The 144,179-nt window shown below is 35.2% G+C and overlaps 1 protein-coding gene across 2 annotated transcripts; it reads right to left on the bottom strand.

Annotated features, from left to right (window-relative positions):
* Positions 1–11,242: 11,242 nt before the first annotated feature.
* GPR63 (G protein-coupled receptor 63) lies at positions 11,243–71,590 on the bottom strand. Of its 2 annotated transcripts, none has more exons than XM_016431198.2 (2): positions 70,774–71,590; positions 11,243–17,629 (listed from the first exon to the last, which is right to left on the bottom strand). In XM_016431198.2, exon 2 carries the CDS (start codon positions 17,514–17,516, stop codon positions 16,215–16,217), a length of 1,302 nt encoding a protein of 433 aa, XP_016286684.1. In that variant the 5' UTR covers positions 17,517–17,629; positions 70,774–71,590; the 3' UTR covers positions 11,243–16,214. The 2 variants fall into 2 exon arrangements, with proteins under 2 accessions (XP_016286684.1, XP_056674592.1); XM_056818614.1 differs by lacking the exon at positions 70,774–71,590 and adding an exon at positions 70,211–70,746.
* Positions 71,591–144,179: the final 72,589 nt, after the last annotated feature.

Raw genomic sequence — 144,179 nt, forward strand, 5'->3', positions numbered from 1 at the left:
TGGTCCCAGAGTCAAGGAGACCTGAGTTTAAATCTAGCTTTAGACTAACTACAAGATACTGAAAAACTCAGTTAACTCCTCTCCATCTCAATTTCCTCAAATGTAATGTCTCTCCCTTCCAAAATGTTTTCTTTCTCCGATCAGTTTAAGAAATCAGGTAAATGCAATCATTTATATTGCTTATGAATAGTTGGATTCAAAGGTAAATAGAGAATTGAGTCTATGCTTTAGAGTTCCTGATTTTCCCAAAGGAAAAACAAGCAATTAGTTAGATTTAGGCCACTGTTCTCTGCACCATGATAGCAAGTAGCTATGGGTCAGGTTGATAAAGGGTTAGGACTGGGAGATCAAAGGTAAATCTGAGAGAACAGGATAGAGATTAGGTATAATAACAAGCTAGGCTGTGAGCAGGACCATGAAGCTTAAAGTTATAAAATGACAGATTTGTAGAATCTCAGAGTTGAAAACATACTTAAAGGCATTCCCCTCTAAACTATACCTGAATAAGAATCATCCTGGGCAACATTACTGACAAATAGTCATTCACATTCATGTTTGAAAAACTCATTCCCTTCTGAGGCAGTCTATTCCATCTTTAGCAAGATCTATTGGAAGTTTTTCTTTACAAAACTGCTAAATTTTCTCTTCGTTGCACCTACTGTTCCTAATTTGGCCATTGAAGTTTTGTTGGGAGTTAATAATTCCAACCAGACCTTAGGCCTTAACATGCTAACTATGTCTCACGAATAGCTCATAGGTCACAGAAAACTGGAAAGGATGGATTTCATGCATAGTAAGAAAAGCACTATAATGTATCCTAACTAAGTCAGCATTGAGAAGGAAGCACAACTCTCTGGACGTGCCAGATGAATTTATTCCATTATGAAGTACTATGATCATCCTAGATGCATTATCAAGGGTAGGCACCAGGAAAGCTGTATCTGATAATGAATATCCTTCCTGAATGTTTGTATTTACTGAAATTCCTTGTTTTGTTTCCTTGTTGGGTTCAATTTCTTCAGATCTGAACTTGGGACCAGTATGTATCTAGCAAAAGACAGAAGCCAAGACAAGTCTAATTCCTCTTTCCATATGACATAAATCCTTCAATTCAGCGATCATTTTCCCCAACAATCTTCCCCTTATTCAGGCTAATCGCCCTACTTCCTTTCTAACAATTCTCATATGACAAGAACTAAAAGCCCTTCATTGTCATGGCTACTCACTTCTGGACACTGCTAAAATGCAGTGACTATAACTGAACACAGTATCTGCCACTATCTGATCAGGATAGAATATAGAAAGATTATCCTCTTCTTAATTCTAGAAACTGTCCCTTAATGCATACTACAATGACGTTACCATTTTGGCTACTAACAATACACTCTTGTTGAGTTTGCAGTCCACTAAGCATCCCCAAATATTTTCAAACACTGTTCTCAAACTATAGTTCTCTCATTTTATATTTATAAAGTTAATATCTATTCTAAGCATAAGATTCCACATTTGTACTTGTTACATTTAATTTTATTATATTCATTTTTCGAAATCATGGTTTGTATTCTAATTCATCAATATCCTTTTGAATCCTGGTTGTCATCCACTACTAGGCACCTTCCCAGCTTTGTGTCATCTGCAAATTGGATCTATGACGTTCTCTAAGTACATAATTAATTTTTTAAACAATGCTAAACAGCACAGATATCAAAGATCCCTGGAGTGTTCCATTAGAAAACTACTTCCAAAGTGACACTGAACCATTAATAATGATCATAATAATAGCAATTAAATTTTATTTAGCACCTACTATGTGCCAGGCACTATGTTAAATGTTTTACAATTATTATCCCATTTTATCCTCACAAGTCTGGGAAGTGGGTACTATTACTATCACTGTGCTGCAATTGAGAAATGTGAGGTAAATAGAGGTTAGGAGACTTGCTCAGAATTATATAGCTAATATGTGTCTGAGGTTTAATTTGAACTCAGGTCCTTCTGATTCCAGGCTTAGTGCTCTATGTACTGTATAATTTAGCTGCTTCCCAGTTGATGATAATGATTACATTGTACTAGTGCAAAATGCATTTAATTTTACTCTTATCTAACACAGATCTCTATTTTGTCCATAAGAATAAAAAGAGACTGCTGAAGTCTAGGTAAACTGTATTCACATCTTCTCCCTGATTACTAGTCCAATAATCCTTTGTGAAAAGGGGATGAGACAAGACTTATCCTTTTTGTTTAAACCCTTACTTTTTGTCTTAGTAACAACTTTAAGACAGACAAGGGCTAGTATCTGAGGCCAGGTAGACATGACTTATTCTTGATAAAACTATGGTGGCTTTTTAATAACTAATTCTTTCTCTAGATGTTCATTTACCATACTTTTAATAATATATCCTGAAGGGGGCAGCTAGGTGGCAGAGTGGATAGAGCACCAAGAGTCAGGAGTTTGAATTTGGCCTCAGACATTTCCTAGCTGTGTGACCCCAGGCAAATCACCTAATTCCTTTTGATCTAGAGTCTTCACTAGGACAGAAAGCAATGGAGAAAGAAAGAAAGAAAGAAAGAAAGAAAGAAAGAAAGAAAGAAAGAAAGAAAGAAAGAAAGAAAGAAAGAAAGAAAGAAAGAAAGAAAGAAAGAAAGAAAGAAAGAAAGAAAGAAAGAAAGAAAGAAAGAAAGAAAGAAAGAAAGAAAGAAAGAAAGAAAGAAAGAAAGAAAGAAAGAAAGAAAGAAAGAAAGAAAGAAAGAAAGAAAGAAAGGAAGGAAGAAAGGAAGAAAGGAAGAAAGGAAGAAAGGAAGAAAGGAAGAAAGGAAGAAAGGAAGAAAGGAAGAAAGGAAGAAAGGAAGAAAGGAAGAAAGGAAGAAAGGAAGAAAGAAAGAAAGAAAGAAAGAAAGAAAGAAAGAAAGAAAGAAAGAAAGAAAGAAAGAAAGAAAGAAAGAAAGAAAGAAAGAAAGAAAGAAAGAAAGAAAGAGTATGTCCTAGAATTTTGTTAGGAATCAAAGTCAATCTTAATCAACTTCACTCTCTTCCCCTTTATGAAAATTGGAATCTTACTCTCCCAGGCTTACATTTGTCTCTCTTCAGTCCTAAAGTATCTTGCTATCTTCTCTCCAATAGCTATTAAGCTGCCCTATTAACATGAAGTTGCAATCCTGTCTCTCCTTTGAATCTCTTCTTTGGCCCATATAGCTTTTGTTTTTATTTTTTTAATTGAAAATTTTTATTTATTTAATCAATTTAGAATATTTTTCCACGGTTACATAATTCATGTTCTTTCCCTCCCCTCCTCTCCCCGCCCCCCAGCTACCATGCAATTCCACTAGATTTCTACATGTGTCATTGATCAAGAACTATTTCCATATTATGGATATTTGCACTAGAGTGATCATTTACAGTCTACATCCCCAATCATATCCCCATTGACCCATGTGATCAGGCAGTTGTTTTTCTTCTGTGTTTCTACCCCCACAGTTCTTCCTCTGAACGTGGGATAGTGCTCTTTCTCATAAGTCCCCCATATAGCTTTTAAATACACATAGGTCTTTTTGTTGTCCTTAGATCTCATCAGTCTCAACACATTCAGATTTTTTATTTTTGTCTTTTTCAACCTTAATAAGTACCTGAAACAGTAACTTAAAAAGAGGAGGCCCTTAAATGTCTGTTAAATTGAATTATTTATTGGTTCCTGGTCTTCATTTTTTTCTTAATATCCCAAATCTCTCAGAATGGGGTCTTATCTTGCTCTCTTCTCCACCCCCCCCAAAAGACTGAAGTCCTTTCCCCTTAATACCAATCATACTGACTTGAGACTCCAATACCTATGACTAGGCTAGCCTATAGAATAGCCCCTGCCAGACTCCTAGGTCAACTGATGCCCACTGTTGGAAACCTTGATATCACCTATTACTATGGTGCCCCTACCCAATTGCTTAATTTCTTCAGTGGGAGAGACCATACCAGGGTAACTTATCCCTTGACTAAATCAATTCTAGTTCAGGCAAAGTGCCAATGGATCAAAGCCTTTTTTCTAAAAGTTTACATTTTATTGAATATAACATCATACATTAAGGCTCTACGAGTTGGTTAGTATAGGAATTACTTTCATAAAGATGACAATTGGTCTATAAAGTATAAGAATTCTTTGATACTCTTAAGAGTTAAGCAATCTGCCCATGGTCACAGCTAGTAAATATCAGAGGCAGAATACAAACCCAGGTATTGCAAGTTCATGCCCAATCAACTCTATCATACAGCCTCTTCATTAAAAACATATACCCTTTTAATTTAGGATGAGTTCATAAATCCCTGTAGACACTGAGCACCTTCAGATGGTCCTGTTTGGGGATAATATTAAATTAATTACATCATCATACTATCCTGCTTCCGAAATTGGTCAGTTGACCAATGATGCCACATACCATTCTAACATAACAGAATGATCGATACTTAAAAAGTATCTGCTATGCCCACCATGAACTAAAACCAATACAAACATGAATCACATAATACATGCATGTACATGATTACATAAAGAAAATATAGTGGCATATCAGATAGTCAACTGCTTAGCCTAACATCATTTAGTTGGGACTACATGTCAATTTGTTTTTGTTGAAATCTTTTTGCTTTAGATAATTCCAAGAACAGAAATTCTTCTACCAATGTAGATCAGTAACTCAGTATCAATTTATCATTTTACATTTCGAAAACAAAAGTTAAGAGACTTGCTCAGGGTTTCATAGCTATTATGTATCAATGGCAGGATCTGAACTCACAAATTCTAATTCTAGCCTCAGCTCTGCCTACTACTCCAGTCTGCCTTTCCATATCAATAGAACCATTCAAAAAGTAAATATTTTAATCACTTTTATTGTTTACACAATGTAAAACTGAGTTGACTAATTTTGGATGCTAAATTGATTTTTTTTTTCATTGACCAAACCAATTGTTCTGATGTGACTGCAGACCTACTTCTTTGTAGACTTAGTTTGTCACAGAAATGGATTGACAAGTTATATACTGAGCATAGTCCCTGAACCTCAGTAAGTATTACATAATGATAAATTAGTGTTCCTTAAAATCTCAAACTACTTTTATGTTTTAGAATAAATACTGGGATACTTATACATGTATTTAAATTATCCAGATCTCCCATCTCCCATCATAGAAAGGCTGGGAATTTGGTTTCCAGAAGTGCTAACCCCTGGTGAAGGCAACTCAAATTTGAAGAGCTACCTAATGTGTAGAAGTACCATTTAGCATCTGCCTAGCCAATCCCATGCACAGAAAATACCAATCCCATTCAGATTCTTTTCATATAAATTTTAAGTCATCTTTGGGCTCACACAGATCCCATTTTTACATTTTTATTTTATTTGAGATTTCTTGTAAAACTTATATTATCATAGAAATACTTATTAATATATAGGATAAACATCAAGTAAATCAATCTAAATATACACAAAAGATTTGAATATAAGCTAGTTTGGGAGGAAGGAAAGTTACAGTTTGGTTGGGGGATTGGAAAATGTTTCATGCAAAATTGTAGTTAAACTTTTTCTGAAAAGAAAAAAAGTAAGAAAAAGCATGAAAGCAGGAGAATAATGAAAATGAGGAAGTTAGTCTTAGATCAGGAACATGTCACTGGAAGACACAAAGAACCTATTTGGGCTGCTATTACATAAGGGAGTTCTAGAAAACCATGGATCTGGTGGGAACATGATGTATTCATTATATTTTTCCCTCAGAGTGAAGGTGTTCAGGTTAAAAGGTTCCTTTTATTGACATGGTGTCTTTTGCCTATGTAGAATTTCATTTCTAATAACACTGAATTTAATTTTTGCATTATTATATGACTTTTGCCTTGTAAAAGACAGAATCTGTTGTTTCATAATAGTATCTTTCTCTAATTGACCTGAAATATTTTGATCTCATGGAGGCAAAGTACATACAGCTTTCAAGACAATGGATTCCTCTGGGAAAGTTGTTCAGGAACCATTTCTTTCTTCTAGTCAATCCCACAGAGAGATAGATGATTTGTATTCCCTTCACTGGGCCTGCTGTCATTAGTTGGAAAAGGTAGGCTGGCTGAGGGTGAATCTCTGTAGACTTTTCCCAGGAGGCACTATAAAGGTTATCTCATGGTAACCTCAGGATCAGCTATAAGCAGAAGCACAAGCTATTATCTAAATATTTTGGGAAAAAACGGCTTTTGCAAAGGGAGCTCTAAGAAACAGACAGAGACATATTTAAGATGGACAACTGCTAGCTGTCACTGTTGGGAGGCAGTGATTACTATACTTAGTGCATTTACATGAATTCTTTGACCTAGACAGTTGAAAGTTTTTAAAAAATTCTTTTTCACTTATCAATCATTTTTTTTTCTTTCCCACTTCTTCCCTCCACCAACTGGGGAGGGAGGGAATGAGTCCAATTCAGCCCATTACCTGTTCTAAGGAGGGTATCATTTTTCATCATCGGTCCTCTGGAATCAGCCTTCTCAACTTGTTTGTTTTCATAATGTTGATATATAATATAAAATTACTCTTCTTGTTTTTGTTACTTCTCTCTGTTTAAGTTCATTAAAGTCTTTCCAGGTTTCTCTAGAACTATCCCTTCCATAATTCCTTACGGTACATTAATACAAAGGTACTCCATTACCATTACGTTCTGCTGCTTTAGTCTTTTAGTCATTCCACAATTGTTAGGCACATTCCAAAATTCCATTTTTTTGCCACTACAAAAAGAACTTCTTTAAATATTTGTGTGCACATAGAACATTTTCCTTTTACTTTGAGCAGAGATCAAAATTGCTTTACAGATTGGATAGACCAATTCAAATGATGCATCAGCTGCAAAGTATTGCTCCTATTTTCTTACAGTTCTTCCAACAATTATCATTGTCTTTTCTTTGTCGAATTTGTCAATGTAATGGGTGTGATTATAGAACCCTAGTATTTAACTTGTATTTCTCTAATTATTACTTATTTGGAGCATTTTTTCATCATTTGATAAACTGAATTTCTCACCTTAAAATCTTCCTATTCATACCCTTTGACCATTTATTAGTTGGGAAAATGATCTTATGCTTATAAATTATTATCAGTTCCATATATATCTCAGAAATAAAATTTTTATCAAAAGTTTGCTGTAAAGATTACCAAATTAATATTTCTCTTCTAGTCTTAGCAGCATTAGGTTTGTCAGTACAAGTACTTAAATTTATACAACCAATGTTCTAACCTTTGTTTAGACATAGCTTTCCCCTACCCATAACTTTGAAAAGCATTTTATTCCTTGCTCCTTGAATTTATTATGATGTAAGATTTTAAATGTAAGGTGCAGATCCACTTGTAGATAAGGAATTTATTTTGGCATGTACCATATTGGTCTAAATCTAATTTCTGACAGTTTTCCAGTTTTCTAAACAGCTTTTTCATCAAAAGGGTAATTCCATACTTCAGTATCTTGGTTCTATGGATTTATCAAATCCAAATAAGGTCCTGCATTTTTACTTCTATACCTAATCTGTCCCATCAACAAATCTATTTTTTTAACAAATGCCAAATCATTTTGATAATTTGACTGCTTTGTTAATATAAATGGAGAACTGATACTGCTCAACCCTCATTCTACCCATTTTTTTCATTTTCTCTTGAGATTCTTTTGTTCCCCCAAATTCATTAAAAAATGTTTTTTCTACTTCTATGAATTACCCTTTAATAGTTTGGTATGGCTGAATAAGTAAATTGACTTAGGTAGTATTGGAATTTTTTATTTATCAGCAAGATCTACTAAAGGAAAATTAATATTTCCCAATTATGTCTTTCTTATTGTAAATTGTTTTAGTTGTATTCTTACAATTTCTCTGCATATATTGGTACATGAACTCCCAAATATTTTATACATTCTGTACTTGTTTTAACCAGAATTTCTCTCTCTCTTCCAGCTGGATTTTATTGTTAACAGGCAAAAATGTTTATGTTTTATGTCAGCTTATTTCATGTCCTGTAACTGCTAAATTTATTGTTCCAATTAATTTTAATTTATTCTCATGGGTTCTCAAAGTACATTTACAATAAATTATTATTTGCCTATGCATACCCCCTCGATTTCCTTTTCTTACCTTATTGCTTTAGGCAGCATTTCTAGTTCTATATTTAATAGAAAGCGTGATGCTGAATGCCCTTGCTTCACCCATGGTCTTTTTGGAAAGGATGTTAGTTTATCCCATTATAGATAATGATGTCTCTTGGTGAAAGGAAGACACTACTATGTTAAGGAAAGATTAATTTCTGTTTCTACTCTTTTAATAGAAATGGATTTATTTTTTTCAAGATTTTTCTTTATCTACTGATTGTTGTTGTCACTTTCCAGTCACATCAAACACTTCACGTCCCCATTTGGGATTTTCTCAGCAAAGATACTAAAGTGGTTTGCTATATCCTTCTCCAGCTCATTTCGCAGATGAGTAAACTGGGATAAACAGGTTAAGTGACTTGCCCAGGGTCACACAGCTAGTAACTGTTGGAGGCCACATTTGAACTTGGTCTTCTTGAATCAGGGGCCCAACATTCCATCCACTGTGCCACCTTGCTGCCCTATATTTTCTGCTATAATCATACCAATTTTGGAGGGTTATTAATGTGGTCAATTATGCTTAGTTTTCCTATATTATAAATCTAACTTAAGCACAGTGCATAATCTTTTATGTTATATTATAGTTACTTCTTCAATAAAATTTTATCTAATTTTTTGCATCAAAGTTTATTAGGGAACCCACAAATGCTAATCTGAAGATTGTGAAAAGGATAATGAATCCATTACTCAGGGAAATTTTGGAGCCAAGAAATTAAGCTAATTTTAATACCACTCCCCTAAAGGCTTCATATGTTTTTATGTATGCACCAGTGTATAATTAATATTTTAAGGGACGTATATGCACAGAGGGGTTTTCTGATAAATGATATTGTCCCATGGTGAAAAACATGAGGCTTCAAAGTAACTATGGAGAATTGCTGCAATTTATTTAAAGTTGTTCCAACTGTAGTAAAATGCCACCCAGGATTTCCTCAGTCACTTATTTCTTATTGCTTATTTCTTAAGTCACATTTGTCCAAGTCATGCAAGTTAGAGGTCCAGGTCCATACTCACACATAGCAAAAGCTAATTTATAGCAATAAATAGTTCCAATGACCTTTAAGGTGCATTCTGAATCAAATGGAACTTTAAAAGAAATTCAGCTTCACTATCTGCAAATAAATGCACAACGAAGCAGCATCTTCTTGTTTCAGTTGTCTCTGACTCCTGGTGATTCCATTTGGAATTTCTTCATAAAGATACTGGAACAGTTTGCTATTGTCATTTCCAGCTCATTTTGCAGACAAAGAAACTGAGGCAAATAGGGTTAGGTGACTTGCCCAGGATCAAAGAACTCTGAGGTCAGATTTAAACTCAGGGAGAATGAGTCTTCCTGACCATTGCATCACCTAGCTGCTCCTGGGGCAGCCTATCATGGAAAGTGAGACAAGTTTGGAGTCAGTTGGTTCAAATCCTGGCTCTGACTCTTATAATAAATGCCACATTGTTAGATAGATCTATAGGTCAAAATTCCAAATGCTATGTAACTGGTTAATTCACAGCTGTGTTCTCTACAACTATTTCATTGGGTCTACTTAAGCAAACTAAATTTGTAGTTTCTATTTAACTACTCACAAGTAAATTGCTTTATAGAATCATAGATTTAAAGAAGGGACTTCAAAGGCCCTCTAGTCATTTTAGAATTGAGGAAAATGAGGTTTAGAAATGTGTGAGCATGGATAAGCCACTCTCCCACATCCATAACTTCAGGAACTAGGTAGGAGCTGAGTCCCAACTCATAATTTCAGTTTTTGTTTTTGTTTTTTACCAGATGAAGCTGTTTAATATGTTTATACACACTGTAACTAACTTCCTTTTGAATTCAGCTTAATTCAACAAACATTTCTAAAGCACCTAATATATATGGTCAAGAATTCATTTTTGGAAAAACAAATACAAAATGTCTCCATCTTAAAAGGGCTTCCATTCTAGCTGGGGAAGGGAGCACAGTGGAAGACAGAGCTAATTATAAAAGGAGATAGGAAAAATGGAATGATAGGGTTCAATAAGGTCTAGGAGATTTTCAGTTTTACTTAACTATAAGCTCAAAAAGAACCATTTTGTTACAATATAGCAAAGAAGCTAACAAAATTTTATATCACCTCGAGGACAGTATCTCATATCCATAATAATAGTGTTGTCCTAATATCCCTGATTGGCTATTCTAAACATGTGTACAGTTCTAGGAACTTTTTAGGAAGGACTTTGGTAAAGTAGCAAGCCTTGAGGGCACTAATCAGAATGGTCCCAACATCATGCTTCAAACACTTGCAAAAATAATGGAAAATCAGGGTGGGTAGAACAATAGCATACATTTCTTTAAATAGTTAAAAGACAAGGACATAAAAGAAGGGTCAAATTTGTTCTGCTTGGCCCCAGGTAGCACAATTAGGAGCAATGTGTAAAAGTTGCAAATAAAAACCTTAGGCTTACTTACTTGATGTAAGGAAAAGAGACTGGGCAGTCTCAGGAGGAAGGGCTTCCAGTCTAGGTATGTTCTAGGATTGCTTTGATGGCCACATGCTGTATATTAGCTTTATTATGTCATTCTCCCTTATTGGACCATTTTGGCCCTGGGCAAAGGAAGACATCAAGTTTTACTTGAGTATCTGCAGTATCTATCATAATGCCTAATACAAAGTCTGGACTTAATAAATGCTGTTCAGGGGGATTTCTATAGCATACTTCTTGACAATAATTATTCATTTCATTTTGAACTATTTTAAGATTTTCTAGTATAAGAATAATTGTTAATGTACAATGAGTTCTTAGAATCTTATTTGAATAATAAAAATAAAACTCAAAAGAAAGAAGTTTTAAAATTAAACTCATAATTTAAACAAGACAAAACTGGCAAAGTATCTGAGCAAAATGTGTCTGTATTCAAGAATTTAATATTTTAAAGGTCCTTAAAAGCCATTGAATCCAACCTCCATACCCAAAAAAGAATTTCTACTATAATATATTCAACAACTGTTTATCTTTCCTCTACTTAAAAGATTTTCAACAATGGAGAACTCACTCATTACTAAGACAATGGTACCTACCACAAGAAAGTTGAAAGTCTTCTAAACATAAAAGAATTCTGACTCTTAAAAATAAAAAGTTAAACATTTATTTTTTTAGTTGAGATTCATCTTCACAATTGAAATAAGAATATGCACAGAACAATCACTTGTAGAAGATTCAAATTTTTAAACCAATATTTCAAGCTTTTCCATAAAAGTGAGTTTTAGCTGTAAAGGAAATCTCACTTCATCACAAAGAACTGGCTCTAATGGAGATGGACAGACATCTAGGAAATGTGTCACTATTTTATCTGCAATAAGAAACATGTGCTCTGAAGGTTTCCTTTATTGTTACAAAATTGGAATTTCCAAAGAAGTTAAAAGTGCAGAATTATGATTGCAAAATCCTCATGAGAACAAGTTGTAATCCAGCAGTTCTTCACATATAGATTCAAAATCACAGTAGTATGAAAATGTCAGGCAAGGAAGATAAGTTGATAAGTACAATTATCTTGGATATATACATAAACATTTTCATGTAAACTGTAAACGGCCAAAACAAAGATCAATTATTACCAATATTACTAGCTTTTTACAAAAGACCACCATTGGCAACAGATTTATATAGATTAAAAGTTATAACAAGTTCATTTTAACTCATGCCTTCATTAAAACATGACTAGAATAGCAGAGCAATAGAAATTGAGTTCATCTTCATCTTGACCTTTTTTTTTGTACACTTTCCATGAAGCCACATAGAATGAGTTAATAGCTAATAATACTTCTCTAGGGAGAATGAGACAACATAGATATTTATCCATAAAACTCTGAAAAATTATGACTTTTAAATTTAAAATCACTTGTTTTTCCTCCAATAATTTGGAGATGAACAAGTCCAAAGTCAAGGAAAACCTGATATAGTCAAAGGCTTGGTCTAAGACAAAATGTCAACAAATAAGGCATAGTAAATATGCAAATTTTATCCTCTATGTGTATTAGGATCTAAGATCAGTCTTGCTCCTTATTCTCAATAATTAGCATTAATAAAAATAAAAATGATAAACAGACATCTATATGGTTGTCATTTCTAAAAATATTGATAGAAGAGGAAATAACCTAATTGCACAATGAAATCATTCTATTTGGCTTATAACATGGACTTCTTTTCTTCTAGAGCCTTTTTTATCAGTTCTAGATCTGTTCTAGATCCCATGAATGGCAGTAAGCAGTAGGAGCATATTTCGTGGTGCCCAACAAAAAAAACCAAAAGCGGTAAACAGTCAATGAATGAAAATTTTGCACCTGAAAGTATAAATTTAAACCTTAATTTTAAACAAATCAGAAAAAAGTTAAAATTATTTAAAAGTACTGTAGTGGAAACAGCATTGAACATCACAGTCACAGGACCCAAGATCAAATTCTAGTTGTTACTTATTATATTTGTGACATGGGGTAGGTTGTTCAATCCCTCTGGAACTCTGTTGCTTCTTCTGTAAATGAGGGAGTTGAAACAACTGATCTCTCGAGATCCCTATCTAGCTCTAGATACAAGATCTTAGGATCCTTAAATATAACCTAGTAATCCTACTACAGGATCAAACGATTATCTGAGGTTATTAGCACTGCTATGAGGTATCAATGTTGACCTTTCAGGATCCTTTCAGCATTCCGTGGCATCTCAACTTATAATCCTGTCAAATTCTGCATTGTTCATAAATAATACAACAGTATCTAACAAGCTATTCTTTAAAAATAAAAAATAAAATTACAACTACCTGACAGTAATTTTAAAATAAAAACACACCCAAAATAAAAACAACCATGTAGGAGAATGCAGATTATACTGATTATTAGCCTTAGAAATTTTTTTCACTTCTATTCCACCACTTTAATACCCGTTTTAAAAATCCAGTTAGTGAACTAGTCAGAGGCGAACAACACATTTCAATCTGTGACTAGTATAGACCATATAGTATTTTAATTTTACATAAAGAAATATTTCTAAGTTAATTTGGCCACAGAGTAGTTTTAGACTTGAAATATATTCACAAAACCCATAAATGCTGGACTGGGGATAAGTGTACAAATCATCTCAGAAATGAAAAGATAGGCAGGGAAAGTCTGAAAAAAATTCACACAATTACTACTGATAGAGATTCCATCATTTCATATTTTAGAAGGGAAATATCAATTGCATCAAAACATTCTTATGAGACCACTACTGACATCATAAGGAAGAACACCAGGGCTCTGTGGAACAGTTTAGTAAATGGTAATGATCCTTAGTGAATACTGTCAAACTTCTAATGCTGGCAACTTGTAATTTTACTTGTAAATGAGAAGTTAGAATTAGTGACTAACATCAATTTTTAAAAATTAAAAAGGTAGGTGACTATCAGATGCAAATAGTGCAAAACCAAAATATGGATTTACACTACATTTTTTTTTAAATTCTTTAACTTGATAGAAGTTGGATACCTTAAAATCAGAGCCCTTGGATTTTTATATTTTCTTTTACCTCCCAAATCCACAGCTCTTCCGAGCTGTGCACTATGCCACTTTTGAAGAAGAGGTGGGGAAATAAAAAGTTCAAGGAAATATTGGAAAACAATGCCATTACATTCTTCTGATTTGGATTATTCAATTATCTATTTCCAGTTCAGCAAACACACTTCTTTTGAGCTATTAAAGATGATTAATACCCTGAAATCACTGACACTCTTGAGCTATGGAAGATGAGACTGAGGGTGATGACACTATAAATCAGAAATATTAATTGCTATTACTTCAGTTGGTTAAAGTAGAAAAGCCCAAAGTTCAATTGCTTATGGGCCAGCTAGATTTGTTCTTTCCTGGCCCCTTTCTCATCCCTTCTGGGTGTTTTGTTCACATGCCTTAAGTAACCAGAAATAGTCAATATGAATTTGTAATCTCAGTCATCAGAGTGGTTGAGGTCAGAGGATCTCTGGAGCTCAGCAGTTCTTATTTTTAGTGGGTTAAATCTATAATCCCAGCTACCAGAGAGAATGAAGCTCGAGGACTCCTTGAGTTCAGGAGTTCTGAGCTTTAGTGGAATCCACATTAAGTTTGTTATGTGTATGATGAGTTCTAATAGCAGATTTCACCAGTTTACCTAGAAGAGTAAACCAGTTTGGGTCAGAAATGGATCAAATCAAAGCTCCTATGCTGATCAGTAGTGGAATTGGACCTGAGTAGTCCCTGCATTTTTCAGCCTGACCAAGGTGGAAAAATCCATTTTTAAAAAATCAATAAGAAAGTGGGGAGAGGGGAAAGGAGGAAGGGTCTGTGTGGATTTATCATTACAAATAGGAAAAAAAAAACACGTCAAGTGCCTGTCCTACTCTAGTGGGTATCTATCCCATTTTTACTTACTAGTGGGAGATCTGAAATTCAGAGAATTCTCATCTCTCCAAATCCTGGCTTTGCTTGGGGGTTGGCATTAAACACATCTGATACATTGCCCCAAACTACATCTCTGGGCAGGCCTGGAAGCTGTTACAGTTATAGCCCAGGAGGGTCCTTGAACACGAGGGTTTGTACAAAAGGCATTGGAAATGTTACCCAACTCGTCTTCTCAATCAAGAAATCATCTTATGGCCTTGTAGTTTATTAAGTTTTCCATATATTTTTATTTCTCAATTTTTAGTGCATTATCAGTTCTACAATTCTCTACCCCATCCCCATATAAAAGTTCTTTTCTATAAAAGGCCAAAGAAATTCTGAATCTCTCTCCAATCTTTCTTAGTTACTAAATATAACATACCCTGTTCCCGAATAGAAGGTGCCTTTCTATGGTCACTAAAAATAACCCTTCTGACTTCAGAGAACTTTCTCATCCTTGATAACCATTTCCTATTTTATAGAGACAGTATGGTGCAGAGGACAGAGAGTTGGCTTTGGGAGCCAGAAGACTTGAGTTCATTCAAATCCTGACTCTGACCCATTCTGGCTAGATAACCCTTGGCAACTCACTAAGGCTACATGTCAAAGAAAAGGCATCAACTTACTTTGGAAGAGGGAATTTCTTCATCCAAGATTTCTCTAGCAAAATCAGAGGTCTAGTCCCTATCCCTATGCTTATTGCATATCAATAAGAACCTTTGGCTTTCCACTGCCCTCAGTTCTGCCCTTCAGACCTCTACTATAACAGAAATACTGCTGAATTTAACCTTTAGTAGGTCCAACCAATAAAACCAAGAATGCAGAGTAAAGAGTAAAGAAATTCTATGGCTAGAATAAAGGAAAGCATTTTTTTTTTTTACTACTAAAACTAGACTCCAATAAAATAAGCCACATGTAAAAATAACTCTGAAAAAAATATGTGGCCCCAAACATCAGATGAATTGCAGTTCATAACTGTTTCATAAAGTGCACCAAAGTAAATATTAATGACTTTTCAAATGTCATAACCCCTAGAATTTTATTATTACCATTAATAACAACTTAGTCATTATTTTTAATAATAATAATTAAATAGTTGACATTTTTCCACTGAAGAATGCAAAACTTTTGGCTCCAATGCAATGGCAAAAAGCAGCAGTGTCTTCCTAGGGGGGTAAAAACATGCAAAACTCAACTAAGAATACCTTAGCAGCAACAACACATCTACAATTCAATGCAAAGTAGAGGCTCCATGAGAAATGAGCACAACCTGATCCACGTGGTAAGAAAAAAAAAAAACCCACAACTTTTTTTCCCCCAAAGTGTGAGCTTTCCTTGAATCCTAGAGGTAACATCTCTCATCATTTCACTATTAGATATCCCTAGTAGCAAACAGTACATCCAATAAATAATTTCTCTTATCTTGTACATACAAATACTCTCTCTCTCTCTCTCTCTCTCTCTCTCTCTCTCTCTCTCTCTCTCTCTCTCTCTCTCTCTCTCTCCAATACACTCAAGTATTCCTGTACATGAATGAATATATATATACATACGTATGTGTGTATAGATATATATGGCAGGTGAGGAAGCCATATTTTAAAAATCAATCAGAAAGTGGAAGAAAACCCCCACCCACGTGTAAACATGCAATTGTTCTCGTTTCACACTACTGTTCGGTGCTCTGCACACACATACACAGCACTGGGGCGAATGCGTCGTTTCGTGTGTCCTGGGAGCTGTGGCAAAAACTTGAAGGACTTGGGCATTAAGTCTAGGCAGGCATCATGAAATTTCTTGATTCTCCAGTAGTAAATCAGCGGGTTTAAAGCAGATTTGAGGTAGCAGAGCCACAGTAGCCAGGTGCTGATTTCAAAGAAGTTGTGCTTGTAGTAGAAGTGGCTGTCAAATGTGGCCACGAGGCTGTACGTCGTGAACGGAGCCCAGCAGACGATGAAGACGACAAAGAGAATCAAGATGGTGGTGAAGGCACGTGTCTTAAAGCTCATATCAATGCTCATCTGGAAGGGTCTCTGCAGACTCATGAGGCCCAGCTTGCTGGCTTGACTGAGGCAAATGCCCTCAGGATAGCTATGAATTCGGACTGCGTTGTGCCGCACGGTATTGAGGATGCCCATGAAAGAATACAGCATCATCAGGAAAGGGATAAAAAAAGAAATGAGAACCACCAGGATGACATAAGCCTGGTAGCCGGGGTTGGTGGTGTAGCCAAACACGCACTGGGGGGCTCTGGAAGGGATCTGCAGATCTGGGTTGCCCACGGCCAAAGGGAACGCCACGCAAAACGAAGTGGCCCAAGACACGGCGATGAGCATCTTAGCGCGATATGGGTTCAGCTTATCCTGCCTCTGAACTATAATCAGGAATCTGTCGATGCTGATAATAAGCAGGATAGCAACTCCCTCGATAACAAAGAGCCAAAAAAACATAGCGGACACCCTGCAGAAGACTTTCCCAAAAATCCACTGAGTCGTGAGGATAGTCACCAGGGCAAAGGGCATGTTCAGCACGGCCAGCAGCATGTCTGCAAACGCCAAGCTGGCAAGCAGGATGTTAATTGCAGAACGCATGGCAGCCTTCTGGTAGACCATAAGGCAGACGACAAAGTTCCCAAGAAAAGAAACCAGCAAAATAAATATCATTATGGCAGAAAGGATGATCTGCAGAGGCAAGCTTAGGCTCTTGAAAGCTTCTGACGTTGAGGAAGCGGATGTACTGTTCGCCGTTAATGAACTGGTCTCGGTGGTGGTGCTAGTGGGGTCCACACCGTGCCTCAGGGGCGAATCCACGCCACCATAAAGGACGGAGGGAGGGGTGGTAAAATTAATATAGGCGTTTTCATAAATAACAAAAGTTGTGTTTGCTGTCCCAGGATGGGCAGCTGTCAGCACTGCCGAGAGGACCATGATTTGATTCAGAAGAATGGAATGTCCAACCCAAGACATAAGGGTCCTTGAAACATTTCACCATCGATCAGAAGGTCGAGATTCCATTTGGCCAGCTTAAAAACACACGCCTGGAAACAGAGGCATTCCATCTTCCACAGCAGTCCTTCTAACTGAAAATAAACCACAAAGGATAGGAATTAAATCTGAAACAATAACAACAACAACAACAAAAAGATTCTTTAAATTCCTAGACTTCTCTTTTTTTTTTTTTTTTGAAAATTCTACTTTCTTTTGATACTCTGACTTGATTTCAACAGTATGGGCATTATCACCAACCATAAAGATTACCATCTTCTCCACCACCCTCTCATCCATTTTACTCTTAATTATTAAAGACATTTGGGCATTTCTTTAACCCTATCAACAATAAAATATTGCTTTCTTATTTTTTGTGTATAAATGGTAATGGAAAAATTTCTGAGAAGTCTGAATATCCTAAGGAAATAGAAAACTTTTTTTAAAACAAACATGCACCTTGTAATCCAATTTTAAAGATTGGCTTTTATTTTATATATCACAATGCACAATGAATAGAACATCAAGCTTGGAGTCAGGAACTACAAAGTTCGAATTAAGCCACAGTCACTATGTGACACTGAGAAAGTAATTTATTTTGTTTGCTTTGCTTTCTTTATGACATGGGGATAATAATAGCACTTACCTCCAGGGATATTGGAAGTGTCATTTCAGATAATTATAAAGCCCTTAGCACAGCGCCTGGCACATAGTAAGCACTAGAAATATTAGCTATTATTATTTAAACCATAACTTATTAAAGTTTAGAATTTTACTATTTTGTTCATCTGAGAACCTGGCTACTCTGTATGATAATTTCCCTCCCACTCATTACTTGTTGTTAATAATTTATTCATACTTTAATTAATTTGTCTTGAATGATTTTCTTGTTTTCAGTATTTCATCATTAAAAGAAGTTGAGCAGTGCTCTTGGGTAGATATCAAGCATAAGCTATGAATTAAGGCATCCCATAATACTTCAGCAGGGATTAGCCAACAATCAGCTGAGAGCAAGAATGAAACACTGGCTAGTTATCTAAGGGGAAAGGTTGATAAGAAGGCTTAAAGAACTCCACAACTTTCATTACTTAACAACTAGACTTCTGGATGGCTCTAGCCCTGCTAGAAAAACTTGCATGATGGCAAATGGGCCATAGATACCTGAGCTTCTGTTTAATCCATAGTTTGCCAAGAAATCTTTTGTTTGCTTCAAAACAGCTTGTGGTACCTTCTACACAAAGGCTTTCCTTATCCTCTGAGCAGCCACTGCTCTGTGTCAAAATAATCTTTTATGTGTGTTTTTTTTTAATTCCAAGGACCCATTGTTCTTATAACTTTTGTCTTTGCAGAGAGAAAGTCACAGAACAGTGAACAAAGTGGCCTTAATTCTCTTCCCTCATTTCTGAACAAGCACCAACTGCTCTACTTTTACCTACCTTTTGTCTTTTCTAACTCCCAAGATAATAAATGGTCAGAACAAAGGGCAGGCATGGGGAAAAAAAAAATTCAGCAATTTTTCCACTCTCTTCCCCTACCCAGATACCAACTACCTTGAATTTTAGCCTTGCTCCTAATTACTAAGACTGCTCTTTTAAGTTAGAATGGGGGAAAAAAAATCATGGATGAGGGCATTCATCAAGGAATTCAGATTTTTAAAGGGCAAGGAAGAGAGGACAGTCAACTAGGGACAATGGCATAGTTCTGCAACATAACTGCGAGGAAGGCTAACGATCAGATTTAGCTGGGATTTGTGAAAAATACTCAGGAAGGGCCTTTTTAGTTCTGTTGAGGTGAATCTATAAGAAGAATAGGATAGGAACACTGATGGTAGACAGAATGATGATGATAATTTTTAAAAATTGAATTATTTGATTTTTAGTTTCTGTTTTCTTTACCAAATAGAATAATCTTCCACTTGAGAAAGGGAAAGCAAAAAATGGTTATCAGGAAAAAACACAAGAATGAACACAAAATCCATTTGTTAGATTCAAACAAATATACAAGTAGCTAATGTACAAAATATCACTAGCAAGTTGCTTCCATGAAAAAGATCTGGATTTTTCAGTGGCTGAAAATATAGTCATCATTGTGCTGTGGTATCCAAAAAAAGCAAGCAGCAACTTGGGATAGGACCTATAATTTCAATGATTTTTTTAAATGAATTGATAATATATACTTTATGACTTTTACCATTATAGAAATTCTGTCAAAATTATTATGAGTTTAGGTTTTAGAAAAGAAAAGTTGCTAAAAATAAGTTTTCAGCTCAAATCAATTGCTGTAACATTTATATAGAACTTACTATGTGTGTGCCAGGCACTGTGCCAAGTGTTTTACAATTATTATTTCATTCGATCCTCACAACAGCCCTGGGAGGTAGGTGCTTTTTTTTATGAGCACTTTACAAATGAGGGAACTGAATCAATCAGAGGTTAAACAACTTGCCCAGGGTCATTCAGCTAGTTAAGTGTCTCAGGCCAGATTTGAACTTGGGCTTTCCTGACCCCAGGTCCACTGCTCTATCCACTGTATCTATATGTATGTATGTGTGGGCGTGTATACATATATACATATAGAACCTATTTTTAAAACAACATAATATTTATAATGTAGAATGGATAGTAAAACATTATATTATCAACTTTATTATATCTTATAACTGGGAAATAGACATCCCAAATTAACTGAATTTAATTCAAAAGTTTCTGTACATTTTAATCATTTTCTGTGTTGTGATTTAATTCCCTTTTCTATAGAACAAAGCAACATGGTCTAACAGAGAGAGCTGGACTCAGAAAAATAAATCTAGTTTTGATTCTTTCCTCCTCTGTAACCACAGACAAACCCCTTAAATTCTTATTGCCTCAAACCACTAAAATTCTAAGTGTACAACAGCTACTGATCCACTTTGGTAGACACAGTGTTTTCACTGGAGAGCTCAGATAAAAATAATAATAAAATGAAAATTAAGTATAGTCTCTCCTTAATAAAAAACTGCAAGGAACTTTCATCCATCTTAAGCACAACATGGCAGCAATTATTGACTTAAACAGAGTTATCTAGGGAGATATATTGAGGAATCTATTGTTATTAAATTTATAGATTTATACACAAACTCTACTTTTCAGGATGCCTGCGTGTATATGTGTACATACTTGTCGTGTAAACACACATACATCTGTCTCTGAGTTTATTATTAGATTTTACCATATATATGGTATCAAGCAGGCTTATAATTGTGAGACACAGTATAGCATAATAGAGAACAGCCTCAAAACCAAAAAAGCTTCAAGGGTTGATCAAGTTTTCCTCTGACACCTGCTGGTCTAGCAATCCTGGACAAGTCACTTAAAGTTCTCTTGGTCGTCCATGCAGCTTTCTAAGATTAGAAGTTGCAAAGGAGATACAGACTTGCATTGGTAGGAGTTTCTTCCCCCAGGAGTTCATTCACCACTAAATAAAATTCAGCATTTCTTTTAACTGTTTAAAAACATTATTCTGAGGGGACCACAGACTTCAAAGTCTATCTCACACACTTTTAAGAGCCCATGTCCTACTCCAAATCACAGGTCCAGTATTTGCCCTCAGAATTATAAAATATAAAATAATATATGGCATATGTTCCCTAGACTTCTCTAGATAGACTAACAAAATGCTAACAACTGCTGAAACTACTGTCATTATTCAGATTATTTGTACTGTGTGGAACACTGAAGTTATAATCTTTAAACAAATCACTTCTATTACAACCTACTCTCTGAGAATAAAAAGGCCAGGAAATAAAATAAGGAAAGACTTTTTTTAAAAAATAGTTGTCTCGAGTGACTTAGAAACACTTCAGAATCACAGACACATCAAGACTTGGCAATCAATACGTAGAGAAATAATATATTCTTACAGATGGGGAATCTCACTTTTCTCCTGATTTTTGTAAAAGAGTAACCACAAAATCAATTTGAATTACCCTCCTTTATATAAGTCAAATATAATATAATATAATATGTTATGTCTTTTCAGAAAATGTTAAACCTCAAGTGCAAGGCAGAATAGTATGATGAATACAGAGCCAGCCCTGAACCTTGAAAGATGGAGGTCCACATCCTAAAAGCCTTGTGTGTGACCCCAGGCAGGTCAAAATTTCTCAGGGTCCTAAGCCCCTCTCTAAGACTGGAGAAGTGCCAGGAAATGTTGATAAAGGGAGTTTCCCCATCCAGGAGTTCCAAATACCAGTAAAATCACAAATTCTAGTCTTTATTCCTATCCTAAAATAGAAACATTTTTAGCAAAAGTATTCATGTTCTCTGTTGCAAAATAAAACAGAAAGATCTCCAAGATCTCTCCTAGACTGTGCTTCATTTACAGGTATAAGTAAATTAAAGGCAGGTAGAAAGCTAAGTGAATAGAGTGCCAGACCTGTAATCAGAAAAGACCTAAGTTCAAATCCAGCCTGAGATTTTTAGTATTCTTGTGACCCTGGGCAAATCATTTAACCCATTTACTTCAGCTTCCTCATCTATAAATTTGGCACAATAATAGTACTTACCCCCCCAGGGTTGTTTTGACAATAATATCATCTGTAAGTGTTCTGCAAAAATAAGCACCATATAAATGCTAGTATTATTATATTATCTTATTATTATTAGTTGTAATAACTGGGTTCCATGTAAAGGCTAACCATTCATACTGAGTAAAAATGTCATAAAGTCCACATAAATGCAAAAGAATTACTTATTAAGAAGTAATACTCTTTATTTAGAAACATATATATTTTTATAAAAAGAAAAATTTTTAGAATATCATTATCACTTTAATTTTTTTTTATCTAGTTCCATAATTTCATTCATATTCCTGGTGTGGGGAATTTTATCACTTATCTAAATCTGCAACTCATTTGTCATCTTTAGTTTTGTAGAGTTTTTTGGAACAGTAAGGGGCAAAGCATTCATAGTTTCACAGTTATGTCAGAGACAGGGCTTGAACCAAGTTCTTTCTGATTCCTTGGCTTGTCTTTTTATATATTATGTCATATTTACTATTAATAATAACTGGCACTTATACAGGACTTTAGATTTGCAAAGCACTTAAGATAAATGAACTCATTTGAGCCTTACAACTTTAAGATACCCACTAGGGCATTATTATAACCACATAAGGAAACAGGCATAGAATCAGTAAGGTTAATGAACTGGTCTCTGGTCACATAGCAAACAAGTATCAGAAACATAATTTGAAGCTGGATCTTCCCTACTCAAAATGTAGTACTTTATCTGCTCTGCTACACTGTCTGGCAAGCCTCTTAGCTATGTCTCAATAAATGTATTCCCACATATGTTTTTTTAGAATTCATTTTCTCTGCATTTTCACACTTTTCACTCCAGAGAAACTTCCACTTATAGAATGTAAGTATGAGAATAACAGAAAGTCTTAGTAAGGATCAGCTCAGTTCCAAACTCCAAGCTAACCTAATAATTTACTTTTTTAAAAATATAATTTATTCCCATGTATCTCAACTCTTCTCTCTTCCCTTCCCAGAGAAAACATCACCCAACAAAAAAGATATGCATATAAAATTGTTTTTACATTTCTATTTATCAGTTCTTTCTCTGGAAGTAGACAGTCACAAGTCATTTCTCAAATATTAATTCTGTAGCCAAGCATAATGTTGTCTTGGTTCCACTTCTTTCACTCTTCATTATTTTGTATAGATCTTTCCAAGTTTTTTTTTTAATTAATCTACTCAACTTTTCTTATGGTGCAATAGTATTCCATCACAATCATATACCAAAATTTATTAAACCATTCCCCAATTCATGGATATCCTCTTGATTTCCAGTTGTTTGCTCCCACAAAGGGCTGCTATACATATATTAGACCATTTAAGTTATTTTCCTTTTTTCCTTATCTCCTTAAGAAATAGACTCAGCAATGGTATGGCTGGGTCTAAGGATATAAAAAGTTTTATAACTCTCTAAACATAATTACAAATTTCTCTACAAAATGGTTGGATCAGTTCATGGTTACATGAACAGTGCATTAGTGTCCCTATTTTACAAAATCCCCCTTCAACATTTGTCATTTGGTAATTTTATTATTTTAGCTACTCTGATAGTATGAGATGATAGAGCAGAATTGTTTTCATTTGCATTTCTCTAATAAGTAGTGGCTCATGGTATTTTTTCATATATTATTATATGCCTTTGATTTATTAATCAAAAACTATCTTCTCATAACTTTTGACCATTTATTAACTTTGACAAAGTTCTCTATATATTTTAGATTTAAGACCTCTCTGAGAAAAGCATCTGCTGCAGCTAGACCTCCTTCATTTATACTTTCTTTCATTAATTCATTTGACATTCTTTATCTTTTGTTCTTCCAAATTAATTTTGTTATTATTTTTCCTAGCTCAATAAAATTATTTTTGGTAATTTGATTGGAATGGCATTAAATAAATATGTTAGGCTGAGTATGACTGTTATTTTAATTATACTGGCTCTAGGCACACCCATGGACAATTAATATTTTTCCAGTTATCTAAATCTGACTTTATTTGTATAAAGTATTTTACAATTATGTTCAAAAAGTTCTTGGGTTTGTTTTGGCAGGCATACTCCTAGATATTTTATTCTGTCTGTGGTTATTTTTCTCTTTCTCTCTCTCTTCTTACAGGTCTTTGCTAGTAATATATAAAATGCTAATGATTTATGAGTTTATTTTATATTCTGCTACTTTGATAAAATTATTGATAGTTTAATTGATTGACTAATTTTTAGTTGACTCTCTAGGATTTTCCACATGTATCATCAGACTGTCTGCAAAAAGGCATAGTTTTGTTATCTCTTTTCCTAGTCTCATTTCTTCAATTTCCTTTTCTTCTCATTGCTATTGCTAGCATTTCTAATTACTGTATTAAATAATATTGGTGGAAATGGACATCCTTGTTTCACTCCTAACCTTACTGGCTTTCTAACAATAATTTACTAAGCATCTGCTATGAGGAAGGCACAGTGTTAGGTACTGGAGAAATACAGACAAAAGAGGAAAATGAGTCCTTGCCCTCAAGAAGCTTACTTACCTTCTACTGTGAATTACAACATATAAACAGATAAGAATTTACAAGATAACTTAAGGAGGGAGAAATCACTAAGTGACTAGTCATCTAAGTCAACTGTCATCACAGTTGAATCTCATAAACTATTGCTGTTACTATGTATGAGGTTGTTCTGGTTCTGCTCATTTCCACTGCATTAGTTCAGGTAAGTTCTTCCAGATTTTTCTGAACATGTCCAGCTCATCATTTCTCAATACTATTCCATCATAATCATATACTACAATTTGTTCAGGCATTCCCCAACTGATGGACATCTACTCATTTTCTAATTCTCTGCCACCAAAAAAGAGTTACTATAACTGTTTTTGTACATATGGATCTTCTTTCTTTTTTTTTTTAACTTCTCTAGGAGACAGACCTAATAGTGATATTGCTGAGTTAAAGGGTATGTTTGATAACCCTTTGGCCACAGTTCCAAATTGCTCTCCAGAATGATTGGATCTTTTCACAACTCCATCAACTGCATTACTGTCCCAATTTTCCCACATCTCCTTCAACATTTTCTATTTCCTTTTTTTCAGTCATATTGGCCAATCTGATAGGATTGAGGTGGTACCTGAGTTGTCTGAACGTCCAATTCTCTAATCAACAGTGATTTAGAGTATTTTTTTTCCATATGACTATAGATAGCTTTAATTTCTTCATCTGAAAACTGACAATTCATATCTTTTTGACCATTTATCAATTTGGGAATGACTTGCATTCTTATAAATTTGACCCCAAACTGAGAATTTCTCAGCAAGGGAATGACATGGCCAGCCTAATTCTTGAAGAAGGTCACTCTGGTAGCTATGTGGAAGGAGGTTTAGAAGGGAATCATCAGTGGGGGAAGAGTGCAACAGAAGAGACTAAAGTTATTATATCAGTACCATATCATAAAGCCTTTCCCAACTATTCCAGCCCACCTAATTGATTCTAGAAAAATGATTAAAGAAACCTCATCACACCTTAAATTAAAAAAATAATGAAATGTTTGTACTATTAGCCTTTATTATCTACATCTTTCAAGAACATATTTTTTTCCACTAAAAGGGTGGTGGTTGGGTGATCATGAGTGTTCTTTCCTTTGCTCTTCTCTCCAATTACTAGATAACAAGGACAAAAGAAGATCTCATAACACTGACTTGCTGCCTTCTATTCTTAGGAAGCCCATTTTTTTTAGAAAATAATTACTAAAAATTGTATTCATGTGTAAAAATATTTTAAGTTCATCTTTGGTATATAGCATATTTGTTACATTATACAAAAGTCTCAGTCAGGTGGAAATCTCAATAAGCATTCTAGAGGCACCCTTCTAAGCTGGCTCCCTTACGTGTACACACACACACACACACACACACACACACACACACACACACACACACACACCCCTAGTGAAGTAGGATGTAAAAGGAGGAAAAGGAAGGAAAAAATAAGTTATATGAAAAGGAAATCATAAATAGAATTATACAAGAGTATGAGAAAATCAGCAAATGGGACTAGAATTACTACTAATAGAAACTGAAATGGAGAGACTAGGACTGGTAGAAAGAAACAAATGCTCAGGATACATGTAAGCCCCTACTCTAGAAGTTGCATGATGCCCTTGAAGCAATTGAACTACTCTTTGCATATCACTAAAAGATTTGAAAATCACTTTAAAGATGTAGCCTTATCTGACTGCTTTCCTAGGTGAGTACTATCTGTATTACTACTTTGATTTTGCAAATGAGAAGACTGAACCCAGAGGTGAAATAAACTTCCCAAATTCAAACACCTAGTACCAGAAGCCTAGGACGCAAACCTAAATTACTCCTAACTCTCAACCCAGTGTGCTCTTTCCCTTCTGCCAGGCAGCCTAAGAGGTCTTCCCAATTTAAGCTTCTCCCCATTATAATCCATCTTCCATTAAGCTGCCCAGGTGATTTTTCTGAACACAGACCCAAACACATCACCTCCTACTTGATGAGCTCCATTGGCTCCCTATTATCTCCAGGATAAAATATAAAGTCCTTTGCATGGTATTTAAAGTAACTTATAACCTTTCCCCTTCCTATGTTTTCAACCTTGTCACATATTCCTCCCCCTCACACTAAAATCCAGTGAAGTGGTGCAATAGAGAGTAATAGCTGGGGCTGGAATCAAGAAGAACTAAATTCAAATCAGGACTGAGATGCTTACTAGCTGTGGTGACCCTGGACAAGTGGCTTAACTTCTGTTTGCCTTAGTTTCCTCAACTGTAAAATAGGGATAATAACAGCACTTTCCTCCCAGGGTTATTGTGAGTCTCAAATGAAATAATAATTAGCACAGGACATTAAACATTTAATAAATGCTTGTTTCCTTTCCATTCCCCAGCTATAGTCACTTACCTGCTGTTCTTCTAATGGAGTAACTCCATCTCCTGTCTCTATGCCTTATAATTGCTGTGTCCCACATATTCAATTTTCTTTTCCCTCCCCTCTTTCTCTTAGCTTCCCTGACTCACTTCAAGGATCGGCTTAAATCTCACCATCAATAGGAGGTCTTTCCTAATATAGTATCTCTAGCTATTTATTACTTCACCTTTAAAATTATCTCCACATCTCTCTCTGTTTCTTGTCTCTATCTGTTTAATATACCCACACATATCATTTTGATTTTATATTTTAAATAACATTTGTTTTTTAAAAATAAAATTTTTAAATAATTAAAAATACTCCAAAAATAATATATTGGGTATGGAGTCACTGTCTAAATCCAAGTTGCTATCATCTTGATAATCAGCTTTTAGGAAATATGTTCCATTTTGTATCTATTTGCTGTCCTCTTTCCATTCATAAATTCTGTGGGGACAGATAATTTGACTTAGTAGAGTATTACTGCTTTTTAGCAAAGTATATTTTTTGAGATTCAAGAGAAGCCACTGAATTCACCCTTCTTCATTTTACAAAAGAGAGGAAGTGAAACCCTGATGGTTTAAGAAACTTGCCCAAGTTGATGAGTAACTAATTAATGATTCAAATCCAAGGCTTCAACCCTCTAAATTCTCTGCTATACTGAGCTGCCTCTTCGTTCTCTATTATATTTTTCAAATGAGCTTATACTCTCTATTATATTTTTCTCTATTATATTTTTCAAATGAAGTTTCAATGCACTCTATGTGAAAATATTCTAAACCAGTATTGCCTTTGGCGAGATTTTTTTAAAATGTTAGTTGAGGCTATTTAAGATTTCGTTTTGGGGGGCAGCTGGGTGGCTCAGTGGATTGAGAGCCAAGCCTACAGACTGGAGGTCCTAGGTTCAAATCTGGCCTCAGACACTTACCAACTGTGTGACACTGGGCAAGTCACTTAACCCCCATTGCCTAGCCCTTATCACTCTTCTGCCTTGGAGTCAATACACAATACACAGTATTGACTCCAAGAGGGAAGGTAAGGGTTTAAAAAAAAAAGATTTCCCTTTACCTCCCAATTATGAAAAGAATCTACATTTGTTTGGTAAGCTTAAACTGCTTGAAAACATTCTATTTACTGTTAGGTCACAAATGGTAAGGAAATTGAGGCTATTTATAATATTCAAAAAGAAAAAAAGAAAAATGTATTTATGCACATTTGAAATAGTGTTCTATTTATAGTACGTGTTCCTTTCTTAATATATTCCTAATTCCAACAGGCATAATCATCAAATGGAAAACAGGATTTCATCATTAATGTTTCCTTAGGCTGCTAATGTTCAAAAGGGCATTTAGATCTTCCAGTCATGTTTAAAATTAGATTAAGCATGACCATTATTTACTTATACTCATGCTATTTTTTCTTTCAAATTCAAAATAAAATCCAAATGCATTTATAAAATATAGATGCTGCACATACAATATCACTCTGACTTCAGAAAACACATAAAAACAGATCCTCAAGAGAAAGGAAGTAGTAGAAAGAAGATACATAATACCTATTTTAGTAATGGGAATTCAATTAAATAAATATTTATGAATCATCTATTATGTTAGATTAGGCACTAAGGTTACAAAGAAAAATGAAACAATAACTATCTTTAAAATTTCACATTCTATTGGAAGAGTGGTAGGGGATAATTTATTCACAGATAAATAAAATAAATAAGAAGTCAAATGGAGGTTGGGGAGAAGAAAACCCTAACAAGTGACAGGAACCAGGAACAGCTAAATGAAGGGGTGGCACTTGAACTGAAAACTTAAAGAAGATTAGTAAATTCTTCAGTATTAGATAGTTTACTTGAGAGATGAGCTTGCTGAATAGTGTCAACTCAAAGATCAGTCATGGATAAGAAAATTTACTCAATTAGCTATCATTCATACTTTTTTAATCCTTAAATATTCATATACTTGAACTTCTAAATAAAATATTAGAGGAGAAACTGTTTTCTAGATATCAGGAATAGTGACAGAATAATATTAACCTACTCATCAAAATTCCCAGCAGATTCAGTCCACTCATCTACATGCTCTACTCCACATAATAGACACCTAAGACCAAAAAAACCATGCATTTCAAAGTAGAAAAATAAAATTATTATTTTCAAGGAAAAATGAGATGAACATCTCTGGCATAGTTGATAATCAATTTCATTAAGTGCAAAATATTGATGGAATTAACAGCCTTTATTCACAAATTAGAAAGGAATGACAAGAGGTAGGAGAGTTGGGAGAGGTGTTGACAGAAACTGGTAAAGAAACACAAAAGTAAATTTAAGTCCAGTAAAATTAACAAGCATTTATCACATCTTCACTATGTTCCAAACACCATGCTAAATACTGGGATAAAAAGAAGGCAAAAACAGTCAAGCAGCTTATATTCTAATGGGGAAAACAACACACAAAGAACTATGTATAACTACATAAAATAATATAAAAAAGGGATATATTAGAGGTAAAGTCAGAAGGAAGGGACCAGTATTAAGGGTCTGCTAAAGTGTTTTTGCAGAAGATGGGTTTTTAGGGAACTCTGATCATAAAAATGAGAAAGGTTAACATTCTTGGTATATGGGGTCACTCACAGAAAATGCATGGGAACTTTTTTCTTTTTTTGCCATTTGATCTGAGACCAAGGATGTACACCTGACCCATGTTCTACTTTCTCTTCCTCAAAAAAAAGTAGGAAATGGTACCCTGGTTTTACCAGGATTATAGAGAAGGCAAGAATTCTATATTCCCAATCTATTAGAAATTCCTAAAAGTTATTAAGTGCCCTTTAAAATGTAAATGCTTCTGAGAACATTTATGTCTATTGACCACTCACATCTTACTATGAATTATTTCAGTCTGATTACATAAAACTTGAGATCATCTGAGTTTAACAGATAGGGAGTATTGCTTCATAAAACAATGAGTCTAAGTGAAGCCCTTCATGTCCCTTGGCATAAGGGGATAGCAGAGCTTAGGCATAATAGAAAGAAAACCAGAGGCAATCTAGAAATGCAGGGTGAAGCCCTTGTCCTAGGTATGCCTTGACATCCCCTGAAGATTCAAGTTTCCCACCTGCAAAGTGAAGGGGGAATATCTGGAGTTTCTCAAAGTCTTTTTCAGCTTAGATGGTCTAAGTGGGCAGGAGAATTACAGAGATAAATTTCATTTCCTTTGCAACTGTGCTGTCTTTGGGAAAGTCATGGCAATTAGGATGCCCTGGAATTCATCCCATCCAATAAGCCTTTATTAAATGCTTACTATGTACAAATTACAATATTATGGGTTGGAGATATACAAACAAAAATAAAACCAGTCCCCGTCAGCAAAGAATTTATATTCCTGGTAGGAAACAATATATACAACAGATTATAAATAAATACACAGGATAGAGAACATGCTATTTCAATTGTATAGGGAAGACCTTGATAAAGAAACTCCTCTTACTAATACAGATAGGCATCTTCTTGGAATTTATACTCAGATAGATACATACATAGAGAGACAGATAGACAGATACATATACTGACAGACAGATGAATATAGATAGAGAGACAGACAGACAGACAGATAGAGAGACAGATATAGATAGACAGACAGATGGATGCACAGATAGATAGGTAGACAGATAGATAGGCAGATAGATAGACAGACAGACGGATGGGCAGATAGATAGGTAGATAGACAGCCAGACAGACAGATAGATACATAGATGGACAGATGGACAGATAGACAGATAGACAGATACATAGATAGATAGATAGATAGATACATAGATACATAGAATCCCAAAGGTCTAACAGATTTGCTCAGAATCATATAGTTAGTTGATGTCAGAGGCAGGACAAACTCAGTTCTTCTAGGTTTGGAGGCTGACTCTCAAAAAAATGTAAAATAGTAAATAAAGTCAATACAAAGTAATTCCAGGACATATGGGTTAAGTACTAACAAATGGGTCCATCAGGAAAAAGCTCATATAGTATTATACAGAAAATGCCTGGCAAAAAGAAATCAACATGAGAGGGGAACTATTACCATTAAGCAAAATACAAAGTTTACCAAATAAGTAGACCTTTGAGAGCTGTTGCAAATGGGATGGAAAAACTCAAGTTGTAAATTTTCAGTAGAATGTTCCTGAGAAGTCAAATGAAAGCTAAAGAGGTTGAGCATTTAAAATGAGAACAAAGGTGCAGAGAGCTCTCAAGAAATACTTGCTTCTAATAGAGGGTGTCCTGGGGGTATTTAAAAAAGCATCGGTTTTCACAACATTAATTATGAGGAGTGGTGAGGCTATCACCTTGACAGGCGTTAGAAGAGCTTAGGTTTAGACCTGTCTCTAGGGATCCTATGGTACTGGAGTGGGGGTGGGGATAGAAAGGAGGTGACCATGTTAATAAGATACTCAAGTTGACAAGTTAGGACTTTAATGGAAATGTATACCACGCAGAGAGTTATCTCTTCCTCATCCTCATTCCACTTGAGATCCTCTGCTACATCCTCTCCACTTACCTAAATCTCCCTCATTGTTCAAGATTCAATTCAAGTTCCATTACCTTAAAGCTGAAAACTATTTCTGTGTCTGGGAGGCAGCAATGTCTAGCAAGTCTATTAAACACACAACAGGGTAGGTACTCTCAAATAATAATATTACATTATATAAAACCCACATATTTCAATAAGTTCTCACTTTTCTTTGCTTCTCCCTCGCTCATTATCCAACTTTTCCTCCATCATCTCTGGCTCTTGGGCTCAATCAACTGAACCAATTTTCCATCATTTTTATCTTCTTGGTTTGTTCTTTTTTTAAACTCCTGGTTTTTGACTTAGAATTATTTCTAAGTATCAGTTCTAGGGCAGAAGAATGGTAAGAGCTAGGCAAACAGGGTTAAGTGATTAGCCCAGGGTCACATAGCTAGGAAGTATTTTAAGGCAAGATCTGAACTAAGGACCTTCCATCTCTTGATCTGATGCTCTATCCACTGAGCCACCAAGCTGCTCCTTGGTTTGTTCTTTATAATCTGTCTTGATTATAGTCATATTTGTGCCAGTTACATAATTCTGCAATGCAGTCTTTTAGAAAGAATTCAGATATATTCATGATCATAGTCCAGTGTGGGTTAGCAAACAGTAGCATAATATAATATATGTCTCTAAGATGTCTTGTTTCTGACATGCTGGCTATCAACATAGTCAAGAGTTCACTTAGCCTCTTAATAGTCTCTAAGGCAGGAAATTCCCCATGCTGATGAACCTCCTTTGGCCACAGTATCTCGTTATTTGTACGAGTTATGTAGTTATATGTGTGTGTGTGTTTAATATAATTGGTTTCCTTTGACATTCCATGTATTTTCTTTTATGCATTTAGAAACATTTTTCCGAAAAGTAGGTTCATATTTTTTACCAAACTGAAAAAAAGTCCATGCCACACAAATAAAACCCCTTGTCTATAGAAAACCTAATGAGGAAACTTCCCTGGCTGATGCCTGTCCATTGCCTCTTCTACATCTTGTAGCCCAGAGAAATATTGTTCTAAGAAGTCAGTGTATCTCTGGAAGAAGTCAGAGATAAAAATTCCTATTTTTCAAATTTTAATGATGGGATGATATACTCCCTTTTGTGTGTGATTTTGGATTTTGATTAAGGGGGGAAAAACTCAGCTGAGAATTTTATCTGCTTTGGTTCTTCTTTGGGCCAGGGGGCACAGAAAATATGGCTAGCCCATATCATAAAATAAAAATAAATCAAACCAAAAGCATTTATTAAGGACTTCCCATAGGCCAGGCTCTGATAAAACACAAAAATGAAGCAGTTGCAGCTCTTAAGAAACTTAAGAGTGTATAGGAGACAGTATAAATATACAGTATGATAAAGGTGGAAGAAACTAGTTCTGGAGCCAGAAGGGCTGGGTTCAAATTATATTTTCCAATTTAAAGCTGTGTGATCTTGGACAAGTCACTTAACTTTTATGACCCTCTACTTCCTCACCCTTAAAATGAGAGGGTTTGGACTAGATGGTCTTGAGGTCCCTCCCACCTCTAGTATTATGATACTATGTACAGAGTAATAGGTTACATTGAGGAAACATTGAGAGGAAGAAAGGAGTAAGATTAATGCCTTCTGCTATAAAAGTTACACTGTTTCTATATTGCAGATATCTTCCCATGAAGCTATATACATATTTTCTTCTCCATTAGAATGTAAACTCCTTGAAGGCAGGGGCATTTTCTCTCTTTCTTTGTATCCCCATGGTTTAGCACAGTTCCTGGTAGATAGAAAACATTTAATAAATGTTTGTTATTTGGTTAAAATGGCTTTATAGGGTGTGGGGGTGGATGTGCACACAGATATTCTATGAATCAGGAAGAACAAGAACTTTACAGGTGGGGAAACTGAGGTTCAGAAAAGTTAATTAATTTGTGAGTAAATCTCAGCATTGGAACTTAGGCCCAGATTTAGGGTTTTGTTGAGTGTGTGTTTTTTTTTTTGTTTTTGCATCTGTCAATACTCTTGCCTTCTACTTCAAAAACATGTGATCCAAATTAAGTAGCCAGCTGAAAGGACTTCAATTTCCTATTACCAATTTCAGTAGCTCAGAACCACATAAGTTCTAAAGCAGAGAAAATTCTTTCAGATGAATATTTTTTCCTTAATCAAAATCCAGAAACTCACACAAAAGATAGTAGATCATCCTATTGTTAAAATTTGAAAAACAGGAATGTTTATCTGTGGCTTTTTCCAGAGATACCAACTTTTTATGAGAACAAGAAAGATTTCAGGGAGCTGGTAGCTTGTCAATCTACATCCCAGCTGTGAGACCACTTCAGCAACACCCATACAAAATATTATAGAATGCTCTTCTTATCACTCTGCAAACTGTTTCTTGTGTCCAGAGAAATTTGTTAATTTTTGCACTTATCCTGCTTTGCATATTTAACTCTCTGAACTGAGCAATACTTAAAATAACTAAATATGAAAAAATACTCCATGGCATATTGTCATTAGCAATAAGAAGATAATGTGGTACATGAAGAAAATGGCCAAGAGACAGATGGCGTGTGCTATCTCAAACTAAATAAACCTTCCTCAATGATAGTAATGCTCTGAGAAACTGCAAGCAACATACAAAGTACTATGTATACATTTATACTAAACAAATCTTAACTGAGAATTATGAGGAAGAAATAATGATAATATGTCCTAATGAGTAAAATTTCAAACCAATCTTTCATATCTTATGCATCAAAAGAGAAAAAACCTACTGTTCCATCAGCTATTATCTGACAATGGCTTTGAGTAGTTACTGAAAATGCATTGCTCAAAAGGTACTGTTCCTGATCCCTTCCTTTAACTAACATTTTATTGATGACACAGATGAACACATAAGTAAATTAAATTCATAAGTGATCAATGGTTTTGGGGAAAAGTAGTAACCATACTATTTCATTCATTCAGCAAAACTTGCAACTGCTTTGGGTACAGCACTGAGTATAAACCCAAAGGAAGCACAAAGTTTGCTTATTAACAGTCCAACAAAAGAATAAACACAAACACAAATAGGATTTGGATACAGAGAACTTAATTTTGAATCTCTGTTTAATAACCAAGTAGGTAACCTTAGGCAAATGACTTCTCTTCTCTAGGTCTCAATTTTTTAATATTTAAAATGAAGAGGCTAAAATAGATTATATTTACAGCCCTTTCCAATTATAAATCCATACTTCTATGAAACTCAAATAAGTATTTTTTGTGGTAAGTGCATTAAGTAGAAAATAAAATATTATGCAAAGCCCAACACTGATCTGACAACACTAAAAAGTTTCTATTTATCTGCATGGGCATCAAGGAAGACTTTGTAGAAGAGGTAATTAAAAGTTAAGGTTAAACTTATACGTTTGTAAAATTAGAGAAGAGTCCAGAAATTAATGATGAATTTCAACTGATTAGAAATTAGGAAAAACTAAATGTACAAGTATAACATATACAATGCTATTAAAGAAGATAGGAATCATACCAGGTCACATAATAGAAATTTCAAAACTTTTCTTGTCTTTTTAATATGTAGGATGTAGGAAATACAAGGAATTCTTTCCAGCATACTTGGTATTCCTACATTCTGAAATCCAATGCCGAAATCTAAAATTTAAGCAAGGATATGGAGAACCTGTGAAGCGCTTCAAGGTGAGAAATGACAAGAACTAAATAATAATAGATCACATGTATATATCATTTCATAGTTGGTAAACTGTCCTCACAACTCTTTGTAACATAGGCTGGTGCAAGTGTTATTACTATGTTACATATATATGGCAGTTGAGAAGCAAGAGTGTTTTGTCCAAGATCACACAATTATCAGTACCAGAAGCAAGATGGAATCCAAAGATCTGGTTTCCCCATTATTTACATAAGGAGGATCCAGTGCAAAAGAATGGAATTAAGATGAGGGATGATGAAGGAAAGGGACATAGTTTTGGAGAAGACAGTGAGGGTTCAGCTCAAGTTAACAGTATAAATTTGGAGCAGCCTCACTCATTTGCACAGAGATGGGTAACAAGTCATTTAACCTTCAAGCAGTCTCAAATGTCCTCTCTATACATGATCCCTTCTAAAAGATCATAAATTATGGCTTATCATCTATATATATCTAAATATCTAAATTTCTAATCTAATATCTAAAAATATCTAAATCTATATATATATCTAAATATCTAAATAAAATATATCTAAATATCTAAATAATAATGAACATCAAGATTTAGGGGAAAGGATAGTTTTTTTTTAATTTTTTAGATTTTTTTCTATGTCAATTACTCAATTACATAATAATATTTTACAATTTTACATTTTTTAATTTATTTAGTTGCTACAAAATATTTATTATCTATTACAGAGATAATACTAGTATTTTCATTTTTTGCAATTTGACACAAAATTACCCTCATTCAGGATACATTGTGAAACCAATTGCTTCATTTAGAATCTCAAGACTTTATCCTGAATATAAGTGGGACAACTCACAGGGCAATTATGAGGTCAGAGCTTTGCAAATGTTATTGTAATGAGCAACCAAGAGATGTACTTCCTTATGTCTCCTTTCACTATCCTCTCTGCCTTTACCTTTTATTTTATTTTTGCCTTTGTCATTTAAAGCAATTTTTTGATGGGATGGAAATAGAAACGGAATTACAAGTCTAAAAGTTTTAGCAAACTAAGACCAATTAATACCAAAAATCATTCTTATGACCTCAGTTCTGCTTGGAAAGATCTATATATGCAGCTAAAAGCTCTCTCCTGAGCTCATTTCCACATCATCAAGTGCCTAATGGACATTTGAAACCAGTTTTATCTTAGAAATTTCAAATTCCATGTCCAAAATAGGAGTCATCTTTTTCCCCAAATACCGAGCTCTTTGAATTTATCTATTTCATTACCATTCTTTCTATATCTTAGGTCTGTAACTTTATTACTCCTAGACTCCCTCTGTAAACACATGTACACACACACACAATCAGTTATTCTGACTCTATGACACCTCTCACATCTGAACCCTTCTCTCTACTCACCTGGATACATCTTCATTCAGTTCCCCATCACTCTCAACCAAATTATTACTATATCATCCTCATTCATTCCCTGCCTCCATACTCTCCCCAGTCTAATCCAGCATCCAATACATAGCTGTCAAAGTTTTTCTTTTTTTAATTCCAAATTTTACAAAACTAACAAGCATTTCCACATACAAAGAAAAAAAGAAGACTGTGCAGAAATGAAATAATAAATCTCTTATGTGTGGCTTACTTTTCTTCATATCTCCATAAAAAATCCCACTTGCCCAGTGGCTCAGCTCCTCTCCACCCTCCCCACATCACAGAAGATGTTCTCCAGGAGACCAACATGTTGGTACAGGTTAAGTCTTTCATGTTTTCGCCTTTCAGTCCACAGCCTGAAGATAACATTCACAATTTATTCTCTTAGTATTAATTCTATAGCTGTGTATAACATTCTCTTGGTTCTACTCGTTTCACTGTTTATTGTGCCCTATAGATTTTCCAAGGTTTTTTTTTTTAATTAGACTACTCATTGGTTCTTATAGCACAGTAGTGTTCCATCACAATCATATGCCACAATTTGTTTAGCCATACTCCAATAGATGGACATTTCAAATTCTTTGCCAGCACAAAGGAACTGCTATAAATGTTTTGGAAAATATAGGGTCTTTTCTTTTCTCCCTCATCTTCTTGGGAAATAGACCCAACAAGGTATACACAGTTTTATTACTCTCTGGAAGTGATTTCAAATTGCTTTGCAAAATGGTTGAATCAGTTCATAGCTCCAACAACAGTTAGTGTCCCCATTTTTCCACATCCCCTCTAACATTTATCATTTTGTCCGTTTGTCATTTTAACCAGTCTGATAGGTGTGAGATGATATCTCAGAACTATTTAGTCTTGCATTTTTCTAATCAGTAGTGATTTAGAGCTTTTTTTTCTATACTTTGATTTCTTCATCTGAAGAGATTTTTTTCTTAGTATAGATCATTCCTTTATTCAAAATTCAGTGGCTCGCCACTGGAGCTAGGTGGCATAGTGAATGGAATGCTGGAGGATCAAAGAAGATAATAACTGCAAAGTATAATATAGTACCTGGTGAATAGTAAGCACTATGTAAAAGTTAGCTATTATTGATTATTACTATTTAAATTATCATCATAAATGAGTATAAACCCCTCTGCTTTACTTTTAAAGTTCATCATAACAAGGCTCTTAACATTATCTTTCCAATTTCGTTATATATTAGTATCTTCCCATACGCTATAATCCAGCCAAACCATTCCTCTGTGTTCCTCATTCATGGTACACTACATTATGTCCTAAGGGTGCAATGCATTCTTTTCTCAACTACAACCAAAAGAATCCCTAATATGAGGATAACTTTAGTTCAAGGCATGATGCCTTCCCTGACTCTATCAACTGCTAGTGCCTTCCCTCAGTAGTTAACTTTTATTTAATTATTTTATATTTATTGTTTATTATTTTACATATATTATACAAATTTATATATGTGTATATGTTATATATGTGTATCTACACATATATAACATATACTCTCATAAATGTTGTATACTCCAATAGGATACAAGATCTGCAAAAGTGGGCACTGTGTCATTTCTGTCCTTGCATCCAAACACCTAGCACAGGGTGAGGCACATGGTAGGTGCTAAATAAAAGCTTGCAGACTGGCTGAAAGAAGCAAGAGAAATTACAGAGAAAGAGGTGCAGCAAGTGGTTTTTATCTAAAGCATACTCTAATGGATATTTTAGCTCTCTTAAAGAAGCTATTTCTAGGCTACAAGGGAGAACCATGACAATGACACAGAACTCTGTTCAAAAGAGCAGGCTGTAATATTATTTCTTTTATTACAGAGTAACTGTACAAGTGGCCATTGCAGCATGTTGTAAAAGTCTAAAAGAGTCCTCGCAATTTCTCCCTGATGCAGCTATTAAAAGAAAAAAAAGGTCTCTGAGCCAAGTTCCTTTCAGATATGTCTCTGCTCCCATGGTACCTACATTATATTATAACCAGACAAGCATGAGCCACATTTTTGCAATTATGTCTAAAGGGCCATAAACCTGGTAAGCACCAAAAATAAAACACAAAGAAAGACCAAAGTAAAATAATTAAGTAAGCTTTTGCAAATGTCTCATGTTTTAAAATATAAAAATTTTAGATTGCAGAGTAGGAATAAAATGCATTTTTGTTTACCTCCCCATTCAATAAAACTAATTATTTATCAAGTGTACCAATCACATACAAACAAAAATGATCATTTTGGTCCTGACTGCAAATTAAATAGGAATGTCATTTAAGAAGATAATCTCTGGCATCTAAAATCTTGTAAAAATATTGGCATCAATATTATAAAATATGGTTTACTGTGGTAAATGCTAATTAGGATTATATATTTCAGTGTATTATATATTTATTAAAATATTAGTACAGATCTAGTGGTTTACAACTCTGAATTATTTTATCCACTTGAATAATTAGTTGAATATGTTATAGAGGACATTTATTCTAATAATCTATAATCAGATCATGCTGATATTCTTGCCCTTATAAAATTAACAGAACACACTCAGAAAACTCTCAGTCTGGAGCTTCATTCCATCTGTAGTATGGCCAAAAAGGACACAAAGAGTACAAAATGGGAACTCTGCTCTCATGATTATGCTGCTTAGTCAACTAAGCTAATCAAAATTAGATTTAATTTTGCTATCTTTCCTATAGGAAAACACACTCTCCTATAGGAAGCTATGCTTTAAGAGGAAGCAAAAGATGAGTTCCTGTATTTCAGCTAAGGTGTGAACATGTAGTCTCTAAAAAACTAGAGCTCTTCAATAAATGGGCAACCAGCCAACGTGAAAAGTAAACTCTGAAGTTTATTTAATAGAACAAAGTTGTAGTATCCTGAGAATACCTTTGGGCAGAACATAAAATGCTTTTATTTTTGGTTTCACAGTATCATAGGATCAGAACTCTAGGGCTAGAAAAAACCTCCAGCATTATCTGATAGTCCAACTCTTTCATTTCAAAGATCAGGAAACAAAGGTTCGGAAAGATTAAATGAAATGCCCCAAATCACAAAATAAATAAGTAGCAGTTAAGATTCAAACTTTGATTCAAACAAGGCTCTCAATTTCAGTCCTCTTTCCAGAATACCATAATGATTCCTATTCGATTAAAAAAGCCTTCCAGCTTATCTCCCTAGTAAGATGCTAGAGAGTCACTGTATTTTCTTCTCCTTGACATGAGTAATGCCATTTTAGGATAAACTTAAATGTAAATGGGAAGCTAGGTGGCATAATAGATAGAGCACTTGCCTGGAGTCAGGAAGACCAGAGTTCACTCAGACACTAGCTATATGACCCTGGGCAAGTCATTTAGCCCTGTTTGCTTCAGTTTTCTCATCTGTAAAATGACCTGGAGAAGGAAATGCAAACTACTTCATTGACTGCCAAAAAAAAAATGGGATCAGGAAGAGTTAGATAAAACTGAAAAAGAACTAAACAACAACAAAATAAGTAGTCACATCAAAGGGCTAGGTTCTGTTTCTCTTTTACTCTGGCCTTGTGCAATCAACTAATTCTGCTCCATCTGAGGTTCTGGAAGCCAACAACAGTTTAGTGAATTAAAAAGTTTCTAACCCATCCTCTGAAATACAACAAACTGCCTCCAATTCTGCTGGCTGGCCAGTTGTAAACCCAATATGATTTTATGTTTTCTGTACACTGGAAGTTCCTGAAGGAAATGGCTTATAATCAGAAGCCTACCTGTCCCATATAGATTCCTCTGCCATCACATATTTCTCCTTGTCATGACTTTTTCAAAACTGTGGATGAAAGCAAATCTTTCACTGTCTAGTAACTTAAAATGTAAAAAAAAAAAGTGTTTTTTCATTTTCATAAGGTAAGTGAAATCTTCTCTGTGGTCCTTATTAATGCTAAGTGTGACTTCAAACTATAGTTAGATGGAAAGGTTTCTATTTTTTAATTATTAGCCTTTTTTTTAATCACAAGTCTATTTGATAAAAATCACAACTGTAGATAGAAGAAAAAAACTCTCATACTGTTATCAAGAAACTTCTAGATAAGGTTTGTAAGGACAGGGAGAGGTTAAGATAAAAGCATTCATTAAGTGCCTACTGTATGCTAGGCACTATGTTAAGCAATTTACAAGGATTTATCTCCTTTAATCCTCCAACCAGTCCTGGAAGGTAGGTGCTATTTATTATTAGCCCTATTTTACAGATAAGGAAACTGAGGAAGAGGTTGTTACATGGTCACAAAGTAATGAAGTGTGTAAATCTAGATTTTAATTCAGTTCTACTCAACTCCAGGTCCACTGCTCTATCTACTGTGCCACCTAGCTGCCCTTAATGGATAATAAAGAAACCCTTCTACACAGCTAATTAATAAAAAAAAATATTCTATTTTCAAAATCGCTATTGGCAAAAATTTAAAACCTTTAAAAGTAATAGAACTAAACATTATGATCTGAAGGCAAAGGAAAACTAAGATCTAATTTTTTTTTTGAAAAGTGAAAAAAGTTTTATTAAAAACCACGTTAGTCTACTTTAGAACAAATGTCCTTCCGATCTGTTTTCAGAAAGGCAAGGAGTTGTTTGGTACAATTTTTCTTTCAAGTTACAAGTGCTTACATTACATATGTATGCATGTAATTCCAAAAGCAGATTTCAATCAATATCTTAGCATCCAACACATGTTAGTTATGTTGATAAAAGCTTGTTTCAAGGACTTTTTGTAGTGCTTTATAAAAAGAGTACTGGATTAGGAGGCTAGTTGCAAATCCAGCACTTCTTAGCTTAATGCTCATCCTTGGCCAAATAGATATCTACCCCACCTACCTCACAGGAGGATCAAATGAGAAAATGAGAAAAGTACTTTGAAAATGTAAACTATTAATTATTTATAATCTATGGAAACATTCTGATGATTAGTTACTATAGATCAAATTTCATTTCCAAAATTAGCATTGTTTTACCAAGGTCTGCCTATAATTAATTTGACTGCAATCACATTATTCAGGTCTTGACTTGCAAGAACACTTTTTCTTCACGGTATGGTATGGATATTGGCTCTAGACTCAGAAGAATTAGGTTCAAATCTTTCCTCTGAAGCTTGCAACTGTCTGACCTTAGATAAGCTCCTTATTTTCTCTGGGCCTCAGTTTCCTTATCACTAAGATGGGCAAGAGGATCAGCAATTTGAAGAACTACAAAGAATTCAAAATATTATATAATTAATTCCTTTCCCTTTGATATACTAGAAAGTCAGCCACTATCCTCACCTTATAACCTATCAAAGGAAAATAGTCGTAGTGGCCCATGGTTTCCTTATATTTAAAATCACAAGTAAAAAAATAAGAAAAGAAAGGAATTCTACAAAAAAATAAAATTAATATTATTCAAAACTTATTTGACAACTATATCCATATAATTTTTCTTTCACTGCATAGAACATTTCTGATTCCACTGGCCTTTCCTAGTAAGGCCCCTTCCTCATACTTTTAATCTTTTTCTTGCTCCTGTACCCTTCCCTTCTCCAAGGCTCATTCATTGCTTAGGCCCAAAGACCCAAAATATAGAATTGTCATTGTCTATGATCTCAACTTATAAAGGACAAGAGCTAGTCAATCTACTTTATAGCAAAGGAAACCTATTACTGAAAATAAGAAGTGGCAATTACAGTAATTATAAGGGCTATAAAGTTTTACAGTGTGCATTCACAGTTTCAAATGAACAATTGTATTCAAGATAATTTCAAGTAGGAGATACTTCTATTTTTGTATCTACCACTTGAGACAATTAATTTTTTTAAAAACCACAATTACAATTGTTAGTAATTCTAGATGGAGGGGGAAGGGAGGGCAAAAGCTTCCTGCCACAAAAGGGTACTCACTGCTAATAGCAAAAAGGGGGTATAAGGGTATAATAATTACAACAGCAACAAACACTTCTATTTAGATAGCACTTTCCAGCTTCCAAAGCACTCTGCATAAGGTATCTCATTGGATCCTCATATAACTGCTATTATTATCTTCATTTTACAGACAAGGATAACAAAGCTAACAAAGGTTAAATGAGGTTTTCATGGACAGAAGTCAAATGGCTGGGGAAGGATTTGAACTCAGGCTCTCCTTCCTACTGCTCAGTTTCTACACTGTCCACTATACCATACAACTTCAAAACTAATCATTTAATAGTCTCTCTCCATTTACAAGATGACAGGAAAAAATACCAAGTTTAATATACTAGATTCATTAGATTTCAACACTATAGCTATATACACTGGCTTGTATTTCTGAGTTATAAATTTCATTCATCTATTTTTCCATATTAGATCATTTTAATTATTTAAAATAATGTTTATAAATAACAATTTTAATAAATTCAAAATAATTAAAATAAAATTATTGTTATTTTAGAGTACATTTAGAAAAATGGCAGTTAATCCTTCTTGCTAGATTAACTCTCTTAATATTTTTGTCCATCTATTTCTTTATGTGACTTTTGTGATAACTAACTATATGACATAACATACTGGTGTTTTGATGGTATTTCACTGAATCCCAAGTTAATTGGGAAAGTACAGTGATTTTAAAATATTTTTTCTTCAACCTAAGTATAAACAAGGAATATTTCTCTATTCCTTCAGTTCTTTGATTTCTATCTCAACTTTTTTTTTTTAACCCTCACCTTCCATCTTAGAATCAGTACTGTGTTCCCAAGGTAGAAGAGCAGTAAGGGCTAGGCAATTGGGGGTAAGTGATTTGCCCATTGTCACCTAGCTAGGAAGTACCATATTTGAACCAAGAATATCACATCTCCAATCCTGGCTCTCAATTGACGGTGCCATCTAACTGCCCCTTCTATCTAAAAAATTTAAAGACACAGTTTTAGAGTTTTTGTGAATAACTTGATAAATAGATAACCTAAATATTTTGCATAATTTATCTTTATTGTAAAGGGGATATTTCTATCACTTTCTTTTGATTTTTGGTCATAGTAAATTTTCTTCATCTCTTTTTTTTTTAAACCCTTACCTTCTGTCTTAGAACCAACACTGTGTATTGGCTCCAAGGCAGAAGAGTGATAAGGGCTGGGAAATGGGGGTTAAATAACTTGCCCAGGGTCACACAGCTAGGTAGTGTCTGAGGCCACATTTGAACCCAGAATCTCCCATCTAGGCCTGGCTCTCAATCCACTGAGCCACCCAGCTGCCCCCCCCCCCCATATCTCCTTTTTATCCCTGAATTAATAGGTTCAAAAGGTTTACTGGGACCTTCACAATTTGAAACCCCACAAGATAACTCAAATCAAAAGCTTTTGCTAAGTACTTACTATGTGCTGGACAATGTAATTAATGCCAAGGATACAAAGAAAGATAAAATATATAGAATTATAAAGGTGAAGTACAATTATGGTGAAGTACTATTATCAAAACATTTTTTTAAATAACAAGTTCACAGATCCCAGTTTTAAAAAAAAAATATTTCTGCTCTAAGGTCACCCTGGTTCTAAAATATGATTTCATGAATAGGGAGGGAAAAAAATCTTTCCTTCAATTTTGCTATCCATATTATTAGACTTGATGTCTCAGAACAGGACACTATATCAAACATGATCAAATTTGCTTTATTTCTTAAATAAATAAGTGCCTATGCTTCCCCAGAGGTATTGTAGCATCACCTTTTACAAGCAGAAATGGGTGTTAAGTAGAAGCCAGTTACCACTGAAGTACCGAACTCCATAAAGGCAGAGAAACAAAGTATTAAATCAGACAAACAATTCTTTTAAAGTGCCAAAACATTCCAAGTGCTTAATTCCCAAAAACATTAAGATGACAAAGTGTTAATATGCCTCCCCCCAGACCCCAAAATAAACCTGCAGATCACCTTTCAGAAACAGTAAAACATTTGGTTCCCAGGCATATCTTCATTTCCCATATAAACCTCAGCATTCAATCTATGAAAGCCAATGTAATTTAAAGCAGAGATTAACTATGCCATTTTGGTTTACCTCCTTGTCCATCCACCAGGGTTAAAAATACCACATCCAAAGCTGTCTGAAATTCTGGGACAGCTCAGCTGCCATTTCACTTACAATATTAAGATGTTTCCTTAGCAACCCTGCACCCCCATCTAGCAACACAAGGCTAAAATCTGATACCACATTCCATATCCATAATAAAATCTGGCTATAATTGTATTTATTATTTTACTACTATAATTCACCACCTCAGTCAGATCAGTTTCCAGTTCCTTAAAGCCAAGGGCAACTGATCATTGTGGTATGACCCCTCTATCACATTCCTATTCTTTTTCTTCAACAACTTTTTGGTTTAAGCAATTCATTCAACTACTTTAGCCATGGCTCTTTTCTTTTTGTCCCTTATATGTTTTTTAAACTCTTAACTTCTGTTTTAGAATCAATATGAAGTATTAATTATAATATTTATGTTAGGGTATATTATATTATACATCATATGCCATTTACTATACTATTAAAATTCAAATACTAAGTGTTGATTCTAAGACATAAAAGGGTAAGAATTAGGGAAGTGGGGTTAAGTGACTTGCCCAGGGTCACACAGCTAGGAAGCATCTAAGGCCAAATTTGAGGGCTCTCAATCCACTGAGTCACCTAGTTGACTCCCTTTCCCTGCACTATATGTTTTATAGAGGGAATCTTGGCATCATCAGTTATCAAGGGAAGGAAACAAACATTTTTTAAGAGTCTGCTATGTACCAAGCAGTGTGCTAAGTACTTTAAAAAATATATATTATATGATCCTCACCAATAATTCTGTAAGGTAGGTGCTACTATAATCCCCCATTTAACAGTTGAGAAAACTGAGGCAGATAGAACTTGAGTGACTTGCACAGGATCACAAACTTAATAAGTATCTGTGGCTAAATTTGAACTCCAGGCACCTTCCTAATTCCTCCTCAGAGACAACCACCCTCCCACAAATGGGATTTATACTTCTAACTTCTGAAAAATAACAGCTATGTAACTATAGTCAAAACATTCAGATTCTTAATGCTGCTTAGGAAACTTGCTAAAACTATAAACTGAAAAACAATTACAAACTTGCCTTGGTAGGAATTCTTTGTATCAGTGTAATCAGGAGAGCTCCTTGAAACCAAGTGTATCTTTTGACTTTCTTTGTATCTGCGGCACTTAGCACAGTGCCTAGCCCACAGCTAACACTTAATATTTATCAACTGAACCAAAAAATAAAGAGGAAATATGACATATTAAAAGAAATGTGAGAAGACACATGAACTGATACAGAGCAAAGTAAATTAAACCAGAACACTATATTGATTGCAATAGTGTAAACAAAACCAAAAAAGGAAGGCAGATTCTAGGTATAATAAACAATCTAGGTTATAGAAAAGAAAGAAAATCAATCTAGGTCCCTGAAAATGATGAAATTAACCTCTGATTCCATTTTAGCAATGAGTAGCTATAAAAGCAAAAAGGGATGGAAATGGAAATGACTACATTGAAGTGAGTATGACATAAAAACACTTCTTTTCATTTATAAATTAGCTCTTTGGTTTGGATATTTTTGTTGTTAACTAATCTCATCTTTATGTTCATTCTGTTAGTTTTAATTCTTGCCTCTGCCATCAAATTCCTCCACCAAGAGCACTCTGCATATACTATCTGCTCTTATATAAAGTCACTTATACCTTTACAACATCTCTTAGAAGCATCCCCAGGTATCACCTTAGTCCAGGCTCTCATTATTTCTCACCTCTTTTGTCACAATGACTTCTTAATTGGTCAACCTACTTCACTCTAATCCATCCTCCATTCAGCTGCCAATGTGATTTTCCAAAAATGTAGGTCTTCTGATTTTGTCATTCTACTCATTAAACTCTAGTGGCTCCCTATTATTTCCAGAATCAAAGATAAAGTCCTCTGTCTGGCATGACCTGGTTCTTTATGACCTGGTTCCTTTGTTTCCTTAAGTTTTATTCAAGTATATACTCCACACTTTTAACTCTACAATATAACAAATTGGACTACTAGCTGTCTGTCCCTCACACACAAGCCATCTCTTGTCTCTATGACTTAGTACTGGCCATCCCCCACGTCTAGATTTGTACATAGTTGTTGTCATGATGCCTCCCCTATTGACAAGGAACTCCTCGAGATGGGAAATGTCTTTTACTTTTCTTGGTATTCTCAGGGCCACAGTCTCTGGCACAAAGTAGATGCTTAACAAATGTTTATTGACTGAAGGGAATGCTCTCTCTCCTCATCTCTACCGCTTGGTTTCATTAGCTTTCTGCAAAATGGCTTAAATCCCACCTTCTGGAGTACACCTTTTCTGGTCTTTCCCCAAACTGCTGGTGTTTCTGCCTCTAAAATTTCCTTCTATCTTCTCTGTATATATCTTTATGTTCTTAGTTATTTTCATTTTTTCCCTCCCATTAAAATGTGAGCTCTTTGAGGGAAGAGACTTTTTTCCTTTTCTTTGTATATCCACAGGACTTACTTAGCACATTGCCTAGCACACAGTAAGTGCCTGTAGACTAAATGTTCATTGCCAATTGACTGATTCAAAGGCTATGCCAATAGAGCACACATTCTGACAGGTTATAACATGCTGGAAAGGCTGTATGGTCCTTGCAGCAGATTGTTTCTGCTTTCTGAGGATCAGTCTAAATTTTTAAAAAGAGGCTCATCATCAATAAGCAAACACTTAGGGATGAAATCTGGTCAGGGTAAAGCAAGATACAACAAAAAACATGAAATGATCCTCAGTCCTGTCTCAACCCCCTTCTTCTATAGCAATGGGGGCAGAATGTTAGAAAATAGAGAATTCTAAGAATCACAGAATTTTTAGTCATTAGATATTAACTTGATGTAGTAATTGAAATGTCAGATTCTTATCCAATGACCAAGATGTGGACATATTCCTGGAGAACCTGAATCATAACAATCCTGACATTTGCAACACAAATGAAATAAAAAGGCAAAAGTAAGGTGCACCAAATGAGAGAATTTAATAAATATGGTTTTAATACATCTATTATTATATTATATTATATTTAACATACTACTACATGTTATATAATTATATAATAGATCATTAATATAGAATAGTATATCCATTTATAAATATTAACCAGAAATTTAATATTAATCTGAAGCCCTTTTTGGCCCTTAAAACATCATTTTGATTTTAAAGCAAAAAAATCTTAAGGCTGAAGTTCTGAACTGTTTCTCCCTGAGGCCATGGTTAGAGTCTTCCCTGCTTTTGTCTACCATGCTAGGAGATACTGTTCTTGTCCTGTGTTGACACTTTAAATGTCACTGGCATCCAGAAGACTAGCCTTTTGGCCAGTCTGAATTCTGAGTCGGCTAATCAGGGAGCTTGGGAAAGGCATATCACAGAGAGTATAAATTGGTGGAGGGGACAGGAAGTTACTTTCCTTAGAACTAGACTGGTTCTGCCTGCTTCTGGAGGAAACAGCAGAAAAAGCTAGCCTGCCATATGTGGCTTGTTGTTCTTTCTCTTTCTCTTGCCCACTTTTTTTAATTTCATGAATAATAATGAAATTAAGATATGGTTTCCAGAGAATTTTAATACTAACAACTGCCTGTTTAATGACATCAAAAAACAGTATTTCATGGGACATTTACTCTAATGTTGAAATGCTGATGCTAAGTATTTCCAAAAGATTTGTCTGAAAATAATTGCAATTGATAATTCAACATCCATGAAATAGTGAAATTGTATGATAAATATTCCCCTCCAATTTATATCAAAATATGTTTTGATGTTCTGTGATCCCAATGTACATATGAGCAAAGGTAAGGAAAACTAAAATATATAAGCAGAGTTCAAGACTTATAGACTACAATGAAGCCTCACATCCATACATTTTGAATACTTTTACCAAAACATAAAACTGGAGGGCAATGAACATGGCAAGCCCCAAATAAAATACCAATCTAATCTTTTTGTGATGTTAAGAGACAAGAAACAATTTGTTATGGATATGAAAATCATTCCTAAATCAGCAGTGTTCCTGCACTCCAACAAATCATTAAAACAAGGATTGAAATTCAAAACATCGACTCTCCTATTACCTCACAATCTAAATGATTTCCCAACCAAAATTCCTTTCTCTGACCACTTCTCCTACTCATATTTTCTCTCCTCATTTGAATGTATGCTATCCTTTAGGAAAAAGATTATCTCATTTCATATTTGTTTTCCTAATACTTGTGGAAATGCTTGTAAGTAAACATTTAATAGAAGTTTTTATTTTCATTCATTCAAGGAAAAATAAAAATGATGGAGGAAGTACAGCATACAACTAAAATGGTACCAACTTTTATTATCAATAAAAATTACTAATGCTAAAAGATTAGAAGTGGATTTTTAAACGACTTTAACATTTTTTAATTAATTAATTTAGAATCTTTTGTTCATGGTTACATGGTTTATGTTCTTTCCCCTCTTACCTCCCTCCTCCCTCCCCACTCCCAGAGCCAAGGAGCTATTCCACTGGGTTATACATGTATCATTGTTCAGAACCTATTTCAACTATCATTATTTGCAAAAGAGTGATCATTTAAAGTCAACATCTCCATTCATATCCCCATTGAACCACATGATCAATCATAGGATTTTCTTCTTCATTTCTACTCCCACAGTTCTTTCTCTGTATGTGGATAGTGTTCTTTCTCCTAAGTCCCTCAGAATTGTACTGGATCATTGCATTGCTGCTAATAGAGAAGTATATTATATTCGATTGTACCACAGTATATCAGTCTCTATGTACAATATTCTCCTGGTTCTGCTCCTTTTACTCTGCATCAATTCCTGGAGGTTGTTCCAGTTCACACGGAATCCCTACAGTTTATTATTCCTTTGAGCACAATAGCATTTCATCACCAAGAGATACCACAATTTGTTCAGCCATACCACAATCGATGGAATCCCACTAATCTTCCAGTTTTTTTGCCACCACAAAAAGTGCAGCTATAAATATTTTTGTACAAGTCTTTTCCTTATTATCTCTTTAGGGTACAAACCCATCAATGCTATGGCTGGATCAAAGGGCAGGCATACTTTTAAAGCCCTTTGGGCATAGTTCCAAATTGCCATCCAGAATGGTTGGATCACCTCACAATTCTACCAGCAATGCATTAGTGTCCCAATTTTGCCACATCCCCTCCAACTTTACTTATTTTTCATATTGGCCAATCTGCTAGGTATGAAGTGTTACCTCAGAGTTATTTTGATTTGCATTTCTCTAATTGTGAGAGATTTACAACATTTTTTCATGTCCTTATTGATAGTTTTGATTTCTTTATCTGAAAACTGCCTATTCATGTCCCTTGACCATTTATCAATTAGGGAATGGCTTGATTTTTTGTACAATTGACTTAGCTCCTTATAAATTTGAGAAATTAAACCTTTGTCAGAGGTTTTTGTTATAAAGATTTTTTCCCAATTTATTGCTTCCCTTCTAATTTTTCACTGCATTGGTTTTGTTTGCACCAAAAAAAGATATTAACATTGATTATAATAAGTATCATATAGGTTAGCCAAAGCAAATAAACTGCCATAATTTCAGATAAAAACTTAAAACCCCTATAAAGAAAGCTATACTAAAAAAATTAAGAAGAAAAGAAGGAAGAGGATTACATACTTTATGAATTAGATGAGAATCATTGACAACAGAGAGCTAATGGAGCAGCTTGATTTATTATGGTTATGTTTTTTCTCTACAAGAAAATATTCTTTTTGGACAGAAAAGGACAAAATTAAAGTTATTACTTATGTACTCAAGACAAATAAAAGAGCATATAATTGTTCATAATGAGTTCAAGTCACCAGTCCAAACAAACTACTTCCCACTGAAAGAATTAGTAGATAATAATGCTAGAACCCTTGTAAGCAATATATAAAATATAGAAAATGAGAGAGCAACCATAAGATTGAAGAAAGGTTAACTAACAGATTTTCAAAATAAAAGAAAGAATTCAATAGGATGTCATTTCATGTGACTGACCAATAAATTCCAAAACTCTTCAAATAAGCTGAGAATTGTGCATAATAGCAAATTCTAAGATTTAATAAGTATTTCTTAAAGGAACATACCATAGCACTTTAAAACTTCTCCTAGGCTTATCAGAGCAACCAGCAGCAATATTCTTATACTTTGAGGCCATTTTAATACCTAAGTAGCATTAATGAAACAGAGAAGCAATGCTCTGACCCAAAATATGTTACAAGAAAAGTTCTGGACAAAGACTGTTTTGGGAACTAATACTTGGAGCACAACAATGCAATCACTCACACTAACACTTCTCAGGGCAAGAATGAGCCAAATTGAGTGAACTACTGTTAAGTCTTTATACCACTTGGGATAACTGGTTAGACTTCATGTGTAATTAAAATTTTATTTTATATATTTTTCTGCCTTTATTTTTTGGATTGTCAATCTCATTTAACTGAATTCACATGTGTTGAGTTCACATAAAATGAGGTCCTACTGTAATCTCTCCAAGAAGTTTAATTCTAATTCCTTGGAAAATTTTAGACTGGTTCATTAAAGAGATGGTTGGAAGATATTTAGGTAGAGCAGTAGTGATTATAAAAATTAGTATAGCTTCACCAAGAATAGGTCACGCTAGACTAAACTCATTTCTTATTTTTGTCAGGATTAAACAGTTTAAATGAATTCAATAGACATAGTTTACTTAGATTTCATCAAAACTCTTCATAAAACATTTCATACTATTCTTTAAAAAAGAAAAAAAAACATAACTTTCTGTCTTAGAATCAATACTAAGTATTGGTTCCAAAGCAGAAGCGAGGTTAAGTGATTTGCCCAGGATCACACAGTTAGGAACTGTTTTGAGAATATATTTTAAGCCAGAACCTTCCATCTCTAGGCCTAGCTTTCTATCCACAGAGCTACCTAGCTGCCCCAAAATATTCCATATTATTCTTATGGAGAAGATGATAAATATAAACTAGAGGATAATACAATTAGCTGGGTTCAGAACAGGCTAAAGAACTGAGCTGAATAAAATGAAATTAAATAGAAAAAAAATCTACTGGATTGTGGGTTCAACAAGTCAGCAATATGCTACAGCAGTCAAAAAAAAATCCACTAATGTGTTTCTGCCTTATACCTTTGTACCTTGTATCTTTGAGGCCATATTAAGAGAGAATATTTTCCAAAAATAAGGATTTTATAAACTTACTGTATTCTGTATTGGTACTGTATTATGATGGTACTGTATACCATCCTCTGACCTTATCTGGTGTATTATATTCAATTAATTCCATTATGGACATCATGGTTTAAGAAAGGCATTCATAAGTTGGAAAATGTCCAGATGAAGGGAACTAGGATTATGAATACATGCCATATGAAGATCTGCTGAAGGAATTGATTGGGCATGTTGTCAATAGAAGGAAAAAATGAGGGAGAACATGTTTTCTATCTTCAAGTATTTTAAGAGCTATAATGTGGAAGAAGAATTAGACTCATTCTATTTAACCTCAAAGGGCAGAACAGCATTGGTTTGGAAGACATCAAAGAGACAAATATAGACTTGATTTCAGGGGGAGGTGACTTAGCTTTCTAACAATTAGAGCTGTTCAAGACTAGAATGAGCTACTTCTAAAAGCAGCAGCTTCTTTCATAACTGTAGGTCCTCACTAAGAAATTGAATGGATGATTTGTTTGGTATGTTACAGTCAGGATACCTTTTGTATGTTTTGGAATAGATGGCCACTAATCTAAAATTCCATGATTCTTTTAGGCAATGAAATTGAAGTCATAATAAACAGTTTGTGTAAAAATGTATGTTCTCGTAATGTGATATGATATAAAACTGAGTAAATACAAGATATACAAGAAGTAATACAAGTAATTTCCAAAGGGTAAAGATGCTAGATGCTAATTACTGGGATAGGAGGGATAGAGGAATAGGAAAAAGGAGGAAGAGAATCAGCAATGACTTTGTTTAAGTTGGGGCTGAGATGGAACTCTGTGAGATGAAGATGATAAAGTACTTTAACTTATAGAGGATGCCTTAAATACAAGGTCAAACTAAATGTGACAAAAACAGAGCTACTCCTATTTCTCTCCATAATCTTCCTTCATTTTTCCCAAACACAATGGACAATGTCTTCATAGCACTGATTCTCAAGGGAATAAGAAAAAGAAGCAGAAGCAGCAAGTCATTTTTGGCTCTCCCATTAAAAACCTGCAGTCTGTCATAAAATTCAAATTCTACCACTTGGATGTTTTTAATAGTATCAGAATCCCCAAGTAATCTCATGGATATAAACGTAGATAATCCATTTGTACGACTACAAAATCAAAATTTAAAGGAAGAATTCAAAATTCTATCCTCTAATATGCAAATAAAAGCCAATGCCACAGTATATTTCAATAACAAACATAAGGGAATAGACAGGAGTACTAACATTTTTCCTGAGTGGGAAGTTAGACAAACAGCACAGATTGAAAGACTACTCTACCCTACTACATGCAATTTCAGAATTTTAATTTTGAAGAGCAATACTGACTCATTCGCAGAGATAATGACAAATCTGTTTTGACCTGGTAACACTTTCATGAAAGAGGGGGAAATATGGGGCACTTGAGAACATGCTGAAAAAGCTAAGAGTTTCTTAAAATATTTAAGGGCTTAAGAATATGATTTTGTAGCTCCAAAGGAAAACTGCAGAAGCTATGATAAAACATTCTTTATCAACTATAATATTCTCCCTTCATTTCTTTTTTTTTTTAACCTGGAGTACACTTAGTCAAGAATAATTAGTTACTTTGACTAGAACAAATAAGTACTAAGAAATGAGGCTGTAAAAGCATCAGTCAAGAAATATTTTTAAGTGCCTATTATGTGTCAGGCACTTGTCTAAGTGCTTAGGACACAAATAGAGGCAAAAGGCAATCCTTGCCCACAAGGATTAATGGAGATGACATGCAAACAACAATGACAAATTGTTATAAGGAAAAGTTAAAGTTAAGGAGGAAAGTTTGCAAAAGGGAATGGCATGAGACCAGCAGAAAAGATTCTGGAACTTTGAAGGAAGGGTTAGACTGGGAGATATCTGGAGGTGTGGCTGCTTTTCCTTAATGGCTGATCCTATTCTTGTTCCTGTCCTGCTTGCTGTCTTGTGTACTATATTTCATCAAAACAGAACCTGGTGATCCCGACCAACTATCTGCAGTGATTGTGAGACCAGATCTAGTCCTTTGGGATCTAGGATCTTCCCTGAGCCCTACTAAGCTTGCACAGACCAGTTCCTTATATCATCTAAGGGGGATTTTAATTGTAGTTTAGCCAAGAAGAGGGATTGGGGTCTTTTAAGAAGTTAGGAGAGGATTAGAGTAGAAAACCTACTCTATGAAGACTCTCCTTATGGAGATATTAGATCTCTTGGGGCATTAGTTAAAAATTTAGCTTGAGGGTTATCCCATACCCTTTTTACCTATTCTTTTTATTTAAACCTACTTTCCTACCTCACTCAGTGGTCTGTGTGTGTGATCTCAGCCCAGGCTCTGCCCTGGTCAGAGTGTCTGTTGGCCTTTTCAGTCCACAGTCAACCTATTGGCACTAGTTCAAAACAATCCATCCATCCAATCCATCCCCCAAACCCTCTCCATTTTACAAAACAAATTATGTGGGAAAAATTGGAAACAATTGAATGAAAGAAGGCAAAATAATTAATGGGGGATCGAAAAGGCTTCCTATCAAATAGGTGATTTTAGCTGGGACTTTTAGGAAACCTGGAGAAAGATATAAGGAGGGGGAGCATTCTAGGCAAGGGAGATAGTCAGTGACAAGGCATTTTATCTCTCCGAGCCTCAGTTCACTTATATAAAATATGAGAACACTGATGTGCCTTATCTTATTATGAAATTCAAATGATACACTGTATAAGGAAGTTTGCAAATGTTAAAATTCTACATAAATATTAGTTTTTATTGTTTAGCCCAACCTCCTCATTTCAAAATATGGAAAGTGAAACTTGGAAAAGAGTAATTACTTACTCAAAGTCACCCAAGCAACAAAGGTTCTAAGGGATTCAAGCCAGGGCTTATTTCCTTCATCCCACTGAGCAAGTCTCAGAATCCCAGCTATGATTTCTCAAGAGAGTCTGCTCAGGTGGCTTCCCCACCAAGATCCAGATAATGGAAGAGTCAGAGAATCTGGGTTCAAATAGTGACTCTACTACATAAAACTTGGATGACTGTAGAAGTTCACTTCTTCACCCAGGATTTCAATTTGTCATCTGTAAAATGGTAGAGGAAGCTCCAAATCCCATGGCCCTAGGATTTGAAAGCAAATAAAACTCTCCAACCTACAGTGACAGGGAACACTGACTATGGATCAGCTGAAAGATTAGTCAGGGAAGAGAATGAGGAAGAGAGCCAAGACAGTATAGTATGACAGAAGGCAAAAGAGAAGAGAATATTCTGATAAGGATGAGCTATAACATACTAAAGGAAATGCATAAAGATTTAATTTGGTCACCAGAACACTGGCTACATTTTAGGAAATAGTTTCCATTCAGTGACAGAGGAAAGATCCAGATTCCCTGGGATGAAGAATAATTAGATAGGAAGGCAGAAAATATAGACTCTTCTTCCTAGCAAGTTTGTCATTGAAGGGATCGAGAGAGAATAGACAATAGTTTTAGAAGGATAAGCTGTATGGAGGGAATTTAAGCTCCTTGAGGGCAGAAGCTATTTAATAATAACAATAAGTAGCTAGCATTCCTATGGTACCTACTGTGTGTGCCAGGTACTATGATAGGGAGTTTACAAATATCTGAGAGTAAGGATAAGTAATTTTCCCAAGGTCTCATAGGTAGAAAGCATCTAAGATCATATTTTATTTATTTGATTTTTTATTTTTTTTAAACCTTACCTTCTGTCTTAGAACCAATACTGTGTATTGGTCTTAAGGCAGAAGAGTGATAAGGGCTAGGCAACAGGAGTCAAGTGACTTGTCCAGGGTCACACAGCTAGGAAGTGTCTAAGGTCACACTTGAACCCAGGACCTCCCATCTCTAGGGCTGCCTCTCAATCCATTGAGCTACCCAGCTGCCCTCTAAGATCATATTATGAAGACTCAGGTCTTCATGATTCCATTGGGTCACCAGCTGCCTCTCTTGAAGAGATTGCTGCATGCTACCATAGTCAGGAGAGGCTTTGTAAGGCTTATGTTGGCCTTGAAGGATGTGCAGGATTTTTCTAAAAATGTATGTAGTATTTATGGTTAAAGATTATTTTATGTATATAATAGAACCCTCACAACAATCTTGGGAGATGAGTGCCTGTATCATTCCCTGCAATTTTCCAAATAAAATTCAGAGATTTGCCCAAGGCAGTGTCAGAGGCTGAGTTCGAACTCAAATTTTCCTCACTCCCAACCCAATGTTCTATGGGCCTGGAACACTGTAGATACTTAATAAATGCCTGTTGCATTAAATCGAGGGGAAGGATTTTGTTTTGACTTGTTTTTTAATATCTTGTTTTGTTGTAAGTGGGGAAGGAAATGGATTCTATTTATCCTGAGAAGGAATAGTAATAGAAAAAAAAATAAAGAAAAAGTATAATTGATAGAATAAAGTCCATCTGGACAAAGCAGACAGGATGAAGAACAAAGTAAAGCCACTCACAAATGAAGGAGGGCTCCAAAAGGAGAAGGCTAACAGGTTTTGTTGTTGTTTTTTTATTTTTCTGGAAAAGCTTTGTGGTTTATTTTTTTTTAGAGTTTGAGGAGGGGGAAGCAGGAAAACAAAAATAAATACTGTAGGTATAGTTCATAAAATCATAGACTGAAGTTAGAACGCAGAATAAACGTACAACAGTCTAACCTTTTCATTTTACAGAGGAGGAAAGAGTCTTGGTGAGGCAAAATGTTATAAATGTGTCAGATTCAAATTCAGGTCTTCTGACTTCAAATTCAACTCACTACTGTCAACTAGATGCCCTATATAACTTTAAACAACAGATACACTCCTAAATGGTTTAACAGAAACCTAATTCAAATAAATCCATTAATATAAAATATACTACCCAGAGGGAAAAATAAGAAGAAACCTGGTACATCTTTTTAAAAGGCAAACATTTCTTCTGCAAAAGAACAGCCACCTTCAAATTTGCCTTTTGCCTAATTCTGTATTTTTATATAGATCTATAACTGCTTCTATATTAATCAATGAATTAACATTTAATATGTACCTACTATATGCTGGATATTGTGCTAAGTACTGGGGATACAAAAAGAAGTCAAAGACAATCCTTGCCTTGGAGGAGCTCACAGTTTCATGAGGAAACAGCAAATAAACATATATAGATAAATAGGAAATAATTAGCAGAGGAAGATGCTTTAAAAAAAAAAGAAACAACCCACTGGTATCGTGGAGAGAATATTAGATTTTAAATCAGGAAAACTTGGGTTCAAATCCTGTCTCAAACACTAACTGTATGATCCTGGGCAGGTCACTGACCCTTTATGGGTCTTGGTTTCCTTATTTATAAAATGAGAATGTTGCACCTGATAGCCTCTAAGGTCTCTTCCAGCTTTAAATATAAAGTTATATGGCTAAATTCCACCTATGTCCTGTAGTCATGTGGTATCTCTAGGTATCAAACAGCCCACTTCTTCCTGACTTAAAAAAAAAAATGCCAGAAAGGAAGAGCAAGTGCTATTTTTTTAAATGAACAAATGTTGAATTTTTTTTTTATTTGAAGCATCATAAAACAGTTTTTAAAACCAAAAGAACCCAGGTGATGAAATGGCTTTGTAGTCTATTAGCTAGTCCTAGCTTTTCTCTTACAGTATGAAGTCCCCAGGGAAGGGAAAAAAAAGTGTCCCAATGGAGGCCTCAGGGTTTTGTTTGTTACTGGTTTCCCAATGATAGTGTCACAAGTGACAACACATTTCAGTAAGATAGCTGCTTCCAAACTCCAGCAGAAAAATCCTAATATAATTAAAACCTTCAGATTCTCACATTGGCTATCTCAGGGAGGCATGAAAAACTAGAGGGATCTGCCCTTGCAACTAAGTGTCCATGGCTGGTTCTGCCGTTTTCTTAGTTTAAGAAGACATAAACCAAATAACAATTGGAAAATGGATTGACTATTACCTGAAGAATGGTTGCCCTCCCTCCCAAAAAGCAATCTAATCTATTACTCACTAGATCTTCTGCCACCCACTGCTTATATTATTCCCTCATGCACATTTGACAGTTTTATTATGCTCTGATAAGGTCTACTTCTCCTTTTCTTTCCTCCAGTAAGAATGTACAAGGCAGTAACTGATGCTGGTGCAGCAACACAGTAAATATATTTTCTTGTTTTTCCCCCATAATGTAAAATTTGACAGACTGCCCAACAACTAAAAAAAATTTTTTTTCTGAGAAAAAGAAAATTGCCATTTCTCTGGGAGGAAAGGATTTCTCACTGAATATGCATGATGGTAGAATTGAATAGAATAAGCAGAATTTTACATTTATAAGAAGTAGCACAGGTTCCAGAGAAATCACATGCCTAAATCTCAGATATTGAGCAGGCAGAAGATTTAACTGCCTCCTTTCTACAAATCCACGATATTGATACATCACTAATCCAATGCAATAAGGAATTTTACAGTCAATAGATTAGCCTTTGCCACCTAACCTATGGGGGAATTTAGGATATGAAGTACTTCATTATAATATGGCATTTTTAAAGCCTCTAACAAGACCCTATGGTTATGGATCCAAAAGTTATCCTTAATTTTAAAGTTCTCATAAATAAACCTCAAATTTCCTTCACTTCTCAGTATCACTTTCAGATCAATTTGAATGAATAAATTGGAGTTAAATCAGTGTTTTACTCTTTTGAAACCCATTCTCCCCATCTCTGCCCACTGACATCCTTCATTTTCTTCAAGGTATAGCTCAAGGACTGCCTCCCCATGAAGTCTCTGCTGATCTCTTCAGCTAAATACAAAGTCTCCTCAATTTCAATTTTTCCTCAAGCATTTCTCTGTCTCTCTCTCTCTCTCTCTCTCTCTCTCTCTCTCTCTCTCTCTCTCTCTCTCTCTCTCTCTCTCTTTCTCTCTCTCTCTCTCTCTCTCCTCTCTATGTGTGTGTGCCTGTGTGCAACTGACTTTGTATCCTACTTATTTAAGTGTATAATTTATTTATTTCCCCATTTTCATCCCTTTCAACTACAAGTTCCTTGAGAGAAAAGACTATGTCATTTTTCCTCTTTGTTGCTAGAATATTTAAGTATAATTTTCCATACTGTAGATGTTCAATGAATTATTGTGGAACTGAATGAGGGAAAAGGAAGAGTAAACTTATTTTAATAGGAAATAAAATATGGATGAGAGGTCAATTTACTAACATTAAAGACTACTTTTTAAAGTCCTTAATGAAGGCTATAACCAAAGTTTATTAGATCATTGATTCAAGTTATTTCTCCAGTATCCTTTGTTCTACTATTGTGTTCTTATTTCTTATCCACAATAATTAAGAAAAACACAAAATCAGATTCTTGTCTTTGCCTGATTTCAGTTGTCAAATATTACCAATCATTAGGGCCACATCCCTAATTTAAATAGATCTTTAATGTTTGTAAAGAACTTTATAAATACTTTTTTCATTTTTCTTCACAAAAACCCTGAGAGATAGGTAAAACTATTATCTTCAATTAATAGATGAGAAATCTGAGGCAGAATCTCTTTCAGATTTGCTCAGGGCTAGAGAGCTGGTATGTAGGGGGTGATTTGAACTTGGATCTCTCTCACTCTAGGTCCAGTGCTCTATTGATTGCATCTAATACTTTTCACTATTTATAATTTATTACACTTAAAAGAAATTTTAGGATATTTCTATTCAAAGAAGGAGGGGGAAACAAACCCCTAGATTTTCTCCTTTTAAAAAAGTCTGCTGAAATGCACATTCACTTTAAAATTAGCTTTGAATAATAATTCTTTCTTTAAAAAAAAATGAGCCAAAAAAGCACTTACAACAGTTTCCCATTCAGGTTAATAAAAGAAAGATTGAAAGAGAGAATGGGACAGAGCTCAAAGTAGGCAATGCTGAAATTTTCCTACCAATGTCAGTTTAATGGTAAATCTCAGAAATCTGATGCAATAAACAGATGGATATGGCTACAGGAATCTGACAAATTGGACTATAAGCAGCTTAAAAATAATATGGCCATAGCAGTTTTCTAAAATATGTCTTATAAACTTAAACTCCTGATGAAATTGAAAAACACTGCCTGAAGACTAGGCTTTGGAGAAAGGAGCCACTGTCACAAAGAGGTCCCATACAAGAAGGAAAAAATGTACGTGCTAGGAAAAGTGACAGATTTTAAAACTGGAAAATTGGAAACGGGAAGTGTGAAGAGAAGTCTAAGAATGCTGCTATAATGTCTTGATAAAACTTTATATGTCATAAAACTTTATTTTCTATTTTCAAAAGCAAACCTTATGTTGTTTTCATGAGAGAAGTTAAAACTATTGGGTGACATGAGCTCTGGGGACTAGTCATAAACTTCATAAACTTTTTTTGGCAAAGCAAATTTTTCTATATTAAGGATCCATGGGTATAGTGAAAGCTCAGATCTCAACATTACCCAAAACACTTCCATAACTTTAAGCTCCAAAAAAAATCCTCTTTATAAATCATAATTTCACCCTTTGTTTCACCTCTCTTTTTAACATTTTATTTTTCCTCAATTACATGTAAAACAATTTTTAGTAATAGGTTTTGTTTTTAATTTTAGTTCCAAATTCTTTCTCTCTCTCCTTCCTTCTTCTTTTGGTAAGCAATTTGGCATGGGTTCAATATGTGCAATCACGTAAAATATTTTTCAATATTACTCATTTTGTGGAAGAGAATTCAAACAAACCACCATCCCAGAAAAATAAAGAAAAAATGTAATCTAGAATGTTCCATTCATTATCTAGATTCTATCAGTTCTTTCTCTGGAAGCAGATGGCATTTTTCATCAAGAATCCTTTGTGATTGTCTTGGATCACTGTATTGCTAAGAATAGCTACGGAATTCATAGCTGTTCATCATACAATTATTGCTGTTATACATACATACAATGTTCTCCTGGTACTGTTCACTTCACTTTGCATCAGTTTATGTGTTTCCATGTTTTCCTAAAATTATGCTATTTGTCATTTTTTAATATTCCATTAGACTACCCAGTTTTAACTTCTCTCATGAAAACAACATAATAAGGTTTGCTTTTTACCCATAAACTTCAGTGATAAATGATTAGAAAAGTATAAGTCAATATTTTAAAAATCCATAGTTTTGCTTGAGTAGGTAGGTAATCCTTCCACAAGTCCAGAGCAGAAATCTTCAACAAAGTAGACAATAATGCTGTTTCTTTATTCCCCATCCCAAAAAAACTTCTAGTGATTAGCCTCTGCAATTTTTCTAGACTAATCCTTAAATGACAATCTAGTTGAAAAAACAACTTCTGAAACTGGCAGGATCTGACAGAAGTCTTGCTTCAGTGTCAGGGCTGTTGATAACACATCATCACCTCTACCCCTCAAGTAGTCAATGGAATAGGAAGATTTAAGAGGGTTAATTAATACACAAATTTATATAAACTAGTGATCAAATCACATTACTAAAAATACATCTTTACAAAAGAAATAATTCAAGATATACTAAGGCAGGTATAAGTCTCAGAGGTTACACTAGATTACCATGAAGAAATTGAGTTACTTATATTCACTTCCTTCACAAAACTACCAGTATCTAACGTTTGTTGTTGTCATTTATTGTATTTTGTTGTATTTTGTTGTTGTTGTTGTTTTGTTGCTGTTATTGCATCCTCACTTATATCCAAGGGAATTCATTTATCTCTTGCTCCCATTGAAGTCTAAGTATAACCATTGTATTTTAAAGTAAAGTACATGTTACCCTTAAAAATGTAATTTATCCGTTTTTTGAAAAAGTCAATCTCTTCACAAAAATTGGTACATTAACCTGTCAAGTGTGGTTCTGCATTCACATGAAATATTGTAATTATCTAGAGTAAATATAACTATACTAAGTGGTAATGTTTTCCTAATTGCCCTTTCTTTTTTGCATTTTCTCATTTATAAAATAGGAATAACAAAATTTATAATGCCCTCTTAACAGACTGTTATGTGGAAAGTATTTTGCCCAGTTGCAAATGAGTTATTATTTTAGTATTTTTAACCTGTAGCCTATCCAAAATTTTTCTTCTCCAGGAGTCATAATAGTTGAGGAGTAGAGTATACCTCATTTTTATGTGTTTGTTGGTTTTTTAACAAAAATTAATACTACCAAACCATGATGACTCTAAGAAAGTAAAATTATCCGATAGATTGGCAGTAAAAGATCCTAAAATAATAAAACCTAATTGACAGAGCATTTCAAGGTTGGCAAAATACTTTTCCATATAACAATCTTGTGTAGGGAAAGACATAACTCAGCAATGTTACCACCAATCATAGGCGAATGTGGAAAGGAGTGTGAGACATTAATGGAAACTAAGTTATTTGGCCAAGGTCACACAGCTATTTAATGACAGTCAAACTTTGGACTCCTTGTACAACATTCTTTCCATTACAGCATTCTGTTGCCATGCATTCTAATCAATGTGACAAATGGTATTTAACATACCCTAACAAATCCTTAGACTTAAATATGTACATTTATTTTTAGACTTATGCTTTATATGTATGTTTTAAAAAGATGAAATGAAACTCACTATTTAATTTAGAGATCTATTTACAAGAAAGAGAGAAGAAGGTACCTTTTTTCTGAAATGGTGAAATATGGAAGTTTCTGGCCTTGCAATTTCCCACTTAAAAGAATTAAGCAAAATATGCATACACATAAATAGAATATTTTATGTATATTATGTAATATAAATGAATATATATTTTATTTAAATATATACATTTTCAGCATTTTTATAATAAACTACTTTAATGATAAAGGAACAAAGCAACAGGCCAAAAAAAAATCCAAGCAGCAAATTTGCCTTTATTTAATGTGGCTCACTCCCAAGGTCTACAAGAATTAATTCATGATCACCCTCTCTTTACAGGTTTAGAAGACAGTCTATATCTCAGAAACAAGAATATTACTTTAAAAGAAAGTTATTAATAATCATTCAATAAATACCTATCATGCACAGTTAAGTTTTAGGCACTGCAAAAAATACAAATTAGTAACGAAATTGAAAGTGCCTAGTATATGCTAGGCAGATATATGACTAATGGATAGTTCTGGGCCTAGAGTCAAGAACAATCATCTTCCTGACTTCAAATTAAATATCTGATACTTACTAACTATGTGACCCTAGGCAAGTCACTTAACCCTGTTTGCCTCAGTTTCCTCATCTGTAAAATGAGCTGGAGAAGGAAATGTCAAACCACTCCAGTATCTTTGCCAAGAAAACCCCAAATGGGGTCACAAAGAGTGGGGTGCAACTGAAATGACTAAACAACAACAACAATGTGCCAGGCACTATATGAATAGTTAAAAGACAGGAAAGAAATAGGCCTTTTCTTCAAGGAGCTTACATTCTATCAAGGGAGATAAATTAGGCAGGGATAGATGTGTGTACATATATGTAAAATGAACTAAAATACATAAATACATGTCTTTGAGGGGTGGCAAGATATTATCCCTGAAGATCTAGAAAAGCCTCATATAGAAGGATGGTAAAAATTAATTTTTTAAAAAAGATTTTTTAAAAAATTTTTACAAAAACCTTATATTGCCTGCTGTTTGGGGAAGGAGAACAGGGTGGGAGGGAGGAAACATGGATCACAAAATGTCAGAAAACAGTTTTTAAATTGTATCAACATAAAAAAGGAGGCTCAAGCATCCAAATGAATGTAAAAAAAAGTGAAAATTATGAAAGAAAGAGTTGCCTGCAACATAAATAGGTAAAGTGATTTATTCAGGATCACACTGGCAATGCATGATAGAGGAGGAATTTGAACCTAAGTCTCCCTGGTTCTGAAATTGGCTCTCCATCCACTATGATAAAAAATTGAAAATACAAAACAACACGAAAACAATCTTATTCTCAAGAAGTTTGCATTCTATTGAAAGGAAACAACATGTATTGAGAGGAAACCACAGGTAAATGCAAAAGAAATAAAAAAGATATTTCGAGCCAAGTTGGGGAAGTTTTAACAAGTGGGGAAATCAGGAAAGTTGTCATAAGGAGAAGACTTGGAAACATAAGGCTCTATTTAAAGGCATGTTATTATCATCATAGAAAATTCAAAATTCACTTACTAACTTGATTTTTAGAAGCTGTTCCCATCAGAGTGAAAACATGGGTGCAAAAAAGTTATGGATTTAAAATCCTTATAAAACTGAATGCTCTCAAATGGAAACATTTGGATGGTCTCAGATATTTGAAAAACCAATACAATTTGTATAATGTTAATTAAGGAGAGTGGCAAAGCTATTAACTTTATAGATATTACTAGAAAATCTTAGATTTGAAGCTATCTTTTGGGATCTGGAAATACTGCAGTGCTAAGGTTAGGAAAGATACAAACACTTTAACAAGATATTTATTCACCTCTCTCCCAAACCTGTTGTGAAGATTAAATGAGATAATATATTTGTAAAGCACTTAGCCCCTAATGCTTATTTCCTTCCCTTTCTTCTTCATGTTGAGAACACAGGATTTTTACTGGAAGGCTCTTGGTTTCTCCCAAGGGCAATGTCATACCTAGAATGCTCTTTTAAATCCTCTTCACTCTTTAAAATATACTTATTTTCCAAGTCAAGTTCCTTCATCTGGCTAAATCTTTACCTAAACACCCCAACCAAAATGATCTCCTGTTTCTCCAAACTCTTATAAATGGAAAATTTACATATATGTCCAACTGAATACTTTATCTTATCTATAGTTTATAATCTGGAGATTGGCAGTAAAGTCAAGAATCACTCATTTGGAATGGCTTTGAATATGACTATGTCCTGTCTTCTTAATTAGACTATAAATCACATATGGATAAAATCTGGAGTTTTTCAGAAAGTATAAAATAGTGACTGGAACACAGTAGCCACTCGAAAGTTTACTAGGTAATTCTAATTTGAGTCCTTTTTCCTGACAATCACAAGAACTGTTCTCAATTAAAAGCACTTTGAATTTGGCCATTAATTAACTTCAAAAAAAGTTCTCATTCTGAATTTACCTCTTAATTGTTTTATGGCCTTAAACCCAATCACTTGGTCAACTAGAGTTTTGGGGTTTCTCTATTTTTGATGGTGAGATCCTTACAAATATCTATTTTTTTCAAACTTTGAAATTTTTTCAAAAGTTTTATGTTCTAACCAAACCATATGTATTGGTACAAAGAATCTCTGAGGAGAAATTATAGCTTACGTTCTAGAACAAAAAACAAACAAATTATAAATTTATATTAAATATTAACTTATTTATAAAAAAAATTCACATTAGAGAACAGATTAAGCAATCAATCTAGATGTTAACCATAGTTCCAAAAAAAAAGGTCTTCTGCAATGAAAAAAAAAAAATCTCATTATTATACAATGTAAGTCAATTGGCTTCCATCTGGAGGAAATTCTAGAAATACTACTAACCAATGGAATTTCCTCAGAGGTTGGCTTAGGTTCAATATATGAAGAACTTTCTAACTATTTTAATTGTCCAATGAGGAAATGGGTTGCCAGTAATTTTCCATCACAGGAAATATTAAAGCAGAGAAATAATGACAGAGTGTGTTATAAAAAGGATTACAATAATGGGGAAGAAATGAGACTAGATACAGTCTGGGGTCCCTCCAAAATTTACAATTCTGTGATTTATGGCAACCATGCAAAATCACACAAGGTAATGATGGTTCAAAAGTCGCAACTTTTAAAACCACCTGTCTCATTAAACACTCATGAAAAAGATTTAATAAAGTATTATTATCCCCATTTTACAGTTGAGGAAACTGATAGCAAAGTTAAGTAATCTTTCTGACTACAGCCATGTGTCTAATTAATGGCAGACCTGGGACTTGACTCCAAATCCACTATGTCCTATATTGTCACATCAAGCTACTGCTAGTACTAGTTTGTACTAGTTTGTACAAAAAGTGCTAAATTTGGGAGTTCAAATCACAGCTCTATCATATACTACTTATGTGATCTTTTTTTTTTTTAAACCCTTACCTTCAGTCTTGGAGTCAATACTGTGTATTGGTTCCAAGGCAGAAGAGTGGTAAAGGCTAGGCAATGGGGGTCAAGGGACTTGCCCAGGGTCACACAGCTGGGAAATATCTGAGGCCAGATTTGAACCTAGGACCTCCCATCTCTAGGCCTGGCTCTCAATCCACTGGGCTACCCAGCTGCCCCTACTTATGTGATCTTAAGCAAGTCACTTAAACTCCCTGGGCCTCAGTTTCTTCATATGAAAAGTAAAATGTTTAGAATAGATGACCTCTAAGTTTTCTTATGATTTCCAGATCTATGATCTTATATAAATATTGTCTAATAAATTTTGTCCTTTCTAATGAGCATTTTTGTATGTGAACCCTTAAAAGCATTTGGCTGCAAATGTTTATCTGTAATTAATAGGGAGCAGAAGGAAGTGGCAGAGAAGTTGGTTCCAATAACTTTAAATTTACCTTTTTTTAAGACTCAAAGGCATAAAATTCAAAGACTGAAAACTGTTAGAAGCCATCAGTTTCTAAAATTATCTTTTCCAAGCATGGCTCAATGCTTGAAGCAAATCCTCCACTATACTATGCAAGTCTGCCCACACTGCAAATTATTGGGAATGTTCTTCATGTTTTGTGGTTGCAAAAGTACCTAAACTCTGTAGTCAAATCTAGTTCAAATTAGCATCACATCTGATCTAAAAAAGAAAATGCCCACTAAAAAAAAAAAAGCTGTCAACTAGCAAAGCCTTTTCCATCTCTAAAATGCTATGGTTTTAGTTCAATAGTCAAAAAAAAATGCTGATTCCTTGTCTTTAATTGCATAATTTTATGGAAGCAAAAAAATTAAATGCTCTCAAGCCCTAAGAATAAGTTTTAAAATGAGTATTTAGTGCTCTTAAAGCGTTTTCCTGTCAAAGGCAAGAAGAGCATCCCTGAAGGTGGGACTTCTTTAGTTTTGTCTGTCTCTAATAGTATCTAACCCAGCAAATGGAACCCTGTAGGTACTTAATGTTTGGAACTGAACTGAAAAGCACAAAAAATTCTTAGATGTAAGACAGCAAGAGGAACTAGTAGGAAATATGTCCATAGGTCTTGCAGTCAAAGTAGTAAATTAAAAAAAAAAAACACCCTCAAAAGTTAGTAGTCAAATAGGCTGGGTGGCCCAGGTAAAAGGCTACTGGATTTGGAACTGGAGAACCTAGGTTCCCATTTCAGCTCTGCTTATTACCTAAGTAGACTTGAGTATAAGCTCCTTGTGACCAGGGGGGCTAATTTTCATGATGCCAAAAAAGTGCGTTAGACATAAAATATGTTCAAAATAAATGCTTAGTGAATTGAAGTCCTTTTATCTCTCTGGGCTTCTGGAAAAATGGAAGGGGTTATGTTCAATGAGCCCTAAAGATTCCCTTCCACTCTAAATCTAAGAACTACTGTTTCAGCTGACAGCTTTTATATATATAATATAATATTATATATCATATACACACTTAGACATGTATTCAGTATACAAGTATATGGATATATGCACATTATGTATGTATATTTGTATCCCAGATTTGTCAATTTAAATATCAATGATGTACAATCTGATAAAAAGTCAGTCAGACAGAGATGCTGGTCATTGAATCAATGAATTTTAAATGTTACACTAAAACAATCCATTTACTGGTCCTTTTTCTCATCCAATATCCAATATGTTTCTCAAAATGGAATACTCAGACTTCATCTATATATAGCTTGACTCCTGGGGAAGTGCTTTTAATCTGCCCAATAAATCTCTAGGCACTGATGGCTAAAGATAAAAAAGAAAAATCTCCAGCAAATTTAAGCAGCTACCATAGAAGAAAAACTTACCCTGGTGGACATAATTTTATGAAGAGCATTACTCTTCTGAAAGCAAACTAGAGATGCCTGAGCATTACTGGGGCATAAGAATACAATGTCAAAGTTTGACTGCACTGTGACAGAAAAAATACTTTTTAAAAGGCAGTAAAGGGAGTGGACTAGAACTGACATTAATCTGTGGTCCTTGAACAAGTCCTGTTGAGTCCGCATATAAAAAACAGAAAAACCACAGGACACAAACAATAGTATTAAAAGGAATTGATACTAATTAACCAAAAAATTGATAGTCACTAGGGACTGCTTCTAATGCCTATAACTGCTCTTGAGGCATATGCTTTGGCAAATAAGACTTAGTCTTCTCAGTGATGACAATGTAAATGCACATTTCATAACAATGTTTAAAATGTTCAAAGAGAAACACTCACAAAACAGCTGTTATTATAAATCAGGGAGAATAAACTCAACTCTAAAATTTGTGTATAAGAACTAATCAATAAAATCCTAGGGGCTATTTTAAAGCAGCTGGGGAACCCATTATAATGAACCTGTCTTCATTTTTTTTCTCTCTCTCTAGTGTCCAGAAATTCTGAAATAAAGAGGTAAATAGAGTTTAATGGGAATTTTTTGGTGTTTGACTTAAACCCAAGCAATTGATTTTCAAATATTTTTCAGTTCACCACACAAATTTTTAGGTATTAAATTTGGGGGCAGAAGGGTGGTAAAGGGGTTAGTCTTTATATTTTTAAAGGACTGTGAAAATATTGCACTCAGAGATCGTCGTTGTCTAAACATAATTTGAGAATATTAGAAATTTATCTAGGGGAGAGCTAGGTGGGAGTGGGAGACAGTCAGAGAAGAGCCAAGCCTAGAGACCAGATGCTCTGGGTTCAAGTCTGACATTAGACACTTCCTTAGCTGTGTGATTCTGGGCAAATCACTTAATCACAATTGCCTAGCCTTTACTGTTCTTCTATCAGAACCAATATCTGGTACTGATTCTAAGATGGAAGGTAAGAATTTAAAAGAAAGTTTATTTTGGAACAATATTCTATAAAAATTCTCCTGGTACAAATAGAACTCTCTCACAATCCCTATTGATCCACTTTGCAAGCATATACATTATATTCCTCTGTGAATATAATAGCACACCAAGGCAGAAGCAAAAATAATTATTTTTACTCTTACACTTTAAAAAAAAAACTCATCTGCCACCATTTTCTTCAGTTCAGTTTACATAGTCTCTTCACCTTATAAAAAGATCTTTATTCATTTTTAAAACAAAAATGTCAACAAAATTTTGCCTATGCCCTCATTTTAGAGATGAAAGAACTGACACTCAAAGAGGCAAAGCAACTTAACCAATTAGGAGCAGAGGGTGTCTATAATAATTATAAGTCTTAGAGTTGAAAGAAACTTTAGGCTATAAATCAAAGGAGTTGGACTAGTAGACCTTTAAAGTTCCTTCCCTCTCTACATCTATGATCCTTTGACTTTTCCATCTCCCATATAAAGAAAAGAAAGCTTAGAGAAGTTGTGATTTGCACAAGGTTCTATAATACCTAGCAGTGCTAAGATTTGAACCTAAGTTGACTTATTCCTAGACAAAAATCCTTTCTACCAAGTATGATTAAAAAAAAAAAACCTTCTTATATGTTGATGCATATCATCTTTGGTTTCATCAAGACCTCTACCTTTCCTTAAGCAATACTCTCAACAAAATCAAGTAAGAGAATTGTAAGATAACGCCTGACAATTATAATTCCTAGATATGATAGTATTTTTACCAGTTTATGCTCTCTCAAACTAAGACTGAAGGAAAAGCAAATTCACCAAATAGAATGATGAGGAAAGATTGAAAAAATATATATAAAGAGACAGGGGTAAAATAATACCATTACATTTTCCCTGGGCATTGCAGCATGATTGGAGGAATACCTGGATTTCCCATTTGTATTAGTATATAGTCTATTGCAGCATGATTGGAGGAATACCTGGATTTCCCATTTGTATTAGTATATAGTCTAAATTTTCCAGCAAGTACTCATTTATAACTTGAACGGGAATGGGGGGGGAGGGGTGTAGAAGTGACAAAATGGTATGGAGGAGATGTTCCTTCAACTACAACGGTTATCCTTAGTAAAAGCCTGTGCCCCGGAGGGATGGGGGTGGGGAGGCTTTATCGGCAAAACTGCATAATCCCAAAATGGGGTGGGGGACAAGAAGGGAGCAGAAGAGGGAGGGAAGGAAGGCACCTGGCTAAAGAAAACAATCGGAAACGAAGGTAGCCGGGAGAATATAACTAGGGAAACAATGAAAGAGACAACTATACATCTGCCTCCAGCTCAATAATATTAAAAGGCACTCTATGACCCTTAATTGGCTGCCTTTCACAAACCCCTTCTATTCCAACCCTAAAGCTGCCTACCGGCTTTCTTCAGTCAGTTCAACAGATACCAGTTAATAAGACAAAGTGATATTTAAATATGAAAATGCCGGGACGTGGTCCTTACGTTCAAAAGGTTTCCATCCTCAACCTGCCACCTTCTGAACCTGAGATTCTGGACACTTGAAAGATCTGGAATCATATGCCAAACTGTGCTTCTTAGTACTTTGATTTCCAGGAGGCCTAATTGCTTGAGGATCCCTCCTACTCTGGGAAAGAAAGGGGAGGGAGAAGAGTGGGTTAGGGTTTAGGGACTGAAAGGACGATAACAGAAGGAGCAAGTGTCAAGGGAAATGGGTGTCCACCTAGTCTACCGGTTGTCATTTCCTCTGGAAAAGGCCACTGCTGCCAGGAGTCTTCCTTGTGCAGAAGGGGGCTCCGATGCAGAAAATGTCCCCAACTGCAACTAGGTTCGCGTTGCCCGAAAATGCCCAGCCCCCCGCCCGAACTTCTGCATCTTCTGGTAGCCTGCTTGCCACAGGCTCCCACGTACCTAGGCGCATTCCGAGAAATGCCCCAGAACAGAAAGACAGAAAGCCCTCCAGTCCTCCTACCCCCAGCAGTCCCGCTTCAAAGACCGTTTCCACCACCCACCTACGAAACCCGCGAGTAAGGAGTCCGAAGTCTCACCTCGGACAAAGGACAAAGCCCAGGGAATCCCAGCGGAGCCCAAGCAGCGTGGCCCGAGCTGATTCCTCTGGGAACTTTCCGGACATAGCAGCTCTCTCCTCGGCGCCGGAAAACAAAAGCTCTCGAGCAGGCTGGTGGAGGAGGAGGAGGAAGAGAAGGAGGAGAAGGAGGCAAAGGAGGTGGAGGAGGAGGAGGAGGAGGAGGAAGAGAAGGAGGAGGAGGAGGAGGAGGGGAGAGAGAAGCAGTGGCGGCGGGAGCTGAAGCCGAAAGTGAAGAAGAGCATCGCTCGCGAACCGCTTCTGCAGCTGTCTCTATTTGCACAGGGTGTCCGGCCCCCTTCCCGGGTAACCCACGGCTCCCTCCTTAAAGGAGACGTCCCCTTTTTGGAAAGAGAACGGGGCTGCGCCTGGGTCGGTCTCTGCTACACAGATATTTTTTGGCTGCGTGTCCTAGACACATCTTCCTAGGAAGAGAGCTCTGAACAGACACTTCAAGGCCGATGTCTTAGGTTTCACTAAGGCAGACGGGGGGTTCCCATCTCCGCCTGGCTGCTCTTCCACCTTCGCCTCACCACTTCCAGCAAATAGGGCTGCGCTCCCGCCCCATGCAGAGGTTTTAAAGACTCAAAGCATTCGTCGGCGCCGCAGCAGCTGCAGCAGCAGCCCGCGCAAGCAGGAGGAGCGAGACAGAAAGGAGGGTGGGATGGGGTTGGGGGGAGGAGGGACAGCAAATTCCAGGAGCTTGCACGTGGCGCCGCCCCAGCTTCGGAGCTCAGCCCCAGAACATCCCGCACCTCCAGAAGCCCTGGATCCTCTCCGGTTTAGGGCCGCGCCACACAGCACCTCCCCCGGCTCCCCCAACTGCCCAATAGAATGTCGGGTCTCCAGGCCAGACTGCTGCACATGGCTCCGGGTCTCGCCTTCCAGCCCGGCCCCCAGCTTCTCCCCTTTCCCGCCCCTTCCTCTCCTAGACTTACTAGAGCCAAGCTTTTGAGGAAGGTAACTCAGCCTGCCTAGAAAGTCTGCTTCTTGGTCCGACCAAGAGACCAGCCCTTGGAAGAACTAAAGAAGCCCCCTGCCAATGCCAGGGACCTGGGGCGGATCGCGACTCATGGGCCTTCGCTAATCTCAGAAATTCTTGATTTAGGCAGAAGCTGGTTTCAAAGGTATCACTGGCACAAGGTGGCAGAGACGACCAGGGCCGCCGAGTCCTTAGACTCGATGCCTCTTATGAGGCTGCAGCATCTTCCTCTGGAGAACTGCCACTTGGCAATACTTATCTCCTACCTTGATTTCAAGATTAAGAACATGACTCACCAAAGGTTCCCCTTTCCTTTCTTTCCCTTGGCCTCTGACTAATTTACAACCGTCCTTTCCCGGAAGAGTTTTCCGTGGGAGGGTGCAAGGCCATTTTTCTATCACTTCATTGCATTTACAGCTGGCACCTGCCCCTGCCTACAGGAGCCAGAACTGGGATTGAGCAAAAAAGGCAACTTCCTAGAGTGCAATATGAGCTGGGGAAAGTCAGAAAAGGTGTGTGTGCAAAGAGAGACATCTTGTATTACTTTGTATAAATGCAAACCGTTTTTTTTAAACCAGAAAATTCCCATCTTTGCGATACTTAAGTATTTGCTTCATAATTAACTCAAGTCCTTTTGCAGCTTAGTAAAGGTTCAGTCTACCTTAGACCACACATAGGGGGCACAATTGTCATATTCAATTCAACAAGGAAATGACTAAATGATTCCCTTTCTGATTGAATTGCAGTATCAGGAATACCTTTCCCCAGTCTATACAACCCACTGTGGTCCCCACAACCAGGGAGGAACTGATGGGTAGCAATATCCCAACCAAAAGCATCAAAATGGCACCACGACTATCCTTCATTCAAGGGAGAGCCTAGGTTTCATGTAAGAGCAAGGACAGTATAGCCATTTTGATTAAAATTTAAATTAACATTTTCTCAAAAGCCAGTACAGTCTGATTTCCATGCAAAAATTTTCCACTCTTTTGTTTCTCCTTCCTCTTATTTTTGCCATTCTAATCATTATTGTTGCTACTCTCTCTCCATTAGAATAGTCTGTTTCTTGCCATAACCCACTGGAATAAGCACCTTCTGGGGGAGAAAGAAGGAAGATATGAAGCTACTTTTATACTGGGATGGTGAGGAAGAATTAATGAAACATAGCATGGTGGGAAGTGCAAAACATTGCACTTACTGTCAGAAGACCTCTGTTTAAGTCCTAACTTTACTGAGTACTAGCCATGTACCCTTTGATGATTCACTTAGTCATCCTGATCCTGTTTCTCCATCTGTAAAATGACTTGCAAATTATTTCTCTCTGAAAAACATTTTCACAAGGTTTTTTGAGTATCATTTGAGGATAAAACTATATATATATATATATATATATATATATATATACACACACACACATATATATATATAGGAAACATATTCATTTTCACAAGGATTTTTGAGTATCATTTGAGGATAAAACTATATATATATAGGAAACATTATTCATTTTCACAAGGATTTTTGAGTATCATTTGAGGATAAAACTATATATATATAGGAAACATATTCATTTTCACAAGGATTTTTGAGTATTATTTGAGGATAAAACTATATATATAAAGCATATTAGGCTTACTTTCCTAATCTGTAAACTTAATGGGGTCATGTTAGTCTTCAAGAAAAGACTCAAGGCCTAACTTTACAGCACCATATCTCATTGAATGCCAATGTCAGAGGAGTCAAAGATCAAGAGAAGTTGAAGAGAAGGGGTGGCAGAAGCTCTCACTCTTTTTACTGGTTCCCCAAATTCTAGAAACAAAGCTAGTCACAAAAGATTCGCCTCATTATGCAGTTAGCAGTGCAGAACCAGTTCAAGAATGTCTACATACTCCAAGCTCTAAGGTCTCTTGAAGGCATTTCTAATTACATGTTATCAAGACTCCCTTGGAATTAAGCTCACCAGCTTCTCCTACCTGGAGACTTTTACAGAAGCAATTTATGCATGTCTATCCCTCATTACCTTATAAAATATGAAGTATTTGTATTAACTGGACATTATTTGCCACCCTTTTCATTCTGTATATATTTTTTCTTCAAAAGACATCAAAGGCATGGGACTTCTTGATCTTTAACAGATAATTTGTGAAAAACATAATGTATGAAACTGAATGATAGATGCAAAAATAAGCAGATAGGAAGAGTCCCATGATTCTCAAATGCCTTCTTTCTGAAAGTTTTTAAAATAATGGAACTTTTTAGGACTAAGAGGAAACTTGTAATAGCATTTATACAGGGTTTTGAGTTTTACAAAGCAATATATATGTATATATATATATACATATATATAATTATTATTCCCATTTTGCAGATGAGGAAACTGAAACCTTAAATGTCTTTTAAAGGGTCCTACAGCTAGGAAGAGTCTCAAGCAATATTTGAATATGAATCTTTCTAAATCCAAGCTCAGCACTCCATCCACTGGGCCACCCAGAATAGACTTATTCTTTAATAGATAAGAAAACAAGGCCTGAAGGGTCAATTAATTTGCTCAAGGTCTTTGGAGATCATTGGAGATTTTGCTCCTTGTGCTAGGTCATTCAACAGCTTATACTTGTGAAGACTTAACTCTGATTTATAGGTTCAATTGCAGGTTCCTATTCATAATGCAATCTACCAATGTATAGTCTACCAATAATTTTCTATCTTCCAGTTTTATTATTACTATTCTCCCCTTTGCATTCCATTCCTATGGAGTTAGTAAATATGTGTGTGCAGCCTTTTCTAGTTGTCAGTAAATGCTATTTTATTTAATTAACTTAACTGGTGATGAAACAGTACAATTTAATTGGGATATTCACCATCTCATTCTAAAAATTGTATGAACAATGTGACTTCTTAATCTTAATAACACATCTTAACCTGATTTGCCAGCTCTTGTACTTCTCCATCATCAGTTCTAATAAGAAACAAAGCCTGGAGAAATTTTTTTTTTCACTTAGCTCATTTTTTAAACTTCCATTTAGACAACCTCCTCCTCACATTGGGCCTTTTCTTACACTATCTACTAAGAATTAAAATGGACTTTTAAATTGTGTCTCATGCCCCTGTACAAAAGGGCACTACTATAGCATTTAATGAAAGAATGTCAGAGCCAGAAGAAACATTATAGATTTTCAAGAATAACTTGTTCAATTTGTACATGACGAAATGAAAGTTCCAAAAAGATAGCAACTTACCCTGATAATAGGTAGCAGATTTTAGAAGACCTTGATCATTATTACTTGTATTCAAAGATAAGGTTGCCCATGATGATGCTTATGACCCTTATTCACAGATCTGTTTCAAAAGACAGTCCTTCAGTCTGAGAATGTGCTTATTATTTTCAGGTCCTATCTCCTACACTCGTGATTTATCTGTGCACACAATTAGAGAGCATCTAATAGACCTTCTAATTCCACCCATATCTGAATGAGAATCTACTTTTCATCATCCCTATCAAGCAGCCATACAATATTTTCCTGAAGATATTCAGTGAAGAGGAATCCTGAGATAGTCCATACTACTTTAGGACAGCTCTACTAATTAATAATAATAACAGCTAATAATAATAACAACAAACTAATAATAATAACAACAAAAATGACCAACATTTATATAGCATTTACAATATTCCAGGAATTGTGCTAAGTGCTTTTCAAGTATTATGTTATTTGATTTTCACAACTCTGGGAGATAGGTGCTATTATTATCCCCATTACAAAGATGAGGAAACAGAGGCAAACAAAGATCAAATAATTTACCCAGGGTTCAATAGCCAGTAAGTGTCTGAAGCTGGATTCATTTGGTATTTTTTTCCCTTAACATCAATTCCAACTTTTGCCTCACTCTCTTGATTCTGCTTTATAGGGTAGGGTTTTACCTGCTATTTGTCAATTTTTTGATAACTATTTCAAAGTAATTGACTTTGTTTTTAATCTCATGTTTTTATTTTATACATTAAAAATACTATCCCAAGAAATCCAAATGTTTCAATAGATTGCCAAAGGAGTTCATTATACAAAAAAAGATAAATAAATCCCTCCCTGTGGCAAAGCAGCACAAATCTACCCCACCTCTTCTACACAAAAGCCAATTCAGATACAGTACTTGTAGACAGCATATTGTGGGAGTCTGAATTTTAATCCACTCTGCAATCCTCTTCTGTTTTATGGGTGAGTTCATCCCATTAACATTAATTCATAACATAATATAAATAATAGCATTAATTCAGTTATTATTGATGTGTTTCCCCACATCTTATTTTTTCTCTATCTATTCTTCTCTTTCTCCTCTTTCAACTTCACCCTGTTCACAAGTGTTTTTCTTCTGGCCACCACATCCCCCAATTCACCCTCCCTTTTGAACATCCTCCCTATCTCTTGTTTCCCTTTCCCTACTATTTCCCTATATGGTAAGACAGATTTCTATAACTACATGAGGGTGGATATTATTCACTCTTTGAGCCAGTTTCAATGGAAGTAAGATTAAAGCATTGCCTGATCCCAAGCTCATATTTCCCTCCATTATATTGACTCTTATGTGCCTCCTCATGTGAGATAATTTACTCCCATTTATCTCTCCTTTTCCTTTCTCTCAGTATATTACCCTTTCTCACCCCTTAAATTTGTTTTTTCAGATATCATTTCATTAAAATGCCCCCTTGTCTATGTTTATTCTTTCTTCCTGCTCTCTTAGTGATAAAGTTCTTAAGTATCATAAATACCTTAAGTATGTTAAGTACTTTAAATACCTTAAGTACCTATTATATCACAGATAATTTAAGTGCCCTAGTTATTTTCCCAAATATTAATGTAATTAGTTTAATTACATTGAATCACTTGTATTTTCTATTTTCTTCTTACCTTTTTTATGCTTCACTTGATGGTCAAATATGATCATTGAATTTTCTTTTCAGCTCTGATCTTTCCATCAGGAATCCCTGGAAGTAATCAATTTCATTTAATATCCATGTCTTCCCCTGAAATATTATGCTCAGTTTCACTGGGTAGATGATGTTTGGTAATACTCCTAGATCCTTGTACCTTATGGAATATCATATTCTACTCCTTTTGGTACTTTAATGTAGAATCTACTAGGTACTATGTAATCCTGACTGTGGTTCCATGATATTTGAATTTTTTTCTGTTTGCAGTATTTTCTCCTTGGCCTCAGAGTTCTAGAATTTGGCTGTAATCATTCTTGGAGTTTTTTATTTGGGTTATCTTTCAGGATGTCATTGGAGGATCCTTTCAATTTTTTTGGTAGGGAAGCCAGAAATCCTTTTAAATTTTCTTTTGAGGCTTCACCTGTTTCTTTTTTGGCATTGTTGTCCTTTTCTAGGTTTGTATTTTGATTTTCCCTGTCACTAAAGTACCTTATAAGATCAGGTTCTTTTGCTCACTTTTCCAGCTTTTTTTTTTTTCATAATCACATTGCCTCTATGTTGAAATTCAACTCTGTTCAAGGGGTGGAGGGAATTCTGTCCCCAGCTTCCTCCAGGTTCCAAGTGTGCTGGAATGAGCTTAATTTTGTTCCACATCTGCCAAGTTCTTTTGAGTGTGCTTGGATGCTCCTCCTGCTGAGTTCCTACAAGAACTGCATATTACTGGACTGCTCTCACCTCTTACTCCAGTGATACAGGTCTTTCTTGTTCTTCTTTTACATTATCTTAGACTATAATATTGTTTCACCCTGTATTTTATTGTTTTTGAAATTCATTTTGAAGTTTTAGGGTTTTTTCTTTGTTGGGGGTTTTGTTTTGGTTTTTTTTTTTTTTGGTTCTTTGGAATAAGGTTTGGGTGTTCTTAGAGCATCACCATCTTAACTTTCCCCTTGGCCCAATAGACATATATAGAATGATAGAGCAATCCACAAATGCATCCTCTCTAAAAATAAAGGAATTTTATAAGTCCCATGCTTACTTTTTCTCATCAATTCAGAAACTCAATTTATCAACTGGTGAATTCACAGGTACCTGAACTGTTTATCTTGCATTTGTAAAAGGTTTCCTTAAAACATAAGTATCAAATATATAGCCTGCTGGCCACATGTAGCTGACAATAATTCAGAGCCTACTGGAACCATTTTAAAATGTAATAGGGAAATATTTAATAAAATTAATAAAATGATAATAAAGTACATAATTTTTATATCTTGTTTTCTTAGTTAATATGAGGCCCACAGGGATCCCTAATTATAGTTTTATGTCCTCTTTTCTTTTTGAGTTTCACATTGCTGCCTTAAACAACCTCAAAATAAGAGCACAGTGCCCTTAACAGCCTCAGGTCACTAAAACTGAACCCAAAACTTAGGAAAAAGTCTATTTCCCAGACTATAATTATATGTGCAGTTTCATAGAAACTTTCAGATGGAAGGATATATATATCCTTCCATCTTCCCTGTACCTTTGTATTTATTTACATGTGTGTAATTATTCTGCCAGTGAGATTTTCTGTAAATTTCATGGAAATACTTTTGATTATACTTAGAGCATAGCTTACAAATATAAGTAGACATTTTGAGTGTCTGTATTCAAGAAAATATTTGAAGATCAAGGACCTTACCACTTTATTAAGTGGTAATATTTACTACCAGCAAGATTTTTTTGTTCTGAACATAATATATTTGCAAGATTTTATTTTATCACCAGCAGAGTAGACAAATCTCTCATAATTACAATTAGGCTCTAGAGATTTCAGTCTAGTCAGTTTTATAACAGAGTTCTTTTCCATATTTCATTATTTCATCATTTTCTACTTTGCATATACCTGCTATCAAAAAGCAGCCATGGTGGAGGGAGGAAAGAACAGGACTTAGAGTAAGAAGATTTAGACTTGAATCTCAGCTGTGATGCTTACTGTCCTTTGATCTTGGTAACAACTTAGTATACTTCTTTGAGCTTCAGTTAACTAAAAAGGTTAATAACAAAAAGAAATGCCCCAGATACATCAAAATATTATAGCTATTCTTTTGCTATAGCCAAAAAAAAAACCTGGAAACAAAGTAGATGGCAATTAATAGGAAGATAAACAAATTATAGTACATGAATGTACTATAATTTTTTTTACTGTAAAAAAGGATTTTTACTGTAGTATAAGAACTTATAAGTATGATGAATATAAGAAGCATAAGAAGACCTTTGTGAACTGATGCAAGTTAGAGTAATTTGTACCAACAATATGCACAATGAGGATAATTATGTAAGTGGAATACAACAACAACAATAGGGAAACTGAATGCTTCAAAATTATAAGCATGGTCCCAAAGGAAAAGATATAAGAATGTACATCATCTCCTTCTTTGTAGAGGAGGGCTTTGGGGAATGGAATACCTTATATGAAGTCAGATTATTCTTCAGCTATCAAATTGTTTGTTTTCTCATTTTTTTCATTATTTGTTATAAGTGGTTGATATATGGGAGGGAGGAAAGGAAGGTTATATTGAGAATATAGATGATCTTTTCTAAAATTTGAGTTCAATTTTAGTGACCTGAGGCTAAGGGCACTGTGCTCTTATTAACAGCTCATTAAATTAATTTGCCATATTTTAAAGAAATTCCATAACTGATGGGTGTCTACTTTGTTTTTAGCTTTTTGTTGCCATAAAGAGTGCTGCTTTGAATATTTGGGACTATACTGGATATTTCTTTCTGTCTTTATACCTTTCTTAGGGTGTGTATATATATATATATATATATGTATAAACAGTTCAGTCAGTTTCTTAGATAATTTGAAATTGAAATCCAGAATTATTAGACTACTAACCAGTTCCTAGAATAGTTCATCAGTGTGCCTTTCTTTCCACTATCTCTCCAACACTGACTATTTCATTGTTTTTTTGTCTTTGCCACTTAAAAAAATTCAAATGAATACTTAGAGAGGTTTTATTTTTATTTCTTTATTATTAGTCATTTAGAGAGTGTTTTCACATGGTCATTTATGGAATGAAAATCTTTTTTTTGAAAATTGTTCTCATCCTTTGATCATTTATCTTTTAGAGAATGTCTCTGGTTTTTTGTTTCAAATTCTTGCCTGATTTGACTGTCCATTTTTTATCAGTTATAATAAATGTAATTTTTCTACTCTATAATTTCTCATTTAATTCTATCTTAATTTTATTTGTGATAAAGATTTTAAAATTTTACATAGTCAAAATTGCCCATTTTAAAAAAATGATGTGACCTTTATATTCAGATTACATATCCATTTTGAGTTTTTTGTGGTGTATGATTTCTGACAAACTACTCCCCAGTTTTCCTAGTCATTTTTGTCAAAAAAGAAAGTCTTTCTTCCAATAATTTATGTTCTTAGATTTATAAAACATGGGAAAATTTAATTTTTTCTCTAATTTATCTAATATGCTTCACTCATCTGACTTTCTGTTTGTTTTTTATTTTGTTTTTTAACCAGTGCCAAATAGTTTTAAAGAATAGTTTAACATATGGTAATGGTATGCCTCTTTTATACTTTTTTCTTTTTATTTTCTTTGAGATGCCAGAGCTTCTGTCCTCCCAAATTAAATTTTTCATTACTTGATCCAGTTCTAAAATCATATCTACCCTAGTAATTTGATTTGTATAGCATTAATATCCAATCAATTTAGTTATTATTGCCATTTTTATTCTATTGGTATGATCCTTTCATGGACAATTAATACTTCTCCAATTATGTTTCCCTTTATTCTATTAAGATTGTTTTATAGTTTATTTTCTAAATCTTGTACATTTTTGGTAGCATATTTCCATGATGTTTTATACATGTTATAATTATTTTGAATGAAATTTCTTTTATTCTTATTTCTTCCTTTTAAAAATGAATAATAAACTAAAATGCTGGTGATTTGTGCATTTTAATTTTATGTCCAGCAAACTTGCTACAATCATTTGTCTTCTCAACTCATGTGTTGACTCTCTGGAGGTTTTCAGTATATTATTCCATTTTTTGCAAATAGAAATAGTTTTGTTTCCTCTTTACAAATGTTTATAGACTTCTTCTAGATTATTTTTTCTCTTGTCTTATTACTATAGTTAGCATATGTAGAACAAATTTGAATCATAGTAGAGAGAGGAGCATCCTTACTTCATCTTGCTTGTATTAGCAAGATTTTTAGTGTTTCACTTTACAAACTCATTTGGACATTTAAATCATTTCACAATCAGGTCAGATTATCTTTTCCAATGTATAAAATACAAAAGTCTTAAAAGAAATAAAAGGAGACAAATATTTAGAGAAGTATTAATATAAGGGCCATTCCAATAAAAATCAAATTGGCAATAATTGCTAAATTTAATGTTTGTTTAATACTATACCAATCATATTACTTGGGTTTTTCATATTACTCCTTTATATATATTAGTAACAGTGAAAGGGTCAGAAATGGAACCCAAATTTTCTGACTCCAAATCTAGTCTTCTTTCTCCATGGTAACAGTCTACTTCCCACTAATTTAAGGGTATTTGAAATAGTGAAAGATAAATGTATAAAGAGGTGAATTGAGATTAAAATGAACCCCATGTAAAAAATTTCATCTTCAAAATTTTGTTATATGTTAACACTTCACAAATTTTGAATTCCTTTTACATGTACATTATACCTTTAATTATATACCAGAACAAATTTAAATAATTCAAACATAAATAAGAATATTCATTGTCAAATCTTATTCCAAAGATGGTTATTTTTCAATGGAGACATGAATCCCTGGAAACAAATTTAGGGAAAAATTCAATTATCTCCAAATGAAAAATTAACTTTGAAGATCTGCAAGGATCTAGCATAGAGAGAGCCAATGAAGGTGAAGATTAGAGGCCCATTTATTAGTGATAGGTTATAGCTAGAAGAATTCACATTTTCAGTAGTTTAGCTGATTTCCTCACAGATAGACTATTTCTTTTTAATTGAATTCTTTAAATTGACCAGTTATTTTTGGTGTCATAAAATAGAACTTGGAAATAAGTCTCAGGTTTCTAAATAGCCTGCTGTTATGTAATAGCTACACTCATTGATTGCCCTGGATAATGAAGTTAACCATATTCCCAGGAAATACTCTTTCATAATGATAAAACTGTGATGCCCTCAGAAAGACTTTGCAATATTTATTGCTCTTCGTTATAGCACCAGAACATTTTGCTTCTCACAAGTTAAGAAATACAACAAAATTGGCAGGTACTGGTATATTCACAAGCCAGCAAGAAAGAATGATACTCTATGAAGCTAGCAATTAACTCCATGAATATTCTTAAAGTATCTAGTAAATGCTTCTTTCACTGACACCCCTTTTATATATTTACTATTACAAGATCATACTATTACCAGCAATCTAGGGAATTAACATTCCTGCAGCAAACTGTACTTATTCAGCTGGTTGTCTATGTACAAAGCTTGTATAAGAAGAACATTAATTAGTATTGGCTTCAGTTGAAAATACCATAGCTATTAACTACTTGTCAGTCTATAATGATTTTCTAGTTTGAATACTAGGAAGAGGAAAGCAACTGAGAAGGAAGAGTAGGGGCTTGAAAGGTTAGAAATATTAGTTGGGGAAGAGATCTAACCTATTAAATTTTCACAAAGACAGTCTCTTTCATTTCTGAGACTCTATGACATGATGACCAATGAGAGTTCATTTTTCCATTTAGTGAGACTACAATTGACTTATACATCCCAGGATGACTCACTTTTCTCCTCTTAGTGTGTAGTTCTAATGGTTCTCTTTTGATTCATTGAAGTGCTGAGTAGAAGCAAGTGGGTAAATAGACATTTTCCAGGAACTTTTAGTGTCTGTCAAATGGAGATGGAAATACCTATGTAGAAAGAAGGACTATGAAGTGTTCAGTGTTGGAAGAAATAGCTAGAATAATGTTTTAGCTTACTAGTACCAATTATGCTGCCATAACTAAACTATTTCTGCCATGTTCCTTTCTTCAAAGATTAATGCCTATGGTATTAGCAATTTATCCTATCCTGATTTTAGTATGAGAAAATGAGAAGAAAATCATATTTTATTTATAGAAGCTTTAGCAGGTAAAAAAGGCACACATATAAAGAATGTATCTAAAATTTTTCTAATCCAGCTCAATATAAGTTTACATAACCAAAGGACCAAAAAAAGAGATTTTGCATGGAGTAAATGAGATGATTATAACAGGTGATTAAGTGAAAAAGAGAAGGGTTCATTCCCTTTTTGTCTTCTGTTTTCTCTAACAATCATAATAGTCTATGAACTGGAAATGGGAAAACAAAAATTATTAATTGGGAGTTGAAACTCAAGATAAGTAAGAAGATTCAATAAGAAGCTGAATCTCCCCACTATCCTCTCCTCCAACAGGTCTTCAGTTCACAGATTCCATCCCAGTTTAAAGTGTGATTTGTCAGTCAGAGAAATATAATCTGATCCCAGTCTATATTGAAATACATAGTTTATGTCTAGGTAAGTGACAGTCCAAAGCTATTGTATTCTACAATAATCAAATATCTGGAATACTGTGGGAACTATATTTTAGGAGAGATATTGGTAAACTGGAGAGGGGGACAACTAGAATGGTGAATAGAGGAAGGGAAGGGAACGGAATCCAGGGGAAGGGAAGGGAAGGGAAGCTAAGGGGAGCCAATGGAAGCCAAGGGAAGTCAAGGGAAGGGAAGCCAAGGGAAGGCAAGAGAAGGCAAGGGAGGAATTTCTAGAACAACTACTGTGTTCTGGGCACTATGCTAAGTTCTTTACAAACATTACCTCATTTGTTCCTTTCAACAATGCTATGTTACAGGTGCTATTGTCCTCATTTTGCAATAAAATAAAAATAAAAATGAAGCAAACAGAGGTTAAGTAATTTGCCTGAGGTCACAGAGTTAGTAAGTATCTGTGGTCAAATTTGAACACAAGTAACTCCAGGTCCATCACTATATATACTGTGCTCCCTATCTGCCTCATGAAGGGTCTCCATTCCATGCAGTATGAACATAGTTTGAAAGAATTGGAAATCTTTGGTCTGGAGAAGATAAGACATAAGAGAATGAGACAGATATTATCAAGCATTTGAAAAACTATTATGTAGATAGAAGATTATATTTGTACTGTTTGGCCCCAGAAGGAAGAATTAAAAGTAAGAGTTAGTGGTTGCAGAGTCATGTTGCAGCTCAAGATTCAGGAAAACAAAAAAAAAAATTCCTTGTTAGCATTATAGAAAAAATAAAATGGACTGATTTAGGAGGTAGTAGATTCTCCTTCAGGGTAACTAGGTGTCTCAGTGGATAAAGCATCAGGTTTAGAGTCAGAAAGATGAGGTCAAATTTGGCCTGAAATGCTTGCCTCAGTTTCTTTCTCTGTAAAATGAGATGGAGAAGGAAATAACAAATCACTCCAGTATCTCTGCCAAGGAAACCTCAAATGGGGTCATTAAGGGTCAGATACTACTGAAAATGACGAAAAAAAAAGATTCTCCTTCACTGAAAGTCTTCAAGCAGAGGTTGTGTGACCATTTTGGAGTATGTTGTGTGTGTGGTTTGGACTACATGACTTTGAGGTCCCTTCCAAATCCAAGACTCCATGATACTAGTCTTCTCTAGAGTCACACTTAATGGAGTGCTTTGGTATTCTGTCCTTGTTTCTTTTCTTCTCAATATTTTTATCAGTGACTTTGTATCAGAAACAACCCTGAACTTGGAGTGAGAAGCCCAGTTTTTCCTTCTCACCTCTTCCATTTTTTAGCTGTGTGAGCTACAACAATCCCTACCTCTCTTGGGCCTCAGTTTTAGTTCAAATATAGACAAGGAGGGAAGCCTCAGTCTATGAGAACACATCTATTTCTAATGTTCTTTGGTTTCCTGGCTTAGAGAGAGATTTGTCCAGCATGCTTATCAAAGTTGTGGATGACATTGGGAGGGACAAGTTAAACCTTTGGATCATGAATTCCTGAAGGCATTGTATAAAGCAGGACTATAACATGGCTGTTTGTTCTGGATACATGTTTCTATTTCCCAAACTCTCACATGCATTTAACAGTTACATTTGGAGAAAATTTTTTAAAAATTATTTTGATTGTATCCACTACAATATTATGTTACACAACCACAATTGGGTTCCCAGTGAGACTAGATAATCCTTTTTCCAGGCATCTAGAGGGCTCAGTGGATAGAATGCTGGGTCTAGATTCTGAATAGCTTGAGTTCAAATTCAACTTCAGATACTTACTATCCGTGTGACCCTGGGCAGGTCCCTTAAATTCTGTATAAATCCACTAGAGAAGGAATAGCAAACCAATCCAATATTTTGTCAAGAAAACTACATGGACAATATTGGTATGCAGATGCCCACAGTGTCACAGAGTTGGACTGAAGAACAATATCTCACTTTCCATGACAGTTTTTTCAAAATTTTTTAACCCTTTTTATCCTCTCCTATTGCTTCTCTCCCCCATTCTCTAAGCTGATATTTTATTGAAAAAACTGAGACCATTGACTGAGAGTTTCATTTTCTTCACTCTTCATCTCACATCATTATAGACCTTCTGCCACCATATCCTCCTGCACTCCTGTCACTCCTAAAGAAGTTGTCCTACTCTTTAGTGAGGTAAAATCCTGTGCCAACACAAATAATTGCATTCCATTCCATCTCTTTCATAATATTGCTTCTTCTGTCATCCCCTCTTTCTCATTTATCTTGAATCTCTGTCCCCTGTCCAACTATTACCTAAAAATATGTCCATGTCTTTCCTTTCTTCAAAAAACCTTTATTTTATCCACTCATCCCTGCTCACTACCATTATATCTCTCCTGCCTTTTATAGCTAAACTTCTTAAGAAGTCCATCTACAATAGATGATTCCACTTCCTTTCTTCTCATACTTTTCTCATCTCCCTACAATCTAATTTCTGACCTGATCATTCAAGTGAAACTGTTCTCTCCAAAGTTATCACTGATCTCTTAGTTGCCTAGTTCAATGGATTTTTCCCAATCCTTATCCTTCTAGATATCTCTGTAGCCTTTGACACTGTCAATCTTCTCTCTTCTCCTTGAAATGCTCTTCTTTTTTGAGATACTCTTCTCCCTTGGTTCTCTTTCCATCTATCTAACAGCTCCTTCTCAGACTCCTTTACTGGATTTTAATCCACGTTATGCCCACTAAGAGTAGGCATCTCACAGGGTCTTCCTGGGCCCTCTACTCCTCTTTCTCTTTACTATTTTACTTGGTCATCTCCTCAGCTCCCATTGATTTAATTATTATCTTTATGCTGATGATTCTCAACTCTACCTATCAAACCTTATCCTCTCCACTGACCTCCAATCTCATATCTCCACCTGCATTTCTGACATCTTTTTTTAAACCCTTACCTTCCATCTTGGAATCAATGCTGTATGTTGGCTCCAAGGCAGAAGAGTGGTAAGGGCTAGGCAATGGGGGTCAAGTGACTTGCCCAGGGTCACACAGCTGGGAAGTGTCTGAGGCCAGATTTGAACCTACGACCTCCCATCTCTAGGCCTGGCTCTCAATCCACTGAGCTACCCAGCTGCCCCCTGCATTTCTGACACCTTAAACTGACTATTTCCTAGACATCTTAAACTCAAACAATGTCCAAAACTAAACTCATTATCTTTTCTCTTAAACTCTCCTCCTCTTCAAAACTTTCCTATTGTTATAGAGGGCACCACCATCCCCCCAGTCCCTCGGGGTAACATCTATGAGTCTTCCTCTCTATTAATCAATCCATTAAAAAGGCATTTATGAGCCACCTACTATGGCCAGGCATTGTGCTAAGCAACCCCCCATCTGATATGTTCCCAAGGTCTATTGATTTCACCTTCGCAGCATTTTTCTAATGTCTCCTGTCTTCTGATACTTCTATCTAATATTGGCCTTTATCACCTCATTACCTCGATTACTGGCTATTCTGATTGCCACAAGAGTCTCTCTCCACTCCCTTCCATCCTCCATTCAGCCACCAAAGTGATTTTCCTAAAGCATCTATGTCACCTCTAGACTCAATAGATGTCAGTGACTCCCTGTCACCTCCAGGATCAGAGATGAACTTCTCTGGTATTCCATGACCTTTGTAACCTAGCTCCCACCTTTCCAGTCTTCTTTTACTTTATATCCTAAATCTGGGGTTTGTTTCTCAAATTATGATAGAAGTAGAGAGAAGAATCCTTCATATACCAAAGAGAAATTATGTTTCTCCAAAAGATACTATGCCAGTGGTAGAGGGCTAGCCTTGGAGTCAGAAAAAGCTACAGATAAAGTGCTTCCTTTAAAACATACTATCTTTAGTTAAAATAGGAAATAAGACTTGGGACATGAGTGATTGACAGGGAATGGGATTAGAATTTTCCCTGGAGCTGGTGGAATAGAATCCCAGAGAAACAGTTAACTGACAATCTCTTTGGACCTGGATGAAGGTGGACAAGTATTTTCCTGGAGCAGCTTGAGAAATCATCATTCAAATTATAATCCAGGGAATATCTTTGGCTGTGGAAAAGAAGGTAGTCTTCTTTCCTCTGCTGGACAGATAGAACAGACCACCTTTGGATATTTCTCTTGGGATTTTTGAACTTTGCCCACCAAAAGACTCTATTGTAAGATTACTAATCCCCAAAGACTTTGCCTTTAATGTATTTAGAAATAAGATAGTTTATAGTCAGATAGCTTATAATTTAGATAGTAAAATAATTAAGATCATTCCTTTTCCCTTCTTTTCCTTTTTACCTTCCCCTTCCATGTTTTAATAAAATCAAAATATGTATGTTTCCTTCTGTTTCTTCCCTAAAACCCCTTCATCCCTATCGAAATATTTCATTAGGACCTAGAGCAAATTACTTAACTTCTCATACCCAAACCCTGCCTGCACAATCTTCCCAGATAACTCTTTAACACTTTTAAGTTGCAGACAAGTTGATTATCTATTTTGTAAACCTTAAAATTTCACAGACTTATGAATGTTAAAAATTTTACTCCACATTGAGGAGGTCATTCTGAAACATTCAGATTGAGGAGGTCATTCTGAAAACATTCAGATGGAGGAGGGAGCTAGTGAAAGCAGCTGAGACAATGCTGGCCTGATGTCACTAGAATCCTTGCTTAGGCAGACCTTGTGGTGAGTGTTAAAAGACTGACTGACTGATCTCTCTCTCTCTTAAGACTCAGGTCTAGGCCATGTTGGCTTAAGGCCCTTCATACTTATTTCCTTTTTTCTCTCTTTCTCTCTTTTCTTTAATTCCACATTTGTATTAATTAAAATCTCTATAAAACCCAGATGACTTGGGCATATTCATAATTGTTTTCCCTTTCCCTGGCTTCACCAATTTTAAATCTCACAATTTGGATGAAAGGAGTTTCTATAATGAAAATTTCCCACACCAATGAAATCCCAGGTTCAGAACTAAATCTTTAAAATACCATTTAATGACTGCATTTTAGTAGGCCTATTATGATATTGTATTATGTTTATTGACTAAATAAACTAACTCCTTAACATATTCCAATGCTTTTGAGAATTATGGGTCCAAAATAAAGAAATTTATAAAGATTATGAGACAAGTGGATATGTAAAAACATGAAAAACTAGTATTTTCTAAACATTAAAAAGTCAAATCTGACAGGGAATTGCATATCAAGCTAGATCTTTCTAATACTTAATAGTAGATAATAAAGTATAGTTAAAAGGACACTGGATGAGGAGTTGTGAGACTTGCATTTTAATTTTAGATACATCAAATTTGTGTCATTAGGCAAGTCACTTATTGACTAGGGCTTCTATTTTTCCTAGGCTGCAAAATAAGAAGATTTAACGTGCTCCATACTTCCCTAATCTTGAGTATGAAGACTCTTTCAAAACATGAACAAATTTTCCAGACCCCCTCCACATATAATAACTGTTTCTTATTACAACGGATTGCACATTAATACTATTAGTTTTCAATTGAGGAAATACTTCATGACAAAATTCAATATTGCTTTTAAATGAACTTGTATTTTATTTATTATATTACATCTATATACATTTGAATGATGATAACACGTGTAAAATATTTCTTTAGTCATTGAAAAATATTTGTTTATTTATTAAAATGAGTCATTTACTAAGTTGGATTAACTCCTTGTAATAACTTTGTGGTCCCCCAGGTTTCATAGCCATGAATTGCAAGCCAGAGTACTTTAATTACTAATGTCCCTTCTCCCTCTAATTTCCCATGATTATAGATTTTTCTCCCAGAGAATAGTCAAGCTTCTTAGGCCCATCATTGAAAAAAAATTTTTATGGGAGTATAACAAGATTTTAGAATAATCATCATCATTATTAAATAAAATAACATATGTAATTGATGCCATCCTCAGGGAAGACTATTAAATAGACCAATATCTGTTTCTGTAGCTAAATTATTGAAAAACAAAACCGAAGTCCTTATCTTTCAAAGAAAAAGAAGAGAAATTAATTCAAATATTCTCTTCTAATGCAGGAGTGATGTCCAAAGAGAGGCAGTATAATTATAGGACAAAATAGAGCTTTTTATTCATTTTATTCATTGGTCAAATGTCTACCATTTCTCTCATGCTATTATTGGTAATGTTTATCCCTATGTTCTACATCCATAAAGATCCTCATACATTAATAAAGCAAAACTAAACCATTCAGAATTACTCTTGGCAGATGTAGCTCAAAACTCATTTTTTTTCCATAAGATGTGACTATTCCTATAAAGCTCTTATATTTCTTTCTTATGTTTGGAGAGGGATGAAAGGGGGGTTGGGTTTTTTATTTTAAATTTATTTGTTTGTTTCTTACATTACAATTCCCAGGTAACTCCCTTCCTTGTTCCCATCCCCTCACTAGAGAAGGCAACATTTGTCAAAAATATAGATGTATATATAAAACTATGCCTTGCTTGTTTCTATTTATCAGTATTTTCTCTGGAGATGGGCATACAGAAGTCATTCTTCAAACAATATTTCTGTTGCTATATATAATGTTTTCTTGGTTCTGTTCATTTCTCTCTTCATGATTCCATGGAGATCTTTCAGTGTTTTTTTTTAATTAGCCAGCTTCTCATTTCTTATGGGACAGTAGTGTTCTATCACAATCATAGGCCACAATTTCTTTAGCTACACCCCAATTAATGGACATCTCTTCAATTTCCAGTTCTCTACCACCACAAAAAAGAGCTGCTATAAATATTTTAGAACATATGGGTTCTTTTCCTTTTTCCTGACCACCTTAGGAAATAAACTGGTGTTGCTAGGTCAAAAGGAATACACAGTTTTCTAATTCTTGGTCATAATTCTAGATTGGTCTCCAAAAGTGTGAGATCAATTCATAGTTCTACCAATAGTATATTAATGTCCCCATTTCCCCCACATTCCACAGGGGTTGTTTTTTAATTACTGTTAACACTTGTAGTGTGCTTTTGCTTTTTCCTCTATAGAAATATTTTTTTTAATTGAAGAAAGTAATTAGGAAAAGTTCACAAGAGGATTCAGTTCAGTGACCAACTTCTTGCTAAGCTACACATTAATCATTGAAGAGTTGTGCCAAAAGTGCCAAGGGGAACAGGTTGAACAAGGACTTCGAAGATGCACTTACCTTTTCATTGATTTTCTCAAGCTATTGTTATTAGGATGACACAGGCCCATGATCTCAACAGGTTTTCCTGCTGCTTCAAAGGAGTCATGAAATCACCAAATTCAAAGAATTTTGGAGTATAAAGGTCCTACTTGGCTATTTAGTACTCAATCATGAATTCTTTCAACAAAATTCCCAATATATGGTCATCTAGCCTATGCATAAAAATCTCCATTGACAGAGAACTAGCTTTTTTTTTTTTTGCAAGCTTAGCTTTCTTGGCTACTGTATTGTATTGACATGTTTTGGGCCTGTCATCCACTTTGTCTTCAAATTCTTTTTCACATGAATTTCTGTCAAGTCACACCTTTCCCACCCTCCACTTAATTTATTCAAACTAAGTGTAGAGTTCTGCATTTATTTTTTCTAGACTATTGTTATCATTTTATATCCTGATTTTGTAGTCTGAATGTTAGTTATTCCTCTCAGAATAGTGTCAACTGCAAGTTTGAAACTTACAGGTCTGCCATTTATTGGTTCATCAAAATTATTAGTAAAAATATCTAACAAAGCATAACCTAAATTCACATCCCTCACTACATAATTCTCTCCATGATTTCAACAATCTATGAATTAGTGTTATATACAATCATTCCAAACAATTTATAAATCTACCTCATCTATTCAAACACAAACATAGGGATATTATGATAGAATTTTTCAAACACTTCATAAAAATCTAGGTATGCTATGCCAGACTGGAATCCTGTCTAAAGAAAGAAGATCAATCTGCTAGAATTCATTCTAATGGACACATCTAATCTATTAGTGATTACTATTTTCCTTCTGAAGCATTTGTAAATCATCCTTTTAATAATATGATCCAAAATTTTGCTAGGAATTAAAATGAAGTCAGACAAATCTCACTTCCTTCCTCCTCTAAAAGGAACTTAAAAAGGGAAAACTTTGCCTATCCACACTGATGCTTGATTTTTCAAAGGTTACAAATAAATAGCTTAGCAACCATATCTGCCAAATCTTTTATTATATCTAGCCATTTTGACTTAAACTTATTGAGAACTGAATGCTTACTTGCAAATTTATCATTGACTTTAGGTTATTAAATATTTTGTTCTATCTATTGCTAATAATAATCTCCTTTAGAAAAAACAGAGTCAAAATGAAGTGAATAATTCTGCTTTCTCTCTATCATCCATTATCATTGTCCCATCCATCTTAAATAGTGGTAACTTCCCACATTTAATTTTCCTATTTCTCAATACTTAGTTAAAAAGGAAAACAAAATTGTTTTTGTTGTTACTGTCATGTTAACTTTAATGGTTCCTCCAACAGAAACTATGGCCACTATATTACTACATCTTTAAGAGGGAACTGAAAATTGGGAAGATAGTTAATTCACTCCAGATGACATTGGCATTCATCAAAAATTTTATATTTCTAGGTGGTTTAGTGCCCCTGACAGGGTTTTTACCAAACTATGGCACACTTTTGTATTTATCTTCTATCACCTGTCCTTGTTTAAATCTGTACATATCTTTTAAAAAAGCAAAGTTGATTGATGAATTCAGTGTGCATCCATACTAATTTCTACAAAGAGCTTCCACTTTTATTCTCCAATAGAATCATTTTTGTTTGTATCATCAGAATCTCATTCTTGATCATATCTCATTTCTCTTAGATTAATTTCTCTTACTTATCACTTCTGTGAATTATTTGAAATCTTTTCTCTTAAAATCTAAAGTGCTACTTAGACTATAACCAGCTTCTCCTTTAAGTATTCCAAACTATAAAATGGAGTCACTCCCCTTCCTCACTCCATTCCCAGATTCCAATCTTTTCTACTTTGCCAATTTTATTAGTCAGAATCAGGTCCAGAATAGCATTCAATTGGTTTTCCTCAACTTTTTGAGAAAGGGAAATATTATCCAGCGGTCTTATTCTGGTGCTTCCTGAAGGCTATAGAGAACACATGCTCTAGCAGGTCCTTACAAGCTGAAAAGGTTTATATGCCCAGTGAAGACCATGTCCATTGTTCAAGGTCCTAGCAAGCTAAGTTTAGAAAGGCTCTTGAGGTTAGCCACAGTATGGTAAAGTTTGATGACAGTTTTCAAATATTGCTTAGCAATTCATAGAGAATGATTGAAATCTAATTGTGTGGCAAAAATGCTCACATCAATGATAGCACAGAACTTTGAAGCACAGAGGGACCTAGGTTTTGGGTTTGGTTTTTTAGCATAGAGGGTGAACTCTAAAACCTATCAACATTAATAATATTTTGTTATCACGAATATGTCATCTTCTACTTTGGGTTTATTATTTGTTTCCTTAATCCATTTTTCTTTCTGTAGTATATTACTACCACAATTTTACAATTACTCCTGCCAAAACATGGCATATGCATTCTTAAAAATCACCATACAATGCAAGATTGCCTAATAAAAACCACTGGGATTATGAGAAAATGAGATTAGAGGTATGACACCCCCAAACTTTTACTGACAACAAAATAATATAGGAATAAAAAATCCAGTTTTATGCCTAATAAATGGAAATGCATAAATATTACATACTGCTACATATTATGTATAGTTTTATGCACATTGGTTAAGAAATATGTAAATTTTACTATAAATAATGGCAACACCTATGGCCTTGGCTGCTGCTCAGCTTGTGCCCTGAGTTCTCTTGGGCCCTAACTGACAAAGTCCAAGGCTAAGGTTGTGACCATAGTGAAAGAGGGGAGATGAAGGTAAGAGGGTGGAATATGGGCACAACAGTCCTTCTCCACTGATAACTCTTACTTAACTAGAAGATATGCAGTAAATAAGGTACTTTAATTTTAAAAACACATTAAGTTTCTTGTAGAAATGGGCTTTAGAAGTATTGCAATTTTGAGTTTTTGTAAAGTGATGATAGGAGGGTTATTTGATAAAATGATGGGGAAACGTAACCCTAGTTGAAGATAGATGTGGTTTGTTGTCCTTGAGTCCCTCATTTTTCTATGTTCTCATTGATTCTTGATGATAAAATCACTCATAAGCAAAATGCAAAATTTGAGTTATGCTCAAATTGTCCCCTAATATTAATACTCATTTTCAAAATAAGCATTATAGAAGAATTGAGTTCACTTCTTTTTATCTTTCATTGATCTTCTCCAAAATTATTTTTATCTACCATGTTTTCCCCTCCCTTTTGTCAACTTACAACAGAACTAATTGATAATATAATGGGTTATTACTTCTACATTACTGCCTCATATTTTTTATCTATTCATTTTTATTAAGGTATATCCATTTATTACCATTTTCTAATAAGTGGGCACATTTGGCCCTAGTCTTCATAATATGATTGAGTTTGAATGTACCTCCTTGCATTAAAGTCACTTTATGGCCCATAATATGAGAAAATCTAAGGTCATAGATTTTATTATAATAAACTTTTTTTAGATATTCTACTGATAAATGACTGGTAATCTCCACTGATATCTTTCTTCCTATATCCTGTCTGATACTCTCCCTGCTATCTGACTTGATGAATATATGCTTACATATATTCATCAAGTCAGATAGCAGGGAGATTTATGGATAGAATCAAAAGGGCTAAAAATGTATATAACTTAGCCCTTTTAATATGTACTACATTTCTGGCAAAGATCTCAATATTCTTGTGCCTTAAATGCTGGTTTAGCAATCCAAATCTTATTTCAATGAATTTTTCACTCACAATTCTCATGACCCCTACATAGCCATTTAACTACCTTCTTAAGCAGCTAACAATTACTTCTCAATTTACTTTTCCTCTTCCAAACTCCCTACCTCAGCAGTGATTAAAACACAAAATCTAACAATGTTTTCAGGTTTGATATTGGCAGTATTGTTTGTCCTTTTATGGAACATTAGAAATATAGTCAATAGTCATCACGTTTGACAAATCTTGGAAGGATATCCATAAAACCTCAAATATAATCCCCAAAAAGACAACATGCAATGACCAGCTTGGATTGCAAAGGACATGTACCTCTGCTTTGTAGGGAGGTAGAGAGAAAGTTAGTCAGTCAGTCAAACAAGCATTTAATTAATACCCACCATGTACTAGACACAGAAGCCATGGAAAGTAGGAGGCAGAGATGAAGAACAGTCCAGGCATGGGAGACAGGCAGTGAAAATGCTTGAAGTCAGGAAATAGAATGCCATTTTTAAGAAATAAGATTCCAGTATTACTGGATCACAGTAAATAGAAGGGAGTGAGGGGTAAGAAGACTGGGACAGTAGGGAGGGTGGCAAGTTTAGGAAGGGATTTGAAAGTGTAAGTTTTCAGATGTAGTTACTGTATTAGTTGGTTTTATTGTATTGTTTTTCTTTGTTATAAGGAATGATTCTAGAGATCTTAGCTTCTAGCAAATAGTGAACCCTTAGTAAATGCCTGTGAATTAATGAATGAATACAAAGTTTGGAGAATGGTGGAAAAATATATCAATACATTTTTTAATAAATTAAATATTTTACATACCTTCCTGATAATAAAAGAAAAAATAGAAGAATGTTTTTTGTGAATACATGAGGTTAGCTGAGAAATCTTAAAAGAAAGTTGCCAGTTACCTTAATTCAACTCTTCTTCCTCTTGCCATTACTGGGTGAACTCTCTGATATTCATCATCATTTCATGGATCACAAAAAGCTCCTCAATAGAAGTTCTAATTCTATGTTTTATGAGAATAGACTCAAATCTATTTCATAACTCCATGTCTAAGGAATATTTCTACCCTTCCTTTCTTGTATCACATTCTTTCACTCTTTAACCTTGTCTTCTGCCATGTTGGATTCTTTTCCCACCATTGACACTTACTTTAAAGTAATGTTTCATTTTCCATAATAAACTGAACAATAAAGAAGTATTCCTCTAGCCCTTTTATGTCCTCTAGTAGGCAAATGTAAGAATACTGCAATCTCAGGACAGCTAGGACAGTGGATAGAGGGCCAGGTCTGGAACTGGGTTCAAATATAGCCTCAAACCCTTTCTAGCTATGTGACTGTGGACAAGTCACTTAACCCCAGTTACCTAGCCCTTGCCACTCTTATGTCTTAGAATTGATGCCAATGTGGACAACTAGGTGGCTCAATGGATTGAGTGGCAGGCGTGAAGATGAGATGTTGTAGGTTCAAATTTGGCCTAAGACACTTCCTAGCTGTGTGATCCTGGGCAAGTCACTTAACCCCCATGGTCTAACCTTTACCACCCTTCTGTCTTAGAACCAATTAAATTGGTTCTAAACCAGAAGGTAAAGGTTTAAGAAATTGATATTAAGACAGAAGGTAACGGCTATTTTTAAAAAGAATGCCACAATCTCTTTGTTACCAACACAGTCACTGGAATAATCCCCTCACCCTCCAAACTTGCTGAAGTAGATGGAGTGAATATTCTTACTCCTGGGGCCATGTACTATGACACATTGTCTGTATTTGTTCACTACATGTGGCTTTGTCTCTGCACCTTTTGTCACCAAGACCTTCCCAGTGAGATTCTAATTATAGAGTCCTTTATCACCTATTATTTTTTAATTCTAGGGTTTACCTTGCCTTTTCTCCTGATAGTTTATATTTCTTTCTCTGGTATATTTGCTGAAAGAAAATGGTGGAGGCCAAGTGAGACCTTTTGAAGGCCAACTCAGTTTCTATTCTGAAACTATAAGAGGCTGCCATTCACCACTTGCTTAATAGATGCAAAAGTTATCCACTGTCTAGGCATGCTCCAATGTTTCTTCTACTCCATATCATCAAGGCTCTCTCAGAAGCATCCTTTACCCTCTTCTCTTCCAAATGAGAAATAGCATCAGAGGTACTCGACACATGTATCAGACACCCATAGTAATATACAAGGGTAGCACTGATAATCCCCTATCAGACAAGAATTCTAATTTACTTGGTCAAGATCATGGATTTATACTTAGTTTTCCATATCTTCTCACCCGGTATCCTTTTACCAATAACATAAAACTGTGAGATGAATGGCTTAGGTCAGAGGGGGAGTCTATAGCTAAAGAAGAAGAGCTAACAGACTGACAAAATGATCCTATCCACAACCTCAGTCTCATGGGTAGGGGGCTGACCTAGCCAGACAAATACCCAACCAACCATGATATCCTGATAGTCCATTACTGCTAACTACATTTTGACCCAAAGGGGGATATATGTTCTCTTTGCAAATGTACAGCCTGGCCATTCATTCTTCCTTATTTGATAAATTAATGGGTTTTTTCTTCTTCGCTTTAATTTTATTATACATATAATTAAATTTTGTTTCCAACCACATTTAACAGTCCTCTCTCTTGTCAGCATGTACAGAATAAAAGGGCTCTCAGAGGTGATTATAGACTAAAAAGCCACAGATGTTATGTGCTGAATTGAAGTCTTTGGGTGAGGGCCTTTTAAAATCAGTTATTTTAAAATCCTATTTCTGCTATCTATTAGTTTGACTTCATGGGATTACTATTGGACAAAAGTTTCACAGCCTAATGTTAACAATGCTGACCGATAAACATTCCCAGGGATCATTCAGTTGAGCAATGGAAAACAACATAAACACAATGACTCTATATTTTGTTTTCTCAAAGAATTAAGTTTCATATTTCATTCCAGAGTTTACATTTTTGTAAATGGCAGAGAGAACTTCTTTCAGGTCTTTATATTTTCAATCCTAAATTTTCTAAGATATTTCCCATAATTTTTAGAATTTCTTTGGAGGCAACCTGGGCTTCTTGAAGGTTATGGCTATGGATCCCCAACTTTGGCAGCTCCTACCTAGTGGAAAAGTCTTCTAAAGTGTGGACAAGACGGTGAATTATCATCCAAAGACAAGCCCTATTCAATTGGGAGAGGCTCATCACCAAACATTTCACCATCTGGTGATTAATTTGTTTTTAGACATAGTAAGTAGCTCATAAAACCACTGAGTGAAGAAAGATCAACCATTATGATCTATACTGATGCAGGAAATTCCTGCAGTAATTAAATCAGAGACTTTTTTAAAAAAGTATTAGAATTATAAAGTTAGAGGAGACTTCTCTCTAACCATACCATTCATACCATTCCCTGTGGCAGAACAACTTCTTCAACATCCCTGACAAATTACCACTTGCCATTTTTGGCACTCCAAGATTCTGCTCAGGGACTCTGGGCTTCTGATTGGTGATGTTCCACCAAATGTAGCTTGGATAAAGATCCACCTCATGACTTCTCACCTATCTTTGTGCTTTCCTGATCTTGTATTCCAGTCTCTGCCTTCAACCTGGCACTCTAGCCTCTTGCCCTGGGACCCTATGCTCATTAGTCAATTTTTCAGGCCAGGTACTATGCTAAGTAAGCACTGAGGACACAAAGAAACAGTCTAAGGAAGGAGACAACCTAAAAACAATGATACCCCATAAATAGGATATATACAGACTAAATTAGAGATGATTAACAAAGAGAAAATACTAGCAGTAAAGGAGATCAGGAAAAGCTTCTCATAAGAGACAGAGTTTTAGTTGGGACTTGAAGGAAACTGGGGAAGCCAGAAGGAAGAATTTGAAGACAGAGAATTCAAAGCATGGGACATAGTGAGTAAATGCCTAGAGGCCAAAGAGTGACTATCTTGTTTGAGGAGAAAGGAAGCCAATGTCAATGGATCACAGAGTACATGGAGCAGTGGGAATTAGGGTAAAATATAAGATTGCTAAGGGTAGAAAAGAGACAAATTATGAAGGGCTTTGTCAGCCAGACAGAAGATTCTATATTTGATGTTGGAGGTAAAGAGAGTCACTGGACTTTATTGAATGGAGGAATGATATAGTTGAGGCAGGTAAGGGAAGTGGCTAGTCTTGTGGTGTAAGATCAATCTGACAGTTGAGTAGAAGCTGGTGTAAGGCAAGGCATGAAGCAAAGAGACCATCCAGAAAGTCATAACTATAGTATAGGGAGTAGATGATGGGTGGTAGTACCACTTCGCCAGGGTGGGGGCAGCTTTAGAGGAAAGATGACAAATAAAAGAGATGTTACAAAGGAGCAAACAGGTATTGACCATGACCAGTGAGCATTCACCCTATGCAGCCTGGAATCATATTTAGTAGGCAAATTCCAGGCCATCTTGCACAGGTACCCATCATCCCTCTTTCACATTCTCGCTCCAAAAACAATAGCTAAAATAATACTAACAAAAACACTACTTCCTGTTCACTGCTCTTCTAAAGGTATTGCTCCCCCCCCCCAAAAAAAAAGTCAAGTTCTATCAACGAGCATTTTAAAATGCCTAATGTATGCTGTACCAGCACTGGTCTCATCACTGGAGATGCAAAGAAAGACAAAAGTAATCTCCCCAGTTCTAAAGGAGCTCGTAGTCTGATGGGAGAGATATTTAAACAACTATGTACAAATAATATGCAAATGGGATAAAATAGAAATAATTTTTGAAGGAAGACACTTAAAGAGGATCAGGAGAGCCTTTTTGCAAAAAGGTAGAATAGTCTTCAAAGATGTCTGGGAAACCAGGAGACAGATGAGGAGGGAATTCTGGTATGGAAGACATATGGAGGGCAAATAGACAACTGTTTTTGCAAAAAACAACTACATCATTAAAAATAAGCCTTTAAAATACACATGAGAAAACATGATTGAGAAGAGAATACAAAGAAGTGTATCTTGTTAATTTTAATACTTTTTAGAATCGATGTAACAGGATTTTTCAGCTTTGCATACAATATTTTTTTTGTTCTCCTTTGCGTATTATAATACTTGTGTTTCTTGGTGATTGTTGAGTCCATAATAAGGTAAACATTTTTTAAAGAAAAGAAATATTTTCAAGAAGAGAAACAGGTCAATATGATGTTGACTTGCTTTTAGAGACTTAAGTATAGGGTTTTGTTTTTTTGTTACCTAAAAGTAGATAATAAATTTAATAAGGTAGAATGAACTATTTTCCTCTTTCTTTAATTTTTTTGGATTGGATAGGATATTTTTTAAAATGTTGTTTGCATTTAAATCATTATCCATCTACTAATATTCTCCATACTACCATTCCAAAGTTTTTCTACCTTGTAACAAATAAGTATGTTTCATTCTGTATCTCTAATCCATCACTTCTCTCATGGTACATTAATGTAATGGAAAAATACTATGCCATAAGAATGTAAGGATTCAGAGAAGCTTGAGAAGACATATATGATATGAAACAATTCTTCATGATCAATAATGTAACAACCAATACTTGTGGTTGATCTAGTTATGAAGATCTATGCTACCAGCGACCAATCATAGTGAACTGTGCTATTTGGTGGGGGGCTTTTTTTGCATCATGATACATTGGATTGACTGCAACATAATGATGTGGCATGAGACCATAACAGCTAGACTCCAAGGCATCAATGTACAGTGATCAATGTACATCAATGTACAGTGGCAGCAGCCACCTATACTTGTTATGCCTTTTTGTTTTATAGAGCGTCCAGTGATAGCACCAAACAGAAGAGTCTGAAAATTCAGGAATGACTGATTCAGACCACTGGCTAAGAATGGCTGTTATCAATAGCAGTTGTGACAGTGACCCCACTTATCCATGTGGTGTTTTCTGACAATCTCAGCTCTTCAGAAAACAATCCTGATTTACAAGTGGAAAAGGAAACCAAATAGCTTATCACCAAACTCTGGCATTAAATCTCTGTCTCCTAGACCTTATCAGGGTATCAACAACCCTTATTTAACATGCAATTCATAATAATCTAGGTATCTAGTTTTCATACTCACTGTAGAAAGCAAGAATTTAAGAGGATTGTTAGGAGGAAGTAGGCAGGGGAAAAAAGTAATGATAGCTGACATCAAGGTAGGAGGAAGAAAAGGGGGAAAAGCAGAGGTAGATGTGGATTACTGCAAAATACAATAATGTTCAGCATTCCAAGACTGTGTCATCAAGGAAAGATTAAGCTAGGCTCAGCATTACCCATTAAGAAAGCCAATATTCTGCAGAGTAGGTTTTACAAAGATTTCTGTCAAAACTTTTTTTAAGTGTCAGCATTTAAAGATAAAGATTCATTTTTCTTGAAATTGCAAGTAGAGTGCCTCCTTTCTAACAATGCCATAATAAATGACATGTTAGTGTGGTAGTTATTATCTCTTAACTGTGATAAAATTAGATCATTACAGCCCCCTAAAATGCTTTTCATTTTAAACTGAAATATGAGGTTAGGAATCAGAAGTAATAAGGAGAATCTACTTTTTAAACAAATACACCATAATTCATAACCAATCCTTAATGTTGTTTCCTTCAAAGCAGTTACCTCGGGAGGCCTTAGATTTATTCCAAAATTGCATTCATTTTGGAACTCCTCTTTTGGAATTATTTTCAGACCTGAACATTCTTTTTGGATTATTTTAATGGTAGGAAATCTTCATTCCTTATAGACATATTTGATTTTGGAAATCACCAAAAAACTTGTGGAGCCAAATCATTACTAATCTACTTAACTAAACTTGGCCCCAAATATCTCCTCAAAGAATGAAAATTTATTACCGGTAAGGATAATCAAAAAACTGTGTCCCAGACTTTGAAGGCAATTACAAAAAGGAAATTTCAAAAATATTTGGAATAAATGGCAGCATCTATAAATGCATGGCCTCACAAAGTGACTACTTTGAAAGGGCATAATTTAAGTATTATGAAGATGGGATTAACTCTCCCCTGCCCATTTTTAGATTTAATCACCAGAATCATATACACCCCACTTATCCTTAAGTGGAAGAGGTCTGTGACCCACATGTGTGAAAGTGAGTGATGAATCAGAACCCAATGACTGCCTCCTGGGCAATCCTAAGCAAAACTATAGACTATGATTGGTCCATGTAAAAGTACAGGAAGGCACAGGAAGTGACCCAAAGAAGCATCTTTAAAAAGGAGTTACAACTTCCTGTGAGGCAGTTCTTTGTTCTTTGGAGTTCTGAGTTTGAGTTGGGAGGAGCTCAGGCTGAGGATTTCTTCTATTAGGACTACCACGTGGGTGAGTGAGAAAGGCTGACTCCTTTCCCTGGTTTGTTCTGAGAGGTACTAGCCTCCACTAAAACCCTTGTTTAATTGACCCCTAGGCCCTCTGGCTAGGGCTTCTGCAGCCCTGCCAGAGTAAAGTCAGGGATTGAGCAAATAGTCTAGCTCTTTAAGCTATATTTCTTACTCTGCCCTCCTCATTTCTCTATTTTCACTCTTTCTATATTTTATAAATAAATTTCTAAGAAATCATTTGGAATTAATTAATTCCTAGTGACCATACCTTTAAATAATTTAGCCCAACCCTTTAATTTTAATACCTTACATTCCCCCCCTTACAGTATGGAAGCACTTTTTGAGAAAGTAAAACTCTGGAATCAAAGTAGAGGCTCAATTGAGAGATGTCTAAACAAATATAATGGAATATTGCTAAGGTATAAAAAATAACAATTATGGTTAATATAAACATGAAATGATTTGCATGAATTGATGGAAAGTGAAGTAAATAGTAAAGAAAAAGATGCAGAATGACTACAACAATATAAAAGGAAAGAACAAATAGTTTAACACTGTCTCATAGTAATATAATTTAAAACTAACAGCTTCCACCAAAATCCTAATCTAATACCTTACCCTAGTTTGCTAGTGGCCCTGGGTTTTTGAAGTATGTCTCGGGTAAATCCTCCAAAATCAAAAAGATTTTGAGAATACTGATGGACTATACATCTGTTGTTCTAGGAAAATAATGAGTTTGGAGAGGATCAATACTAGGTTGAGTGATGAATATTTTACTAAGACTTGTATGAATTTTTATTTTCATCAGTGGAAAGAGCACCCAACCAATGAAATCATAGACTCTTGAAGTAATCAAAGGTAAGATAAGCATTAACATTAATAATATATTCAGAGGTGTCAGAGAAGTAGCCTTCAGCTCATATGTGGCCTATGACACTCTCTAGTGATGTCTATATCAGATAAAAATTTAATTGGGAACAAATTAACAACAAAAATTAAAATCCAATAAAACACAGTTGACATAATTTTTCAGGTTTTGAAAACAAGCTTTTACTCACTTTTTAATTTAAATTTTATTTGTTTGTTGCAATTACTTAGTTAACTCCCTCCTTCCCTCTCCTCCACCTATTAGAGAAGATATCATTACACAAAAAGGATATATAGATATATAAAACTATGTATTACTTATTTTTATTTATTGGTTCTTTCTCTGGAGGTGAACACATACAAGTTATTCTTCAAACATTATTTTTGTTGCTATATATTATGTTCTTCAGGTTCTGCTTGTTTCACTCTTCAGAATTTAATGTAGGTCTTTCCATGATTTTAAAAATTAATTTGGGGACAGATAGGTGGCTAAGTGGATGGTGTAATAATTAAGGAATTGTGGTGGACTGAAGGGGATAAGGAAGGTTTTATAACAGGGAATGGAGGAGTTGAAGGGATAGAGGGAATATGGATGCTGGTGAAGTAAAAGGAGAGAGATACGCCCTGCTGAGAGGCTATCTTTGAAAAATGGGGTGACTGAGAAATGGGCCAATTCTGATTGCCTGAGGGGATGTTTTTTTCTATTGATTGCTGTTGAAGATACCCCAGAGCAGGTAAACATGGTCCCTTGAGGGACAAGCCTCCCTGGCCAAGGTCACCCAGCAGGGGTCCAATAAGGACTGTTTAGGGTTAAATGGCTGTCCTTGGGATAAGCTCCTTCTATGTCCCCCTGAAATGGCAGTCCTCTTATCTGACTGCAGGTAATTTAAATAAAGATGAATTTAACAATAAGTTTGGATTGGGGAGGTATCAGGGAAGAGGGAATCGGGATTTCCCTAGATTGGTTTTGAGTCACTCTCAGCTTTTGAGCTGAGGCCAGGCCTTGCAGGCTTGTGGAGGTGTAAAGAGTGAAATTATGGTTGAGACTGAAAAAAAAATCTAAATTTAAGTGGTCGCCAAGGGAAATCCCAAATAATAAAATACCCAAGTCAGCGGCCAAATTTTATGGTGATTTAATTGACATAGTAGAGAAGATTTTAAGAAGGAGGAAGGAAGGGGCTAGTACCAGGCAGGAAGATAGGAGATCTAGAAAGTAAGGTTTTGAGTGTGAAGGAGGAAAGAATCAGCCTGACCTCGAAAGAGGCTTAGCTAAGATGCCCAAACCTGAAATCAGCTCCAGGGCAAAACTCACCACCCAACACTCCAAGATGTTGGAATGCTTAGCATGCTTCCAGCCAGAGTAGTCTCTCCAGGGAAAAAAGGAGAGGCCAGGAAGTGCCATGCCTTATATGGACGTTTTTACATCATTTTTATGCATCTCATCTGTACCAATGAGGACTTAGCTTGACTTAGGACAGCCCAGAGGTCTGACTTTTTTTTTTGCATATCTCTGTTGAAGGCCATCTCCTCAGATAATTAAATCTTGAGTTTGATGCAGACCTTCAAAATCTTGTTAAACTGAGTAGGGTGAAGAATGTAGAGTTTCCAAGACCTGATTCTGTTATTCCAAGTATCTCCACTGTTACTGCTCAGGAAATAGCTAAATCAAATCTTCTAAAGAATGGTCTGATTAAGGAGGAATAGTTTTGAAATACACAGAGGGTTTCTTTTATTCCTGTCTAAACTGATCTATGCTAGCTTTCTTAAGTTCAAAATCTTAGCAGTAGACAGCAGGAGGGAAAAGAGAATCTGACTTTCAGAGCTGGTTGGGCCTATCTCTTCAGGCTAATGACCCTAAAGACTGGCCTTACAGTTCAAACCACTCCCCTTAAATCCTTTTGTTCAATGACACAATCACCGGGATCCAGGTAGAGCGCACAGTTGGGAAAAATCCAGGAATAGAGGTACTTCTATCCAGAGACAGGGAGAGAGCACTCCTTCCAGTCCGAGGGCCAGGAATGAGTCCTCGAAAGTAACTGTCACTCTCCAACTCTCCCCTCCCCCCAACAACTAACATCACTGTCCATCAATCTTCACTCTAACATTCCAACTGCTGTCTGTTCCACCTCAGTGGCAGAAACACCCAAAGCTTGATTCAGTTTTTCTTTCAACAATAGAGAATCAAACATGGAGATGGGATGTTCTGGGATCAAATCTGGATTCAGACACTTCCTAGTTGTGTGACGCTGAGGCAAGTAATTTACTCCCATTGCCTACCTCTTCTGCCTTAAAAGCAATATAGAATATTAATTCTAAGAGAGAAGATAAGGGTTTAAAATTTTTAACCTATTTGTCATTTCTTACAATGAAGTAGTACTCTATCACAATCATATGCCACCACTTGTACAGCCATTCCCCAATTGATAGGCATCTCTTCTATTTCCAGTTCTTTGCTACCATAAAGAGTTACTATAAATATTTTAAACATGTAGGGTATTTTATTTTTTTCCTTTATTACTAATAGTAGTATTGCTGGGCCAAAAGGTACACACAATTTATAACTTTTGGGCATAAATCCAGATTGCTCTCCAAAATGATTGGCTCAGTTCAGTTCCCCCAACAATGTATTAGTGTTCCCATTTTCCACCTCCCTTCCAACATTTGGCATTTTTCCCCTTTATCATTTTAGCTAATCTGAAAGGTATGAGATATCTCAGAGTTGTTTTTATTTGCATTTCTCTAATCAATAATGATTTAGAGCATTTTTTCAAATGGTTGTATATAGCTTTGATTTCTTCATCCAAAGACTGTTAATTTCTTTTGACTATTTATCAATTGGTGGATGACAATGGGAAGATTTCCCACACTCACTAAGGTAAGCACTAACCCCAAATGTCAAACTTTTCTAGAATCTTGTATTTGAGAGAGCATTTAGTAAGGTTCCTTTTCCTACCCAAAGGTCTCAAAAGCATTAAAGCATTAAGTAACTTCTCTAAAACAATACTATCCTCAGAAGCTGGAAAGGAAATTATTGCTTTATTTATAGTCAGGCTAGAATTTAATTAAACTATTTCTACAAAATAGATTAGGACTTTTACTGCTTTTAAGTAAGATGTATTTTGAAACTGAAATAATGACAACTTACATGTCATACCACATTTTCTCTTCATCTTCTAGCTTTCTAACAATACCACCAATCCATGAATAGTGCTTAACACATAATAAATGCTTATAAATCCTTTCCATTCATGATAGTTACGTAATATTTGTTGAAAGGCCATTGACTTCCAACATGGAGTATGTAACTATGGTGGAATGAGACTACCTCACATGTTTTCTTCATCATATAACCAGTTCAAGTTACTATTATGGAAAGTTGATTTGCAGTAAAAGGAAAATAGTGATGATGGATGAGATCTACTCTTCTTGTCTGATGATGGTTAGATGTGAATGTTTTAGAGGATATTTTTAATTTTTAAGTTTGCCAACAGCAGCCTCTGGAAATTTTTGCTTAATTGAAAGAGGAACATAACACTTATGTAGGGCTTGGCAGTTAACAAAGCAATTAAAATCACAAAACCCTGAAAGTTACATGCTACAACTATTATTATCCTATTTTTCAGATGAAGAGACTGAAGTGATTTGTCCACAATCACAGAGCTAGTAAATATGCGAAGTATGATTTGAGTCCTACTTGATTCAACTGAGATTTAGGACTAAGTCTTCTAAATCCAAATCTGTTTTCCTAATTTCATTGTCAACATGTTATTGACTATACTACCTTTTCTGAAGTGACAAAGATCTGACCATTAAATTAAAGAAAGAAAAGTATCCAAGATCTATTGACATTTGGGTAGAAGTAGGGAGTATTTTGATAAATGTTAAACAACCAGTATTCTGAAAAAGGGACATTTTGAGGTTTTAATCTTCATTTTATCCATCACTTTCTTACATCTAGACAATCAACATAACAATGTCAAACCATAATTTATAATATTTCCAAAGTATCAATGTTCACAATGAAATTTTTGCTATCAACTGTACTCAATTCATTCAAGTTGGTTCCAGCACACCTGTGGAGAACCTTTTCCAAGTTATATTTAAAGTTCTGATTCAAGTCTAGTATTTGCTTCCATTAGAGATCAATGTCCTCTGTGTGAGTTCCCAATCACACACTGTTCAAATTTTCAGGATAATCAGAATTCATTTTTGCTTTCTACATAAATCATTACATATATTTCCTTCACTTAATGTGATATACTCTATGGGTCCTAATTATTATGCTACATTCAAATACCTATGTTTAAGCCCAAAGAAGAACCAGGCAGGCAAAGAGCAGAGTCACTAATTAGTATTTCCAGCAGTTTGAATTTAAATTCTGGGCCCCCAAGCAAGAAGTCCAGATTTAAGGAAGGTTATGCCAGCCAAGGTAAGGCTACTCAGGGGTAAGGGAGCTAGGGAATGTGTGGACAAAGGGAGGAAAAGGAATCTATGCTAAGTAGATCACTACCTAGAGTCAGTCACCCTCAAAAATTAGACCTGGGGCATCTCTCATCTCTACTTTCCATCTTTTATCCATTCCATGTTCTTAGTTGGGAGTTAAATTCTCTCTTCAACCTAGCCTCAAATTGTATTTCTAGCTTTTCACTTATTTATTATCCTGGCAAAATGGAATACATATTATTTCCCCAATTCATTCCAACACTTCCTGCTACCATGCCTTCACTCATATAAAATATACAAAATATATTTGTGGAGATTTCATCCAACCTTTATTTTAAGACCTCAGATATTTATATTATATGTGTTCAGGGTGTGGGACAGAGAAGACAACTACCTCCTGGGGCAGTTCATTTCACCTGAAAGCAACTCTAAATTTTGGGAAAATTTTGCTGAGCTAAATTTGGAACTTTATATTTTACCCACTGAATCACATTCTTCTTTCTGGGAGCAATCATTCTTTTATGTGGCAGCTTTTTGAACGCTTATAACTATTGTGTCATCCTTAAGTCTTCTCTTCTTTGGACAAAGTATCTTTGGTTCCTTCAACTGATTTTCATATAGGCATGATCTCAAAGCTTTTCAAAATCCTGGCTGTCCTCTTTTAGGTATTTGTCCAATTATTCATATTCTCCCTAAAATGTGGTACAAAGAACTGAATAGAATATTTCAGAGGTGTTTTGACTATGGTATTTCCTTTATCCTGGATACTTATCTCAATTCAACCTAAACTTGCATTAGTTTTTTTGGATACTTCGCTAAGTACTTTCCTCACAATGACCTCATGATTCTAATCGTGTGTGTATTATTATCATCTCCATTTTCCAGAGAGAAAAATGAGGATCAGAAAAGTTAAACTGCCTGCCCAAAGCTACCCAGCTTGTAAGTGTCACACAGATGGGATTTGAACCCTAGTCTCTAGACTTTAAGACCAGAGCTCTTTCCACAACACACTGATGCCTGTTGAACTCCTACTGATCTTTGAAGGACCAATTCTATTGCATCCCCTTATTCACCATTATTTTTTAGTTCTCCAAGATGGAAACAACCTGTTCCTCCTTGAGAATGACTCTCCATTATACTTCAGCTACGTTCCAATTATATCCCATTTTGTATTTCTAAATACTGAACATATGATTATCGTTATATTTAAAATATGGAAGATAATTATAAGCAGAATGACAGATGCTTTACATTTCTGGGAGGGAGGACAGACCTAGGATTGGGAAAAAGAAAATCTACATACTCTAACTATAGAACATTGTTAATATACCAGTTTATATCAAAGGAGGTAAGTGATTCAAAATTCCACAAGATGTTTATAGATGACCACATATCTATAATCTCTCCCTGCCTCTGTCTCTGTCTCTGTCCCTCTCACCACATGTATGTGTGTTATATGTATTTACCCTCACAAAAATAAGAGCCTAAATGAAGCCCCAGCTGGTGCAACAGGACCTGAATTCAAATCTGACCTCAAACATTTATTGTCTGACTCTGGCCAAGTCACTTAACAGTTGTCATTTAATCTATGTGCCTCAGTTTCCTCATTTATAAAATGGGCATAGTAATAGTATCTACCTCCTAAGGTTGTGAGGACCAAATGAAAAAATAATTATAAAATGCTTAGCACTTGGGACAGAGTAAACACTATATATGTGTTAAATATTATTATTGTATTTAATTATGAGCAGCATAATCATATTCTACATATCTTTGCTGCACATATCTAGTGCTATTCAGCATTTAGAACTGTATGACATGCCTAAGATGAAGATAAATTTGAGTCAATTTTGTCAGGCTGTTTGAGAGTCTCAGAGCAGTTTGCACTATGAAAAGCAAAACAACATCTCTAGCCTCCAGGGTACTTACTTATTTATACTCCTAGGAGAAAGGTCTGAAGAAGATACCATTTACTGTTCTGAGTTGTAGAGCAACCTCAAGATTTTCACAGGATTTAACCTACCCTTTTGGATACTTTTTCAGTCTTCCCATTTTTAGATCAACCTGAAAGGACTCATTGTTTGTTTTTAAATAGTATTCTGCCAGTGACTGAATAACAAGCTCCATCTGTGCCAATTCTGTTAATTGGCAATTTTAAGGACACACAGGGCCAACAAAAGTCTCCTGAGCAGTGATCAACAGAAATGTCATATAGAACTATCTAGGGATTATTTTAAGATTCAGAGGGAGGTACTTATTTGATCAACTTTTCAACAAAAATGGATGGCTATAAAACAATGAGCCATTAATATTTCATTATATCACTTATTAAAGATAATTGTCATGCATTATAATGTTTATCATACATAAAATATTCAAATTGGACAGGAACATGGAAATTATAACCAATTAGTTCAGGGGTCTCCAGTACAGCAACTCTTTTTTAATGGAAAATTTTGCTTAATTAATTTAGAATACTTTTCCATGGTTACAAGAATCATGTTCTTTCCCTCCCTTTTCCCCACCCCCTCCCAAAGCCAACACACAATTCCACTGTGTTTTACATGTCGTTGATCAAGACCTATTTCCACATTATTGATTGCTTACAGTCTACATCCCCAATCATATCACCATCGACCCATGTGATCAAGCAGTTGTTTTTTTTTTCTGTGTTTCTATTCCCAGAGTTCTTCCTCTGAATATGGATAGCATTCTTTCAGTACAACAACTCTTAGAGGGAAAATGTTTCAACCTTCCACACTAAGTATATTTATGAAATATTTGTAGTTAATCATTTGTATATGAAATATTTGTAGCTAATCATTTCTATGAAATCATTTTTTCATAGAAACAAACACAATTAAACACAGGTTGAATATTTTCAGGATTAGGGAGATCACTATCACAGAAGGCAGCTTACTCCATTCATGGGCACCTTCTAATTGTTAGAAATTCTTAGTGTTTATATTGGAAAGGGGTTTTGACTGTACATTTTTAAGGATTCTTTTTAAGCAAACTAAAATGTTTTTTATTATAAATCTTCAGGAGAGGCATGGATTTAATGGAAATAGCAAGAGCTTTGAAATTAGAGGACCTTGCTCCAAAATCCAACTCTGCTACATTCTGATTGTCCTTTAGGATATTATTTCATGTCTCTAAGCAACAATTTGTCCATTTGTCATTTGGGATGACTTCTCATTCATGGCTGCTTGTTCTATAACTTTTGTCCATGTCCATAGGATCATAAATTTAGAGCTGAAGGAACCTTAATGCTGATCTTGTCCAACTACACCCTTCCCATTCATAGATGAGGAAGCTGAGAATTGAAGTTATTTAGTGATCTGCCCAGAATTACAACAGTAGTAAATGGTAGAGCTCATATTTTAAGTTCTAGATTCTAAATCCAACATTCCTTCTATTGCCTAATGTTTCCTATAATAAGTATATAGAAATCATATTAAAGGTACTGGAAGTCTTCCTTAAGTTCTCTTGACACTGTATAGTATGTGAATGGAGACCCCAGATTGACTATTGACTATTCCTTGTTCCTACAACCTAACCAGTCCATCTTTTTTAAAATTAGATTGTAAGCTTCTTGAGAGCAGGGACTATATTTTGTCTCTGTGTATCTTCAGTGCTTAGCACAGTGTTGGACACATAGTAAATACAATGTATCGATTGAATTAAACATTTGATGGAAGGCATAATTTACAATGATTCTCCTCCACAACTCCTTCTTCATAATGTATATAATTTGGTAGGGACCTTTCCATAGACATTATAGTTCTTTAGTTTTTTAGACTATAATATTTTGTGACTTAGAACTATGTGATTGATAACTGGAAGTATGACCCTTTGATTATTAACATAAAGTGAAATTTTAGATGAGAAGATGAGCTTACCAGAGTACTAAAAACACTCAGAACCTTGATTACTTATCCATGGCTAATCTTATTGGCATATTATTAAGGCAACTAGGTTGCACAGAGTCTCTGGGTCCAGAGTTAGGAAGGCCTGAGTTTATTTATTTTTTTTATTGAGCAACATCCATGTCTTTTTTTTAATTTGGAAAATTTTAATTAATTAATTAATTTAGAAGAATTTTCCATGGTTACAAGATTCATGTTCTTTCCCTCCCCTCTTCTTCCTCCCCTCCCAAAGCTGACATGCAATTCCACTGGGTTTTACATGTGTCACTGATCAAGACCTATTTCCATATTATTAATATTTGCACTAGGGTGATCATTTAGAGTCTACATTCCCAATCATATCCCCATCGACTCTTGTGATGAAGCAGTTGTTTTTTTCCAGTGTTTCTACTCCCACAGTTGGAAGACCTGAGCTTAAACCAAGCCTCAGATACATACTAGCTGTTTAAACATAACAAGTGATTTAACCTCTGTTTGCCTTGATTTCTTCCATTTCAAAGTGGAGATAATAATATCTTTTTCTCAGGTTTGTTGTGAGGATCCAATAAGATAACATTTGTAAAGCACAGTCCTTGGCACATGGTAGGTTCTATATAAAAGCTTCCTTTCCTCTAAAGGAAATTCCCTGCATCAATACAGATGTGAACCTGTATTTAATTTAATTTAATTTAATTTAATTTAACATAGAGTCTTAGAAAGTCACCTGGAGGGGCAGCTAGGTGGTTCAGTGAACTAAACTAGGGTTAGGAGGTCTGGGTTCAATTCTGAACTCTGATGATTTCTACCTATGTGACTGAGCAAGCCACTTAATCTCCAATTGCCTAGCCCTTACCATTCTTCTACCTTAGAACCAATTTAAAGTATTGATTCTAAGATAGAAAGTAAGAGTTTTAAAAAGAAAGTTGCCTGAAGCACATAGAAATGAGTGACTTACCAAAGATCACACAGTTAATATGTGTCAAGAGCTGTATTGAACCTCAGTTCTTCCAGATTTTGAGACCAGCTCTTTACCTATTGCCCCACTGCCTCTCACACCTATACTGACCAAAATAAAATAAAATAAAAGACTTAGGCTGTAATTATATAAAGTAGGCTCTGATTATTTCTGGAGTTTCAGAGTAGCACTCATATTAGAACAGATCAGGAGGAAGAAGGAGGTAAGAAAAATAAGGTCCATTTTAGAGCATCCGATGATACATGCAGAAGTACCCCTCTTCATATGAAGAGTTTGTGCTTAGATCTGCCCATGTCAGGAATGTAATTCCCTGTCTGAAAGCAATTCTGCCTTAGAGATCCACAAAGGCAAAAGGTTTCAGTCCTAAGAGCTAGCTGGCGCTCGTAGTATTTTCAGTTTTGCAAAGTAATTGAAGTATATGATCTCAATTGATCCTCTGGAAAAGGTGCTATTATTAATTCCATTTTAAAGATTAAGAAACTAAGCCTGACAGAGGTAAGTCACTTGCTAAGTATCCTACAATTAGTTGTGTTGGAAATAGTGTTTGACCTCAGTTCTTCTTGACTCCCAGTCTAGCACTTTTGCATTGGGTCACCTCACTTGCTCCTCTCTCCCAACAGATATGCATCTCTCCCAGTTTCTTCATCCTTAACTTCTCACAGGAAGATTCTTATGATTCAGAAGGGACCAAACTTGAAGGAAATATAGGGGAAAGAAATGATCTGCCTTTGAAGTTTAGGATCAGAATTTTAGTACCAGCAAGAGACCTTGATGGACATCTAGCATATAGGTGGCTCAGTGGATAGAATGCCTAGCCAGAAGTGAAGAAGAGGGGACAGCCGGGTAGCTCAGTGGATTGAGATCCATGCCTAGAGATGGGAAGTCCTGGGTTTAAAATCTAGACTTAGGCACTTCCCATAGCCTATCCCTTACAGCTCTTCTGTCTTGGAACCAATACACAGTATTGATTCTAAGACAGAAAATAAGTATTTTTTTTTAAAGTGAAGAAGACTCATCTTCCTGAGTTCAAATCTGGCTTCAGACACTTACCAGCTATAAAACCCTGAGGCAAGTCACTTAACTCTGTTTGTCTCAGTTCCTCATCTGTAAAATGAGCTGGAAAAGGAAATAACAAACCATTCCAGTATTTTTGCCCCCCAAAACCCCAGTGGAGTCACAAAGAGTTTGAGATAACTGAAGCAACTGTACAAAAATATAAGTACATATGATACTCATAAATACATACTGTATGCCTAGCATCTTTCAGAGCTCAAAGGGGACATATTTGAAATTAATGTTTTTAAATTTTTTCTCTTTTATTATTATGAACTCAACATGAACATTTCCACATTCAAATGAGAGAAAGGAGGTTTTTATTTTATTTTGGTCAGTATAGGTGTGAGAGGAAGTGGAGCAATAGGTAAAGAGCTGGCCTCAAAATCTGGAAGAACTGAGGCTCAATACAGTTCCTGTCATATATTAGCTGTGTGATCTTTGGCAAGTCACTCATTTTGGGGTGCTTCAGGCAAATTTCTTTTTTAAAACTCTGCCTTTCTATCTTAAAATCAATACTTTAAATTGGTTCTAAGGTAGAAGAATGGTAAGGGCTAGGCAATGGAGATTAAATGACTTGCTCATTCACACAGATAGAAATAGTCCAGAATTGAACCAGGACTTCCTAACTCACATATGAAATTGTGAATCTCCATTACATACAGCTTTTAAAACATATATATTTTTTCCAACGGTGCTTTGCTTGTCTGGGTCCAATTCTGTGTTTTATTTTGCCCTCTTATTTGTAGTTTTAAATGAGTCATTGATGTTCTTTCAATTATTTATTTTTATATTTTTATTATTAACCCTACTTCTTTTCAAAACTCTCCTATTGAACAAGAAAATAAACTATAAAAATGTTTCCCTCCCTCCCCAAGAAGGCAAGTAATATAATATAGGTTGTACATATTATCATACAATTCATATTTATCTATTTATCATATTGCTTAGATGTTGCTTGCACTAGAGAAAAATATATGGAAGAAATAAAGTGGAGTGGCATGTTTCAATCTGCATTAGGACTCCATCTGGTCTTTTTATGGTGGTGAATATCCTTTTTCATCATGAATCCCTTGGAGTTGTCCTAGAACAGTGATGGTGAACCTTTTAGAGATGGAATGCTATGCCTCATCCTCCCCCCACTGAGTACCCCGGTGCACCCTGCCCCACTCCTTACCCCACACAGGGGGGAGAGAAAGCACCCCCATTGGGATTCCGGGCAGAAGACTGGGTGATGTGAAAATATATCCTCAGGTGCATTGAGAGGGGATGGGGAGCAGTTCCACTCAAGTCCCTCAGCCTTTCTAGTAGCACTCTGGGTTTGGGATGGGGTACAGGATGGTGGCCACATGCCCACAAAGAGTCCTCTGCATGCCATCTTGGACACCCATGCCATAGGTTTGCCATCACTGTCCTGGAACTTTGCCTTATTGATAAGTTAAGTCATTCACACTTGATCATCATATATTATTTTTGTTTGATCAACATTCTTCTGGTTCTGCTCACTTCATTTTGCATCATTTCATATGTCTTTCCAGGTTTTTTGTGATCATCTTTTTGGTCAATTCTTATGGCACAATAGTAGTCTATTAAAATCATATACCATAACTTGTTCAGCCATTCCTGAAATGATGGGTGTCCTTTCAATTACCCATTCTTTGACACCACAAAGAGAGCTATTATAAATATTTTGGAACATATAGGCTCTTTTTCTTTTTCCCTGATCAACTTAGGAAATAAGTTTACTAGCAATATTACCAAGTTGAAAGGTATACACAGTTTTATAACTCTTTGAGTATAATGCCAGATTGATTTCCAAAATGGCTGGATCAGTTCACAGTTCCACCAACAGTATATTAATGCCTCCATTTTTTCACATCCCCACCAATATCTGTTATTTTTCCTTTTATAATTTTAGCCAATCTGACAGATATGACAATATCTGAGTTATTCTGATTTCCATTTCTCTAATAAATAATGATTTAGAGAATTTTATGTAGTTATATATAACTTTGATTTCTTCATCCAAAAACTGTCTATTCATATCATTTGACCATTCATCTTTTGACTTATATTCTTATATAGTTGAAAAAATTATTGATATGTTTTAGATAGGGTTCTCAGAGATCTGTAAAAATTTTTTCCCAACTTATTGCTTTTCTCCTAATCTTGGCAACATTAGTTTTATTTATGCAAAACTTTTCCAATTTAATGTATTCAAAAGTATCCATTTTACATTTCACAATGCTTTCTATCTCTTATTCCTCTCCTAATCCATAAATCTAATAGGTGATATGTTCCCCCTGAATTTTTTTATATTATCTCCTTTTATTCCTATGTCTTGTCCATTTTGATCTTATCTTGGAATTGGTGTGTTTTATGGGATTTAACTACATATTTTTCCTCAAACTGTACCTAATTTTAATCCAATTTTAAGGATGCTTATTGGATAAGAAAAATATTTAAGTTGGCCCCAGAAATATTTTTTAAAACTCTTACCTTCTGTCTTGGAATCAATACTGTGTATTGGCTCCAAGGCAGAAGAGTGGTAAGGGCTAAGCAATGGGGATTAAGTGACTTGCCCGGGGTCACACAGATGGGAAGTGTCTGAAGTCAGATTTGAACCTAGACCTCCCATCTCTAGGTCTGGCTCTCAATCCACTGAGCTACCCAGCTGCCCCCCTCCGAAATATTTTTGAGAAAAATTTGAAAGGATACGTAACATATGATAAAATTGAATAGGTTAAATAATGATATGTCTTATTCACTAACTACTGAGTTTTTATCACTTTATTTGGTAAACCATGCTTCTTTAATGTTATGTCTCTGTAAATAAGAAAGAGGTGTGAATAGCAGAGTTGATGGCATAGTAAATATCATGCTAGATCTCAACTGAAAATCATACTGATTAAGTGGTTTGCCCTAAGGCAAATTATCAGAGCTGAGATTTGAACCCAGCAATGTTTGGTTTCAAAAATGCTAGTTCTTCAAACCAGCTGGTTGTCTGACCATGGACAAATCATCTAAACTCTTTGAACTTCAGACAACTTACAAAAACCAATCTACCATGTTATCATTTTGTTACAAATGTTAATGTACTGATGCAAGATGTTTGGAAGAAGAATCTAGTTGCTATATCCCAAAGCTATGCATCATATTAATTCATCAATCAAGTTTTCTAATGCTACAGTAGTGCTGAGAGATATTATAGATTCAGAATTCCTTGATTCTATCTTTGCTCCTTATTGTGTGGCTTTAGATACGTCAGTTCTCCTCTGTTTTTCCTCATTTGTAATCTGAGGGGTTTGGACTAGACAATTTCTAAAGTTCCCTCCAACTCTAATGACCTACGACCATAAATCTATGAATGGTAAGAGTCTAACTTTGCATATTTAGGAATTAGAGAATAAGCATCTTATTAGAATAATTATTTGCTTCCCACTATAATTTACCTCCCGCCAACCAAAGTGATTTATTCTCTGTTGTAGAATTAGATTAGTTGCATGTTTGCCACTGAGCTGGTTTAAACAAAACTGTATCACTGTTTAAGCCTACCTGGTAGACCAATGATTAGGTCTGTATTTGACTGGACAATTGTAACTGGGTCTCTAAGAGGGACTGGGATGACTCCGTTATAAGAAGTCTTCAAAACCAGAACACATAGTTCTCTTCCCTGAATGTTTTAGACATCTACTTTCCTGAAGGTTGGGGGCTCGACAAGAAAATGATAACTAATTTGCATAAAGAACACATTTTAAAGTTTTAAAAGTACTTTATATACCTTGTCTTATCTGAACCCAGATGCTTTCTCACTCTTCCTGATAATGCTAATTCTATTAGAATAGAAAGAGACTTGTATTAATGGCACTTGAAAAATAATTGGAGGATATAGAAATATTTAAGGAACTAGGTGCAATGATGGAGATAAGCAAAGGGACTTACATATGAGGAATAGTTGTCTCCAAATGAGATAATGACTCCAAAGTTTGCCAAGGGTGTCTATGCCCTGCATGACATTTGTTCCCTACTCTCTATTGATCATGCGTGGCATGCTTGACCTTTGCATCACTGAGTCATGCATATTCTCCACAGCTGTGAAGCTACCAATACCACCTGCCATGTTCTAAAAGAGTAGAGAGAGGGAAATATCAGATTTCACATTCTTTCTTTGTAAAGAGAAAAGAAATGGGAAAGAACCACAGATTTTTGGTTCCTAAATGGGCAGAGAACCATGTAAATTGTCCCAGAACACAAAACTAAATTAAAAACTCACTCCTTCCACAATCCTCTTTTCTATAATATGAAGAAGTTTCTGTGGAAAAATTAAAAGTATCTAGCTATTTTACCAGATTTTCTTCTTGAAATACATATATAGACAGATATACCAACTGATAGATGCATAGCTAGATAGATAGACAGAAAGACAGACAGACAGATAGATAGATAGATAGATAGATAGATAGATAGATAGATAGATAGATAGACAGAGAGACAGGTGAGACAGCTAGGTATCATAATGAATAGAACACTAGACTTGGAGTCAGCAAAGCCTGAGTTTGAATCCACTCTAGTTGTATGAGGGTTGGCAAATCACTAAATTTCTATTTGCCTCAATTGCCTTGTCTGTAAAATGGGAATAATAATGACACCTACTTCCTAGGATTGTAAGGAAGACCAAATGAGATGGTATTTGTAAAGTATTTTATAGACCTTAAATTTTAATTATCAATAATAATAATAATAATAAATTATACATAGACTCAATTATCAATAATAAGTATCAATATAATAATCATTCTTTTCAGTTAAAAATTCACTTTTTTGGTAAAAGTTATTGGGAAAATTGGAAAATAGTCTGGCAGAAACTAGATACATATGAGTATCTTAAATTATTTAGCAAGATAAGATCAAAATGGATACATAAACTAAGCTTAAAGGGAGATATCATAAGGAAATAGAAAAATAGGGAATGTATTATCTATCAGATTTATAGACAGAAGAAGAACTTATGAACACATAAGAGATAGAAAGCATTATGAGATGACAAATGGGCATTTTTGAAGTCATTAAATGTAAAAGTTTTTTTGTACAAATAAAACTAATGTCACCAAGACAAGAAGGAAATACCAAAAAAATCAAGCCATTCCCCAATTGATAAATGGGCAAGCGACATGAATAGGCAATTTTCAGATAAAGAAATCAAAACTATTAATAAGCACATGAAAAAGTGTTCTAATTCTCTTATAATCAGAGAGATGCAAATCAAAACAACTCTGAGGTATCACCTTACACCTAGCAGATTGGCTAAAATGACAGCAAAGGAAAGTAATGAATGCTGGAGGGGATGTGACAAAGTTGGGACATTAATGCATTGCTGGTAGAGTTGTGAATTGATCCAACCATTCTGAGGGCAATTTGGAACTATGCCCAAAGGGCACTAAAAGATTGTCTGCCTTTGATCCAGCCATAGCACTGCTGGGTTTGTACACCAAAGAGATAATAAGGAAAAAGACTTGCATAAGAATATTCATAGCTGCGCTCTTTGTGATAGCAAAAAAAATTGTAAAATGAGGGGATGCCATTCAATTGGAGAAAGGCTGAACAAATTGTGGTATATGTTGGAGATGGAATACTATTGTGCTAAAAGGAATAATGGACTGGAGGAATTCCATGGGAACTGGAATGACCTCCAGGAATTGATGGAGACTGAAAGGAACAGAACCAGGAGAACATTGTACACAGAGACTAATACACTGTGACACAATCGAATGTAATGGACTTCTCTATGAGTAGCAATGCAATGATCCAGAACAACTCAGAGGGACTTATGAGAATGAACACTATCCACATTCAGAGGAAGAACTGTGGGAGTAGAAACACAGAAGGAAAAACAACTCCTTGATCACATTGGTTGATGGGGATATGATTGGGGATATAGAATCTAAATGATCATCCTAGTGCAAATATCAATAATGTGGAAATAGGTCTTGATCAACAACACATGTAAAACCATGTGGAATTGCGTGTCAGCTACAGAAGGAGATGAGGGAGGGGAGGGAAAGAGCATGATTCTTTTAACCATGAAAAAATATTCTAAATTAACTAAATAAAATTTTCCAAAAAAGTTAAATTAAAAATAAAAATAAAATGAATTTTAAAAAAGACAAGAAGGAAAGCAGAAAATTGTAGGGGGGCAATTTTATATATAGTTTCTCAGGTGGAGTTCATCTTGTATCTAAAATATATAAAGAACTTTGTTGCATTTGTGAGGATATGAGCCATTCCCAAATTGATAAAGGATCAAAGTATATGACAATCAGTTATTGGATATAAAGAGATAAAGAGATCAAAGCTATATATAAACATATAAAAATTTTCTAAATTATTATTGATTAGAGAAAAAAATCAAAACAACTCTGAGATATCTCACATCCATCAGATGGGCTAAAATGATAAAAGGGGAAATGACAGATGTTGGAAGGTATGTGGGAAAATGGGGACACTAATACACTGTTGGTGGAACTGTTCACTGATCCTACCATTTTGGAAAGCAAACTGGAATTATACCTAAAAAGTTATAAAACTGTATACCTTTTGACCCAACAATACCACTAATGGGCTTATTTCATAAGATGATTGGGGGAAAAGGAAAAGAACCCATATATTCTAAAACATTTATAAAGCTTTCTTTATGGTAGCACAGAATGGGGAATTGAGAGGATGTCCTCATTTGGAGAATGGCTAAATAAATTGTGATGTATGCTTATGATGGAATACCATTATACCATAAGAAATAATGAACAGGTTAATTTTTGGTCATCTCTCTTGTTGAGATATTTTACTAGCATCAGCCTTTTCTTCTGTCTTTTTGCTCATTTTGGAGTTATTTTTCCCCTTGATTTTGTCTATATGTTGAAGATTACCTCCATTCTCTGGGTGCAGGGAGTACTGTTCCTTGCTTTTACTGTGCCTGTTGACTCAGGTGTCTCATTAAGCACTCTGTAGAGACAGCCTGATTGGCTTGCTGTGTGGAAGTTTGCAACTGTTCAGTTCAATTGGTTGGAGTTGGATTCTGCCCAATGCTGTTGAAGCTGGACCTTGGTGGGCTGATTCCTCCCTCTTTTGCTTATTCTCTATTGCATTAGTTTTCTCTCAGACCCTCCTGAGGCTGGACAGAGCTGGCTGTTCTTTCCTCAGCCACTTGTATTATATTGCATTAGAGTTCTGTTGAGGTTGGTTTAGAAGCCTCTCGTCCTATCCTGATGAGATGAGTCCTCCTTACTGTCTCTCGATTATTCTGGGCTGGAACCTTGCTTTGCCCCTTATTCTATGGTTCTGCTGCTCCAGGATTCCTTCTGAGGCATCTCTTCTTCTGTGGTCATTCGCAGCATGGTTGGCAGGTTCCTGGGGTTTCCTGATCTGCCACTGCTGCCATCGCAGTGGCTGCTGAGTAGGTTGATTTTTTAAAAACCTGGGAAGACCTCCATGAAATGATGAAGAGTGAAACAAGCAGAATCAAGGGAACTTCTGTACAGCAACAGAAATATTGTTTGAAGACTGACTTGTGCATGCCTACCTCCAGGGAAAAAATTGTTAAGTGGAAATCAATAAGGCAGAGTTTTTCCTATTTATATATCTTTTTGCCTTCTCTAATGGGAAAAGGAGGGGTGAGGAGATACCTGGGAATTTTAATGTAACAAACAAATTAATTAATTAAAAGAATTGAACCAAATGCAGTAACGTATATAAAGTGCTTTGCGAGCCTTAAAACATTATAAAAATGTTAGCTGGCATAGAGAGATGTGAAATGTATATACATAGGGCAGTTTGGTGGTTCAGTGGATAGAGCCAGGTCTAGAGACAGGAGGTCCTGACTTCAAATCTGACCTCAGACACTGCCTAACTGAGTGACCCTGGGAAAGTCACTTAACTCCAATTCCCTAGCCTTTACCATTATTCTGCCTTGGAACAGATATTTTAGTATCTATTCTAAGACAAAACATAAGGGGTTAAAAAGATTAAAAAAAATGAAACTCTACATACATTATGGTCTTTACAAATTAGGTATGAAACAGCAAAAAAGATATACCTTTTTAGTCTAGAGACCAGATAAACAGTATATCTGGTAAAATTGTTTCTTAGTCCTCGCATCTACTCTATTAAGGGAATGAATGAGATGTAGAATGTAATGTCATCATTTGTATTCTAGTGCAACTTCTTTCTCTGAGCTTGGAGAGAAACTATGGTGATAGGTGCCATAGAAATGCAGAGATACATGAATACAGAATTTAGAATAATCAAAAGCTCAAGTAGTTGTTTATGCCACTAATAAAAGCAGTTTCTTTGGAAAATGCTAAGTTTAGACTGTCTGGTTTAAATAAAACACAAAATGTGTATTCAAATAGTTGTTATACCAATGCTTAGCACAGTGCCTGGTACATAGGAAGTGCTTAATAAATACTTCTTGACTTGTCTTATGTGCCTCACTTACCATCACCAATGACAAGGAAAGGAACACAGAATATGTTCCAGTTAACTCATCTTATTTTTTAAGCAATCATGATTAAGAATAAAAGGAATATTTAAATTGAGTTTAATTAATATCCCCACTTCTCAAAAACCTGGTTAATGGTATAGTTATTCCTCTAATTATCTAAGATTTCTTCCATTTCACAGTTCCTTGCCTTCCAAATCTTCTAATAGAATTGCTTGAGATTTTCATTTTCTCTTCTTTCACTCCTTATGTTATTTATTTTTACATTTATATCACCCTTCTACAGACTCTCCCCAATTAAAAAAGAAAAAACAAAATAAAAACTTCCATCATGAATATACATGTAGTCCAGCAAAACAAATCCTCAACTTGGCAACATCCAAAAATATGTTTCATTCTGCATTTTAGGTATATCACTGCTCTAGCAGGATGTGGGTATCATGTTTCATCCTTAGTGCACTGGTCTCACAGTTCATCATTGCATTGATCAGAATTCTTATTTCAAAATTGTTTTACTTTATGTTATTGTCATTATATCAAATGTTCTCCTAAATCTCCTCAATTCCTTCATATTAATTCGTAGACAACTTTTCAGTTGTCTTCTGAAACTGACAATTTCATCATTTTTTCTGGCACAAAAAATATTTCATCCTATCCATATACCACAGTTTCTTTAGCCACTCTATAATTATTAGCCATCCTTAATTTCTAGTTTGAAAAAAAAAGAATTTTCATAATTTTTATACATGTACATCCTTTACCTCTTTCTTTGATCTTCTTGAGGTATAGGTTTAAGAATCAAATGAGTATGAACAGATTAGTAACTTTTGGAACAGAGTTCCTTTGCTTTCCAGAAGACCGTGCCACTCTACAATCCTTGTTTTCCCTCAACCCCCTAATATTTATCATTTCCCTACCTTGTCACAATTGCCAACCCGATGGGTCAGAGATTGAACCTCAGAACTTTGTGGCCTCACCACCTGGTAAGAAGAAACTTCAGGAACTGCTTGAAAGTACCATTTCTATGGTCCCAGGGTTCCATAATGGGACAGGAAGAGGTGTACAAATGATTGATCAAGATCCAGAGGAATTTTTTCCCTCTTCCACAGCCCTCTCCCTCCCAACACACACACACACACACACACACACACACACACACACACACACACACACACACACACACTCACTCACTTCCACACAATAACAAAGGTAGAATTTGCTATGGAGCCTGAAAAATGGAATTTATTCTATAATTCTATGTAAGATGACATTATGAAGAAACTTAGAAGAACCCAGCTCTCCCACACAAATCCCAAAAAAGATCTGAGAAGTCAGTGAACAAGACTATATTAAGCACTTATTATGTACCAGATGCTATGTTAAGAACTATACTAAAAAGTATAGTTCCTGCCCTCAAGAAATTAGCATTTGAATGGGGAAGACAAGAGAGGGGAAAGAACTACCTATCAATATAGATGATATAGATATAGATATTTTAAGGGGGAGAAAAGGGGTTTTGATGAAATATTGGGCTGGATTATTCAAGAGTAGGGTCACCAGGAATTTAATTAATTCCAGAGTTTTATTTAACAATTTATTTACAAAATATAGAAAGATTGAAGTAAGAAATCAGAGAGGGGATAGGGTAAAATAGTCTACGTACTAAGTATTTTGCTCTTACCCCTGGCTCAACCCAGGCAGGGCTTAGCCAGAGAAGCTTCAGCCTTGAGCTGAGGACCTGGGGATGCAGAGAGCCTCTCTCAAGAGAATAGGTCTCTCCTGAGGCTAGTCTCTTCAGAAAATCCAGGAAAGGAGTCAGCTCTTTCACTCACCACGTGTCAGTCCAAAGGGGAGAAATTCAAGGACAGTCTCACCAAGGATGAGACCCTCACCAGGGTCTTATGTCTAGTCAGCAAATTCTTCACCAGCCTGCAACTTGAACTCAGAACTCCAGAAAAAGTACCAAGTCTCCAGGAAGTGGTAACTCCCTTTTAAAAACATTTTCTTTTACATCACTTCCTGCACCCTCCTCCACTTTTACATCTATCAATTACAGTTGAAGCTTTGCTTAGGACTGCCCAGGGAGCAGTCAGTTTGATTCTGATTCATCACCCACTATCACACACTTGGGTCACAGACCACCCCCACTCAAAGATTAAGTGGGATGTTTACACTTTTCATGATTAAATCTAAAAAATAGGCAGGGGAGTTAATTTAATCTTCACAATCAAAGGAGAGATTTAATTTAATCTTCACAATATAGATATTGATATAGATTGTAAATAAAATGCAATCTCAAAGGAAAGGCAGTTGGAAGAGTTGGGTGTTGTTGGGAAAAGAGAGATTCCTGCAGAAGGGGAGATATGAGCTGTCATGAAGGAAACCTAGGAAGTTAAGAGGAGGATGTGAGGAGGAAAAGCATTCTATCAAGAAGAAAGAAAAAAAGAAGAGGAAATTCCTTTCAGAGTAAACAGAGGATGCATAAAACAGCTGGGAGTTCACCTTACAAGATACACTCAGGAATTAAATGATAACATTTCTTGGATAGGATTTCTTTGTCAGAAAAAATTACTGCAATAATGTTTTCCTCAGTTAACTGTTTCCCTTCTGATTCTCACTAAATTGATTTTGTTTGATTTCAACATGCATTTGGATGAACAAGCAATATGTCTGTCTGGGACAGATATATACATGGAAATCTGGCCCAGAGTTGAAATGGAGGAGAGTGGCCTGAATTACTATCAAAGCTGTCTTGCTCATCCCATGAAAGCAAAAGCTCATATTTTCAACAGATATTTACTAGTGGGGTTATATAACATCAAAATATATAATACCATGGCCTTAAAAGAACTTAAGATGAGTATCACACAAAGAAGAGGACAATTGGTAAGAGAAAGCTGAAGCATATAACCAATGAAGAATTCTGAAAAAGAGCAGGATTAAAGAACATAAAAAGGAAATGTATAACAAAAAGAGAGAGAGAGAGAGAGAGAGAGAGAGAAAGGGAGAGAGAGAGAGAGAGAGAGAGAGAGAGAGAGAGAGAGAGAGAGAGAGAGAGAGAAATAGAGAGAGAGAGAAAGAGAGAGAGATGAACTAGTCCCATGGCAAGAGCTAAGCTTTTAACCTCCCAGGTTTTCTACAAATAGCTGAAACTGAAAATTAAGAAACACCTAATATGATGGAATGGCTGAAGAAATTGTGGTATATGAGTGGGGTGGAATATTTTTGTGCTAGAAAAAATGAAGAAATGGTCAAAGTGCTACACTGATATCCTTAAAATGTCATGATAAAGTGAGGAAGGACTTCAGCACTGGATGGAACTCCTGTACTGAACTGTTGCAGAAACATGGATCAGAATCCCACAAGATAGGTTAGGCAAGGATGAATTGTGGCTTGAATTTGTAATGAACCAATAAAATCAAAGCCTACAGTGTAGAGTTGCGAATTATCACCAAAGCATGGGTTTTCTTTTTTTCATGTGTTCCCCTGCAAAGTTCTGGTATGTGTCAACTCTCCCCTATAGATACTCTGTGTACATTGGTGGGAGAGTGTGACTCAAGATTGTGGTGTATTTTATTATTCATTTAATATATGAATGTCTGTGGTATTGTTGCTTATTTTCTTGCTATGCAAAGAATTGTATTTAATATGGAAAGGTGGCCTTATTTCTATCTTGATAGGGCCTGCTTTTCCCTTTTTCCCTGTCCCTATAAATATAACCTCCTTCTGCTTTTTGAGTGATCTAAACTGCAGCTGCCAGCCTAGCTCCACCTGAGGATGAACGGGACAATCTACAAACTCACTCATCAATCATTAGCACACTTCTACTCTATACATACGAATCTGAACCTCATTTTAAAAAATTAGCTTGATTGTTACATTAAAATACGTAGTTAATTCTCCCTCTCCACTCCACCCCCATTTGAGAAGGCACCATTTTGCCATTGTTCACATCTCATTTTTCATTCTTCAGCAGCTTTTCCAACCCTTTTTACTCCTCCTCAAATCTCCCATATCTCCCACTCCCCACAGCCTCTCAGCTCACTACATTTCACTGAGAAAAGTGAATTCATTCACAGAGAGCTTCCTCTTCTTCCTTTCTCCCCAATTCATATCATATGGATACCTTTTGTCCTTATTTCCTATATCACCTACCTCACATAAAGAGGTAGATCTAATGGCCTCTTCTTAATCCTTCTTGACTCACTCTGCAGTGGCTGGGACTGTAAATCACACTATTCTCTTTGACATTTTCTTCTCTCTATGTTTTTGGGACACAGCTCTTCTGCTCATCCTATCTATCTGACTGCTCCTTCTATGTCCCTTCTGCTGGATCATCATCTGCATCATATCTACTAACAGTTGGCTTTTCCAGGGCTCGGTTTTCTTTTCTCTTTATATTATTTCACTTGATCTAATCAGCTCTCATGGTTTCATTTATCATCCCCATGCAAATGACTCTAAACTCTCATCTCTTGACTTCCAGTCTCATATCTCCTACTGTTTTTTTAAACATCTCAAACTGGTGCCCCTTAAACATACTCAATTCAGCATTTCCAAAAGTGAAGTTATTATCTTCCCACCAAAAAATCCTCTTCTCTTCCTAACTTTCCTAGGTCAGGGGTATCAGCACCCTCTCAGTCACCCAGGCTTACCTCAGTGTCATCCTTGACTCTTCCTTCTCTCTCACTCCATCCCCCTTTATCCAATCAATGGTCAGTTGCTATCATTTCTTCATCATGACACTACTTGTACATGTCTTCTTCACCACTGATATTGCTATCAACTTAGTGTATATTATTTTTTTAATTTAATTAATTAATTTAGAATATTTTTCCATGGTTACATGATTAATGTTTCCCAACCCCCTCCTGTAGCCAATGAGCAATCCTAATGGGTTTTACATGTGTCACTGATCAAGATCTATTTCCACATTACTGATATTTGCACAAGGGTGATCGTTTAGAGTCTACATCCTCAATCATATCCCCATTGACCCATGTGATCAAGGAAATGCTTTTCTTCTGTGTTTCTGCTCCCACAGTTCTTTCTCTAGACGTGGATAGTGGTTTTTTCTCACAAGTCCCTCAGAATTGTCCTGGATCATTGCATTGCTGCTAGTAGAAAAGTCTATTACATTTGATTGTACCACAATGTATCAGTCTCTGTGATTAATGTTCTCCTGGTTCTGCTCCTCTCACTCTGCATAAATTCCTGGGGGTTGTTCCAGTTCCTGTATATTATTAAGTGCCTATCATGTACCAGGCCTTCGTAGTCTCATACATGAACTATTGCATTAATCTCTTGATTGGTCTCCCTGCTGCAAGTCTCTCTCCTCACTCTAATCAATCATCTACTCAGCTGACAAACTGACCTTTCCAAAACACAAACTGAACTATGTTACCTCCCCTGCCCATTCACTAAAATCCACTGACTTCCTATTACTTCCATGATAAAAAATAAAATCCTATTTGGCTTTCAACCTTCGTAAGCTTGCCCCTTTCTGCCTTTTCAATTGAATTTTTTGCTTTTTACTCTCCTCCATGTACTTTGTAATCCAGTAACAATGGCCTGTTTCTTATTCCTCACATAAGACAAACAATTTATATCACAATAATAGAAATTTTAGTACCTGTCTTTCATTCCTCTGCTTCTTAGCTAATTTGACTTTCTTCAAGACTCCATTAAAGTTCCATCTTCCATAAGAAGTCTTTCCTAAAATGAGGGGATGCCCCTCAACTGGGGAATGGCTGAATAAATTGTGGTATATGTTGGTAATGGAATACTATTGTGCTCAAAGGAATAATGAACTGGAAAAGTTCCATGTGAACTGGAATGACATCTAGGAATTGATGCAGTGAGAGGAGCAGAACCAGGAGAGCATTGTACACAGAGATGCATACATTGTGGTACAATTGAATGTAATAGACTTCTCTACTAGCAGCAATGCAATGATCCAGGGCAACTCAGAGGGACTTAGGAGAAAGAACACCATCCACATTTGGAGGAAGAACTTTGGGAATAGAAACACAGAAGAAAAAGAACCGCTAGATCACATGGGTTGATGCTGATGATTGGGGATGTAGACTCTAAGTGATCAACCTAGTGCAAATATCAATAATATGGAAATAGTTCTTGATCAATGACACATATAAAGCCCAGCAGAATGACTCATTGGTTATGGGAGGCAGAGTGAGGAGGTGAGGGAAAGAACATGATTCATGTAACTCTGGAAAGATATTCTAAATAAATTAATTAAATAAATAAAAATTTTAAAATTAGATGAAATTTTTAAAAAAGAAATCATTCCTAATCTTTCTTAATCAGTTCCTTCCCTCTGATATCCCCAATTTATTCAGCACATATATAATTTGTGCATTGTTGTTTGCCTGTTTTTTCTCCCGCTAGATTGTGAGCTTCTTGAGATCAGAGACTGTCTTTTGTCCTTTGTATCTCAAACATTTAGCATAGTACTTGGTATATAATAGGCACTTAATAAATGCTAGTTAACTGATTGACTAAAGGACAGGTTATCTAAACAGAAATGTACTGGTAGTGACTTAAGAGGTAGAATATGTGAAGCAAGAGTGAATTTCTCTTTAACAGTGTTATCCTGAAAACCTAAGAGAGTTTGAATATGACACGTGGTAATGTCTAGCTTTAAGAACTTAAAGTTGTACTATGAAAGCTACCCCAGAAAGTATATGTGTAGGTTAGAGGTATGAAGCCACTACATAGTATGGGTGACTATTCCATATCACCCATGACCAGATAGTCATATTGTGTGGGTGGTGACCACACACCACGTCTGTTCTAAATACAATGGCCAATCAGTCCAGAAGACTGAAAATGATTCATGCTTCCCACCTCTTGGAAGAGACCTGTCAGTGCAAAATAAAGTATATGTTTTTAGACATCGCTTTTGTGCAAATTTGTTTTTGCTTGGCTAATTATTGCAATGGAAGGCTTTTTATGGGGCGGAGACATGATAGTAATATTATTTTTAAAAGCAAGAAAATCACATTAAAAATAAAAAACAAACAGAAGAGGGCCAAAAGAAGCTCAGAAGAGGACATAGACAGGCAGAGTGATATTGGAAATATGTTAAAGTAATACAGACTTGGATAAAAAGCTATGTCTAATAATCATGGTATTGTATAGAATCTTCATTTTCTGGTTTGTCTTTCTAGATATGTTTTTGTCTGTTTCTATTTATAAAATTAATAAGACAATTTGAAACAATGAAGGTTTGTCAACTGAATAAACAAGGACACAAAATTTAACGTTTTTATTTTGTAAAAATTCCTAGTATGGCCACATGATGACTATTGAAATTATAGGCATTTTTTTCTATACCTCCTTCAGTCAGAGCCTTCTGGAGATTAAAAAAGATACTATTTAGCATTCGTTGTGAAAAGAACAAGTCATCAGCTTATCCATTGAGGCATAACCTGCAGTTTTCTAAAGATATGATCCATCCCACTCCTCATTTTTTAATACTGGGAGTCTTTGTGACAGCATTAAAAAATAAAAGCCTTTGGGAAGCAAAATCTTCCCAGAGATTTTCAGCCTGTAGGAGTATAAAATTCATGTAAGTAATCATTCAGAACAGTATTTCCATATGTGTTGGATTGGTAATTTAAATTGTGCATATAAAATGAAGCTTGATTGTTTTGTTTTGGAGAGGGCATGAAGGCTACCCTGCATGGAAACTATGGTAACTGAAAGGCATGTTACTACTTTGCTCTCAAATGATAACATTATACCCAGAGTAGGTTTTGCACCTAGCAACAGAGTCCAAGTTCTCCGGCAACCCTTTTACCCCTCTCTTGAAATGGCCCTGCTTGTCCAATGCCACAGAATCCTATCTTTGACCTCCATGGAAATTCCTTTGTGAGCTGAGAGTAAACAGCCAACCACTCAGTTTCACACTAAGAAATATATTCTTTGTTTCCATTTTTTCCCAGATTACATGTTGATATAATTTTTAATAATCATTTTCTGACAAGTTGAGATCCACGTTCTCTCCCTTCCCCATCTCTCTTTCTTCCCTAAGACAGCAGGAAATATGATATAAGTTGTACATGTATTATCACACATTACATATTTCCATATTCATCATGTTATGAAACAAGACACATAACATTTACATTATAGAAAAAATTCCGGGACTACGTGACGAATAGTATGTTTCAATCTGCATTCAGATTCCATAAATTCCTTCTGTGAGGGTGGATAGCCTTTTTTTTTTATGAGTCTCTTGGAGTTGTCCTGGATCCTTGCATTGTTGATAATAGTTAAGTTATTTATAGTTGATTAATATACACTATTGTTGTTACAATAAATACATTTTTAACATCATAAAGCTAAAGTTGCTTTCGTTGTGTTGTGGTTGTACAGAATAAATGAACTCTAGCCAGCATGAGTAGATGTTCACTTTATTCATTTAAATATATGCAAACATGCAAAAAATCCATTAGGTGATTTATGAGTAAATTTTTTTTTCTCAGTTGGGCTTAGAAATTTAATTGTACATCTGGTCATTTAGATCAGGGTCATTAGAGAAATGTTGCCATGTGTATCTGCCCTGGCCATCACTTAGACAAATGAATTATTTTTATTCTCTGAATTTTGATTATCTTAATTCAGTAAATAGTAAATAATCACCTTGATCATGCTATTATCTCAGTCCAAATCAGCCAAACCCAAATGAGGATTCATTTAACTTTTGAAATACCAGCCTGGCAGAAGATAAATAAGATGGAACAGTGTTGCTTTGTTGATGCTGCAGGCAATCAAGACAGCATTAAACTCAGACACCTCTGAACAATCTAAGTGAGTTGTGATTGTCTGAGCTCCAGAGTTTTCTTTCCCCAAGAGGGCTACTGAAAATCATCTTACACATGAAAGAAAAATTGTGGATTAGCCTACATTGTTAAGGTCTTGGAGTCAAATCCAACTGTGGTTAACATGTCACAACATCCACAAAACACAGCCAATAGTCACTATATCGGGGCATATTCATTGCAAAGTTGTTTTGACCATCAACATCAAATTATTATAGCCAAGAACCAGGTTTTCTTTTTATTATACTTTTCATCCACTCACTGGAGATCAGAACAGCTCACCTTTGGAGTCACTTCTCTTCATCTCTAAATGGATATGTTCTATGAAGCTTTGTCTCTGGCCTTCTTTTTAGCTTTCTCTATACATTCTTGGTATTTTCTTTAAATACAATGAGTTTAATTACCATCTCCCTGAAGATGGCTCCCACGTTTATGTATCCAGCCCTAGTGCCTCCTTTGGCATAATTCCTATATCACCAACTTCCTACTGGGTATTAAAAATATAATATTACAGAATCATCTAAAAGTTAACATATCCAAGACAGAAATCATGATCTTTCCTCTAAAACTACCTCTTCCTTCAAACTTCACTATTTCTGTTAGAGGCAATGGTATTCTTCCAGTCTCTCAAGTTTATATTCTTGGTCATATCCTAGACTCTTCATTCTCCTTTACTCCACATATCCAACCAGTTGACAAATCTTGTTATTCCAATGTCCACATCTCTCAGATCTGACTCCTTCTCTCTATTTACACAGCTATCACTTTAATTCTGGCCCCCATCACCATGCCTCATTGGTATCCAAGTCTCTTTTGATGAGATTTAGCAGGAAGATGTGAAAGCCTATAGTGGGGACATCCAGTGGATTAGATGACAAAATTAGCAATTAAAGCCATGAACTTAAAGTTTTTATTTTCTCTTCCTTAAAAGTTTCTCCCCACTCCTCCCCCTTTAGAAATTGGCAAGGACCCACATGATCTGAGTAGCTGACTTTTGGAACTCTCCCAAACAAGGACTTGAGCATTTCCTGTTCTGGCTCATCCAAGAGTCAATCTCGAGTATCACTTTCTGGCACTCACCAATATGGCTCAACTATTAATCTACTTCTTGTGAAATTAGGGAACATCGCCACCCTTATCTCTTCAACATAACTTCTCTATATTTTTTGAGAACATTCAAAAATGTGTAGTCAGTCTGGATGTCAATTTCCCTACCCCTAATTCTGTTTTCTTCATCAAATCCAATAATTCATTCCAATTTGAAGTGTTTGTTCCAATCTAGTGAAAAATTGCAGTCAGTTTTGGCAGCCCAAAGGCTTTTTTTATTATTACTGTTACAAGGAGAAATAAACATTTAGTTCTCACAGTAACAAGCTCCACACCACTTTGAAATAGGCACTGTACCAGTCTGATTTCAGGAAAATCGGAATCTCTTATTAAGTTTAAGCTGAGCTCTGAAATGTAACTGCTCAGGGCTGTCTGCAATTTTAGATTGAGTGTCCTCATTATGGTGTAAAAATAGAAATACATAGATAACATTATTGTGTTGTACTGAGGTATAGAGCAATAAGCCTATGTGACTCCAGTTTCCTCAGGAATCCTTCTGGGAACAAGATGTGCTTCTCTCATGAAGTCATCAGCAATATACAAACTGAGAAATGAAAAGAAGTGATTTGTTCAATTGGCTCCCACCTTAAACAATGGCAACAACCAAAAATAAACCCCTCAAAATGGTTCTCAGACATATTGAATTTTCTTTATTGAGACATGTTTCATCATTGCACACATTTGTATAGTGCTTTGTAATTAATAAAGTTAGTTTTCAGAGTATCCTTGTTTGGTATTTAATGAGACTATTGAATCCATTACAAATGAGAAATTGAGACTTGGAAAGGTAAAATGATTTGCCCAAGTTGAATGGCTAGTAAATTGCAGATGAAATTAAAATTCATCTAGATGTCAGAAAGGTAGTCTAGTATAATGGATAGAGTACTGTACTGGGATTCAGGAAAACCTGGCTTTGATTTCTTAGTTATGCTCAACCTGAATAAATCAATTAATCTCTCCGGGCCTCAATTCCTTTCCCTGAAAGATGAGGAGGTTGGACTAGATGGCCTCTAAATTCCCATCCAGCTCTGGATATATGAACCTATAATCTGACCCCAAGTACATTGTTCAATTGACTAAAGATGTTCATGAAATAACTAGGCTTCTTGGTGGGCAAAACCACAGACTACAATAACCTTTTTCCATATTCTCCATTTGAAACTATAGAGAGAAAAAAGCAAAAATGGTTGCAGAGATTTGCAAGATTTTCAAGTAAGCAGTAGGACCTTAAGTCCAAAGTGGTCCTTCAAAAGATAATTGCTTTCATAACCTCTTTTACATTGAGTCATCTAATGGAACTGTGTGAGTATATGTAAATATTACTCCTGAAACCTTGCAGTTCCTCCACGTTTTGCAAGATTTTGGAATCTTTTTATAACTTCCTGCATACAATGTCTGATGTACCTTCTGGCTCCAAAATTCAGACTCCACAGTTGGTTCTCTGGATCTACCATTCCATTTGTAGTTGTTTCCTTTTATCCTATTTTTAAAATGAAGTTTATGAAGACAGAACTATTAAAGGAAAGATTCAGGATTCAGTGGTGGTAGCCAAGGGGAGGAATATTGTGGAACCATTAGTAAGATGGTGCTGGAGCTATGACAACATTAGTACAGCTGACTCCTGATTACACCTGTTCTGCTTGTCTGTGACAATGAGAGTTTATTAAGTGATTGCTCCAGTTCAAAGAACCAATGTGTCAGAAGCGAGACTTGAACATAACAAATCCTCATTTATCGTTGTTGTTGGGTTGTGTTTGACTTTGTGTCCCCATTTCGGGTAGTCTTAGCAAAGTACTTGAATGGTATGACATTTCCTTCTCCAGTTTATTTTACAGATGGGGAACCAAGGTAAACAGGGTGAAGGGACTTGCCCAAGGGCACACAGCTAGTAAGCTTCTGAGGTTAGATTTGAACTCTGGTCTTCCTGACTTTCTGCCTAGCACTCTTTCCCCTGGGTCACCAAGCTACCCGATAGCCATGTTTACTAGAAACTAATTATCACTGTTTGAAACATGAAGTAACATTTAAAAAATCTATTAATAATCTCTAAAAGCTAAAGTAAACATCTCTAAAAGTAATAAACTCTAATATATATATATATACGCATATATATATATAAACAAATTAGAGCAAGGATTTTATTATTTGGGAAATTTGTGCAGGACTCTGTCTATGTGTAGGCACACAGGCATTCAAATGCTTATATGAAGTTTCAAATCTCAAGGACAAAAACTCATGACCCTAAAATTTTAATATTTTAGAGCTAAAAGGATACTCAGAATTTATCTAATCTTAATCACCTATTTTGACAGGTTCAATTCAATTTAAAAAGCATTTTAATAAGCACTTAACATGTGTGAAGCATTGTGCCAGGCACCAGTAATACAAAAACAAAACAGCAGTAACAATAACAACAAACCTTGTTATACAAAAGGTTGCATTCTCTTAAGGGCAGTTTGGTTCCAAGTGGTCGAATTAACTGTCATTATGTACTTCAGAACTAAAACAGACTTTCAAAATTGTCTAGTCAAACTTCTTTGTTTTATGGATGAAGAAATTATGGCCCATGCAGTCTATTACTTAGCCAAAGTTGCCCACTTAAGTGGCAGCCTTCCATAGTTGGAATATGACCATACCAATTTAGAATAATTATACTGAGGATTATCTGAATTACTGAAAATCTGTGTTATAAAATATTTTAAAATAAATATAGCTAGAGGAAACTAGGAGCTCCAGACCTGGAGTTAGGAGCTCCTGAATTAATCTGCCCACAAACATACTAAGACAGAGAGTCAGGATTTAAATAAATAAATATATCTGGATTATTGGCAAGTACAACAGTGAACTGTTTGTATTCAAAGTAGATGGGATTCAGGGTATAATCTGAAAAAATGACTCAAATACCTCTCAAGGTCATTCTTAACAAAATCTTCTTTTCAGTAGGTTAAATATGCCTCTAATAATTTTGTTTATCCTGTTTATTTGTTTAACAAATCCTTTCTTCAGGGAGGTCATCTTCTTTCCTAGAAGCCTTCATCAGTTAAATCCACATCAAAATACAAAATTTCAGATCAGTGAAGTCTGAATACACACATATACAAATATACCCATTTATATTATATATTTATACATGTGCATATACACATTTATACATCTATATTGAAAATTATCATTATATCTTTCAGGCATAATTCATTATAATACATCATGTTATCTCTTATATGATCAATTATCATTATATTTTAAATATATTCTATTCACCAATTCATTAAAATTTCAAACTGTTCATATTTAATCTTTTACTATTGTTGTTCTTGGCTTCAAAAAAAATAGATGAGAAAAAAACTTTACAACATCCCTTTGAAGAGCTGGGAATCCATGAGAATAAAATACTGTACATAATGTCAGACTTTTAAAAATATGTTGGATAATTATATGGAACATTTAAAAATTTCTACTTTATTTTTCTCATTTATTGTAAGGGATTGTTCTTTTGTGTGGGAAAGGGAAGAAAATGATATGAAATGTAGATGATGGAAAATCAAAAGATATCAATAGAATTTTATTTTTTTAAATGAGGCTATAGAAATTTGAAAAGTTAAATTTATCAATATTCTTTGAGAAATTCTGTGGAAAGAATGAAATTTAAAAATTGACAATCTGGAGATATAGTGATCATGGAGAGAAACTAAGAATTCAGAGGGAAGAGAATTGAAGAGGAAAATTGTTTTAATTCTTTATAAAGAAGCAGTATAAAGAGATTTCCTGGAAGATTCTTTGTAGGAATAGAGTTTAAACTGAAATCTGGAAAATTACCTATTATGATGAGAGAGAAACTGTGAAGGAATAGAAGGGGGAAAATTCCTATTCTTTGAAAGCACTTGTGTTGAGAATAAAGAGGATTGATGAGACTTCCACTATAATCTTGGGATCTTAAAGGTGGGACTGTATTCCAGAAGTAAGAAGTCAAGGGTAACACCAAGGGTTAGAGGTTACTTTGGTCATAATTTTTCTCACAATTAAACACTGCAATTATAATTTTGTATTACTATGCATTATATTAATGATAAATTGTATAACCAGTAACTTCAATATTTGTTTAGGTTTAGGAGATTGCAGTTTTGATATAGAGAGAGCTATGAGTGACTGATTATGGGAAAAGGAGCTAATTCAACCTATTAAATTAATTAATTAACAATAATAAAATTTAAAAATAATATAAATTTAATAAGCTAGAATGGGGGCTTGGAGCTAATTGATTTAGTAAAGAGATAAAGGTTTTTATTTTAGAAATTAATAAGGAAATGATAAAGCATACTCTTGAATTACCTTAGAAATCTCAATAATAAGAGTGAATAGGTGGAAAGATGACAACCCCAACAAATGAATGTGTTTGAGACCTAACTTCTTATATAAACATATATATTATGATATATTTAATACATTAGTGTATTATTAAGATATTAATATATGTATTCTGTATATACCTATGACTAGACCCCATATCTCCTTACTCCTATCCCACCACTCCTCTGTTATATTATGTTCCCATAGGTATTAAAAGATCCAGAAATACCTTTTCTAAGGTAGTAGGTAAGGAACCAATAGCTAAGGAAAAAATTAAAGATTTGAGAGAGACGGTGATTAAAGATGCATTTTGCTGAGCAACACAGAAAAGGATAATACCAAATACACATAGTAGATTTGACTTTGGCAAGAAGAAAGACTGGCAGAGGCTGGAAGAAAGGAAAAGAGAAATGGTAACAATCTAAAGGGATTTTGAGATGAAGAAAACAGAAAAGAGTACTCATAACAAATGGCCCATTTTCTCAGAGGCAAACTCTTCAGACAAAAGAGAATGAGAGGAATGGAGAGGCTTGAAGAAGGAGGAAAAAATTGTTGTGAGAATTATTCTTTGTATACCTTTATATTTCCATATAAATTATTATTATTATTATTATTTGATGTATACTTGCAAAAGTATCCATTTAGAACATAATCTGTGTTATGACCTAGAATACAATGGCCAACCCATCCTTAGTAATAATAATGGATCATAGCAGTGTATCCATTTTTATACCTTTGTTGAAATAACTAGGCAAATATTTGTAATGTTTCTCCAGCTCTAGATATTTGTCCTACTGATGATGCTGTGTTTGTTTGTAAGTTTAATAAACTCTTTTTTCATTTCAAATATACTCTGTATATACAGAGTAGTGCCATATATATTATGCATATCTACATAGGTCCTTTTAGATGTGACTGGAAAGAGAGGTGCATGGATTTATTTCTCTGTTTTTGTCTACCTGTCCTTCTCCAAGAGATGCTTTGACCTTGCCAGAAAGGCAAGTAGGAGGCTGGCACTGGCCATTATATTCTCCTCAGAGAAAGGATATCAGGCTCTGGTTACATGTAAAATGTGGAAGTGTGATAAGGAATTTAAAGGAAGAAGATGAGGTTGGCAGCAAAGGGCAATGGAATTGGATGCACTTACACAATCATGGGTAAACCTATTTAGAATTCTGGAAGAAAGAGGTCTGAGAATTCCAATGATCAAACCGGGGGGAGTCATTTGAAGGCTTGAGGGCTGAAGTCAACTTCAGGACCCAGTTCTGATCTCCTGGAGATCTCTAACCTTCCCCAAACCCCATCATTGGTCTGTTCCTGCCCTCAACAGAAGCTGCTGCTGATTCTTCTCTACCACTGAATTGCTGCCTGATTCCTCTCTACTTCTGCACGTGAAAAGCTAACCTGACAGGGGAAGAAGTTTGAATTGATTAAGGTAGTCTCTGAAGGGGGTTTCCTCTCAGAGGTGAGCCAGACCACTTCGACTCTGGGGTTCCTGAGCTACAAGTCTATTCTAAGAAACTCTAACTTGAGTGGATTTTTAATTAGGGTTAGACACTTAGCAAGGGGATCCATAGTTAGGAAGAGCAGTTGAGAGTAGCTGTAGTCACTTACAAACATAGTCTGATAAGGATAAGTCTAGACCAAACTCAAGTCCCAGCATATAATTCACACTTTCACTGGGCATTAATCAACCTCCCAGTGGGCCAAGGAGTGCCTAAGGCAAGGGTTACTCATTTATATCCTATCCAGGAGTACAAGCAAAACCCTAAATGTTATATGGGCATATCTCTTATATGCCCATATTCTAATTAGAATAACTAGAATAAAAGCTGTATACTTTAACCCATTAAGTTTACTAGGCTCCTCTTCATCTCATCTTTCATGTGTACCATTGGTACCTGCCCAATAAGGCTTCTCTAGAGGAAGGACTCTGCTACACCATAGCAGCCCATCTTCTGCTTGGGGGAAGCAATGTTATAGTAAGTAAAAAAAAAAAAGGATCTGAAAAATCTTATTCCTTAACTGACTTAATTCCATTTAACTTGGGTTTCTCCCCTAAATTATAGCCTCATCTCTTTAGAGTAATAGTATTAATTTATCCCTAGTCATGCAAAAATCACAACATCCAAAAATTTAATATTCTCATGCCAAATTCAAAAACTCAAAAGCACTGATGTGTATATAGAAAGTAATACATCAAAGCTGTTCCTGAGATGAGAAATTGAAAGAGAATTAATGAAATTTGCACATCTAAAGTTTATGCAAATGCCTGGAGTCTTTGGAAAGGGCAAAAAAATATTGACTTAAGTTTTATACATGCTGGATTTTGAAAGTTATAAAGCCAACGTGAAGAAACTATTGGCTGCTAATTTTGCCCTAGTCTGCCCAGAACCTTTCAATAACTCTCCTCCAAAAAAAGTTCAAATTCTTCACATTGACATTCCAGGCTCTCTGCCACCTGGTGCTATAGAATCTCAGAGCTGAAAGAGTCCTCAAGACCATTTATCCTGACCAATATCAGAACAAGAATCACTAATACCCAACAAATGATTACCCAGTTTACTGTTGAAGACCTTAAATGAGTGGGATCCCACTACCTCCCCCAGACAACCTGCTCTACTTTGGAATTGCTCTATCTTTAGCATATTTTTCTTTGCTTGAAGCCTGAACGTATCTCTACAATTTATTCCCTCTGTGTCTAGCTCTGCCATTTGGATCCAAGTCAAACTCGACTAATCTTTCTTTCACATGATTCCAACTGATCAATAAGCAATTATTAAATGTTTACTACATGCCAATTACTGTGCTAAGCACTGGGAATACAAGGAAAAGCAAAAACAGTTCATGGCTTAAGTAACTTACATTCTAAAGAAAGATAAAACATGTAGATTAAAAGTTATAAACAAGTAATTGGAAACCTTTCAAATAACTTAAATGAATTTTTAAAAAAGAATCAATACAATAACAACTCATTGAATGAATGAAACATTGAAAGACTTAAGAACTATGATCAATGTATTGATCAAGCATAGCATTGTAGACCAATGATGAAACATACTTCCTTTCTCTCAACAGAGATTTAATGAACTACAGACATACAGAATGAGACATAAATTTTCTGACAGCCAAAGGATGGATCTGTTTTGCTGGATTATACTTCTCTTTTTAAGCATTTGGTTTATTTGTTAGGGGTGGGGAAAGTAAAAGTGATGCTCCAAAGAGATGAAAAACAAAGAAAGGAGCATTAATAAATTGTTAAATACATAGAAGAAAGTAAAAAGAAGTTCAGAAAGATGTGGACAAGCAGGAATATATTAAAAATACTATGTTAATTTAAATTTATTATTAAATGTAGCTTGGTGGCAAAGTAAAAAAGCACAAAGTAGATAAGTGGAGTAACAGAACCTATAAGGGGATGGATTAAAGTGACTTCTGAAGAGAGGGTCTATTTCACTGGTGTGAAAGGGGAGAACAGTGGGAAGGAGCCAGAAATAAAGCAGAGCAGAGTCCAGTTAGCTACCCCATACCTTACTGGCTGAGGTTCTGAAACTGGGAACAAAATTCTGGGACCCCAAGACCTTGCCTAAGCAAACAGCAGAGCATATCATGCAATCCCTTGAAGTTCCAAGCTCTGACCCAAGTCTGAAGTAAAGCTCCAAGCCCTAGAGCAAGGCAGTCCTCCATGACTGGCCTATTCAAGCACAAGTGGTGGCAAAGAGCCTCTGCCCAAGTTCCATCACAAAGCAGTACACAGTGTATCAGAATGGTGTAAGATCAGAGTAATGCTCAGAGCCCCCATCTTGGCTTGAGATGAAGCCTTGAGCCCAGTACAAGTTAGTTCACAGTGCTCTGAGCTCTTCAAGCCATTGAGATTCCATAGAAGAGAATGAATAAGCAATGGGAGGTGGCTTTCAGAACTCCCTGCCCTTGTAAGAACTAAAATTTGCAGAAAACCAGAACTAGAGCTGAGGGTAGCACAATGAAAAACTGAAGTTTTAGAGACTACCCCATCTACCCTGAAACCAGAGCCCACCTTTAAGATAAAAGTAAAAGTAAAAAAAATGCTGGGAAAATAAACAAACCACAACAGAACAAAAAAAAAATCTAATTATAGAAAATGTTTATGGAGAATAAAAAGAGCAAGGCACAGACTCAGAAAGGGACAATGAGAACAAAGTAGTCACACAAAAAAACTTCAAAGAAAAATGGGAATTGGACTTGGGCTCCTGAAGAGTTCAAAAAAGGATTAAAAAACCAGAGAAGTGAAAGAAAAACAGAGAAAATAAATGAAAGTATGCAAAAAGAACATAAAAGCTTAAAGAGCAGTCAAATGGAAAAATGGCACAAAAATCTAATGAAGAGAAGAAAAGAAAGATAGAAGATATGGGTTTAAAAAAAAGAAATAGAATTAGCAAAATGGAAAAGGTGGTTCAAAAGGTCATGGAAGAAATCTTTCATTAAAAATTAGAATTGGGCAAAAAGAAGCTAATGACTTCATGAGACATCAAGAAACAATAAAATAAAACCAAAAGAATGAAAAAAAATGAAGATAATTTAAACTATCTCATTGAAAAAACAACTGACATGGAACATAGATCCAGGAGAAATCATCTAAGAATTATTAGCCTACCTAAAAATCATTATTGAAAAAAGGCCTACACATTATATTACAAGAAATTATCAAAGAAAATTGTTCTGATATTATTGAACAACAGGGTAAAAAGAACCCATTAATCACCTCCTGCAATAAATCCTCAAATGGCAATTCCCAAGAATATTATAGCCAAACTAAAGAGCTCCCAGGTCAAATAGAAAATACTGCAAACAATTCAAATATCTTGGAGACATAGTCAGGACATCACAGGTCTTAGCAGCTTCTACATTAAAGGATCAGGAGGCTTGGATTATGATATAATAGTAGTAGTCTCTCAGTAACTGAGGATGAAGATTGTCTTTGTGCGCTTTCATCTGTGATGTAGATGAGTGTGCACAAAAGCACTTCTGCGTAAAGGAGATTTAAGTGGAAAAGTCGATGCACAGAGACAGTCCCACTCTCTCGGCATTGGAAGCCTGGGTCCAGTGGCATGAAAAATCATTACACCTGGAGACTTCCTCAGCTGCATTGGATGGTGGTGTTGTTTTTTGTGCTCCAACATGCCCTAAGCACTCCACAGTGCTTTGCTGCGTCGCCATCTCAGCCATTGAACCTTCTTATTGGTTTCTTCCATCTGTTCGGCTGAAGTAGTCTTCACAAGCTGGGTGAGCAAAGCACTGGTTCACCAGGGGTCTATGACCTGATGGCTACCCTCACAAGGTTTAGCCAGCCTGCTGAAGCCATTACAAGCCCTCCATACCAGAGATACTACTCCTCCCTGAGCACCCCATATACCCTTTATGATATACTGGAAGGCAAACAAACTAGGTTTATAACCAAGAAACACCTACCCAGCAATATAACAGTACATTCTTTCAGAGGAAAAATGGTCATTTAATAAAATATAAGAGTTCTGAGCATTCCTGATGAAAATAAAACAGACCTAAACAGAAAATCTGATGCCTAAATATAAGACTCAAGAGAAGCATAAAAAGGTAAATAAAAAAGAAAAAATTTAAGGGATTCAATAAGGTTAAACTGTTTATATTTCTACATTTAAAGATGATTTTTTAATCATTATTAGAATAGTTAGAAGTATACATAGACAAAGGGTGTGGGAGTAAGTAATTTAGGATGACATGCAAAAAATATTAAGGAGTGAAAAAGAGGTTTGCATTGAGCATACAAATGGAAAAACATCAATTTCTCCTGGGTAGGATGAACTAATATAATAAAAAATATAATTTTACCTAAATTAATTTACTTATTCAGTGTCCTACCAATCAAACTACCAAAAATATTTTATATAACTAGAAAAAATAACAAAATTCATCTGAAAGAACAGAAGATTAAGAATATCAGGAGAATTATTGAAAAAATGTGGAGAATGGTGGCCTAGCAATACTAGATGTCAAACTGTACTACAAAACAGCAATCATCAAAACAATCTGGTACTGGCAAAGAAATAGACTGGTGGATAAATGGAATAGATTAGAGATAAAGGACCTTAGCAATCCAGCATTTGATAAACCCACTTAAGAACTCACTTTTCCACAAAAACTGCTTGGAAAACTGGAAAACAGTATGACAGTAACTAGGTATAGACCAATATCTCACATCCCAAACCAACATAAAATCAAAATGGGGATAGACATAAAAGGTGAAACCATAAGTAAATTAGGGGAATATAGAATAGTTTACCTATCATATCCATGGAAAAAGGAAAAATTTATGACTAAAAAAAGATAGAAAATATTATGATATGCAAAATGATTGGTTTTGACTCTATTAAATTAAAAAGGTATTATAAAAATAAAACCAAAGTAACTAAGATTAGAAGTGAAACAACAAACTGGGGGGGGGGTACAGATTTTATAACACATTACTCTGATAAAAGTCTAATTCCTCAATAAAGATCCATGTCACAATTTTAAGAATATAAGTCATTCCCCAATTAACAAATGATAAAAGTATATGAACAAGCAGTTTTCAGATGAAGAAATCAAAGCAATCCATAATTATATGAAAGAAATGTTCCAAATTATTCTTGATTAGAGAAATATAATTTTTAAAAACTATGAAGTACCACCTCACACCTTTCAGATTGACCAAAATAACAGTAAAGGAAAGTGATGTGTTGGAGGAGATAAGGTGAAATTGAGAGACCAATGCATTGTTGGTGGAGTTGAGAACTGATGTAACCAAGACAATCAGAAAAGTGTCAGGAGGTATTGTCATAGAAACAAATAGAATAGGGTGGTCAAGAGTGTCAAATACTGCAGAAATAGTAAAGAAAATGAAGGCTAAATTTTGTGGAGTAGCTACATTCTAGCAGTTTCTGTCTCTGTCTCTTATCTTTGTCTTTTCTTTTGCCTCTGCTTATCTCTGATTTTTTTTCTGTCTTTCTGTGTCTCTTATTGTCCTAATGTCTCTCTCTTTCTCTCTCTCATACACATACACACACATACACAAACACACACACCTGTGACTTAATATATTTTAATATATTTTTACTAATCCATCTAACTAATTTCCCTTTTTATCTTGCTTTAGATGTGGAAAATGAATGCCACAACTTTATTCAAGAAGAAGGTTGAAGCCAGGAACACAGGTATTCATTTTAAGGCAAATCTCTTTTCAGGCTTTTGCTAGCATCATCTGCATATGAAAAGGGCAGAAAAGGCTAGTAGCATATCCAATGACTCTGCCTCCTAGATTTAGCTGGTCTCTGTGCTCCCCACCACTTTCTCATCTACATGGGAGAAGAAAACAGATTTAATAACCATTACCTGACTTCTGTTTTAGTTTAGCCTTTGGAGATTGAAAACTAGCAAGTATGGAATGTTTGCTATAGGAGAGGGTGAGGGCTGTGACAAAGAGATTCAAATCCCCAGACCAAGAGAAGGGGGCACCAGGGTGGGAGGGGGTAGTCTAAGCCTAATGGCTTTAACTAGCTGGGAGAACTTGGTTTTAAAAAGATTAGTAGCTGGAGTTGAAAATCTCTGCTGGTGAGTTGAGAGGTCTCAGTAGCCATGATTCTGAAGAAGTAAAAGAAAAGAATCCTGTTGGAAGACTTTTGTGAGTTCCCAGTCAAGGACATCTGCTATTTCTAAGAGAGATTGGAAAATTCTATAAATTTGAAGCTTTTAAAAAATCATGGTATTGCCAGATTGAGAGACCTAAGAATTTCATCCCAGCCAGAAGCTGGAGGCAATGAAGACAATTAGTCTGGCAAAACAGAGACTTGTAAAAGAGACTACAAGTCTGATTGAGTTGCATCCTACAGAGACTCAGACTATTCCAGTATCTACATCCCTCCATGCATGAGTCCTGGCCACTCATGAGCCTTATTTATATTTCCATCCACAAGTGTTCTTTGGCCATATGTGCTCTTAATATGCAGCCACTCTTCCTACTGGTGCTAGATTTAGAGGAAAGCATGCCCAGGTTTATGTGAAAATGATTTGTTGCTCTTTTTCTTACCAGACATTCATTAAATGTCTTTGCTTTGACCTTATATCCTCTGGCTGACTATTGAAGGCAAATACATCATTGAATGCTTATGAACTATATTTTAGGATCAAGGAGTTTATATCTTCAGCAAGGTCCAAAAATTCCTCCCTCCTCCACCCACTTCTATCTCCTCCCCATCCTCATGAAAATACGAGTACAATTTTACTTATTTTAAAAACATGTTTCAATTTAAGGGTAAAGCAGTATCGATACAAATTGTAGTTGCTTACATAGTATAAACTTAATAATATTTACAATATAATAAATGTGGTCCTCATTATGCTCCCACCTATCCAGATATAGGAGCCAGGTAAGGATCTTTCCTGGCCCTAGTTCTGGCTCTAATCAAAGTCTAGGTGGTGAGTCAAAGTTCAAGGAAAGTGTGGCTAGAAAGTCAAGAAGAGTAAGAATATGTATATAAGAGATCAAGGCAAAGGACAAGGAGTAAACAGCTATCAGACATCAGGAATCCAAGAAATGGAAAGAAGTTAAAATCCCCAAAACTAGCAAGGTGTAAACTTGATAGTAAGGCAAGAACTATTTCCTGGCAAGGTGTCTTTGTATGTGAGTGACTGGGCATTGCATTCATGGTGTAAAGGTTAAATTTAATGG

Source organism: Monodelphis domestica, chromosome 2, assembly GCF_027887165.1.
Source record: "Monodelphis domestica isolate mMonDom1 chromosome 2, mMonDom1.pri, whole genome shotgun sequence".
NCBI lineage: Eukaryota > Metazoa > Chordata > Mammalia > Didelphimorphia > Didelphidae > Monodelphis > Monodelphis domestica.

Excerpts from the sequence above, each read along its gene's own strand:
- GPR63 (XM_016431198.2), bottom strand. The coding sequence starts at position 17,516 with ATGTCTTGGGTTGGACATTCCATTCTTCTGAATCAAATCATGGTCCTC.